At 36.5% G+C, this 144179-nt stretch overlaps 1 long non-coding RNA gene across 1 annotated transcript; it reads right to left on the minus strand.

Moving 5' to 3' along the window:
• Positions 1-15635: 15635 nt before the first annotated feature.
• Positions 15636-107423, minus strand: LOC145530460 (uncharacterized). The gene is made up of 2 exons (XR_014071805.1): positions 107212-107423; positions 15636-17402 (listed from the first exon to the last, which is right to left on the minus strand). It is a non-coding gene; the product is annotated as an uncharacterized LOC145530460 (long non-coding RNA).
• Between the last annotated feature and the right edge of the window lie 36756 nt (positions 107424-144179).

Consider the following 144179-nt stretch of genomic DNA (forward strand, 5'->3'; position numbering starts at 1 on the left):
TAATTGATAGGAGCCTAGAAACGAAACTGTATGGAACTATAGATTAGAACTTCTAGGTAAACAAATATATATATATAGACTTACCAGGTGGTGCTAGTTGTAAAGAACTCGCTTGCCTAATGCAGTAGACAGATTGGTGAGGGTTCAATCCCTGGGTTGGGAAGAATTACTGGTCAAGGCCATAGCAACCCACGCCAGTATTCATGCCTGGAGAATCCCATGGACAGAGGAGGCAGTCCAAAGGGTTGTAAAGAGTCAGACACGACTGAGAAACTTAACACAGCACATTCCTTTGCTGTCCTGCATACACACACACACACACGTGTGTGTGTGAATGTGCTAAGTCTCTTTAGTCGTGTCCCACTCTTTGCGACCCTATGGACTACAGCCCGCCAAGCTCCTCTGTCCCTGGGATTCTCCAGGCAAGAACATTAGAGTGGGTTGCTATACCTTCCTCCAAGGGATCTTCCCAACCCAGGAACCCACACCTCCTGCATTAGCAGGCAGGTTCTTCACCACTAGCACCACCTGAGAAGTCTTATTTATTTATTTATTTAGCCTGGGCTTCCCTGGTGGTTCAGATGGTAAAGAATCCTCCTGCCAATGCAGGAGACCTAGGTTTGATCCCTGGATGAGGAAGATCCCCTGGAGAAGGGAATGGCAACCCACTCCAATATTCTTGCCTGGAGAATTCCATGGACAAAAGAGGCAGGTTGGTTACAGTCCATGAGGTCACTTTTAAGTCAGACACGACTGAGAGACTAAAACACCCACAGCCTACATGTGAGTTTTCTCTAAGACAAATATGTAAATTTGATAGTCTTTAGGGGACAGATGAAACTCCTTCTTCAATATAATATTCATGTTGATTATCAATTTTCATGTGAATATGGGATGGAATCATGCAGCATTATCTAAAGGTAATGCCATAAGTTATACTTTTTCTCATGACAATGCTAGAAGGTAGAAGTACAAAACTAGGATCTTTCTGTTCTTTCTTATTTAAGAGGTGAGTTGCAACTTTGGACTTGGGCTTCCCTGGTGGCTCAGTGGTAAAGAAGCTTCCTGCCAGTGCAAGAGACATGGGTTTAATCCCTGGGTTGAGAAGATTCCTTGGAGAATGAAATGGCAACCCATTCCAGTATTCTCACCTGGGAAATCCCATGGACAGAGGATCTTGGTAGACTACAGTTCCTGGGATCGCAAAAGAGTTGGACACAACTTAGCAACTAAACAACAACTTTAGACTTGCACATAAAACCATGTCTAACATAGAAGACAAGTAGTAAAAATGGACAGACCCATACCATTCCTCTGAATCAGGTTTCTAATTGAACTGTACTTTAAACCATACCTTTGTTGCTATTATTGTTGTGCATACTCAGTCCTGTCTTTCTGCAACCCTATGGATTGCAGCCTGCCAGGCTCTTCATTCCATGGAATTTTTCAGGTAAGAATACTGGAGCAGGTTGCCATTTCCTCCTCCAGGGGATCTTTCAGACCCTGGGATCGAAACTGCATCTTCTGCATCTCCTGCATCAGCAGGCAGATTCTTTACCACTGAGCCACCTGGGGAGTCCTAACCATACCTTTAGTCTTCCCCAAAACTCTCATAAATCAACATCATCTTGATTTGATTGACTGATCTTTGCTTCACACCTTTCATAAAGTAGCCCAAAATAGCTGCTAGAAAACACTGCAGACTTGCTGAGTTTTAGTAGTTATCAACTTTATATTGTCATCTTTTATTGTTGGTGAGTTATAATTAGGTTTACTTGTTAACTATAAAAGTTCCAGAAAGAAAATTTTACAAATCATGTTGTTGCTATCTTATCCTGTCACTGCCTCTCTTTTAAAAAAGACAACACATCTAATCCGCCATCATTAGGGGTCATCACTCAGAAAGGACTTTTATAAATTAAGAAGATTGACTTCATACCGTAACCATGAATTTGCCTTATTTTTTTAAAACTAACTTACTTGCTATCTTAATTGAATGTATGTGAAATCACAAACTTTCACAGGATAGGCTGTACGAAAGGCACATTTGCTAGTATAACGATCACTTTCCTTATATAATCTTGTAATGGGCTTAGCATGGTTACACATATTTAAGAAAAAAATCCTTCTATCAAGGTGGCCTAAATCAAAAAGAATGTTAAGCTTGAACATCAGCTGCTGTTTCATGACCTTGATTGCGTTTAGATCACCTACATTCCCCTTGCTTCAGAAGAACCTACATTATGCTAATGATTATACTTCCCAAAATATCTAACCCTCTCACATCTAGTTAAGCTAGAGTTGCACCAAAAGCATAGATCACCAAATGCTCAGGTGCTTACAGGAAATGCATCCTTTCCAATAAGTCATTTTGGCTTGCTTCTGCAAGTATTCATGCATAAAACATAGAAACTAGTTCAAGGATTTCCACAAAAATAGATGCCTCCAAAATTTTCATGACTTTATAAACTCATGTATTATAAATTCTACACCCAATGTAATTAGAGAACATAAACTGCTTTGAAATATTTTAAAACCTTAAAGAATTTTTTTCTAGTATAATTTCTGTGTTATTTATCTTTCAAAAATATTAAGTAAAATTTTGACATTTCTTTCATTTTTATATGTATAAAGCCCAACTTTCAGCTTAAATATAAATTCTCTGTGGGACAGGAACTTCAATCTCCAAATCTAATCTGTTTTCTAGTCTTAAAAATCACCTGACAGCTCTCCAAATGCAAAGTACACATACATTTTGAAAGTTAACCTTCAGGGAATATAAATAGAATAGAGAGAAGCACCTTGCTGTCTCATTGTATGTGCAAACGGCATAAATTGATTCAAAAATCTATTAAGATTAATCTTTCAAAACTAATACGCTGTGGTTCGAAGGCTACTGAGATAGGCTCCCTGCACACCTTGACATGTTTTATCATAACTCAGAAGTGTCTTAAGGACTCACATATTATCTGATGTTTATCTAGGTTATGGGACCAATTCATTCATAGCCAATCCAAGCTATTTCTTGTCACAGAGAAACTGATAAAACCTCAATAGCTTTCAAGAATCTTTTTTTTTTCCCCACAGAAATGGGAAAATCCTAATGGCCAAGCAATAGCAAATTTTTGAGAACTGGTAGTCTGTTGTATTTTAAAATGCCTATTTTCAGAGACAGGCTTTCAAGTAAATGACTAATTTCATTGTTCTATATCTTTGCAAGCCAGCTATTAAGACAGAAACATTTAACTCTAGGTAAAATACAGTGTCTTTAAATATATGTTAATTCAAGAAAAATGATGTGGACAGAAAAGTAATTGTAGAATGAGTGTGAAAATAATAGCATTACGGATAACCCAGATCCCAAATTTTTTTCTCAAGTAGAATTTTGGCAGAGTTCCAGGATTATAATTTGGCTCTCTATTTAATTTCACATTCATAAAGAGATCCAAATATGATAGCAGATTGTATTTTTTCCTAATGAAACATCCATATAATTATCTTTGGTCTGAAATGAGATCAGATTCTGATTATTGGTGAAGACCTAAAAAAGAATGTGAAAGGAAAGCTTAACTCTAACTTTATCACTATTATATATAACTAAATTGATTTAAATTAATAATAAAACCCTCAGTAATCTATGCCTTCAAGGAGGCAGATGAAGACATTAATTTGGAGGACAATTATTCCCAACAGGTGGCTGTAAAACTAATATTTTTGAATGTCATAGAAACTTAGAAACAAACAAACAAAAATACTAAGTTGTCTCCTTCAGAGATTTTTTTTTTGTTTTCATTCATTAAAGTAATCCTGCTCCCAAAATGATTTCATTTTTATCCTTAAACATCACCCATCCCTTCTTCCAGGGAATGACGAATGCTGCTCAGAGATGCGTTCTTGAAAGCTGTGTTCAGATGGATGGAACATAGTGGAGTGTATCTATCTGACGCAATGACTAAGGACACTACAGTCAGCCACAACATGGACCGGAGATCTCAATTTTTCATCCTTGCAAGAAACATAATCCTAATGTTCACTGCAGGTACAAGAAGCAAACTTTAGAGAGAGTAAGACTTAAACCATCTTCTAAGAAATAATGAGGTTTTTGTTAGCAGTCATCTGAGATTGAAAAGTAGTATTCCCAGGAAAAACACCATCTGGTTAAAATAATGAAACAACTTTAGAAATAAAGAATGTCAAAGAAAATATTTTATTTGGCAACTGTAAGGATCCCAAAATTTATTTATATCTAAATTACTAAGCAATAGCATATACATCTGGAATAAAAGTTCCAAAGACTATTACGCTATATCCAGTTTGCAAGTAATTTATTTACATGTTACATGCCTTTCTAGCTAGAGTCCTTTCCAATTTGTCTTATGTGGCATTCTTTTAAAATGTATCCAAGGATCAAAACACATTTTTGCCTATGGCCAATTCATGTTGATGTATGGCAAAATCTATCACAATATTGTAAAGTAATTATCCTCCAATTAAAATAAATATATATATTTTTAAATGAAATGTCTAAAAAAAGATATAATAACTAAAAGAGTAAACCCCAATAGCACAGGCTCCACTTGAGTTTCTATCCCATTAGTCAGGGTAAACTTACAAAAATGTGTAAGTAAATAAAACATTAAGCAAACATAGTAAAAATGACTGACTTCTAGTAAGCCCTACCTTAGGAATATAAAGTGAAGTCGCACAATCGTGTCCGACTCTTTGCGACCCCATGGACTATAGCCTACCAGGCTCCTCCATCCATGGGATTTTCCAGGCAAGAGTACTGGAGTGGGTTGCCATTGCCTTCTCTACATTAGGAATATAAGAGTTTAGAAAAAGAAAAGGAGAAAAAGGATAAGATGAAGAAGCATGAGATTTTTAAAGTACTTAGAGCTACTTGCCTAGAGAATCTCAGGGACAGCGGGGCCTGGTGGGCTGCTGTCTATGGGGTCACACAAAATTGGACACAACTGAAGCGACTTAGCAGCAGCAGCAGCAGAGCTATCAAGTTATATGCCAAGCATCTACTCTATGAGAACAGTAAACCTTACAATGTTTTATTAATTGTATATCCAAACATCTGGTGAAAGTTAAACCATGATGTGAGTAGATGAAGCAAGGATGTGAAAAGACAAGAAGAAATCCAAAGGAGAGGTTGATATAAATGTTGATGTAATTCATCCAAAAATTCACTCATGTTGAGACTTCAGTTCAGAGAAAAATGTTATTCTGTTTGGTTAAATATAGATTAGTCTCATCTAGATAAGGAAATCAAGGTTCACCCAAGATCATAAGCTAATAAATGGTAGAACTGAGACTTTATCACATAGTACCAGGGCTAGAAATCAATTGGCTTTCCCTGATAGAAACAGAGTCCTCCTAAGTATCCTTCAGTTTAGTACAGAAAATGGTTAATCATTAAATGTTAATTGGCAAAAATACCTATTTGAAACTTCAAGGAAATTAAATGATTTATCCCACAATCTTTCACCAGACCTCCTCCCTAACTCCTATAACCTAAGACTTCAATTTTTTCTTTTCATCAGACAGTACTTTCAGGGAAGTCAAATGGGGAAAAAAAGGAACCTTCCAGATAAGTAGCCATAAGCATGTATTAAGCCCTCATGAAATCTGCCCTTGGTAGCTACGCTTTTCTCCACTTCTCTCACTGCATTTCACCTGAAACCATATCTAGAAGCATTCATAGTGTGTCCAGTGAAGGGCTCTATTTTTAAAGCTAGAAAGATGCATATTTGCTCCTTGGAAGCTTTATGATAAATTGACCTGAAAAATGAATTTCCTTTTTTGTAAAGTTTCTACCATTCAAGAAGGTAAAAATATACCTTATAATTGAGGAAAGAGTAGTATGGAGAAAATACAGGAAAAACATAATGACAGTCTGTATATTTATTTGCCTAATGTAGCAACCCAGTTCACCAGAGAAAAACGTAAACTCATCAAGAACTGTATCAGGGAGTATTCAAGCTAATTTGGATTTTATATTAGATATCACAGATGTTAAGTACACGCCCATCAGGTAATAATCTATTTAGGGAATAAACAACTTCAGTCTGTTTTTAAATATTTACATCTCTTATTTTATGCCTAAATATTGCCACAGAGCTAAAATAATTTATACAACTACAAACATTAAAATATTACCCGTGGATGTAATTCAAGCAAGTGTAAGTATCACCTGTCAGTTGGGTCTATGAAAACAAATTATAATTAAAACAAACTCAGATTAATTCAATTTCTTTAAAATTCTTTGCAAATACAGTACAGCTATTTGAGAAATGGAAACTAATTTGACTTCCATTACTCATAATTAGCATTTGTTAATAAGGCAAGAACTTTTTAAAAAGCTGTAACATCTCTGCTTACAAGAGTGAAAGAATTGGCTGTTATCATATTTTAAACACAATTGCTTAGTCTAAGAGACCTGCCTAATGTGACCCAGAATTATAAAATTTTTAAAACAATTTAGCCATGCTGCGTTGCAATGTCTGAAGAAAAACTTTCTTTTTGACCTCAAATAGGTGACCCAAAGACTATCAAAATCTGTCAACTGATTTTATGAAAGTTTGAACTTCAGGATAGTTTGAATACCTTCTCTGGTTTTTTGTGTGTGAAACAAATGTATAGACAGGACGAGTATATTCCTTTCCTTCAGTTTGGTAGTTGGGTAAGCTCTTCTGTCGGAGAAGGCAATGGCACCCCACTCCAGTACTCTTGCCTGGAAAATCCCATGGATGGAGGAGCCTGGTAGGCTGCAGTCCATGGGGTCGTTAAGAGTTGGACACGACTGAGCGACTTCACTTTCACTTTTCCCTTTCATGCACTGGAGAAGGACATGGCAACCCACTCCAGTATTCTTGCCTGGAGAATCCCAGGGACGGCGGAGCCTGGTGGGCTGCCGTCTATGGGGTCGCACAGAGTCGGACACGACTGAAGCGACTTAGCAGCAGCAGCAGCAGCAAGGTCTTCTGTACCTTCACAGAGCAACAAAACAGGAGTCATGGTGTACCTAACACCTGGTTAGAATTTAATTTCCACTTTACATTTATTTGAAGCAAAAAAAGTCTTTTCATAGGGCTTTCCCGGTGGCTCAGACAGTAAAGAATCTTGTCACGGACTTCCCTCATCTCCCCACTTGTTCCCTCACAGCACTCAGGAAACCCTGCTCACCATCTCTGCATTCAGCCATGCCACTCTCCCTCTCTCTGTTCAAAGGCTTTTGAAATCCTGTTCCTTAACAAAGATTCCCATGACTAAGACTAAAACTACAAAAGTGAGAAAGCTAATCTCTCTGCCCTTAATATTTTTTTCTCCCTGGCACGTTTCAACCATACAGTAAACCTACATTTGGGTTGGTGCTAGTAGCACTTTTATCATTGCTTGCAATAAAAACTAATTGCATAAATAATTAAATTAAAAATATATACACAGAATAAATAAATGTTTCATGAAAAGTATATAGTGACTTTTTAGGCTTCCGTCTAGTCAAAGCTACGGTTTTTCCAGTAGTCATGTATGGATGTGAGAGTTGGACTATAAAGAAAGCTGAGCATCGAAGAATTGATGTTTTTGAACTGTGGTGTTGGAGAACACTCTTGAAAGTCCCTCGGACTGCAAGGAGATCAAATCAGTCCATCCTAAAGGAAATCAGTCCTGAATATTTATTGAAAGGATTGATGCTGAAGCTGAAACTCCAATACTTTGGTCATCTGATGCGAAAAACTGACTCATTGGAAAAGACCCTGATGCTGGAAAAGATTGAAGTCAGGAGGAGAAGGGGATGACAGAGGATGAGATGGTCAGATGGCATCACTGATGCAATGGACATGAGTTTGAGTAGGCTCTGGGAGTTGGTGGTGAACAGGGAAGCCTGGCGTGCTGCAGTCCATGGGGTCGCAAAGAGTCAGACACGACTGAATGACTGAACTGAACTGAGGCTTTATATAACTGTGTCCTTTTGTACGTTATCCATGAAGGTTCTCTTCATTTGAGACACCTTGAAATCAGTGACATTATCATTTTGAAATAATTTTGGTGATCTATAGACAATGTTCATGTGATATAATAAACAGCATGATATAGAATTTGATCTAAATCTGTTCAGCACTGTATCCAAAAGTTTGTAGACTTAGAGCTAAATTTCATGTGCCAGTGAGTCTAAGTTTAAATAGACAGCAGCTGTTTCACTGACTACAATGAGTGTATTGTCACGAATAGTTTCAAAAAAAGTTACAAAATTACACCTATAAAGATCTATGTCAGTGAATTATGAAATTTAGGGTTTGAAAAGGAAGTCAAATATATTGATTCTCACATTTACCAGAAAATAAAATGTAGGTTGCTTTACTATAAATGAGAGTAAAAAAAAATTTAAGATGAGAGAAAGAGAATTTTAGGTGGCATTCCACAATATCCTTTGCATTTCAAATAAAGTATGGAATTAATTGCCCCATGACAATAATTTACAAATTATATTTTATCAAAAACCTTCCTAGAAGTTAAAGCTTATTATTGGTTTCCCAGGTGGCCCAGTGGTAAAGAATCCATTTGCCAATGCAGGGATCACAGGAAACTTAGGTTCAATCCCTAGGTCAGGAAGATCTCCTGGAGTAGGAAGTGGAAACCCACTCCAGTATTCTTGCCTGGAACATCCCGTGGATAGAGGAGCCTGGCAGGTTACAGTCCCTGGGTTCACAAAGAGCTGGACACAACTAAGCAACTGGGCACTACTGTCCCCCGACACCATGACACTGACACTTGTTTGTCTGCTGTACACAAGGCAGTGAAGTTGATTTGCATTTTGGAGACTCAATTTATCTTCAAATTTTTAAAGGAACAATCTACTAACAAATTACAAACTGAATGATGGTATTTTTCATGCCTTATCTGATTGAAGCTTCATAATAACTTAAAGCCAATAACTGAAACCAACCATCAAACAAACTAGAAAATGGGTTCAGAGAAGAGAAATGAATTGCCTAAAATTACATTTCATAAAAATAGTAGGGCTGGAATTTTTATCTAAGGTGTCTAGAAGTTGATTAATTAATCAAAAAAGTCAAGTAAGGTAAAAAAATCTTAAAAAAATTACTACATAAGTAGAAACAGATTGAGAGACTAACTCTGAACTGAAGTCAGTAAATAAATTAACTTAGGGTTTTCTGCCTAATTGGAGAGATCACTAATGTTTTCTATGTTTAGCAGAAAGAATGAAACAGATACCTCATACCAGAAAGACAAACTGTGGCAGAAAAAAAAAATGCATATATTCACCAGATATGGTGCTCTGTTTGCATCATCTTTCTTGGGACACAGGAAGACTACATTTTCACACATCCTTTTGGTTAGGTTGGGGTCGTGATTGATTGCTGAGACATTAGAATCACTTCCTGTGAATGGTAGAGTCACAATTGGTAGAGTATGGGTCTGTGAATGACTGTGTGAAGCAGATTACCTGCCAACAGGATAAATTATGATATGTGTATGCAATAAACATATATTTTGCTAAGTCATTAGGTTTTGGAATTATCTGATACAGTAGTATATTAGTTTCCTAGGACCAACATGACAAATTACCCCACATTTGGTAGTATCAAACAACAGAAATTTATTCCCTCACAGCTCCAGAGCCCAGAAATCCCAAATCAAGAGATTTTCAAATTTATGTCACCCCTTAAGACTCTAGAGTGACAGATTTTATTTCCCTGGGCTCCAAAATTACTATGGATGGTGACTGCAGCCATGAAATGAAAAGATGCTTGCTCCTTAGAAGAAAAGGTATGACAAATCTAGACAGCATATTAAAAAGCAGAGACATAACTTTGCCGACAGAATGGATATAGTCAAAGCTAGGGCTTCCCTGGTGGTTCAGACAGTAAAGAATCAGCCTGCAGATGTGGGAGATCTGGGTTTGATTCCTGGGTTGGAAAGATCCCCTGGGGGAGGGCATGTATCCAACTCCAGTATTCTTGCCTGGAGAATCCCCATGGACAGAGGACCCTGGAAGGCTACAGTCCATGGGGTCACAAAGAGTCTGACATGACTGAGTGACTAAGCACACACACGTGGTTATTCCAGTAGTCATGTATGGATGAGAGAGCTGGACTATAAAGAAGGCTGAGTGCCAAAGAATTGATGCTTTCAAATTGTGGTGCTGGAGAAGATTATTGAGAGTCCTTTGGATGCAAGGAGATTAAATCAGTCCATTCTAAAGGAAATAACCCTGAATATTCATTGGAAAGACTGATGCTGAAGCTGAAACTCCAATACTTTGGTCACTTGATGTGAAGAGCCTACTCATCTGGAAAAGACCCTGATGTTGGGACAGACTGAAAGCAAAAGGAGAACAGGGTAGCAGAAGATGAGATGATTAAATAGCATAACTGACTCAGTGGGAATGAATTTGAGCAAACGTTGGGAGAGATTGAAGGACAGGGAAACCTGTTATGCTGCAGTCCATGGAGTCACAAAGAGTAGGGCATGACTTAGCAACTAAACAACAACAAGACCCTGGAGAAGAGTCCTTCCTTGCCTCTTCCAGTTTTTGATAGCTACCAGGTATTCTTGGCATTTCTTGGTTTTTAAATGAATGATTCCAATCTCTACCTCTATTTTCACATTGATTTCTTCTTTGTATCTCTGTGTGTCTCACATTTTCCTTGTCTTTCCAATGATACCTGTCATTGGATTTAGGATCCACCATTCAACCCAATAAAAAACTTTCCAGGTGGCTCGGCAATAAAGAATCTGCCTTCAATACAGCAGATGTGGCAAGATCCACAGGTTTTATCTCTGGGTTCAGAAGATCCCTTGGAGAATGAAAAGACAACCCACTATAGTATTCTTGTCTGGGAATTCACATTGATAGAGGAGCCTGGTGGGCTAAATTCCATGGGGATCCAAGAGAGTCAGACATGACTAAATGGCAACAATTCAGCTCAATACCAGCATTTATCTTCTTCAACTAATTAAGCTGTGAAGTTACACTACCCATTTTTTTTCTAAGAAAAAGTGCTATCCAGATCAGAGGTCAACATGTGAACATTAAGAATTATATTTGTCATTGTTAAGATTCATTCTTAAAAAAAAAAAAAAAAAATTCATTCTTAATGATATTTGTTGCTGTTGTTCAGTCGCTCAGTTGTGTCAAACTCTGCAAAACCATGGAGTGCAACATGCCAGGCTTCCCTTTTCTTCACCATCTCTTGGAGCTTGCTCAAACCCATGTCCATTGAGTTGGTGATGCCATCCACCCATCTTGCCCTCTGTCATCTCCTCCTCTTCTTGCCTTCAATCTTTCCCAGCATCAGTGTCTTTTTCAATCAGTCGGCTCTTTGCATCAGGTGGCCAAAGTATTGGAGCCTCAGCTTCAGCAGTTTCAAAGTCTGGACAAACAGTGACTGGCTTCTGAAAAGTTGCTAAACTTCTATCTATATACTTATTGAACATTTTTGTTTGTTTGTTTCCCAGTGCATCCATATAGGAATAGCTTCTTTAATTTCACTAAACATCAAGGATCATAAAAACTAAAACACAGAAACAAGAATATATCAGAAGAAGCAATGGTGAAAAATCACACTGAGTCTGGATATTGAATCATAACACAGCATTGTCCACCAAATATATTTTACCATGACTCATGTCCCTAATACTACCCCATAAAAATAAGAGAAAAAAGAAGACAGTGTAAATTAGGATGCTACTATTTAACAGGGGGTTCTTGACTCAAACCGTAATCAATTACAAATAAATTAAAAGTCATTTCAGGTGGCCCAGTGGTAAAGAATCCTCCTGCCAATGCAAGAGACACGGGTTGAGTCCCTGGTCTGGGAAGATTCCACATGGCACAGGGCAACTAAGCCCATGCACTGCAACTACTGAACCTGTGATTTGGAGACTAAAACCTGCAACTACTGAAGCCCACATGCCCCAGAGTCCCTGCTCCGCTAGAGAAGCCACCATAAAGAAAAGCCCAGACACTGTAACACAACTAGAGAGTAGGCCCCACTAGCAGCAGCTAGAGAAAGACTGTGTGCAACAGCAAAGACCCAGAGCAGCCAGAAAGTAAACATTAATTATTTTTAAAAAGGCATTTAAGCAGGGATGTGCCAAATCATCTTATAAAAATCCTCAGCAAAAGAAAATATTTCAAGGACCTCATTATAATGTCTAAAATATTAAACATTTTACCTGCATATTCATTACCGATATTTCAACGAACATGAGCCCTATTGTAATTTATGCAAATTCATATGAATCTTAAATTGAACATTATTTGGATAAATGATTTGGGCTTATTATAAAGATATGGAATTAGGCATCAAATAGTAGAACTAAGTCACATTCTTATAAATATATTATGATCCAAATTTTCCTAAAGTCAACAGAAAGGAAGGACAATTAGCACATTATTGATATTCATGTTGATTTTATTCTAATTTCCAAAGCTATTAATTTTGTTTGTTAGTAATGCTTCGGCTAAAGGTTTTGGTCAAATAAAGTAAGTTTATAATATTTTTATTATGTATATATTACTACTTAAAAAAGTATGCTTAGTTGAGGATAGGATTGTAAATTGAAAAAACAAATACTTGAATAGCAACATTTTCTTCACTATTTTGACCATTAAAAAAAAAAAACCTTCATACTGCTCTGAACAGTAACTGGTAATCAAGTATATATAACATGATACGATAGCTAATATTTTTGCATTTCCTCTTATCTTATTTTCCATTTGACCTTAGTAAATAATTCATTTCCTGACTATTGTGTAAAGAATATATCAATCTGGTTAATAACAGGGTTGCAATTAGGTGTCTTCTGAACAATAACTTTTAATTTTCTCTGTTATTATCTCTCATCAAACCTTGAAATCTTGTTAAAATAAATATTTCTATTCATCTGGTTTTGGCTAGGGCCATAAGTTTATGTTTCTGATCATCTCCTTAGAGATGCCAATGCTGCTGGTTCATGGACTACACTTGGAATAGCAAAGCTGTAGTCACATTAGGGTAATATTCAATTTTCATTTTATTAAATTTATATTAACTACTATGATTACAGTGTTGTATAGTATTAACCTACCAAAACCTCTGAAAAAAAAATCACACAAGGAAAATAAAAGAACTTTAGAGTTCTTAAAATCTCTTTTTATATACCTTGAACATGTTTTGCATATCCAAACTGTGCAACAAACTAGTTCAAAAGCCAACACTTCTCAGCTACACTAACACTTCACAACTACATTCACACTTTGTCAACCACAGTATTTCCTTGCATCATCTCTCATTCCACAGCTATATGCTGCTTAAGTAATAATAAAGTCCCTCTGCACAAATGGAAAAATAGATTCTTAAAAGCATCTTTCTTAAGTTCCCACCAAAAGTTGCCACTTCTTTGAGATCATTATCCAAAACTAAGTTGGAGGAATATTTGCCCGATTCCCTGCCATGTAGGCACTCAGATTTACCTTAACATTGTCTGTTAAGCTCATCTATCCAAGAGGTCAGTTTTCAAAATGAGAAACTTGTTGGGAATCCCAGACTAACAATTCACCTGGAGAAATTACGGTCTTTGGAAAACATAAAAATTTTGTTTATTTTTACATATATATATATGTGCGTGTGTATGAACAGATACACACATATAAATTAACAAATAGGAAAAGCTTATAGAGTGACATTTTCTAAAAGAGGTGTCTTTTTGCATGCATGCTAAGTTGCTTCAGTCATGTCTGACTTTATGGACCATAGCTCACCTGGCTCCTCTTTCCATGGATTTCCAGCCAAGAATTCTGGAGTGGGTTGCCATGCCCTCCTCCAGGGGATCTTCCCAACCCAGGGACAGAACCATGTCTCCTATGTGTTCTGTGTTGGCAGGCAGGTTCTTTACCATTAGCGCCACCTGCGAAGCCCGTAATGTATCTTTATACAGGAAAACAATACGCTTACTTGGAGTTAGCATAGCATAATGGTCGAAGATATGTATATTGGAATCAGAGGGCCTTAGTGTCAACTTCAATTCTGCTATTCAGTAGCCAAGTGATGTAGAATACTTAACCATTCTAGATCTCAATTCTTTCACAACTGCTTCACTTCACAAATTTACATTAGTTTTGCTGCATAACAAAAGCCATAAGATCACTTATGCATAGAATAATAAGCATTATTTTCTTGCTCATAGGTCTGTGGGTTTGCAAGCTGACTGGGGGAGTGCATCTGTGATTAAGTCTATGTTAGCTTCACCTGCCTCATTCTGGGGCCTAAGTGTCATGGGCAGTGCTACCTTGAGGTATGTATTCCTCATAAAGGAATTCTGAAGCTTCTGGGGGTTAAGCAGCAAAATTTTTTGCTTCTTAAGGCACAGGTCTACATGATAACAATTTCACATTTGATTGGCCAAATCAAATAATATGCCAGACCCAACATCGAGGAGATGTGAAAGCAAACTACTCCTGAGGTAGTATGGAGAGAGGGAATACAATTAGCTCAACAGTAATCTAATCCTGCCTGCAACTTCTTGTGAGGGTTTGCTGAGATTTGGAGATTGTTTGCTGAAGCTGTTAGTCTACTCTAATAAGGACTATATGTATATAAATATGTATATATATGTTACATATATATGTATATATATATATATATATATAACAATTAAGCATGTCTGAATCATGGTTCCACAGTTTACTAACTGCAAAGCATTGGGAAAGTTGTTTAACATGTTCCTTCCTCTATTGAATGAGAATACTATCAGAACTACTTCACAAGGTTGCATGAGGATTAAATATATCATGTAATGTTTTCAGAATGATACCAAAAACACATTAAGAGCTTAAAATGGCAGTTATTGAGTTACATTGCCGTTAATGATTTAAACAGCTGAAGAGTTAATGAGTTAAATAGTTAAATAGCTGAAGATATACAATTCATGAGGCCACTCCCAAAATCCTTCTTACTTCAATGAAATGACTATGATAAAATTTTTATGTGATAACAAGGGATTGAAGCAAACCCTACTAGTAGTCACGTAAATACAGAAAGGGTAAATTATAGTAGTATAAGACCACATTTCAATATTATATCTGGGACTTTAATAAACTGCAGAGAAAAAGCATACAAAAGAAATTCTAAGCTTGTTATAAAAATGATTAAGGGGAGGGAATGTCTTAGATTTCAAGCCATAGTTGAAAAGCCACTCAAAAGAAAAATTATAACATGTAACAAAAAATGTATCATGAAAACTTGAAAAGAAATGTGTTTGGTCCTAGAATATAACTTTTTACTAACTCCACCACCCCACCTTAACTACAATTTGTTTGGGATCTTCAGTATTAAGAAAAATGTAAGTGTGTGTAGATGTCCATAGAATTGCTGAAAAGTAAAAGTGAATGTAAAGATAGAGCGGGTAGTTTATCACAGGACACTTACCCTAAATCAAGAGCAAATTAAACATTATTGTGGAAGTGTGAAATTTCCATAATAATTTAACAAATTACCACCAGCATAATTTCATATGCATTTTAAAGAGACATTTATCATCAAGTTACAAATGCCTTATTTCATTTAATTAAAACAAAGCTGAATACATTTTATGACAGAAATTTTTACCAAGAAGCAATATATTCCAAAATCAAATTTATTATGTTTAAAAACTAGTGACCTGATTTTAGGGAAGGAGAAATTAACTCATTTCCTTTTATACTTTTCTCCAATTTCAACTTCATTGTTAAAACTTGAAAAATTATCAGGAATTTCTACCTCATGGTGATGTATACTTTGAGTAGGGCATTTCACATTTTGTTTGATTTGCAGATACATCAAGAAAAAAAAATTTGTCAAATGTTGATTTAAAGTATCTACTTGCCAATTTTGGAAATGGAACTAATCTAAGCATTATAGAAACCAAAAAAATAAATGTCATTTTAGCTGTAAATTTCCAAGAATGTCTCGATTTTATGAGGTTATTTGTTTTGTTTAGTTTTGTTTTAGTGAACCCATTTCTCAACATAAAAGACAATTAGAGATCATCACTTCCCTTAGATGATCTTATATAGCATTAGGCTTTAAATAAAACCAATATGCCCATGACTTCCAAATGCATATCTCTATCCCTGACTGTATCAGTCAATTTTTTAGGAATAACAACTATAATATCTCAGTAGCTCTCAGCAACATTTATTTCTTGTGTCACTCTCAAGTGCTTCAACTTTGATGAGCTTGAGTAAGGGCACCTCAGTGTCATCTCACCTCAGAACCCAGATTTGAAGATCAGAAAAACACTGGGACATGCTACTCTCACAGATGAGGTAGGAGAAAGCAACCAAACTAAAAATGTTAGCACACTTAAAACTTTTGCTCAGACACAGCAACTTTCAAGTTTACATTCTATTGGCCAAAGACATTCACAAAGCCAAACCCAAAGTAATAAGACAAGAAGTATGTCCTGCTTATAAAGAAACATGACAAAGGAGAAAGACAAATTCCTGTGAACTAATAATTCCATCTACAACACTACCCTCTGAACTCAAGGTTCAAATGTGTACGGGAGCTAAATGCTAACTCCAGTTGGATGTCGAATAAACACCTCACCCTTGCCACATCCAGAATGAACCTTTGATTTCCAGGTTCTGGCAATGTCCTCCCTGTCCAAGCTGCAATCTTCTGACCTGTCTTTACTGTTTCAGTAAATGGCACCATCATCAAGTCTACATATTTCTGACTACCACCCCTTAGCAGCCTGTCCTTTTAAGTTTCTCCTTTTAGCAAGACTGATAATGAAGGTCTCCTTTATTATAGACCCAAGTTTGGGAACTAGACTGTTTATTACATTGGAGGGAAAGTAATTTTTACATATTTTTCAATCTTTGTATTATGAACATTTTCAGATACACACAAAGTAGAGGCAATAATATAATGAATTCCATGTACTTAACTTCAACAAGTATCAAACTCATGACTAATCTTGTTTCACCTGAACCTCATTTGCTCCCACCCAACACCTCTTCAAATGATTTTTAAGCTAATTTCAGATATCATACTACTTAATCATTGATATTACAATATACAGAGAGAAGTGTTTTTAAATCATAAAATAAATCACTTCGTGCTCTTGTGTTAAAGTCTACCCTAGGTTCCCATCACTGTTGAAATAAAATCCAAATCCCCTGATACCATTACCATCAGTCCATATCTACCTCTCTAAACCATTTTCCCTCTTGCTGCCATCACCTTCATCCAAAAGGCTTTGACACTCTGGAATTTCTACTCACCCAGCTTTTCCTTCGTCTCCAAAACTCTCCCACACAATCTTCATGTAGTTATCCCCTTCTTGTTATTTAGAGCTCAGCTTAAATACTAACTTCTCAGAAGGACACTCCCCAACAGTCACTGTGAAAAAACCACCGAGACACTCTATCAGAAAACCTTACTTTTTTTCATAATACGTATCATGATGCTGGCTATTTTTAACCTGTGTGTGCTTAGTGGCTCAGTCATGTCCAACTCTTTGCGACCCCATGGACTGTAGACCGCCACACTCTTGTGTCCGTGGGGATTCTCCAGTCAAGAATACAGGAGTGGGTTGCCATGACCTCCTCCACGGGATCTTCCCAACCCAGGGATCGAGCCCAGGTCTCCTGCACTGCAGGCGGATTCTTTACCCTATGAACCATCAGGGAAGCCCAAGAATACTGGAGTGGATAGCCTATCCCTTCTCCAGGGGATATTCCTGGCCCAGGAATCAAACCAAGGTCTCTTGCTTTGCAGGCAGATTATTTACCAGTTGAGCTATTTTTAGCTTATTACCTGCTAGCTGTTCACTCTACTAGATATTGCAAGTGGGAGAGCTGGTATTTTTTGCTACTATATCCTTATGTAAAGAACAACTATTCCTTTTCATAGCATGTGCTCAATAGATACTTGTTAAATGAATAGGCTAGTGAGTTTTCTATTACATGGACCAAAAGTCTCAGTATTTGTACTAATGAACTAAATCAACTTCACTAAGTCATATAGTTTCTGGGACAATATGGTCCTGTCCAAGGTTTAGAGTTACATACAATAAGAACCAGGGGTTTCCCCAATGGCTCAGTAGGTAAAGAATCTGCCTGAAACGCAGGAGACACAGGGTACGTGGGTTAGATCCCTGGGTTGGGAAGATCCCCTGGAGAAGGAAATGGCAAGAAACGGAATTTCAGAAAAACATCTACTTCTGCTTCATTGACTATGTGAAAGCCTGTGACTGTGTAGATCACAACAAACTGTGGAAAATTCTTCAAGAGATGGGAATACCAGACCATCTTATCTGCCTCCTGAGAACCTGTATGCGGATCAAGAAGCAACAGTTAGAACCTTATGTGGAAAAACTGACTAGTTCAAAATTGAGAAAGGAGTACAACAAGGCTGTATATTGTCACTCTGTTTATTTAACTTATATGCAGAGTACATCATGCGAAATGCCGGCTGGATGAATCCCAAGCTGGAATTGAGATTGCTGGAGAAATATCAATAATCTCAGATATGCATATGATACCACTCTAAAGGCAGAAAGTGAAGAGGAACTAAAGAGTCTCTTGATGATGTTAAAAGAAGAGAATGAAAAAGCTAGCTTAAAATTTAATATTCAAAAAACTAAGAACATGGCATCCAGTCCCATCACTCCATGGCAAATAGATGGGGGAAAAGTGGAAGCAGTGACAGGTTTTATTTTCCTGGGCTTCAAAATCACTGCAGATTGTAACTGCAGCCATCAAATTAAGACACTTGCTCCTTGGAAGAAAAGCTATGACAACCTACATAGCATATTAAAAAGCAGAGATGTCACTTTGCTGACAAGGTCCATATCATCAAAGCTATGGTTTTTCCATAGTCATGTGTGGATGTGAAAGTTGGACCATAAGAAGGCTGTATGCCAAGGAATTGATGTTTTTGATATTTGGTGTTAGAGAAGACTCTTGGGAGTCCCTTGGACTGCAATAAGATCAAACCAGTCAACCCTAAAGGAAACCAACCCTGAATATTCATTGGAAGGACTAATGCTGAAGCTGAAGCTCCAATACTTTGGCCACCTGATGCAAAGAGCTGAGTCATCAGAAAAGACCCTGATGCTGGGAAAGACTGAAGGCAAAAGGAGAAGAGAGAGCTGAGGATGAGATGGTTGAATGGCATCACCAACTCGATGGACATGAATTCTGAGCAAACTCTGGGAGTTAGTGAAGGACAGGGAAGCCTGGCACGCTGCAGTCCACTGGGTAACAAATAGTTGGAACTGACTTAGCAACTGAACAAGAATAACAAAAACAAGAACAACAGAAGTAGGGGAGTGCTATTCTGCTTTTTTAAGATTAAATACGTTGATATGTCTTTGTCCTATTTGAGTGAAGAATGAGGTATTAGAGCTGGATTAGGGAATGCACAGTAAACTGAAGAACAGGAAAACATTTGAAATGCCTCTTGTAACACAATTTAAGACAGTTTGGACATAAAAGTTAAAGATCAAATGTTTACATTTTTGTTTTTGAGCCCTTCAGATATAAACTCAGCTCTACCATATCCAATAACTTTCTATGGACATTGGCCTTTTGTCAGCCTACTTCTCAACATGAAACCACTGTGAATTATCCTCTCTAATGAATCCTTGATCAAATTTGAATTGGAATATACCAATGATTAAATAAAATATATAAGCAATAAGTAGAAGGCAGCACACAGGAGGGCTAATGATGAAAGGTTTTGCTATCAAAACCACCTCTTGGGGTGCCATTGGATGGTGAATGATGAGTAAATCTTGTTAATTTTTCAGTTTCCTCTATACAAATAACAACTGATATGGTAGTGTGCCATCTTTGCAAATGCTGTCACTTCCCCATATTCCAGAAGATTGCTTCATTTAAGCTCCTTGAGAGGAATTCAGGAACCATCATTGGTTAAGGATACCTTATAATCAAAAAGTCATTACCTAGAACTAAAAACTCATTATCTAGAAAGGATTTTAATTAAAAACAAAGTTCCTTTCTACCCATTTGAAACAGAGTAAGAACTTTCCAAAAATCATTTTCAAGTGGATAAAATGACAGAGAGGAAATAAACTGCTCTTTTCATCCAAACATGACAGTAGAGAGAATTGCCCCCTCTCCCCCAAATCTGGCTTGTGCAGATAAACTTAGCATATTCCAAAGAAATAAAGGACAAACTTGATGCCATTTGCCAGTTTCCTCATCTTCCCCTGTTTTATACTTTACTAACATGAAGATGAGTTATTAGGACGGATTTTATGTCAGGAAGAGTACTCAATCACTATAATGGCAAGCCTAGTGTTGAGGGGCCATATTTATAAACTCAGCTATGCAAAATCATAATTTTCTTTATTTTCTATAATTCAACCTAATTTCAGTCTTAATCCCATTCTTCCCAGGAGGAAATAAAAAGCATTACTTCGCTAATTCAAGGTACACTCAAGGATTCCTCCTACCCTTCCCTTTCTTCCTGGTATTGTGTCTAAACAAAATAGTTAATTTTTGTAGGAGGTATCATGGGAGATGGTATGTTGTCCTCAGTCACCATCTGCCTATAGTGACAACCACCAAAGTGTGTCCTTCAGGCTAGTTTGTGGATTGAAATCCTCACAAGGGCATCATCTCATTTGAGGGGTCAAAGTCTCATGTGATCTCATTATATGATCCATGGCACATAGTTGCTGCAAGTATCCTACAATTTTTTTGATTCACAATGCCAGTATCATAAAAAATAAAAAAATCTGTCATACTATAAGTATTGGTGCATGGAGAATCCATTTAGCCTGTTCATTTCTATATTCTCTTATGCCAAGGAGGCATATGGAACCTTGGCAGAACAGGTTGTACTTAATTTCAGATCCCTAAAATTATGAAGAGATTTTACATTGTCCTCATTAGTTTAGGATCAACTCAAGTGAGAGGAAGAGGTAAGAAAACCATGTCAACACTTTGATTGCTAAACGCCTTACTGCAGCTTTAAGAATCTTTCTCTTGGCTGGAGCGGGTACTGGAAAAGAACTGCTTCTGTGAGATCAGGTATTTTTTCCCCAATTTTGTTGTTTATTCATGCACCCTAGAGCCTGTGCTCTGGGACAAGAGAAGCCACAGCAACAAAAAGGCAATGCATAATAAGAGAGGAGCCCCCACTCACTGCAACTAGAAAAAAGTCCATACAGGAACAAAGACCTGGAACATCTAAAAATAAACGAATACATAAATAAAAATTTAAAGATATATAAAAGCCAAGAATGTTAAGCCCATGTCTTTGTTCTTCTGTTCTCTAAAGACTATCATCCCCTAAACAATGGGTACTTCCTATCTAGCTACCTAGAGTGAGAAAGAAAATTGCCTCAGTCTACAAGGAAACTTAATATTTAACACATAAATTTTGTAATATTAGCTTTCAACAGTAATAAATTTTTCAAAATTAATCATTTCACTAATGACAGTTTAGTATTAGCCCTTAGGTAATGTTATAAAATTAACCGCACAATTGCACTCATTTCATAAGCTATCAAGGTAATGCTCAAAATCCTTCAAGCTAGGCTTCAACAGTATGTGAACCAAGAACTTCCAGATGTACAAGCTGGATTTAGAAAAGGCAGAGGAACCAGAGGTCAAATTGCCAACATCTGTTGGATCATAGAAAAAGCAAGAGAATTCCAGTAAAACATCTGCTTCTGCTTCTTTGACTACATGAAAGCCTTTGACTGTGTGGAGCACAACAAACTGTGGAAAATTCTGAAAGACATGGGAATACCAGACCACCTTACTTGCCTACTGAGAAACCTTTATGCAGGTTATGAAGCAACAGTTAGAACCGGACATGGAACACTGGACTGGTTCAAAATTGGGACAGGAGTATGTCAAGGTTCTGTATTGTCACCCTACTTAACTTATATGCAGGGTACATTATGCAAAATGCTGGGCTGGAGGAAGCTAAAGCTGTAATCAAGATTGCCAGGAGAAATATCAATAACCTCAGATATGCAGATGACACTACCCTAATGGTAGAAAGCGAGGAGGAATTTAAGATCCTCTTGTTGAGGAAAAGAGAAAAGCATGAAAAAAGCTGGCTTAAAACTCAACATTCAAAAAACTAAGATCATGGCATCCAGTCCCATCACTTGGATGGCAAATAGATGGGGGAAACAATGAAAACAGTGACACGTTTGACTTTCTTGGGCTTCAAAATCACTGCAGACAGTGACTGCAGCTGTGAAATTAAAAGATGCTTTCTCCTTGGAAGAAAAGTTATGACAAAACTAGACAACGTATTAAAAAGCAGAGACATTACTTTGTTGACAAAGGTCCTTATAGTCAAAGCTAAGATTTTTCCAGTAGTTGTGTATGGATGTGAGAGTTGGACCATGAAGAAGGATGAGTGCTGAAAAATTGATGCTTTCAAACTTTGGTGCTGGAGAGGACTCTTGAGAGTCCCTTGAACAGCAAGGATATCAAACCATTTAATCCCAAAGGAAATCAACCCTGAATGTTCATTGGAAGGACTGATGCTGAAGCTCCAATACTTTGGTCACCTGATGCAAATAGCCGACTCACTGGAAAAGACCCTGATGCTGGGGAAGATTGAGGGCATGAGGAGAAGGGGACAACAGAGGATGAGATGGTTGGATGGCATCATCAACTCAATGGACATGAATTTGAACAGACTCTGGGAGATAGTGAAGGACAAGGAAAGCTTGTGTGCTGCAGTCCATGGGGTTGCAGAGTCAGACTGGACTGAGCGGCTGAACAAAAATAAGGATATAGTTTGAATTTACTTCAGGTAGGATTTTTCTTTTTTTTATATGGGAAAAAATTGTTGCTAATTTAAAACCTGTCACACAAAAGCTTTGTACTATATTTGTATAAGAGTAAATGTGGGCCTATAAGAATTTAGTCTTGAATGCAATTGATGCAATTGATTTTTTTTTTTTGGCAGAATGGAAAGTATTTGAAAGTGGAAATGAGGAATCTTACTATTTTCCCATGATTATCAGTCATATTTAGTCCTAAATAACTCACTCATTCAAATATTTTAACTGAAACTTAGAATTATTCAGAATATTGTAGCCAAAGCAATTATCAAAGCTGTTTCATAGCAATTATAATTTTATAGACTAACCAGCACAAGCCATTGTGTTCCTTGCCATAGAGAACCCAAAAACTGAAGACAAAAACCATCTTGTGAATTTGTAATAAAAGTTATTTAATGGGACACTGTAAAAGCAATGCTAAGGGGAAGGTTCATAGAAATACAGGCGTACCTCAAGAAACAAGAAAAAAAATCAAATAAATAAACTAACTCTACATCTAAAGCAACTAGAGAAGGAAGAAATGAAGAACCTCAGGGTTAGTAGAAGGAAAGAAATCTTAAAAATTAGGGCAGAAATAAATGCAAAAGAAACTCAAGAGACCATAGCAAAAATCAACAAAACTAAAAGCTGGTTTTTCGAGAAGATAAACAAAATTGACAAGCTATTAGCCAGACTCATCAAGAAACAAAGGGAGAAGAATCAGAACAACAAAATTAGAAATGAAAATGGAGAGATCACAACAGACTACATGAAATACAAAGGATCATAAGAGACTACTACCAACAGCTATATGCCAATAAAATGGACAACTTGGAAGAAATGGACAAATTCTTAGAAAAGTATAACTTTCCAAAACTGAACCAGGAAGAAATAGAAGCTCTTAACAGACCCGTCACAAGCACGGAAATCGAAACTGTAATCAGAAATCTTCCAGCAAACAAAAGCCCAGGACCAGATGGCTTCACAGCGGAATTCTACCAAAAATTTAGAGAAGAGCTAACACCTATCCTACTCAAACTCTTCCAGAAAATTGCAGAAGATGGTAAACTTCCAAACTCATTCTATGAGGCCACCATCACCCTAATTCCAAAACCAGACAAAGATGTCACAAAAAAAGAAAACTACAGGCCAATATCACTGATGAACATAGATGCAAAAATCATTAATAAAATTCTAGCAAACAGAATCCAACATCATATTAAAAAGATCATACATCATGACCAAGTGGGCTTTATCCCAGGAATGCAAGGTTTTTTTAACATCCGCAATTCAATCAATGTAATACACCACATTAACAAATTGAAAGATAAAAACCATATGATTACCTCAATAGATGCAGAAAAAGCCTTTGACAAAATTCAACATCCATTTATGATAAAAACCCTCCAGAAAGCAGGAATAGAAGGAACATACCTCAACATAATAAAAGTTATATATGACAAACCCATAGCAAACATTATCCTCAATGGTGAAAAATTGAAAGCATTTCCCCTAAAGTCAGGAACAAGGCAAGGATGCCCACTTTCACCACTACTATTCAACATAGTTTTGGAAGTTTTGGCCACAGCAATCAGAGCTGAAAAAGAAATAAAAGGAATACAGATAGGAAAAGAAGAAGTAAAACTCTCACTGTTTGCAGATGACATGATCCTCTACATAGAAAACCCTAAAGATTCTACCAGAAAATTACTAGAGCTAATCAATGAATATAGTAAAGTTGCAGGATATAAAATTAACACACAGAAATCCCTTGCATTCCTGTACTCCAATAATGAGAAAACAGAAAGAGAAATTAAGGAAACAATACCATTCACCATTGCAACAGAAAGAATAAAATACTTACGAATATATCTACTTAAGAAACAAAAGACTTATATATAGAAAACTATAAAACACTGATGAAAGAAATCAAAGAGGACACAAACAGATGGAGAAATATACCGTGTTCATGGATTGGAAGAATTAATATAGTGAAAATGAGTATACTACCCAAAGCAATCTATAAATTCAATGCAATCCCTATCAAGCTACAAATGGTATTTCTCACAGAACTAGAACAAATCATTTCACAATTTGTATGGAAATATAAGAAACCTCGAATAGCCAAAGCAATCTTGAGGAAGAAGAATGGAACTGGAGGAATCAACCTGCCTGACTTCAGGCTCTACTACAAAGCCACAGTCATCAAGACAGTATGGTACTGGCACAAAGATAGAAATATAGATCAATGGAACAAAATAGAAAGCCCAGAGATAAATCCACGCACCTATGGACACCTTATCTTTGACAAAGGAGGCAAGAATATACAATGCAGAAAAGACAATCTCTTTAACAAGTGGTGCTGGGAAAACTGGTCAACCACTTGTAAAAGAATGAAACCAGAACACTTTCTAACACCATACACAAAAATAAACTCAAAATGGATTAAAGTTCTAAATGTAAGACCAGAAACTATAAAACTCCTAGAGGAAAACATAGGCAAAACACTCTCCGACATAAATCACAGCACGATCCTCCATGACCCACCTCCCAGAATATTGGAAATAAAAGCAAAAATAAACAAATGGGACCTAATTAAAATTAAAAGCTTTTGCACAACAAAGGAAACTATAAGCAAGGTGAAAAGACAGCCTTCAGAATGGGAGAAAATAATAGTAAATGAAGCAACAGACAAACAATTAATCTCAAAAATATACAAGCAACTCCTGAAGCTGAATTCCAGAAAAATAACAACCCAATCAAAAAATGGGCCAAAGAACTAAACAGACATTTCTCCAAAGAAGACATACAGATAGCTAACAAACACATGAAAAGATGCTCAACATCACTCATTATTAGAGAAATGCAAATCAAAACCACAATGAGGTACCATTTCACACCAGTCAGAATGGCTGCTATCCAAAAGTCTACAAGCAATAAATGCTGGAGAGGGTGTGGAGAAAAGGGAACCCTATTACACTGTTGCTGGGAATGGAAACTAGTACAGCCACTATGGAGAACAGTGTGGAGATTCCTTAAAAAACTGAGAATAGAACTGCCATATGACCCAGCAATCCCACTGCTGGGCATACACACTGACAAAACCAGAATTGAAAGAGACACGTGTACCCCAATGTTCATCGCAGCACTGTTTATAATAGCCAGGACATGGAAGCAACCTAGATGTCCATCAGCAGACAAATGGATAAGGAAGCTGTGGTACATATACACAATGGAATATTACTCAGCCATTAAAAAGAATACATTTGAATTGGTTCTATTGAGATGGATGAAACTGGAGCCCATTATACAGAGTGAAGTAAGCCAGAAAGAAAAACACCAATAGAGTATACTAATGCATATATATGGAATTTGAAAGATGGTAATGATAACCCTATATGCGAGACAGAATAAGAGACACAGATGCATAGAACAGTCTTATGGACTCTGAGGGGGAAGGTGAGGGTGGGACGTTCTGGGACAATAGCATTGAAACATGTATATTATCATATGTGGGGCCGAACACCATTCCAGATTCGATGCATGGGAGGGGTGCTCAGGGCTGGGGCAATGGGATGACCCAGAGGGATGGGATGGGGAGGGAGGTGGGAGGGAGTTTCGGGATGGGGGGCACATGTAAACCCATGGCTGATTCATGTCAATGTATGGCAAAAACCACTACAATATTGTAAAGTAATTAGCCCCCAACTAAAATAAATAAATTTATTAAAAATGAAAAAAAAAGTTATCTAGTATATAGTAAGGACTAGTCAGAATTTTGTTGAATTATAATTTTCAGGGTGGCTTTTGGGCTCAATATTTTGCTTTCTTTTTTCATTTCAGTGATAAGCAATTAGACTCAGAAAAGTTAAATTATTTACTTGAGGTCATAAGTTACACAGAGAAGGCAGTGGCAGCTCACTCCAGTACTGTTGCCTGGAGAATCCCATGGATGGAGCAGCCTGGTAGGCTACAGTCCATGGGGTCACTAGGAGTCGGACACAACTGAAGTGACTTAGCAGCAGCAGCAGCAGCAGCATAATCACAGATATTAAAACTCAGAGCTAGAGCTATATGTTTTAAATGATAATGCAATGATTTTCCTTCCTCAGAATTACAGTAAGCAAAGCTTGAATGAAAGTTTTACTACGTAGAGATACACTACACATTAGCAGTGCAACTTAATTAAAAACTCAAAAAAACTGTGATGGGGCTCATAGATTGTAATTTGCTAGAGCTTCAAATACAGATTGCTTTATTTTCTGAGTAATGTGTTATTCTAGAATATTTTAAAAGAAATATAGTCTATTCTTAATAATTCTTCCAGTCTTATTTATAATGCTAAAATGCTTCCTACTCTATTTCCCTTATATTTTACAAAGATAAACACATACCTAGTTCTTTTCCAAAATAACATAAATCCCAAGATAGTCAAATCATAATTAATGAAGACACATTGAATAACAATGTATGAGTCTTTAGTAAGTGATGCTTATTAACTGGCCTGCATAAATCAACAATGAAAAATGGAAATAGTGATAAATAGCATGCTAAACATAACAAAGATCTGAGTGACTGCTTTGTCCTCAGAGATCTTCAAAGATTTGAACAAATAAAGTATTCATTACAGTAGTTCTTCAAATAAAACTAAAAAGGAAAAGAGGTCAGTTCAATTTCTATAAGTAAGATATTGGAATTAGTTTAAACATGCTTGTGGTAGCCATCCTCTGGGGAGAATAGTTGTTAACTCAATGAATCAAGTCCTGAGATGGAGTGGGAGAAAAACAAACCAATCAAGGCTAATGGTTCCTGATGAACCCAGATTAAACATAGAGATTGGTCTGGCTTAAATACACTCAAGGGAACAGTCCTTCAGATAAGAGTATCAATTTTCACTCTGGGTCAATAGAATGAAGAGTGTGTGGTTAAAAATCAGATATTGCAAATGTATACAGCTTGAGTCAGGAGGCCTGCTGGGGGGAAAAACAAACTTTGCAATCAGAGGACACTTTGAAAAGACATGAAGAATTATAAATAATATAGTCAAAAAATTGGCTAAATTAATTAGAGAATTGAGAAAGATGGTTAAAAATAAATATACAAACTCAGTAAGTTTTTTATGTATTTATCACAGAAAATTGGAAAAATCATAACAATGAAAAATATGAGAATTCTTACAAATCAATTTTGTCCAGGATTAAAATTTTAAAAACTGCCAAAAAGTGTTGAATAATATAAATATACTTTAATAAAGTAAGAGATATCACAGTAAATATAAGTTTAAATATTGTAAAGTTTAATATTTTTCTCCAAATTTACAGGTTTAAAAAAATCAGTATTATTTTTGTTATGCTTATCTTACAAAATGATAGTACAATTTATGAATGGCTATATTGATGAAAATCAAACGAATTAAATTAAGAATTTTTATATAAGGATGTTCAATGTAGCCCTGTTTAAAATAGCAAAAAATGCAATTGTTTAAATATCTGAATTAATTGCACTGTAACTAATGACTATAATCTTTTAGGCATTAAAAGTTTTTCTACAATAAATAAACTGTGAGGTGAGTTCCAAACTGGTATGTATAATAATGATAATTTGTATCTTCGGTTCAGTTCAGTTCAGTCGCTCAGTCGTGTCCGACTTTGTGACCCCATGAACCGCAGCACGCCAGGCCTCCCTGTCCATCACCAACTCCCGGAGTCCACCCAAACCCATGTTCATTGAGTCAGTAATGCCATCCAACCATCTCATCCTCTGTCGTCCCCTTCTTCTCCTGCCTTCAGTCTTTCCCAGCATCAGGGTCTTTTCCAATGAGTCGGCTCTTCGCATCGGGTGGCCAAAGTATTGGAGTTTCAGCTTCAACGTCAGTACCTCCAATGAACACCCAGGACTGATCTCCTTTAGGATGGACTGGTTGGATCTCCTGGCAGTCCAAGGGACGCTCAAAAGTCTTCTCCAACACCACAGTTCAAAAGCATCAATTCTTCTGTGCTCAGCTTTCTTTATAGTCCAACTCTCATATCCATACATGACCACTTGAAAAACAACAGCCTTGACCAGATGGAACTTTGTTGGCAAAGTAATGCCTCTGCTTTTCAATATACTGTCTAAGTTGATCATAACTTTCCTTCCAAGGAGTAAGCATCTTTTACTTTCATGGCTGCAATCACCATCTGCAGTGATTTTGGAGCCCAGAAAAATAAAGTCAGCTACCGTTTCCACTGTTTCCCCATCTATTTGCCATGAAGTGATGAGACCGGATGCCATGATCTTAGTTTTCTGAATGTTGAGCTTTAAGCCAACTTTTTCACTCTCCTCTTTCACTTTCATCAAGAAGCTCTTTAGTTCTTCTTCACTTTCTGCCATAAGGGTGGTGTCATCTGCGTATCTGAGGTTATTGATATTTCTCCCGGCAATCTTGATTCCAGCTTGTGCTTCCTCCAGCCTGGCATTTCACATGATGTACTCTGCATATAAGTTAAATAAGTAGGGTGACAACATACAGCCTTGACGTACTCCTTTTCCTATTTGGAACCAGTCTGTTGATCCATGTCCAGTTCTAACTGTCGCTTCCTGACCTGCATAGATTTCTCAAGAGGCAGGTCAGGTGGTCTGGTATTCCCATCTCTTTCAGAATTTTCCACAGTTTATTGTGATCCACACAGTCAAAGGCTTTGGCATAGTCAATAAAGCAGAAATAGATGTTTTTCTGGAACTTCTTTGCTTTGTCAGTGATCCAACAGATGTTGGCAATTTGATCTCTGGTTCCTCTGCCTTTCTAAAACCAGCTTGAACATCTGAAGTTCACAGTTCACATATTGCTGAAGCCTGGCTTGGGGAATTTTAACCATTACTTCACTAGCGTGTGTGATGAGTGCAATTGTGCAGTAGTTTGAGCATTCTTTGGCATTGTGTTTCTTTGGGATTGGAATGAAAACTGACCTTTTCCAGTCCTGTGGCCACTGCTGAGTTTTCCAAATTTGCTGGCATATCGAGTGCAGCACTTTCACAGCATCACCTTTGAGGATTTGAAATAGCTCAACTGGAATTCCATCACCAACTATTGTAAATATATTTTGTCCAGAGTAGCCAAGTAGTCACAAATACAGTGCTTATTACTCGGTGGCAGAATCATGAATGCCTTTTGTTTACTTTTTTGAGCTAATCCATGCTATCCAAATTTTCCACTTGGTACAAATTACTTTTGTAATTATAAAATGCACAATATATGCCATTGTTTTTAATATCCATAATAATATCTCTAAAATAAAGAAAAACTAAATACATTTAAAAATATTTCACTTTTACTGTCCTAGATTGGTTATAGAAGGCAAATGGACATTTCCTAGTAAAAACACTCTCAAAGCTATGCTGCTACCAGTTTATAAGGCTGTTTCGTACTAATTGAACACAGTATTAGAGCTTGATCTCTTTGAGAGGAACACTATATCAAATGAATTTTGATACTCTAGAGTAGCTAGCACAAGGCACTGTACGTAGTACTGAGTGAAACAAATTGACTTTAAGTATTTTAACATTGACTCACTATACACTTCAGTCCTATTTTATCAACCAAGCTAATTTGATGTATCTGGGGAATATGTTTTAACTCTGAAAGTATTTTTAAAAGATTTCTGGTGTATATTATCATAGTTTTTCTTTAATTGGGGTATAGTTGCTTCATAATATTGTGTTGGTATCTGCTATGCCATCAGCCATATGTATACATATATCTGCTCTCTCTTGGACTCCCCTCCATCCCACTCATCTAGGTTACCAAAGAGCACTGAGTTGAGCTCCCTGTGCTATACTGCAGGTTCCCACTAGCTAGCTATTTAACACATGGTAGTGTGTACATTTCAGTGACAATCTCCCAAGTCATCCAACTTCCCGGTTCTACCTCCAAGTCCAAATGTCTGTTCTCTATGTCTGCATTTCTATTCCTATTTTTATAGACTCCACATATTCATTAATATATGACATTTATTTGTCTCTGACTTCACTGTGTTAAGACAGAGTCTAGGTCCATCCACTTCTCTGCAAATGACTCCGTTTTGTTCTTTTTATGAGTAATATTCCATTGAACATATGTACAACATCTTCTTTATGCACTCATCCTTTTTCTTTTTCCCAAGGAATTGACATTTTACTAGAGGAGAGAGAAAACAAATAAAAAATCTGTAATACTATGTGAGCTACAAGGAGACTAGACTAATGAAGAGTTCAATTATGAATGGAGTGGTAACAGAGTCATCCGTAAAGCAGAGACCTGACATTTGACTCATCTGACAAGTGCAAGCCATTTAAGAGAGATTCACGTAACACATTTACACTGGGAGGATATCTAAAGCAACATTTCCTCTCGTTTTGAACATGTTCATAATATAAAGGATATTCACTGTGGTGGTTTAAAATACACTGCTGATTCCAGATCATTTATTTCATGACAAGGCATCAAGTAGCACGAAGAAACATAGAAAGGTCATTATTTACTCACACAAAGAGTATAAAATATCTAGGCAAATTGTGTTAATACTGCAATGATTGCACTATGTGCCATATCTTTAATTTTTTAATTAATTTATTTTAACTGGAGGCTAATTACTTTCCAATATTGTAGTGGCGTTTGCCATATATTGACATGAATCGGCCATGGGTGTAAATGCGTCCCCCATCCTGACCCCCCCCACCTCCCTCCCCATTCCATCCCTCAGGGTCATCCCAGTGCACAGGCCCTGAGCGCCCTGTCTCATGCAACAAACCTGGACTGGTGATCTATTTCACATATGGTAATACACATATTTCAATGCTATTCTCTCAAATCATCCCACCCTCATCTTCTCCCACAGAGTCCAAAAGTCTGTTTTTTATATCTGTGTCTCTTTTGCTGTCTCGCATATAGGGTCATCGTTACCATCTTTCTAAATTCCATATATATGCGTTAATATACTGCATTGGTGTTTTTCTTTCTGACATTTCATTCTGTATAATAGGCTCCAGTTTCATCCACCTCATTAGAACTGATTCAAATGTATTCTTTTTAATAGCTGAGTAATATTCCATTGTGTATATGTACCACAGCTTTCTTATCCATTCATCTGCCAATGGATAGCTAGGTTGCTTCCATGTCCTAGCTATTGTAAATATGCACCCATCTTTTGATAAACATTTAGATTGCTTCCATGTCCTGGCTATTGTAAATAGTGCTGCAATAAATATTAGAATGTGTTAGTTGCTCAGTCATGTCCAACTCTCTTGTGGACTGTAGCCCACAAAACTCCTCTGTTCATGGAATTCTCCAGGCAAAAATACTGGAGTGGGTTGCCAATTGCTTCTCCAGGGGATCTTTGTGACTCAGGGATCAAACCCATATTTTCTGCACAGCAGGCACACTCTTTACTGTCTGAGCCACCTGAGAAGCCCAGGCACATATGTTAATTACGGTTTTCTCAAGGTAAACGCCCAGTAGTGGGATTGATGGATCATATGGCTGGCAGTTCTATTTTTAGCTTTTTAAGGAACCTCCATACTGTTCTCCATAGTGGCTGTATCAATTTACATTCCCACTAACAGTGCAAGAAGGTTCCCTTTTCTCTACATCCTCTCCAACATTTATCGTTTGTAGATTTTTTGATGATGGCCATTTGGAGCAGTGTGAGGTGATACCTCACTGTAGTTTTGATCTACACTTCTCTAATAATTAGTGATGTTGAGTGTCTTTTCATGTGCCTCATGGCCATCTGTATGTCTTCTTTAAGTAAGTCAGAAAGAGAAAGACAAATATTGTATATTAACGGATATACATGGCACCTAGAAAAATGGTACTGATGAACCTATCTGCAGGGCAGCAGTGGAGATGTAGGCATGGAGAACAGACTTATGGACACAGAAGGGGAAGGAGAGGGTGGGACAAACTGAGAAAGTAGCATTGAAACATTTATATTACCATTATAAAATTAGACAGCCAGTGAAAACTTACTGTATGACACAGGGAGCTCAAATCTCATTCTCTATGACAACCTAGAGGAGTGGGAGGTGGGAGGAAGATTCAAGAGTGAGGAGATATACATGTACCTATGGCTGATTCATGCCGATATATGACAGAAACCAATACAATATTATAAAGCAACTACCTGTCAATTAAAATTAAACATTTTTTTTAAAAGAAATGTCTATTTAGATCTTCCAACTAAATTTTTTGATTGGGCTATTTTCTTTTAATTGAGTTGAATGAGCTGATTGTACATTTTGGAGATTAATCCTTTGTCAGTTGCTTTGTCTGCAAATATTTTCTTTCATTCTGAAGGCTGGCTTTTCAGTTTGTTGATGGTTTCCTTTGCTGTGCAAAAGTTTTTAAGTTTAATTGGGTCCCATTTGTTTATTTTTGTTTATATTTTCATTACTGCAGGAGGTGGGTCAAAAAACTTCTTGCTGTTATTATGTCAAAAGAGTGTATGTGATTTCCTCTAAGAGTTTTTATAGTGTCCAGCCTTATATTAGGTCTTTAATCCATTTTAAGTTTACTTTTGTGTATGGTGTTAGAGAATATTCTAATTTCATTCTTTTACATGTAGCTGTCCAGTTTTTCCAGCACCACTTATTGAAGAGACTGTCTTTTCTTCACTGTATATTCATGCCTCCTTTGTCATAGATAAGGTGCATGGGTTTATCCCTAGGCTTTCTATCCTGTTCCACTGAGCTATATTTCTGTTCCATACTGTCCTAATGACTGTAGGTTTTTGATATAGTCTGAAGTCAGGGAATCTGATTATTCTTTCTCAAGATTGCTTTGCCTATTTGGGGTCTTTCATACTTCCATACACAATGTACAAATATTTGTTCTAATTTGTGAAAAATGTCATTGGTAATTTGATAGGGATTGCACTGAATCTGTAGATTGCTATACGTAGTATAGTCATTTTCACAATATTGATTCTTTCAGTCCAAGAACATGGTGTATCTCTCCATCTGTTTGTGTCATCTTTGATTTCTTTCATCAGTGTCTTACAGTTTTCTGAATATATGCCTTCTGACTCCTTAGGTAGGCTTATTCCTAGGAATTTTATTCTTTTTGCTGCAATGGTAAATGGGATTGTTTCCTTAATTTCTCTTTCTGATAAATTACACTTTCATTGTTATTGTATAGAAATGCAAGAGATTTCTGTGCATTAATTTTGCATTCTGCAACTTTACCAAATTCATTGATTATCTCTAGCAGCTTTCTGGTGGCATTTTTAGAATTTTCTATATATGGTAACATGTCATCTGCAAACAGTGACAGTTTAACCTCTTCTTTTCCAATTTGGATTCCTTTTATTTATTTTTCTTCTCTAATTGTGGGGTCAGGTCTTGCAAAACTATGCTTAATAATAGAGGTGAGAGTGGACATCCTTGTCTTGTTCCTCATCTTGGAGGAAATGCTTTCACATTTTCACCACTGAGAATGTTTGCTGTGGGTTGTCATATATGGCCTTTATTATGGTAAAGTAGGTTCCCTTGATGCCTGCTTTCTGGAGAGCTTGTGTTATAAATGAGTGCTCAGTTTTGTGAAAAGCTTTTTTTTAAATCTACTGAGATCATCATAAACAGTTTTACTCTTCAATTTGTTAATATGTTGTAATACATTGATTTTTTTTATATATTGAAGAATCCTTGCATCCTTGGGATAAATCCTACTTGATCATGGTGTATGATCCTTCTAATATGCTGTTGTTAAAGATTAGAAATGTGGGGTATTTTGTGCACTTGGTAATTACAAACTCTCTGGTTTATTATCTTAAAACACAAACAATTAGCTTCTAATTCCATAATGCTCTGTGAGTAGATACATATGCTCAAAAGAATCATTACATGCATAAGACCTCACTAATCATATACACAATGGAATATTATTCAGCTATAAAAAAGGATGCATTTGAGTCAGTTCTAATGAGGTGAATGAAACTGGAGCCTATTCTACAGAGTGAAATAAGTCAGAAAAAAACACCAATACAGTATATTAACACATATATATGGAATTTAGAAAGATGGTAATGATGACCCTATATACAAGACAGCAAGAGACACAGATGTAAAGAACAGATTTTTGGACTGTGTAACAGAAGGCGAGGGTGGGATGATTTGAGAGAATAGCATTGAAATGTGTATATTACCATATGTAAAACAGATGACCAATCCAAGCTCAATGCATGAAGCAGGGCACTCAAAGCTTGTGCTCTGGGGCAACCCAGAGGGATGGGGTGGGCAGGGAGGTAAGAGGGGGTTCAGGATGGGGGGACACATGTATACCACTGACTGATTCATGTCAATGTATGGCAAAAACCACCACATATTGTAAAGTTATTAGCCTCCAATTAAAACAAATAAATTAATTTAAATAGAAAAAGACTTCACTAATCACATTATTTGAATTTTTATTTTAAAAACTATTTTACTATTATTATTTCAGGAGAAATATGAACCTGAGATCTTACTGCATACATTCCCATGTAGACTTATTAGAATGTAGTGCTATTGTCTTTTTATGTATTGAAAAGCCACTTCTTTCCTCTTTCTCATTCCCCAAAACATTAAAATAAATATAGCAAGCTGGTTATCGGCTTCAGATTAGAGACATACCTTCCCAAATGGGACCCAAATTAAACTGCTAAGAAAAGTGGGTCACTGGGAAAAAATGAAGTGGAGAAGCCTATACATTTGCATAGGATTTAGAGGACTTCTGTTTTTGTTTTTTTTTTAAGATTACGAAAATATACAATATGAATGAATATCTCTATTCATTTTATTGATGTGGATCTGCTATAAAAGCAAAAAGTTTATATCTGCTGAAAATATGTACATCCCATGTAAGGTTCTAGCAACTAAGTATGAGAAAAAAAATCTAATTTGACTCGACTGCTGATTGATTTCCTAAAGTCCTATAGCTTTCGATTTCTCAGTGATGACATACTTTTCTGCAGTCAATATGCATCTCTTAATTTGTTTGCAGGAAAATTGGCCTCTTTTGCCTTCTCAAATCACACTTTGTAATCAATGGCTATGTTCTAAATGCAAGTCAGAAACGTCTTTAGAAATCGAGGGCAGTTTCAATAAACTATTTTTAGCCCGATGTCCCTCTAGGAACTTATTATTACCATAGTATAGCAGCAAGTTCCGGAGAAGACGATGGCACCCCACTCCAGTGCTCCTGCCTGGAAAACCCCACGGATGGAGGAGCCTGGTGGGCTGCAGTCCATGGGGTCTGGAAGTGTCAGACACAACTGAGCGACTTCACTTTCACTTTTCCCTTTCGTGCATTGGAGAAGGCAATGGCACCCCACTCCAGTGCTCCTGCCTGGAAAACCCCACGGATGGAGGAACCTGGTGGGCTGCAGTCCATGAGGTCTGGAAGTGTCAGACATGACTGAGCGACTTCACTTTCACCTTTCACTTTCATGCATTGGAGAAGGCAATGGCACCCCACTCCAGTGCTCCTGCCTGGAAAACCCCATGGACAGAGGAGCCTGGTGGGATGCAGTCCATGGGGTCTGGAAGTGTCAGACACGACTGAGCGACTTCACTTTCACTTTTTACTTTCATGCATTGGAGAAGGAAATGGCCCCCACTCCAGTGCTCCTGCCTGGAAAACCCCACAGATGGGGGAGCCTGGTGGGCTGCCGTCTGTGGGGTCACACAGAGTCGGACACGACTGAAGTGACTTAGCAGCAGCAGCAAGTTATTTTTTTCTTCTTCCTTGCACTGAAATCCAGCACAAATTCTACTATAGGCCAAAATTTACAGAGCAGTCACATGCTATCAATATATTTTCTTCAGTATAATCTATTTCCAAATCATTTCTTGGAATACTTTGTTCTTGCAGTAGTTTCTATCTTTTAAACATAGAAATTGATTCTCCAGTTTGGCCTATCTACTTAGTAAAGTAAATCTTCAACATCTGTACTTGAAAAGAAGTCTTAATTTTTAGGAAAATCAAGAGCCATCTGATACTGTAAAAAGATCAAGGGTGAGTAAGATACTTAGGCTTGGGATTTAAAATCAAAATTAGATTATCCTTTTAAGTAGCAATTACAGCTTAGAGTAAGCTATTTCATTTATATTAAGTACTTCTGTTCCACAAAATAGCAGATCTTTCCCAGACATCATTTAGCAAATTATATTATTATTTTATTTGAAGCATGATATATCTTTATCATTATAGTCATCTACTTCTGAGGTAAACCTCAACAGAAGGCCTATAAGCAAGCTCATTTGTGTATAGACTTCTGAATTTGAGCACAGTACCTTAGCAGGTAACCATCTTTGATTGGTCTGTCCTAAAAATCCATTCCTTATAAGCAACAATAAATGCCATAACCTTAAAATCCTACAATGACAATGGAAGATCTTACATTAATGTTTACCCACAATATAGTCCCATAGTTAATTCAGTTGGATAAAAGACAGAATGAAAAAAAAAAAAACAATCAAAGCCAAAACCAGAATGAAGATACTATCAGAACAACCATCATAAGGTATGGTTCAGGGTTCACAGTAGGGTCACTTAAGTTTCATCACAGAGTTCACCAAGACTAAGGCTAAGTAGGAAGCCACTGCTAATCACACACAATTATGGCTCATTCGCTCACTGGAACATGAAAGAGAAAAAAAGGGGGGAAATATATATATACATACGTATGTTTGCACTATTTGGATATATATTTTAAAACTTCAGTATAATGTCATTCAAAAAACCAAGATCATGGCATTCTGTCCCATCACTTCATGGCAAATAGAAGGGGAAAATGTGAAAGCAGTGACAGATCTTATTTTCTTTGGCTCCAAAATCACTACAACCATGAAATTAAAAGACACTTGCTCCTTAGAAGGAAAGTTATGACAAACCTAGATAACATATTAAAAAGCAGAGACATCATTTTGTCAACAAAGGTCCACATAGTCAAAGCTATGGTTTTTCTAGTAGTCATATACAGATGTGAGAGAACCATAAAGGCTGAGCACTGAAGAACTGATGCTTTTGAATTGGGGTGCTGGAGAAGACTCTTGAGAGTCTCTTGAACTATAAGATCAAGCCAGTCAATCCTAAAGGAAATCAACCCTGAATATTCATTGGAAAGGACTGATGCTGAACATGAAGCTCCAATATGTTTGCCACTTGATATGAAAAAACCACTCATTGGAAAGACCATGATGTTGGGAAAGAATGAAGGCAAAAGGAGAAGAGGGCAGCAGAGGATGAGATGGTTGGATGGCATCATCGACTCAATGGACATGAATTTGAGCCAACTTCAGGAGACAGTGAAGGACAGGGGAGCCTGGCATGCTATAGTCCATGGGGTTGCAAAGATTGGACATGACTTAGTGACTGAACAGTAACAATAATGTTATTTGAGTTATGAAGTGAGAAAATAACTTTTGCAGAATTAACTTATATTAATACTTAGGTAACTTTTTTGAATTTATTAGTAGCAGGATTAGTGCAAGATTCAATATTTTTTAAAGAGAAGGAACCGGCACTCCACTCCAGTACTCTTGCCTGGAAAATCCCATGGACGGAGGAGCCTGGTAGGCTGCAGTCCATGGGGTCTCTAAGAGTCTGACACGACTGAACAACTTCACTTTCACTTTTCACTTTCATGCACTGGAGAAGGAAATGGCAACCCACTTCAGTGTTCTTGCCTGGAGAATCCCAGGGGCGGGGGAGCCCTAGTGGGCTGCCGTCTATGGGGCTGCACAGAGTCGGACATGACTGAAATGACTTAGCAGCAGCAGCAACATTTTTAAATTATAGGCTTGTCCTTAAATGCATGTCTTAGCTTTCAGGTTTTATTAGTCATAGGAAACATTTAAGTTTAAGGATTATATTATTGCCTTAAGAAGAGTATTATAATAAAATTCAGTGATTGAGGATTCCAGAGATTCAAAGATCATGAGATCATGAACAAATCTTAATTTCTTTGTGTTGATTTCTTTCAACTAGTAAATTTGAACAAACTCTTTCAAACAAATATAAGAGATATGTGAGAATTTATATTCAATTTAATGTAACATATGTATATATATATATATATATATATATATATCACGTACAGGTACTGTGATACATAGAGTACATTGAGGAAATCAACAAACATTAGATAATTCAATAAAGGTGTTTGAAAAGTGAGGCATACTCCACTGAAGAAGAAATATAAGCCACTCTATAATTTAAGTATAGACTTAAAGAATGAGTATAAATCAGTGCATTTACTAAGTAGTGTATTTGAACTCTTTGAAGTACTCTTGAAAAAGGCCAATGAGGATTCAGTCGTATAACAGTAGCAGAAGACTTCAACAAGCCCACAACCCTATATATAAATGGTATATATAGAAATAAGTGAAGTCATGGCTATAAATATCTTGCCCAGTAAGTTCTTAGATGAACTATGAACCAATCAATTAAAATTTAAAACATTACATTAATGTCTACCCACTATATAATCCCACAGTTAATTCATCTGGATAAAAGACACAAATGAAGAAACAATCAAAGCCAAAAGTCTAAACCTTACAGGTGTTTTCATGGGATGTTTTGTTAGCATTCTCCCTAACTCCCTCTTACTTTTTTAAGTTAATATTAGTTATTCATTTACCATTTATTCAAATAAACATTTATTAAAAGTCTTCTGTATCAGAACCTCTAATATAGCCCATGATAGCCAGACATGGAGGAAAGAAATGCCTGCTTTGCCTTTTGTTGTTTACTTTTGGCCCAGCAAAATAATTACTGTGGTTCCTGGTTGAATAACTATACTTTCTAGCAAGCAGTTTGTGATCCAACTTGCATTTTCTCAGACATCTATTTGCATATATGATGAAACAGTAACCAACCACCAAATCTCAGGATTTCCCCACTGAGGAGTTAAGTCCAAGGTTTCCTCCAAGTTTTATCCTGCTCTTTTGGTTTGTCAGTAAACAAGGAATTCTAGCATTTGTGTGGCAGAGAATTTGAGGGAACAGCATGCGATTTAAATGCACAGTGAACAGAACTGACATTTTTTATTCTCTCTCAGTGATGGCTTTTATTTTTATCTTTTAATTTTTATTGGAGTATAGTTGATTTACAACATTGTATTAGTTTCAAGTGTACATTAAAGTGAATCTGTAATACATATACTTATTCCTTGCATGTATGTGCTCAGTTGTGTCTGACTCTGCAACCTCATGGACTGTAGCCTTCCAGGCTCCTTTGTCCATGGAATTTTCCAGGCAAGACTGCTGGAGCCAGTTGCCATTTCTCACCCCAGAGGATCTTTCTGACCCAGGGATTGAAGCCATGTCTCCTGTGGCTCCCGCATTAGCAGGCGAATTCTTTACCAGTGCACCACCTGGGTTAGCCATATTTATATGTATCCACTCCTTTTTAAATTCTTTTCCCTAATAAGCCATTACACAGTATTGAGTAGAGTTTCATGTGCTATGCAGTAAGTCCTTATCAGTTATCTATTTTATATATAGTAGTGCTTATATATCGATCCCAATTTTCCAACTCCCCCCCCCCAACACCCTACTCTCTCAGACAACCACACTAGTTACTAGACAGCATGGTCAAAATAAGGTGACACCTGAGATTGTTCATTTTTGTACTGGAGTCACTGAAGAGAAAGTAAATAGCAATAAGCAATTTTTTTTTTCTTTAGAAAGCCTTCTAATTATGACAGAAAAGACAAAACGTTAATTTCTCTATGAACTTTGTTCTAAAATTTCTTTTCATTTATTTTATAAGGTTGATCATTCCACTAAAAACATCCTTTAATTTGATTTAAATATCAAGTTTTGATGATGAATCCGTATATGTTACTGTGACAGAATAAAGAAATGAGATTTCTAAGGCCCACAAAAGATACATCAATTTTCCATTAAAAGCTTCAAAATTTAGCTGATCTCATTTAGTAATAATCTAATTAGTGAAAGTAAAGAAATAACATTCATTAATCTATGATCTATTTTATATAAATTATATAATGAAATTCACTTACAGCTGTAAGATTACAGTTTATAAATGACTCTGATAATGTGTTAACACACAGAGAAACCCAATTTAACCTGTAAGTACATCTTTCTTCACTGAAACTGTATAAAATGCATTCATCAAAGTGTTCCACCTACATCCATTTCCTACCAGTAGGAAAATAGGGGATAGAGGGAAAGAAAGAAGATAAGATGGGAAGAGTAGAGAGGAAGGAAAGAAAGAATTCCTGATATTATATTCCTGTACCAAACTTTAGACTTTTCAAATAACATAGAATGGGAACCTTTAGTATGTTGTCATACTAAACATACCAGCAATGGCTCTTGTCGTCAGTTTCAATTAAACAGCTAAGTAATATGATACTTGGTGTTACCTTTTGTTTTTCTACTAAGAACTTCAAAGAGCCATTTCAAAATTATTGTTCTATTAAAAGTCTGGCTCAGTTCCTCTTATCTGCCTTATTTGCATTTATTTGGGGGATAAGAGTTTCACGATACAAAATTTTCAATGTGCCCTGATGGTCTTATGAATTTTGTTCAATAATAACTCACCTTATCTCCAAAAAAATTAAAAAGTTCAGGTTATTCTCTCAAATACCACAATTAGTTTATTTCCTCCAAACTAACCTTTTTTTTTTTTTTTTCCAGTTAGGTCACACAACCACTATTCCAATCCCTAGGGCTTATTTTCTTAAAGCTTTTACTTTCTATAGGAATAAAAAGCAGAAGAAAAAGAACAATATAAGCACTATAAAAGTCAAAGTAGAAGACAAGTGTTAGTTTATGTTGTTTTCTTTATTTAACATTTAACAAACACAAGAAAATGGAATATTTCTCCTCAAAAACAATATATTAGACAAGTAGCCACATGAACATTTCCCTCATGGTTCCTAAAAGAACAATAGCCAAGGGTTTGCATATAAGCCAAAGAAACCTATCTCAATATTCAAACTGTTTGGAAGATGTATCTGTTTAACATCCATATAAAATTTGCATTTTACTCCTTTAAATCCAATTAATTTCATTTACTAAAAATAATCCCAAAACTTCTAATAATATTGACATTCCAAAGTGTCATAACTCTTGTGTTTAGCAGAGTTGAGAGAATCCCTGCCACAATATCACACAATCTGAAAAGGATTTATAAAGTCTGAGATGTATAAACAAAGGTGATTATTTTTGGTGAGGCTAATTTACAGAAAAGGAAAAAGATATGACACTGAAAGATGAACTCCCCAGGTCGGTAGGTGCCCAATATGCTACTGGAGAAGAGTGCAGAAATAGCTCCAGAAAGAATGAACAGGCTGAGCCAAAGCGAAAACAACGCCCAGCTGTGGGTGTGCCTGGTGGCAGAAGTAAAGTGTCTCTGAGCGTCTCTGGTGGATATGAGGTTTGATTCTAAGCATGATTGCTCCCCTCCTACCATCTTGTTGGGGCTTCTCCTTTGCCCTTGGATATGGGTGTTTTTTTGTGTTTTTTTGGTGGGATCCAACATTCTGTTGATGGTTGTTCAGCTGCTAGTTGATTTTGGTGTTCTGGCAGGAGATGAGCGCACGTTCCTCTACTCCACCATCTTGACTTGACCTCAGATATGCAGATGACATCACCCTTATGGCAGAAAGTGAAGATGAACTAAAGAGCCTCTTAATGAAGGTGAAAGAGGAGAGTGAGAAAGCTGGCTTAAAACTCAATATTCAAAAAACTAAGATCATGACATCCAGCCCCAATCACTTCATGGCAAATAGATGGGGAAACAATGGAAACAGTGACAGACTATTTTCTTGGGCTCCAAAATCACTGCAAATGATGACTGCAGCCATGAAATTAAAAGATGCTTGCTCGCTGCTTAGAAGAAAACTATGACAAACCTAGACAGCATATTAAAAAGCAGAGATTACTTTCCTGACAAAAGTCCATATAGTCAAAGCTATGGTTTTTCCAGTAGTCATGTATGGATGTGAGAGTTGGACCATAAAGAAGGTTGAGCATCGAAGAACTGATGCTTTTGAACTGTAGTGTTGGAGAAGACTCCTGTGAGTCCTTTTGACTGCAAGGAGATAAAACTAGTCATTCCGAAAGGAAATCAGTCCTGAATATTCATTGGAAGGACTGATGCTGAAGCTGAAGCTCCAATGCTTTGGTCACCTGATGTGAAGAGCTGACTCATTAGAAAAGACCTTAATGATGGGAAAGATTGAAAGCAAGAGGAGAATGGGACAACAGAGGAAGAAATGGTTGGATGGCATCACCAACTCAATGAAGATAAGTTTGAGCAAGCTCTGGGAAATGGTGAAGGACAGGGAAGCCTGGCGTGTTGCAGTCCATGGGGTCCCAAATAGTTGGACTCAAATGAACGACTGAACAACAACAATTTACAGAAAATTTGTTAAAAGCATGGCACAATCCATTTTATTATTCAAAACCAAAGTACCTTCCCAGTTATAAGTCATTTATTCCTATCTATCCTAAAATGCAATGAAGGATACCTATTAACTACTACTACAGCATCACTATTGTCTTTTTACTGTTAAAACCTTTCAATTCCTGGGTCAGGAAGGTCCCCTGGATGAGGGCATGTCAATCCACTCCATTATTCTTGCCTGGGAAATTCTCATGGACAGAAGAGCCTGATGGACGACAGTCCATAGGGTTGCAAACAGTCAGACACGGCTGAAGCTACTGAGAACGCATGCATGCATTGTTAAAATGTAAAAGGAAGGTACATTTTGTTAAGAAGCAGTTGATTTTTAATTTAAACTGTTCACAGCCTGGGAGATGATAACTGCAGCAGAGATAGCAGTAGACTGGAAACAACATCCTTAGTATCTCTGAAAGAGGACAGAGACACTAAGGCATTGTCCAATCCAAGGTCATGCAGAATTTTAAAAGAAGAAAAAGAGTCAATAGGAAGCCAGCCCAGGACTTTGAGTCTCCTGTTCTTCCTGCTTGAATAGTCTCTCTATCTTTAAAGTTCTTTTCTATTCAGGTAAGACAGAGCCCTGTGGGATTCATTCCCCCTGTGCAGGTTGCTCAGCTGAGCCATACATTTCTATTGGCCCTATTGATTAGGCATCTGCTTCCTCGGTAAGGATGGTTTGCTCTTGTGGAACCGTGTTTAGCAGCTGTTACAGTTCAGATGAGTGTTGACAGGATGAAAATTAAATTAACACCCAATAACATTTTAACACCTGGTCCAACAACTGCAGTATCATTGAATTCACCTTTTCAAAATTGCTTTGGGAGTTAATTTATCCTTACTTTGACTTTGACCTAAGGAGACACTACTATAATTCTGCTATGAAAGACTCTCCCTTGACTGTTCTTTTGTAATTTCTGTGAGCCTTCCCTCTGACTCCTGTTCGATGATTGTGTGGGCAGTCTCTGGAAAATACTCAGTAGAAATATTCCATTGGAAAATGTGCCACTCTCTTGATCATAAAGAGTGAGCACAGACAGAAAATGCTAACTGAAGAGGAAGTAGATGTTACCATAGCACAAGACAGACTGATGGGCAAAAAATCATCTACTCAGGGACAATGAAGTTGGAAAGAATGCAGAATTCACACACTTACCACTTCCTCTTGTGATTGGCTTGTGAATAATGTCAAGGGGAGGATGTATAGCATGGTCTTTATGCTGGTAGGTTCTGGAGTCAGATGGCCTCATTTAAAACTTCAACTCTGCTACTCCCAAGCATGTGACAGTGTTTAAGAGACTTAAATCCCTAAGCTTTAGTTTCCTCATAAACCCAATTAATAACAGTGCCTGCTTCACAGAGTTGCTTGACAATTGTAAAATCCATGTTAAACACTTAAAGTGATAGTGTCTCACAGCCTGTGACATATTACCTCCTAAGTCTTAGGTTCCACTGTCATTTCACAGATTACCTGAATTGAAAATAAGCTTTGAGATCATTTAATCTTATTCTCTCATTTTATTGCTAAGTAAACACAAAGAGGTTCAGTAACTTCCTCCAGATATATATCCACATAGTGCTGAGAAATGAATCCAGGTTTCCTTATCAGAAATCCCATTTTCTTTTTATAAGACTGCCAACTCTTTAATAGTCTATTTATTTAGAAAATATTTTTTGACTATGCTATGTAACTCATTCACTTAAGCTCCTTCTATCTCCTCTGGGAGAAAGAAATGTTATTTGTTATTTGCCAGGACTATTAAGATGCATAGATAATAAAACTATCATGCCATCACTTGATGGTCAGAATTCCTGTCAGATGCTAGATGTTCTGCCAAAGATAAATATAATACAGAGTCTAACCTACTAAAAGACAAGGAAAAAAATGTTAGCATACAATGAATACAGTCCATTAAACAACTGTTAGAAAGTTATAATCTACTTAGTGGGTTTTCCAAGATCTTCCCTTTTTTTCTTATTTCTGTTGCTTTCAATTCTGTTGATAATTATATTTGCAGGGAAGGGAAATTAGCAGAAGGGAGAACTGCATCTTTAAGTTGGTTGGTGCTGGCAATTGTTTTGTATTCCTAGTGACTGACATTATAAACTTCAATCAGACTTTTGGATTAACTATATATTTATTCATCTACTTTTCCCACCTGCCTTTTCCCCCACCAATACAGACTCAAGAGTTTTGTTCTTATTGTTTTATGATAGAGTCTTCTCCCCTAGTTTTGTTTTGTTTAATTTGTTTTACTCGTCATCATGAATATATGGCAGTGATAACATGAACACAATTAGCAAGAAACAGTTGGAGATGATAATACTTAACACAATTATAGTTTTTAAATTATTTTAACTTTTTAAATAAAACATCCCAATCTGAGGTTTGGAATTAACAGTTATGCAGTACTATATATAATATAGATAAATAATAAAGACATTGCATAGCTGTGCTGTGCTTAGTCGCTCAGTCATATCCGACTCTTTGCGGCCCCATGGACTAGAGCCTGCCAGGCTCCTCTGTCCATTGGGATTCCCCAGGCAAGAATACTGGAATGGGTTGCTATGCCTTAGCACAGGGAACTATATTCAATATCTTGTAAAAGCCTATAATGGAAAAGAAGAAAGTATACATTCTTTTCCAGATTCTTTTATATGTGTGTGTATATGTGTGTGCACATGTGTGTGTATCAGCTGAATTATTTTGCCAAACACCTGAAACTAAGACAGCATTGTAAATCAATTATACTTCAACAAAAATCACAGGGAGTTCCCTGGCAGTCCAGTGGTAAATGTTCTGTGCTTCCATTGCAGAGCACACAGGTTTGACCACTGATACAACTAAGATCTGGGATGCCACAGGGTGTGGCATCCCCAAAAATCTCTACCCTATATGGCTGAATTTGCAACATTCAATATAAGCATTATTTTTTTCAGATAGTGTTTTTTGTAAAAGAAGATATAATTTCATAGAGGAAAAAAGAAATGACAGAGAGGAGAGGTGTATGAGGATCAACTATTCTAATCTGCTAGTATGAGAAAAGCAGTCTTCCCAGAAGTGGAAAAGATGGTGAGAAATGCTTGATGTTTTTAAAATGTTATGTAATTGCTTAATTGCCTTACCCCCCTATATAGTTCCCTCTGTCCCTTCAGGCAAATGAAGGTTTTGTTACTGTAACTCTAGAAAAGATCTCATATCCCTGGAGAGAATGTATACATAATTTGAAATATATAAGCATTAAATATATAGGATGTGCTCAGCAACACATGCATCATTGATTTCTTTTATATTTCCCAAATAAAGGTATAAATATACTGAGACAGGTATTTTTCACTTTAAAAAGTCTAATAATAGTAAAAATGAAAAATTCTTTCTGGCCACCTGAGTATACACTTAACAACAGGAAGATATTACAAGATTCTCAAGTTCTCATAGATATGACAGTGTTTTTTATCAATGTTTTGCAAGATTACTTAGCATCTGAAAGTACTCCCACTAAAACTAACACATTCACAACTTGGTCAGCATTAACATTTTAGTGTTACATGAGAAGTAATAAAATTTTTATAAACCTTCAAGTTCAACTAAAATACAGTTGAACATATTTAAGATGCCTTGACAGCAAGTGACACTTTGCTTTTGAATGTTTTAATTATTCTGCACTACAAAAGGATGTGGTCATATAGTAAAGAAATATTTCCCTAGGAGAAAGGAAGGTACAAAAGAAAAGAAGAATAGAAATCAGGAATACTGCCCATCTATTTCAATGCCAATTTTCAATATATGGAGTTATCAAATAACATTTCATCAAATCATAAAATGAGAACAGTTCTTGATATTTCATTCAATCAACAACCATGGCTCCTGGAAGGAGCCAGAAAAAGGAGAAAAACAACTTTTGATCTTGAATTAAAAAAAAAAAAAAAAGTTCATCAGCTTCTGGTTTTGTTTATAAATATTCCAGACACAAGAAAAATCACAGTACTTTTAAATAGTCATCAGGTTCATAATCAATTTGTTCAGTTGTGCACAGTAGATCATTTTGGCAACCAAAGCAGGTAGAGCTCCTCTCTGCCATTCACAAGACATTAAAAATCTAGTTAATTTACTAAAAATCCACAGAATCACAAACCTAGAATTAAGGCTGAGGGTCATCTGAAGAGAGCACTTCATTTGACAGATGAAGAGACTATGACTATAAAAAGTGACATGTTTTGCCCACAGGTAGCCAGAAAAAGACCAAGATTCAAATGGAGGGACATTATCTGGCAGGCCAACATTCATTTTACTGCATGAGGCTAATTGTACAGCTTCCTTTATTATTTGCTATTTTGCAGCAGCAGTCTAAATGGCAGCAGAAACTAATATGGGCGTGAAAACTCAAAGATCTTTTCCTCTCCCTGCCAAAGAGTATCAAGATCTTACCGTCCGAGTCATGAGTCAGACATGGTACAGGAGAAGCCATTCATGCAGATGTTTGCCAGCTTGCCCTTACAGTGCCCTCACCTGCTACAGCAGAAGATTGCTAATAACTATACTGAAGTCAAGAAAATTTTAGAAGTGAGTGTTCAAATTTATATATTTCTGCTAGCATTTATTAGCAGAAAAACTGTAAGTACAGATCGGGTAAGAAAACTAATCAATATATTATTTCTATACATATATATGAATAATGCACTGTTTCAACATAAAACATATCTACTACTGGAGCTCTCTAAATCTCTACAGTGGGGTATTCTATAAGAAAGAGGAGACTCATAACCCCTGTTTCGATACTGCTTTGCCTTCATCTCTATGGACCTTTTAGATATTTCCTTGAATTCTCTGTTAATATAAATCCCATTAAGAAAAAGAACTATCCAACAAATAAGATTTTCATGGTACCTGGAATTCAATTTTGTCTTCCAAATATCACCAAGAAAGCAAAAAACCCATTTTCATCAGCATTTAGGCTGCTGCTGCTGCTGCTAAGTCGCTTCAGTCATGTCCAACTCTGTGCGACCCCATTGACAGCAGCCCAACAGGCTCCTCCGTCCCTGGGATTCTCCAGGCAAGAATACTGGAGTGGGTTGCCATTTCCTTCTCCAATGCATGAAAGTGAAAAGTGAAAGTGAAGTCGCTCAGTCGTGTCCGACTCTTCGTGATCCCATGGACTGCAGCCTACCAGGCTCCTCCGTCCATGGGATTTTCCAGGCAAGAGTACTGGAGTGGGTTGCCATGGAATGCTAAAAGTAGACTGTCCAAAAGTAGACTGTCTTGACCTGGGAACTCTGTGGCACGAATGTTCTGTAAAGCAGGCGTAACAGACTCAAGACTCACCTAACCAAGACGTCATGTTGTTGTGAGACATCATACATCCATGTAAAACTCAACTTGTAGAAAGAAAAAGCAGAGAAAGACACAATCACTCTTCAGCTGCTGTTTTATTTATTGCATCATCACCAAATGTTAAGTAAACAGGGAAGCAGATTTTCTCTTATTTAGAACCATGAGTGGAAAAGTCCTTTATCTGGAGATTATGATTAAAGGTTTTATTATCAAACTGGGAATAATAAATGTAGCTATATTTGCTTTCAGAGAAGAATCAAGCTTAATACATTTATACAAATAGAGCCTTCCGAAGAAAACAGATATTGAAGCTGAGGCTCCTAGAAGTTCATAAAATTCAGACTGAAGGGAATTGCATTTAGAATCTTGTACATCCAGGATGAGTTTCAAAATGAACTAACAAATTAGTTTACAAAGAACAAATATAATGTATCTTTGAAATTATATTAAGTATAATAAAAATGCAAAATATACATTGTCATCTATTAGAAAATTTTACAAATTAAAATGGTTATTGTGATGATTTCACATGAAATACAAAATTATTTAAAATATTTCCCATCTAATCTACAGATACTTTTATGGAAAGAATGAGTTGCCAAATATTTGAAAAATAATCACATATCCTGAACAAGCTCATAAACTGTAATATTATTATTACAGAAAGATAAGAGTTGAATGTGAAATACTGAATGTGAATAGTTGATTTTTTTCTTTATTCTATTACATTTTATTGGCATAGCTTTCATTTCTTTGCAGAATTCAGAATCTAGACCCTAGACGCTAGACCCTAAAATGTAGACCTTTGGAAGAGGGGAAAGTGCTCTGATAAGCAACCTATAATGCAGGGGTAAATCCTAGGGAGGGAGCAAAAGTGCCAGCATTCCATGTCAAAGAAATAGGTTGAATAATGATAGGAAATGCTGGAGAGTCAGTGGCGAAAAGGAGAAAATACTTTACTAACTTAAGAATACTACACCTTTGAAATGACTGCCCTCTAGAGCAAAGGTAATTTCTTATTTACAGGACTAACAACAGTAAACTCAGGCAGTTTCTATATTACAATTAACCTTCACTCCGTATTTGAAACCCAAAATGCATTTACACATAATAAATGATGATTAGGGACCCTGAATGTATTTAACCCATAAAGCAGCTAACCTGTTCAAAACTAGCATCAGGGCTGGAGAATTAATATCAATGGTTCAATAGCACAGTTTCATGTCTGCAACAAAAGGGGTTCCATTACTCAGGGAGAATGTTGACAGATTTTATCATTATATATTTATAGTATAGTATAGTGTAGTATAGTATAGTATAAATGTTGACTCTCTTCTTAAAATTCTCTAAAAAGTGTGTTTCTAACTTGTCTTCCAATATTATCCCATCTCAGTATCTACATGAATTTACAGCTAAAAATGACACTTGGAGTACCTTCATTTGTTTAGATTTAATTAATTATCCTAATCCTTTTCTCAGTGAAGATGGAAATCCCATGTTCACCATCTTCAAAACAATTTCTAATGGTAATCTTTAAAGTCATTGTATTTGTTCGGGTCATCTGAGAAACACACACTAAGATATGATCAGTCTTTCAGGAGCCGTGATGAAGAAACACTTCCAAAGAATAAAAGGGAGGAAGCAGGAGTAGGCAGAAAAAGCCTTCAGACTGCAGTGCAGTTCTGACATCTCTGAAGGGAGAGAGGCAAGAAGGAGAGGTGGAGAGGTAGAGTCTCAGACTGCAGTACAGCTCTAAGAAAATCTCAGCCAGAAAGGGAGTTCCCAAGCCAGACTTGTCCACTGGAGATATTCACCATCACATTAGCATGGGCCAACACTGACATTCCTGCCATACTCAATTGTTGGCTGCGAATATCTGAGAGAAGTAGGACTTTATTCTAGAAATGGTGGCAGAGCCAGAGATATGGCAGTTGGAAGTGATTTAACTCTGCTCCCCATAACTTATTTGATAATAATGTGTCACAAGGTGGTGCCCATGTGTCTTTCCTTGCATAATTCTTTACTTTCTGATTTTTAAATTGCTTAATGATTGAAAATCTTATCCGAAAACAATATCTTTAACTCATCATGGGCAGAAGATATGCATGTCTTCTTTATTTTCAATTTCTTTTATTGAAGTATAATTGATTTACAATGTTGTTTTAGTTTCTGGTATACACTAAAGTGATTCACATATATATATATGCATTATATAATATATATTCTTTTTCATATTCTTTTCCATTATGGTTTATTACAGGATACTGAATATAGTTCCCTGTTCTATACAATAGGCCCTTGTTGTTTATCCATTCTACATGTAATAGTTTGTCTCTGCTAATCCCAAACTCTCATGCTATCCCTTCAATAGTCCCCCCCCCCACCGGCAACCATAGTTTGTTCTCTATGTCTGTCTCCTCACATAATTCTCAAAAGACCAAAGAACTACAGCATGTAAGGACATGGAGTTGAAGGTGAGAAGTTCCAAGGGCACTGAGGAACACTGGAGAAATGAACTTAGCTACATCGAAACTGTAGTGGTTACTTGAAATTGCTTTCCTATACTTCCTTTTACTCTCTTCCTGGAGAGATTTAGAAGGCTAAAAAATCATACAGACTTCTCTGGAAATTGGTATCTACAAGTGAATTAGTTGCATTCACATTGTATTTGGGAGGTAGCAGTGGCTTCCCTGGTAGCTCACCTGGTAAAGGATCTGCCTGCAATGCAGGAGACCCTGATTCAATTCCTGGGTGAGGAAGATCTGCTGGAGAATGGATAGGCTACCCACTTCAGTGTTCTTGGGCTTTCCTGCTGACTCAGATGATAAAGAATCTGCCTGCAATGGAGGAGACCTGGGTTCAATTCCTGGGTTGGGAAGATCCTCTAGAGAAGGGAATAGCTACTCACTCCAATATTCTGTCCTGGAGAATTCCATGGACAGAGGACAGTCTACAGTGCTCTGGCAGGCTACCGTCCAGGGGGTAGCAAAGAGTCAGACATGACTGAGGACCTTTCTTTTCACTTTCCCTTAGCGGCTAGCAAGCAAGCACTGACAAGAGTGTTTTTATCTCAGAAAGGCTGAATGTTCTGCTTCTTCATCATTAATCATCTGGGTATAAGGTGGCAGTGATAGTCAATATGGCAATAGCAGGGTTTTTCTCTGTCTTTGTCACAGCTATGGTGTTGTGATTGTGTAACAAGAAGTCCAGTGGCAACCTCCTTGGAGGTGATGGAATTCAAGCTGAGCTATATCAAACCCTAAAAGATGATGCTATTAAAGTGCTGCACTCAGTATGAGAGCAAATGTGGAAAACTCAGCAGTGGCCACAGGACTGGAAAAGGTCTGTTTTCATTCCAGTCCCAAAGAAGGACAATGCCAAAGAATGTTCAACTGAAACTGTTAGTTACTCAGTTGTGTTCAACTCTTGGGACCCCATGGACTGTAGCCCACCAGGCTCCTCTGTCTACGGGATTCTCCAAACTACTACATAATTGCACTCATTTCACATCCTAGGAAACTAGTGCTCAAAATTCTCCAAACCACGCTTCAACAGTACAACTTCCAGGTGTTCAAGTTGGATTTAGAAAAGGCAGAGGAACCCGAGATCAAATTACCAACATACGTTGGATCATAGAAAAAGAAATTCCAGAAAATCATCTATTTCTGCTTCATTGACTACACTAAGCCTTTGACTCTGTGGATCACAATAAACTGGAAAATTCTGAAAGACATAGGAATATCAAACCACCTTACCTATCTCCTGAGAAACCTGTATGCAGGTCAAGAAGACACAGAGCTGGACATGGAACAATGGACTGGTTCAAAATTGGGAAAGGAATACATCAAGGCTGTATGTTGTCACTCTGCTTATTTAACTTATATGCAGAGCCCATCATGTGAAATGCTGGGCTGGATGAAGCACAAGCTGGAATCAAGATTGCCGGGAGAAATATCAATAATCTCTGATATGCAGATGACACCACCCTTATGGCAGAAAGTGAAGAGGAACTAAAGAGCCTCTTGATTAAAGTGAAAGAGGAGAGTGAAAAAGTTGGCTTAAAACTCAACATTCAAAAAAAATCATGGTGATCTATTTCACATATGGCCAGTCCAGGTTGAGACAGGGCGCTCAGGGCCGGTGCACTGGGACGATTCTGAGGGATGGGATGGGGAGGGAGGTGGGAGGGGGTTCAGGATGGAGGACCCTTGTACACCCATGGCTGGTTCATGTCAATGTATGGCAAAAACCACTACAATATTATAAAGTAATTAACCTCCAATTAAAATAAATTAATTAATTTACAAAAAATCATGACATCTGGCCCCATCACTTAATGGAAAATAGATGGGGAAACAATGAAAACAGTGAAAGACTTTATTTTCTTGGCTCCAAAATCATTGCACACAGTGACTGTAGCCATGAAATTAAAAGATGCTTGCTCCTTGGAAGAAAAGATATGACAAACCTAGACAGCATATTAAAAATCAGAGACATTACTTTGTCAACAAAGGTCCATATAGTCAAAGCCATGGTTTTTCCAGTAGTCTTGGATGTATGTGAGAGTTAGATCATAAAGAAGGCTGAACACCAAAGAACTGATGCTTTTGAGTTGAGGTGTTGGAGAAGACTTGAGAGTCCCTTGGACTGCAAGGAGATCCAACCAGTCCATCCTAATGGAAATCAATTTTGAATATTCATTGGAGGGACTAATGCTGAAGCTGAAGCTCCTATACTTTGGCCACCTGATGCAAAGAGCCTACTCATTAGAAAAGATTCTGATACTGGGCAAGATAGAAGGCAGGAGGAGAAGGCGACAACAGAGGATGAGATGGTTGGATGGCATCACTGACTCAATAGACATGAGTGTGAGCAAGCTCCAGGAGAAAGGACAAGGAAGCCTGGCGTGCTACAGTCCATGGGTTTGCAAAGAGTCAGACACGACTGAGTGACTGAACAACAATAACAACAACAGCCTCCTTCCAATGTTTCTGTCAATACCTAATTTCCTCATGTAAACACCTAATTCCTGTAAATATCCAATTCCCTGTAGTAAGTCTCTCTCTCTGTTTGCTTTCATTTTCTTGAATGAAAACCCTAATTTATACAATGAGTATAACAGAGAATTACATGTCTAATAGGGAAGTAAACTGACTGAAACCATGACATGAGGAGCTTACTTATGATCATACTTCTATCAAGATGTAAAGTTACTATGGAAGAGTCATGATTTTGCTAAGGATCTTCCAAAGAAAGACAGCTTATGTAGTAAATCCCACAAAAGAGTATTCTTGGTAAGGAATACTGTAATGTTTAAAATCTCACTGGTAGATTTTGATGTAGATAGGGAGGGGAAAGTTTTCAGGGAACAGTTTCTACCACTTACTATTAATACTTTCTTGTGTTAAAGAGCCCTTCAGAGTTTACAAAGTGGAACCATCTAAGCATTTTTCAGGTAGTGTTCTAGACAAATTGAGCTAAACACAAATATTATTAACTGTTTTGTACATAAGGAAACTGGAGTCTCAAAGAGATTTTCATAATCGGCAACTACTAGAATGTGAATGAAACTGTTTTTTGGTTTTCAGTATACTTTATCCATTACATTGCAGTCTCTCCACATAATAATATCTCTAATACAACAGTAAAGTTTTGAAACACATGACTTAAATTCATAGATGAAATATTTAGGTATTGTATAGAAATTCGAAAAATATCTGTAAAACTTTTATATTCTATTCTCAAATAAATAAAGAATATAATTATCACTGACATCTTAGCACAACAACTAAAACTTGCTACAGCAGTCCTAACAGTAACCTCTCTTTCCATGTCTAACAGCACCCCGAAAATACATATACACTTTAATTTTTGTCTTCTAAAGACACTACTATGTCTTTAGAAGACAGACAGCATGTTAAAAAGCAAAGACATCATTTTGCCGACAAAGGTCCTTATAGTCAAAGCTATGATTTTTCCAGTTTTCATGCATAGATGTGAGAGTTAGACCATAAAAAAGGCTGAATGCTGAAGAACTGAAGCTTTCAAATTGTGGTGCTGGAGAAAACTCTTGAGAGTTCTTTGGACAGCAAGGAGTTCCAGCCAGTCAATTCTAAAGGAAATCAACCCTGAATATACACTGGAAGGGCTGGTGCTGAAGCTGAAGCTCTAATACTTTGGCCACCTGATGCAAAGAGCTAATTCATTGGAATTATTCATTGATAGCTAATTCATTGAAAGACCATGATGCTGGGAAAGATGCTGAGGGAAGGAAGAGAAGGGAGCAACAGAGGATGAGATGGTTGGATGGCATCATTGTCTCAACGGACATGAGTCTGAGCAAACTCCATGAGATAGTGAAGGACAGGGAAGCCTGGAGTGCTGCAGTCCACAGGGTCACAAAGAGTCAGACATGACTTAGAGACTGAATAACAACAAACAATTATGGAGGCAGATAAGTCACAGGATCTTCAGTCGGTAAGCTGGAGACCCAGGAAAGCTGATGGTATAGTTCCAGTTTGGGAATGAAGGCTTAAAACCAGGAAAGTCAGTGGTGTACTGGGTTGACAAAAGTTTATCCAGGATTTTTCATAACGTGGCCAACCCACTAGCTCCAGTACAAAGATTGGGAAAAAAAATATCATAGCTCAAAGCAGTAAGACAGAAGTTATTCCCCCTACTTGAAGGAGGATCAGCCTTTTGGCTGTATTTAGGCCTTCAGCTGACTGGATGGGGCTCACCCACATTAGGGAACACAATCTGCTTTATTCAGTCTACCAATTAAAATGTTAATCTCATCCAGAAACACTCTCATAGAAACAATCAGAATAATGTTTGACCAAATATTAGGATACCTCATGACCCAGTTAAATTAACACATAAAATTAACCATCACAATGAGGAAGTATGAGTAAACTACACCATATAGTATATATAGTATACATAATGTGTGTATTTTTATATACACTTATTATGTTACTTAATCTCTAATCCATTTCTCTGTAACCAAACTCAACCCCTTTCAATCTAACCTACACTATATTGCTAGATTAGTCTTTTTAATGCATCATTTTATCACATCATTTTGTATGCAAAGTCCTTACATAATTCTCTACTATGCAGTGTAATAATGTCTGTTACCTGTGTAACCTACTGCTAAACCTTCATATATACTAGTAACAAAGTAAAATACTTGCTGTTCTTTATTCATACATTGCTCATCCTAGTCCTTTTTACTCTAATGTGACAATTCTCCCTCCCTATTTACACTAAAAATCCCTCCTATTCTTAGGACTCAACTCAAATGTTATTTCATCCATGAAGTTTTTCCTACTCAAAATAATCTCTCTTTATTTTACATAAAACAATCTCTGTATTTTGCACATTTAGCACTCTCTCCTTGGATTGACCTTCTAATTTTGGCTCTTCCATTGTTTAATCTCTGATCATCTTTTCTCCTTTATCTGTTCTCACTTCTTTGGTGAGCCATCCAACCTCATGGCTTTTTGTGTGTGTTAAGTCACTTCAGTCATGTCCTAGTCTTTGCAACACTATGGACTGTAGCCTGCCCATGGGGCTCCTCTGTCCATGGGATTCTCTAGGCAAGAATACTGGAGTGGATTGCCATGCTCCTCTCCAGGGAATCTTCCCAACTCAGGGGTTGAATCTGCATCTCTTACGTCTCCTGCATTGGGAGGAGGGTTCTTTACCATTAGCACCACCTGGGAAACCCAAATACCACTTATTTTCCATGGAAGCATACATTGACTTATCCTCTCCAGTCTTATTTTCAATATAAGTGACCCATGTAACCAACTGCCTACTTGATATCTCCACCAGAAAGTTTAATAGACTTTTCAAACAAACATGTCCAAAACTGAATTCTGATCTTCCAACCAAAATTTCTCTTTCCTCTCAGGTGAGAACACCATCCTTGCAGTTGCTCAGACCAAAATATTGAAATGTCTCCTTCTCTCACAAACCCTTCCAATTCATCAGAAAATCCTTCTGGCTCTATTATCAGACTTTACCCAGAATCAAACTACTTAATAATTCTATCGCTATCACTTGGTCTCATCCACCATTATTTCCCTGTGTGGATTTTTGTAACATCCTCTTAACTGATCACTAAAACTTTTCCTTATTATCTGTGGTTACAATACACAGTAATATGAAAAGACCTATGGGATTGTTACTTCCATCACCTCTCTAACCTTATTGTTTACTCCCCTTTCCCTTGTAGTTCTACTGAATGTGCACTCATCTCGTCACAATTCCTCACAGATACCATGCACACCCCACTGGGGGACATTTTCAGGGATGGCTTTATCTGTCTGAAATTTTCTTCTTCATGAGATTCTCATGACTAAGTCTCTCACTCTATCAAGTATTTATATATTTGATCACAAACATATCTCAAGTACCTATATCAGTGTTGAATGAATGATTCTTTCCCTATTTCGGCTATTTTATATATTATACACTGTAGTGCAGTAATTTGTGTTCGGTAGTCCCCCTTACCTGAGGGGACATATGTTCTGAGATCCTAAGCAGATGCCTGAAACTATGGATAATACCTAACTTTATATATACCTTTTTTTTTTTCTAGTCATTAACTCTGGTTGTCATAAAGATAACAGGTCCTAACTTTCTACTCACACTTCTTTTTGTGATGATCTGAAATGATAAAATGCCCGTGTGAGGAGATGAAATGAGGTGAATGACTTGGGCAAGGTGATGTAGCATTAGGCTACTACTGACCTTCTGATGATAGGTTAGAAGGAGAACCAGCTGCTTCAGGTGATACTGGATCATTGAGGGCATCATGACAATGTTAATGATTAGATATCAGGAGCAGGTAATGTCAATGGTTGGGGATCCTGGGCCATACAGAGTGGGAAGGTGTGAGATTTCATGACAGTACTCAGAAGAGCATGCAATTTAAAATCTATAAAGTATTCATTTCTGGAATTTTTCATTTAATATTTTCAGACCACAGTTGACCGTGGTTAACTGACACCACAGAAAATGAAGCCATAGGAACTACCATATATCTTGTTTCTATTATCAATTGTGGTCTCCATTAGAAAAAGATCAGTATCTAATTCATATTTGTTAACTACATTTCAGGGCTTTCCAGATGGTGCTAGTGGTAAAGAACTTGCCTTCCAATGCTAGAGATATAAGAGATGTGAGTTCGATCCCTGGGAAGATCTTGGAGGAGGGCATGGCAACCCACTCCAGTATTCTTGCCTGGAGAATCCTATGGATAGAGGAGCCTGCTGAGTGATAGTTCATAGGATCGCAAAGAGTCAGACATGACTGAAGCAACTTAGCACGCATGAAACACATTTAAATCTATAATGCTCAGCATATTGCTTGGCACATAACAAAAATTAAGTCTTAGTCCTATTTTGGTTCAAAAAATACAAATTCAAGCAAGTTTAAATCACTGTAAATGAGGTAAATAAATTGCTTAGTGTGTGACTGTTTAACTAAAATGAGGGTCACCAGATACCTTCCTTTCTACACTTAATATATGATAAAAAACCAGGTACTGGAAAGCCACTGGGAAAGGCAGAGTCACCTGGTTACCTTTATATGGTGCTAGGTTGTTATTCACCTCTAGTTCTCTGCACATCTGTTGCATTTCTGGCAGTTTCTGCTTCTCTGTCTCTCCATCTCTTCTCCTCAATCCCCAGTTCCATCATCCTCACCTCTCACTGCTTCTTCCTATCCACAACAAAAGGTGGCTACCCACAGATCCCTAGCTTAACTTTCCCTCAAAGAACTTGTGACCCATTTCAGTTTCAAGGGCTTAACCTAGCTAATATGGATTATAAAACTACAACCTGATAAATTTTATTCAAGCCTTTCCTGACCATTTAAATGACTCTTGCTATAGGTCCAAGTCTCCTACTTCAGGAAATCTGCCTCATTCAGCAGATATTGACAGTGGAGCAACCAAACTCACTCAGGTAAGGAATAAAAGAAATCTTGACTAGGTTAAAGAATCCATTCTGACTAAGTTGATTCCTTTGTCTCATTCATCATTCATCCTCTTTAAATAGCTATGCCAATTTACTTTGTCTTAACTGTAAGACTTATAACCTTGCTTGTTTATAGTAGAAAGAAATGGAAATACAAGTCTGAAAGACAGTCTCGACCCCAACAGGCAAAAAGTATATCTATCCAACTTTTACTCACATCAACCTTAAACATTTAGGCAAGATATCCTGAGTTATAGTTTTTAAAAAGTCACCATGGATTAAATATTCACACTTTTTTGACTCTAAATGTTCATTTTCCAGTCATTAACTCTGGTTGTCATAAAGATATCAGATCCTAGCTTTCTGTATAAGCCCTGGGAGAAAATATTATTTAACCAAAAAATACAACTAAATGTTAAATACAGAGATCTCATCTCGTGGATATTTCTTTTCCTTTATTTCTTCTAAATGAAAAATGTCTAATTAGATACAGCAATAGAGAAAGCTTATGATTAATTTTACTGCTTATCTGGAGTTTAAACTATTTCACTGTCTTTTTTTTCTATTCCATCCCCCTCTGATGCAGTTTTAAAACACATAAAAAAATTCTTTGACACTCTTCCCATTGACAGGCAGGATCCATATTCTCATCCCTTGAATGTGGTCAAGATTTTGCCTACTGTGACCAGTATAATACTCTATGTGACTTCCAAAGCTAGGTCATAAAAACATCCATGTAACTTCCATCTTTCTACTGGAACACTTGCTCTTAGAGCCCTAAGCAACTGTTTAACAAAGCTATTACAAGACTGCCATGCTGGAGTGGAGTCAAGTAGATCCACCAATCAACAGTCCTAGCTGAGCCCCACTCATCTGTCATCTCAGTCTAAGTGCCAGGCAATGTAAGTGAAGAATCTTGAAGAGGGATCCTCCAGCCCAACCTCTTTCAACTTTCAAACCTTTGAATCACTCCCTGTCATTAAATCATTCCATGAACATAATAAAATGGTTGTAGCTTTATACTCCTAAGTTTTATGGTAGTTTATGTATATAGGAACACATCCCAAGTAGCTGTTACCTTCAGCTTCTAAACAACCTTTCCACTAACAAAACATTTATAGCCAGTTATCTTTTGTAAAGGGCTTCCCTGGTGGCTCAGCAGTAAAGAATTCACCTGCAATGCAGGAGATGCAAGAGACATGCGTTCGATCCCTGGATTGGAGTAGAATCCCACTCTAGTATTCTTGTCTGGAAAATTTCACGGACAGAGGAGCCTAGCAGGCTATAGTCAAAGAATCAGACATGACTGAGAGATTGAGCACACACATGCACATCTTTTGTAAAGGATCTGATAAAATTCACAGTAAGGCACGAACAGGTAATGACTCATGATAAGCCAGTGAGCCTTCAACTTCCTCATTATAAAATCAAGGGTTTGTGCTTTGTAATCTCCTGGGTCCCTTTGGCCTTTTTAGCACTTGGGAGCAGTGCCTTAACTTAGAACAATTATGCTCCAATTGTGGTACTTCTGGGGATATAATCTGATTTCTAAATATCTAGCTTAGACTTTCTCAAATATACCATTAGGTTGTCCTCTTCACCAGTTTTCTCCAAGATTAACTCAATTCAACATTTCTTAATAGACAGGTAGACATTTACATCTATTCCTTAACTGTTCTTAAGTAAGAGATATGATTTCTTTGTATGAAAGATCCAGATACTTTCCATATTCACAACAATAAATAGAAGCAGCTCTCTCAGGATCATACTAACATTATTAAGTGGGTAGAATATTAAATAGAGAAATATTTCTGATTTTTGTTTTGGAAGGCCAAAAAAAAGTCTGGAAAGTTTACTAAAAATCAAATTTCTCAAGTTGTAGTTGGCCTAATCACATTCTTTTATTCATACCTGGAAATTGCAATATATTGCTGAAATTTTTCTCCCTTAAGTAATTCTTATCCTAGTTATTTTTTTTCATTTAATCAACTATTGGTTAAGATAGCCAAATAACTTCCTTCTAGATTTTTTAATCTCTCTCTCCTAGTGGTAGACCACCAGTCTTTAGAAACCAGCAAATTCAGGTCATTTGCGTCTAAATGGAAATATTGTTGAGTTATAACCAAGTTATGCTAGCCATTAAAGCTGAAGTCTGTGCTTTTCTGAAAATCCTGAGGTAACCCTCACATCGCAGATCACATGTGTTGTTTCTTTGGAAGTGGAGAATGACATTAGAATAGCTATGAAATTATTTTTGACTGAGAACATATTGAAACTTATCATTATCCAACTCTGGTGCTTTGACTAAAATGTAAAACACTTACTGAAGCACTGAAGCTCTCATTAAGAAGCCTTAGCTTAGTCAAAGCACAATTGTTGACCTTCTGTGCTTAAAGTATGTGCTGTTCCATGCAGATAGAGGCTTTTTCTACCACACTCCTCTTGATGGTGCATAATGGGAGTTACATGTGCATATCAGGAGGAGAATAGACCTTAATTTGGAATATTAAATAGCATAGGCACATGAAAAGACTTCATTAAAATATTAAAAGTGTGCTAAACCCATAAGAACTAAGAGAGATGTTCCTATGGGAGGAAAATTCCAACCTCAAGCTCTCTCCTTATCTCAGTTTCTGACATTTGTTAATAAGAAAAGAACATTAACTTAGAAAGTCACTTTTATCCAGTGACAGCTAAAGTGCTACTAGACCACCAAATGATTAGCTCATACTTCTCCCGTTGCAGAACACAACAGAAGAGTATAATAAACAATCATTGTATCCCTGAAACTTACCAAGCCAGGCAGGTTTAAGACTGATTTTGTCATCTTGAGCTAAATGGGAAAAAATGTTCTTACAACAACTATTTTCAATGAGATATTGATAACCTCATCAAGGTTTCCGTATTATAGTTATGCCAATGGGCAGCTGAATGCTCTTACGTTCCAACAACATTTAAGGACCACCTACCACGTGAAAGCACCTGAAACAGAGGCTCCAATTTTGACTTTTTTAAATAAAAAACAGCAAACTAACTAGAGACTAATTTTTGCACATAAGAATCATTAAATAAATTTAGTAATTTCTATATTTAGTAAAGAAAATACATTTCAGAGTAATTTTTAAATCTAACTTTTTAAAAAGCATTGTTTTTAATTCATGGGCTTCCCTCCCTTAAAATATAGTTGTCATAAAGAAATTACTATCATATGCTAAATAATGTGTGTCAAAAAATAGCTGTAATACTTCTACATATCTAATCTTTAGATATTATTATTTTTAATGATTTTTAAAGTCACATTACATCTTGGGATCCACCATAATGCTTGAAAAGTGCCTGAACCATAGTAAGAATTCAAGGACTATTTGTTTAATATGCAATATATGAATTTGTTGAATGCTTCACCCTTGCTGGGAATACTTTAATAACACTGCAAGGATAAACATGGGGTAAAATAGTAAGAATTGTTCTAGTAAAAACTAGGCTAAGAAGGAGTTTGTGGATCTAGAAATTAAAAGAAAGAGTACACAAGTTGATTTTTTTAGGAAAAGCAGTAACAGATGATAATTCGTGTATTAGCTTGCTAAGGCTGCTATAAAAGTACCACAGAGTGGATGACTTAAACAACAAGAATAATTTCCTCACAGTTTTGGAGGCTAGAGGTCCAAGATCAAGGTATTGGTAGGGCTGGTTTCCCTCTGAAACCTTTCTTCTTGATTTGCAGGTGGCTGCCTGCTTACAGTGTACTCACATGGTCTCTTCTCTATACAAACACACACACACATTTCCAACGTTTTTCCATGTGTCCAAATTTTCCTGTCTTACAAGGAGGCAAGTCAGATCGAATTAGGGCCTACCCACAAGACCTCATATCCATTTAATCACCTCTCTAAGGTCCTTATCTGAAAATACAGTTCACATTCTGAGGTACTGAGGATTGGGGTTTAACATTGGAATTTACTGGTGAGATACAATTCAACTTACAACAATTAGTTTCTTATCTTCAAGAACCTAGAAATCCGCAAGTTGAAATAGAGATACTGAAAAAACTGAGACTCACTTTTTGGAGAACAGATTAGAAAAAGTCTTTAAGGCCCTTGCTTATCTAAAACAGAATGAATTACAAAAGTCCAAGGAAATCCATAAAATAATCTTTAAATCAGCTGCATAACAGTCAACTTAATGGCATGGTTGTATACTATCAAAATGAAGGGTCACTCTCATAACTGACATGAGAGGATAGAAAAGGCCAAGTATGAACTTGACATTAACCAATAGATACATATGAAATCTCTCTCCCAGAAAATAGCGGTGGGACCTTGGGAGCAAAGGTACAGTTACATGCTAATTACTGGCCTATGGTTTAGCTCAACCCCTACAAATCATTAGGATCTCCTGATTAACCCTATTTCCCAATCCACAGAAACCCATATGCCCAAGACTGTCTCAATTTATGCTTGTTATTTCTCAGCATCAAGTCCAGTGGGCATCTCCTCTGACTCTCAACTTTATCTCACTTTTGATTATTTGATCACTTATATTGACTATAGCTTCTTCTCCCCCAACATGTGTATATACCTATACCAGTAGCAAGTGTTTGAGATTCAAAACTATCCAACCTATTTTTTTCTTAACCAGGGAGAAGAAACTGACAGATCTCAAGTTCCACATGTCCAGCCTTGATAATTTGGTTCTAAAGAGAAAGGAGAAGAGAGAAAAAAGTGAAAATCACTCAGTCATGTCCAACTCTTTGTGAACCCATGGACTGTAGCCTGCCAGGCTCCTCTATCCATGGAGTTCTCCAGGCAAAAATACTTGAATGGATGGCTATCTCCTTCTTCAGGGGATCTTCACAATCTAGGGATTGAACTCAGGTCTCCCACATTGCAGGAAGATTCTTTACCACCTGAGCCACCAAATAGTTTTCAAATTTGAAGATTTAATTTCAACAGACATCAGTGTGTTATGGAAAGCAGTCTGGGTCATAATATCAGGATTCTGGCCCCTAGTTTGTCAACTATTAATTCTAAGACTTGGTGTACATTATTTAAACTATTCCAGTCTTGCTTTCCTCCTTTATATGAGGGAGTAGGGTGAAGAGGAGAGTGTATTATCCATTCTATTTCAGTATTCAAGATATTAGACTTTAGGTTTTGGACAGCAATCCAATATCCACTTTCAGAATCTTTAGTTTTCATGAAAAACTGTAAAGGATTTCTATACATGTCAAACATGTAGCTACTTACTAGCTATTTGAATTTGGCCACATGAACTAAATTCTTTAGGACAATTACTTTATCTGAATAATAATTATATATTAGTGTAAAAATATAATAATACCAGCTCCTAAAATTTTGATGGAGTATGATGAGAATAGTAGGTTAAATATTTACTTTGGTACATGGTATTTAATAAGTTTGCAATCAATGGAGGCAGGTCTCAGTTCAAAAACTATCTCCTGTCTGAAATTCCTCATAAATGACTTTGAGTTCCTTTCTCACTCTATCCTTTATACCTCTACTACATTGGTGGTACAGATTTATCATAACAGGTGTAACTCATCAAATCAGTTATTGGCTTACATCTGTCTCCCCTTTTTTTTAGACTATTCTCACCTTATTTAGATGTCTTCCTTTTCATTTTTTAACCCCAGATTCCAACACGTAACAGATTTGATGTCTAAATGAGCTCAGAGGCAAGTGGTAGGAGGTTCCAGGTGAAAAGGAAACATTATTATACCTGTACTGTGTTCAGGATGCATGTAATATACTCTCCTGATATTAAACAAAACAAACTGAAGAAAATAAGCTAAGTTTGAACTCTACTCAACCCTCTTTAAAAAATATTTCAGGAAATATGCCACTTACTCCTTTCAATCAGTAACTTCTCAGAATTCTCTCCGGATGTATAAAAGGACTTTGGTTAGCCAATTGTACAAAGTAACTGCCAAAGCCAACTCTCCAGCTGGTATTGAATTCATCAATAGTGACAGCATGGAAGTGTTGATGCTGTCCTTCATTTTCTTATAACCAATGAACCAAAACAAAAAAACAAAACAAATCAAAAAGAAAGAAAGAAAGAAAGGATGTCAGCTCTACACTGTGGCCTGATTCTTTCAAATGCAGAGTTTACAACAGAAGAGCCAAGTGCTAAAATAAGAATACTCTTGCCTTGAGGAGTATTGGCCAACCATTGAAATTTTTATTCTATCCTCAGAGATAATCCTTTTGATCTCTCAATTATATTGTTAACAACAAGGAACACACACAAAAAGCTGAGAGATTTTAAATAAATTGTAATGAATACAGTACATATTAAATAGTTATTGACTCCAAAAGATGGGACACATTCATTTAAATGCTACACATTCAGATACCATTCATCGCCTCTGTGTAAGAATGGCCAGACTAAGCAAAGCAGGAGAAAGTGACTTGTTTCAGAACTTGACCTCTCAGAAGGGTCGTTTTCCTTCCTATGTTTCCAGCTATCATACTTTACGATAAATACCCTGTCATCATATTTTAAGATCAGAATATACAAGCTGAGAATAATTAACAATGAACTGCATATTGGAGTTCTGAAGAGCTGATCATGAACCTGAGTTTTGTCCATATTCATAGTTTTCGACTGAATGAAGTTGTCAAAAGTTGGCCAGCAGAGTAGATCATGTCTTAACTTGTGTATTCTGAACTTATTAAGATCACACTAAAATTGGCTTTGACTATCCAACCCAGTTAGAGAAAGATCAGAGAGCAAAGGAATTTAAGAGACCCACAGAAATAAGTAAATAAGCAAGACTATGAGAAAGTGGATATCATAAGTAAACAGAAGTCAGAAGGTAAAAATAGGAAAGCAAGAAATGGTTACAAGTGAAAGTAGAGAAATAAATGGAACAACAAGGTGATTCGAAAAGGAGGCAGTGGACTCTTGCCTCTAATGGGACAACTAAAAGTTTCTGAGGACATTCTAAGGACTGTGTTAGGCCTGGATGTTTGGTTACTGAAGCAACTTCTTGGGCTTTCCTTCTTTTCCTGTAAACCTATAATGAACTCACATCATGAGTAGAGATCCAAACATACTTGTTTCTTACCACCTGGAAGTACCTTAATAATGCAGTGGGAAAGCATAAAGAAGATTTATGTGTTTGTGATGGGAAGAATTTATGTCTATATTTCTCTGGTATCTAACCAGTGTTACGGTTCTAGGCTCATCAGAATCATATTCATCTGTCTTACCTCTTCATATTGCTGTTAGTACACTGTTAACTCTGATTTTTCTCTGTCATAAGTTAATATCCCCAAGTAGTACTTAGCCTATTAGAAAAAAAATATGACTTCTTAAAATAATATAATCTCTCTGGGGTATGTGAACATCCTCTTAGTTCACTAATGTAAATCGAAACAAGTATATTAAACCACTAACTATAAAAAAGGAATGTTCAAATCAAAACTCAAATGAAATAAGATGGGCTGTCTCTAATATACTTTCCCCAAACAGTATTTGTTCTTCTGTAACTCTCAGACTTCAACTGATTGACATTTCCTGCTTTGAAAACCTCCCATCATATCTGTTGATGAGAGACTCCATATCTTGATGAGACAGTGGCAAAGTTACATTGCAGAAGAACACACAGGATGATAGACACGGCTGTGGCCATCTTTGGATGACACAACCTTAAGTCTCCAAAATTAGAATGCAAGCACAGATACATTTTTAAATATATTTTCCTTACCTTCTCTATTCCCATAGTGTTAACACAATACTAAGCAGACAGTGGATATTTTTATACATTTTATTTTCCAAGCAAGCTTCAAGACAGTGCTAGTACCAATACACAGTACACAAAATGCAGGGGTCTATTTCTTCTCTAGGGTAAATCTAGACAAGAGGATTCTATCTATGAAACAGATTTAAATTTTCACCTGCAATAAAATTATTGTCTGCCTCATGTTTTCCTTCATGGTAGGAGAAACTTCCATTCTGGGCACTCCAGACTATAAAAGTGCCATCTGGTAAATATTTTGTCATTATTAAAAGTATTAGTTGCTCAGTCATGTCTGACTCTCTGTGAACCCATTATCTGTAGCCTGCCAGTTTCCCTGTCCATGGAATTCTCCAAGTAAAGAATATTGGACAGGGTAGCCATTTGCTTCTCCAGGGAATCTTTCCAACCCAGGGATCAAACATGGGTCTCCTGTATTGCTACATGACTTACTATGTGACTAAATTTGACTCCTGGATGTGGAAAATGCACATGCTTTGCCTAAGGCTGATTTGTCTCCTCCTCCAAAATTGATAAAATTTAGTTTACTTTTTAAAGTTTATGTAATAATTTTATCAGGTAAGTTTGTGTATGAGGGAAAGGAAAACAAACAAACAAAAACAGCTTTCAATACTCTAGATTACAAGGCCCTCCTTCCAGTTGTTGTCAAGGAGACTTCATCTGAAGCTTTCCTCTGTGCTTGACATGCATTGGCTCATACTCATCACTATTGACAGTCTCGTATGTGTCACTGTCCAGCAAAAATCCTATCTGTTACTATTAATAAGCTACCATTTGCCATATTGATTAGTTGCTTATCTGAACTTTACAGACAGCAACCTCTCTGCTTGTCTCAGAAACCTCGTATTATTCAGATGGTACCTCTGACTCTGCTCCCTATCTTCATGACTTTAATTACACAAAGCTGTGACCTTAGATATTTTCACTGAACCTCTGTCTTAGCACTTCAACATCATCCTGTAACTTGTTAGAGTATTAACTCTCAGATAACTAAACTTTGCTCTCTCCATACCCTATAGTGCTCTCTGGAAACTGCATACAGATCCTCTACCTAACCTAAATGTCAACAACTATTGTATCATAGAAAAAGTAAGAGAATTCCAAAATAAACATCTACTTCTGCTTCATTGACTACACTAAAGCCTTTGACGATGTACATCACAACAAACTGGAAAATTCTTAAAGAGATGGGAATACCAGACCACTTTACCTGCCTCCTGAGAAACCTGTATGCAGGTCAAGAAGCAACAATTAGAGCTGGACATGGAACAACGGACTGGTTCCAAATTGGGAAAGGAGTATGTCAAGGCTGTATATTGTCACCCTGCTTATTTAAACCATATGCACAGTACATCCTGTGAAGTGCCAGACTGGATGAGACAAAAACTGGAATCAAGATTGCCAGGAGAAATATCAATAACCTCAGATATGCAGATGACACATCCTTATGGCAGACAGCAAAGAGAAACTGAAAAGCCTCTTGATGAAGGTGAAAGAGAAGAGTGAAAATCTGGCTTAAAACTCAAAAAAAGGAAGATCATGGCATCTTGTCCCATCACTCAATGGCAAATAGATGGGGAAACAACAGTGACATATTTTATTTTGGAGGTCTCCAAAATCACTGCAGGTGGTGATTACAGCCATGAAATTAAAAGACACTTGCTCTTTGAGCTTCCCTTGTGGCTCAGCTGGTAAAGAATCCACTTGCAATAGACCTGGGTTTGATCCCTGGGTTGGTAAGATCCCCTGGAGAAGGGAAAGGCTACCAACTCCAGTATTCTGGCCTGGAGAATTCCATGGACTGTATAGTCCATGGGGTCGGAAAGAGTCAGACATGACTGAGAGACCTTTCACTCACTCACTCACTTGCTCCTTGGAAGAAAAGCTATGACAAACCTAAACAGTATATTAAAAATCAGAGACATTACTTTGCCGACAAATGTCTGTATAGTCAAAGCTATGGTTTTTCCAGTAGTCATTACAGATGTGACAGTTGGATCATAAAGAAGGCTGAACACTGAAGAATTGAAGCTTTCAAACTGTGGTGCTAGACAAGACTCTTGAGAGTCCCTTGGACACCAAGGCGATCCAACCAGTAAATTCTAAAGGAAATCAATTCAGAATATTCACTGGAAGGACTGATGCTGAAGCTGAAGCTCCAGTACTTTGGCCACCTCATGAAAAGAGCTGATTCATTGGAAAAGACCTTGATGCTGGCAAAGATAGAAGGCAGGAGGAGAAGGGGACAACAGAGGATGAGATGGTTGGATGGCATCACCAACTCAATGGACATGAGTTTGAGCAAACTCTGGGAGATGGTTAAGGACAGGAAAGCCTGGAGTGCTGCAGTCCATGGGGTCACAAAGAGTCGGACACGACTGAGTGACTGAATAACAACAACCTAACCTAAAAATGGCAAAAATGTCCTCAGCTAATTGAAATGTCTCTCAAAGATATGCACTAAGGAAATTTTATAAGAACACACTCAAATAACCCACTTTTAACATGACCTGGCCCCATTTCCTAATAATAATAACACTAGTTAAATGGAACTGGTAAACAGCTACTGGATCTGGTATGGTACATCAGCTTTATAACACATGAACTTCGTATGAGGAGAGAAAAGTGTGACTTGTTCTCAGTTTAGCCATACTCTTTGCTCAAAGAACAATTCAGATGTTACTGAAATTCCTAGAGAATGAGTTAAGCCCATCTGGAATCTATTTCAATGGTATCTCCACCTAGAAAGCACTTTATAAGGCATGAGGCCTGTCAGCTCAATTTGAGAATGATGTTCAATCAAGTTAGGCAGTTATGATCAGGTGCTTTACTCGTTAGCTCAGTCTTAGCTTCACGTCTGTATTCTAGAGAAACTGGCTTCAAGAGAAAATAAAAGCTATTTCACCAAAATCTCCATGAGATCTTGGGAGAATATAGCAACTACAATCTGGGACATATGGATTCAAGTAAATCACAAAGGTGAGAAAAAGGCCTTCTCTGCCTCCAAGCACAGAGCAGAATGGCCAGATGGAGCTTTCTCAGCATCAAACATAACTTTAGCTTTGCCACATCAGAGCAGCTTCAGTTCAGCATAGCCTTGGCATAATTCAGTTTAGTAACCATCATCAAGAGACCATCACACTATCAGTAGCCTTAAAGTTCCTTTGAAGTACTGTGTGCACAATATTTTAGCAATATACATTACCTTAGAAATACAGAGCAAGAATCAGGGCAAGAAGAAGAAAAAAGTTATGCCAGATGTCCTGAAGTAACTGTGGACATTTTGAGAGGAGTTACAGGTTCCACAATAAGAAATTGAGGGGAATACAAAAAAAAATATTATTTGTTGTTTTTAAGGGGTTTTTTCCTCCTAATAATAATCTAAACAACAAGGGATGAATTAAGAAGCATAATCCAGAAAAGCCCCACCAACATACACAGTAGATAAATATTTGGAATAGGACACAGTGCAAGCCACAGCTGGCTTAGTCTGCTGTTCTTATCCTGACAGATAGCAACAAAGCCAAAGCAGCGTCTTCATCCCATGCAACCAGGTAAAGTGGGTTATGCACACAGCACAGTGCCCAGAATGGAGGAGAGCGGTAAATGCTGAATGTTGGCTTCCCCACTCCTACTCCTCTGTAATCTCTCCCGTCCGCTTCTCCCTCTTTCCTATTTTTTATATGAATATTAAGAATACTAGATAGGGTCACTGACCTGCTCCTTAACATAAAATATAACTGATATATACAAATGAAATACAGAAAAAAATTGAATATGCCACGCATGAAATTAGAAGAAAAAAATTCCCATAGCACATTCAGCTCAAGTTGCCGTTTCTTATTTAGGATGTTATTATAGCTTCTTTGCTAGAATGCTGATTTTCTAGAATTGTTCACTGTTAGCAATTCTCCATAAAATTCCAGAAGCATGTCATATGAAATTTCATCAAATATGAGTTAATCAGATTCTTTTAATTTCCTGCATACATTTTCTCAAAATAACACATACTACCCTTAAGAAAATGAGTTCTAAAATATGATCAAAGTAAAAATAACCTGTTCCCTATGGAAACACAAAGGCACTAGCAAGTACCTTTCCAATTTATATAAACAGAGACAAATAGGTTAATTTTGTTTATTGTTTTGTAATGGCTCTCAGCCAAGATCTAATTTATATATATATATATATATTTATATATATATAATCAAAATCCTCTTTTAAAAGGGTATTTCCTCAAACAAAGAAATCTCATGGTATAATTGGCATGAGTATGTTATGTGAAATTGAATGATGTTAGCCAGCATTCTTCTAATTACCTTTTTTTCATTGGCATCCATTCTTCAACAATAATATTAGAAAATAATTAATACCTTCAGGACAAGGACCTGAACTTTATGCAAATATAGATTAGAGAAATCCAAATTATTTTTTAATGAGCTATATGTATTATGCCTTCCTATCTAGAGTTCATCTGGACCATGGTATTAAATAAGCTTAGAGTTAATTAAGCGTATTATAACTATTCCTGGCTTCTGCCTTTATTAGTATGAATCTACCAGCTCAGAGGCACTCAGCAAACATGGAAATACTTTATCAACACCCACTCCAAAACACCTTGAAATATTTCAATCCAGTCTTATACTCTTGGGATAATTCTAGAAACTCAAACCTATTGGACCTTTCTCAAAATCCATTACTTTTCTGTTTATATAAATATGAATTGCAGGAATAGAAGAGGCTTTCTTTGTAGATTTTGATTTATATTAATAAGAACTATAATCAAACAATTGCTCTCAAGCACATGCACACATGAAGGTATGATATCTCTTGCTGCAGAGGCAAGAGATACTGGGTCAGGCACCAGCAGATTAAATGAACAGATTTGCTTCATATTTTAGTGTGCTAAATTGAATACAAATCATAATAGAAAATCTCAACATGCAAATGAAATTATAAGAGCTTTTCTAATTTTCCGAAAGAGAATGAGAGAATCAATCTTTCAGTTAAAAAAGAAAATCTGTAGACCACTCATTAAGAGCTGATCACATTCTGGCAGCAATTAAACTAATTTAACTTATACCTATGCAGGTTGCATTAGTTAGAAGAGCAAAACCTTTTGGAACTAACCCTATTAAATCTACCCCAAATGTGAAAGAAAGATTATTTATGTGAGATTATCCTACAGAATTAAAGCACCATGAATATCAACAGAAAAGCAATATACACTCATTTTCTACTAGAAACTCAGCAGGGAAAGGAAAACAAGTAGAGTTAAAATGTATTTTCCATGGATCTGGTTCACATTCTATCATACACCCTAAGGCCCTATTTCCACAGCTGTGGAAAAAATTCTTTATAGGAGAATGATTTGACATTTTAAGAATTATTCTTCCCATCTCTTCCATGTAATTCTGTGATGAAATAACAAACTCAGACATCCTGGAAAGGTGTGGGATATCAAAAAGGCAATGGATTTTGGATTCAGACAAACGACTTTAAATACGAGCACCGCCATTCACTACCTGAATTACCTTGGAAAATCAATTTACTTTTCACAGCCTCAATTCTTTATAGTAAAGAGAATTCACTACCCAAACAGAATCATTGAAGGAAAAGAATCAAGCAGATTTTCTGAAATAATGGGACTCAATAATTGTTGGTTCACTTATCTCTTTTTCTTTAGGCATTATCTCGACTTTAATTTTTCTCATACTATTACCTACCCCTCAAAAATTGGGGGTTCCTTCATGTAGTTTGGGATGTAATGTCTTTATATTCTACTTTTCACAAGTTTTGACTACATAACCTATCATTTGGAAGTCCTTAACACTTTTCTTTCCCAACTACCTCATTTTATTCCTTCCCTAGGTTTAGAGGGAAAAAAAGAACAATGGTCAATAGAATCAACATTATCAGGCTTTGTACTAGAAGGTGGAGCTTCTGTTGGATAAAAAAGGAATTTTAAAGACAGCTGTAACAGTATGTTACAAAAGTAACATACTCTTGTCTCTCTTGAATAACTTTTCTCTTGAAATACTCCTCTTCTTTGCATTCCTTTTGGCTGGTAGGTTCCCTTCCTTTCTGGAAGAATTGTTCTCTGTGACCACAACTGTAGAAGAAGAGCCCAGGAGAAGGGAACTAAAAAGCAGGCTACCAAGGCCTAATCACTGTTTAGGCCAAAGTAATACTGGTGATATGTAGGAAGTACAGGTTTGTTCTCCAGAGATCTGGACATATAAGCATTTCAAAGCCAACTGAGTAATTCTTTTTCTTTTCATGAAGTGGTATATCTGTGTTCATGAGACTCAGGTTAAGATGGGCATGGAGGGCTACAAACTGCTGTATAAGACAAACAGGAGACTCAGAGGTTCAAATCCTGTCCATATACTATCACTATATGTGCAGTAGTTATACAATGTAGGCTGGTTTTGAGTTTCATGCAAAATACTTTATAATACTATGAAATATAATTTTATTACTTCACTAAATATTTAGTACTTCATAAAGAATGGCCTTCTTTTCTAAAATAAGTATAAAATATATGATCATATAATTGATAAGAACTATCTTAGATTACATATTCAATTATTTATGAGTACTTAATATTTTTAAAACTTTTTATTTTGTATTGGGGTATAGCTGATTAACAAACAATGGTGTGATAGTTTCAGGTGAACAGCCAAGGGACTAGGCCATGAATGAATACTAGGCCATCCAATGAATACTAATTTTGGATGGGACAGTGTGATAGGCTGAATAGGAGCTCCCAAAATATCCATGTCCTAACCCTGAGAACCTGTGAATGTTATTTTATATGGCAAAAGGAACTTTGCAGATGTGATTAGTTAAGAATGTTAAATTTGTGAGATTATTTTGGATTATTCAAGTAGACACTAAATATCATCACCAGTATCTTTACATGAAAGAGGCAGAAGTTTGCTACAGAAGCGAAGGTGATGTTACCATGGCTTTAAGGATGGAGGAAGGAATCATGGGTCAAGAAATACAGGGGTTGCATCTCTAGAAGCTAGAAAAGCAGGAAAACAGATTCTCCTATTGAGTTCTCCTAGGAAGTATGACCTTGTTGACAATTTAGTTTTCTCCCAGTTTGACGGGCTCATTTTGAACTTCTGGCCTCCAGAACTATCAGTGAATACAGTTCTGTTGCTTTAAGCCAATAAATTAGTGACAATTTATCATAGAAACTGTAGGAAACTAATACAATCTGAAATGTCTAACCAAATATAAACTTACAGAGGATCAAATAATTTGGTGATGTGAACAAAAACTGAAGCTTTTCCCAAACTCTCCAAGCTTAGTTAGGTGTCTCTTGTGCTATCTGCTTCCACAGCATAGCACAATCTACCATCATCACATTTTTCACCTACTCTGTAGCTAAACTATTTAATTGACTCTCTTTTTCACAAAGCAGAAAGTTCCTGAGAGCAGGGTCAGCGTCTGCTTTGTTCATTTCTATATCGTTAGAGCCAAGCACAGCAGCCAACATGCAGCACCACCTGATAAACATTCGCTGAAAAGATGAATAAGTGGATGAGAGAATAAAAGAATAAATTATCTCAGAATACTGCCATACACAGAGAAACAAGGTGAGGTAACAGAGGAAGAAAATCAGTATTATCTCAATCATTTATCAAATTGTTAGGCAGAGTAGGGCAGAAGAGTCAACTGATTCAGGGGATTGTTTCATGTTTTTCTTGGTCACCTTCTTGCTCACCTAACTTAGGAAGCAAAGCACAAAAAGGCAACCAAAATGAAACCAAAGTTTTGTATAATTCATAACTTTTAAACACACCTTAAATAATGACAAAATGTAATATTTACAGATGAACATAGGATAAAACTAATTTACATCATTAAAGCAATCTATTTAACTCGTTTTCTAAGTTATATTTAAAATGATTTTCATTGTGCAATGTATCATACAGATATTATTGTTATACAGTTTTATGTGTTATTATAGACTCTACATAATGATCCTTAGTAACTAACTACACATACAGTACTATTACCATTTTACAGAGGCCAAGAATTAATAGCTGAATTCTAAAGTTCTTAATTTTAGAGCCAAATTCTCCTACCCCTGAACTGGTTGTATTTCCTTTCTTTACACAGAAAGACAAACAATATTCACTACAGCTTTATTCTCTTCAACAATCAACTTTTCTTTAAAACACACTTATACACATAGAAATATGAAATTCTTTGATAGCCCTGGATCATCTGTCTGGTGAACTAGTTTGTCCCGTGACTTACTTGTTACATGTTGCCCATGTAGTCAGAGGGCTACTTTCCCCCCCGAGGTCCACTTCCCCCCCTTCATCATTTCAACCTAACATATGTGAAAACATTATAATTATTAAAGTGTTGACTACTACAATATGCATTTATGTATCCCAAACAAAATGCTTCTTCCAAACAGAAGCGTATATCCTGGGATCTTCTGCACCTGTTCATCTGAAAGCAAAATTTAGATCTGAAACTTTATTTTTTCTTATTTTCATTTGAGCACTTCCATGCAGCTGTTCAAACTAGTATGCTAATATGAAAATCAAATATCATTTATTCAGAAGGGGAATTAACTTTTTTAATAACACACATTTCAGAAATTCCCCATGTAGATAAATATTGTTTCTCCCCCTATTTAGATTCCCTTTACAAAGATTTGTTCTGTGTCACTGAATTCTTCTTGTGTCTAGTTTGGAGTGATATATAAATATGCTAATAAACTAGAACAGTAGAATCATTCATTGCAAACCAATAATATTACTACTATGTCTAGTATCTTGCAAAGAACTTCTTGAAGTTAATAACAGTAATATATAGTGCAGTCAAAGGCCAAGAAAAGAATCCTGATTGGAATGTTACTGTGTATGTTACTATAAATATATAAATCCAAATGAAGTAAACTCTTAGTTACATATTAAGTGTCAAAATGTGCCTGGCTCAATGTCACCAAAGGTGCATATGAACATATTTCCAGTACAGAATCCAATTTCAACATTTCCGATTCCACAGACAGAAATTAAGAGAATGTAAGAAAACACAGTTTGAAAGGCTTCTAGTTCATACTATTGATGCAGATTGAAAGGTTTTTCTTGTTCTCTTTCACAAGCTCATTTAATTTCACCATCATCCCTAAAAAGGAAACAGCTTTGTCCCAATGTACACTATAAAGATTTTGTGAAAATCATGTTTTAAAGTATTTCAAATGTTTTAGACAGAAGTTTCATTATGGTTTAGGGTAGTCCCATTACCACATCCTTTTGACTCTAAGATGCACATATTTTCATATGTTAACATTTCTACATTTGTATAAAACTTAGATTCAATGTCATTTCACAACTGAACAAATTTCTTCTTTTTTTATTAGTAACACATAATAATGGTACATTTAACAACTGATGTCACCTTAGACTCATGAAATATAGTAAATTATTTGACACATAGGATAAAGCAAATATAATTCATTTTTCATTATATTATACAGTATACAGAAAAATGAATCATAAACCAGTATTAAATATTAAACAATCATAGCCTAGCATTATATATTAAGAAATATGTTAATAAAAGTTAGATGCCATTTTTATGAAGTGTTAGATTCACTTACAAGGAGAAAGTAATACCATATAAATGTATAAACATAAAACATCTGTTGAGCAATATTTGCCTATGTCCAGCCCCTAAGTCTGAAAGCATGTTGATGTCTTAGAGACAGAAAAAGCTATTTGGTATTTTCCTTTTAATCACACTGTAGATGGGCGTGCCTCTAAAACTCTAAAAATCACAATGTAAATGGATGTGCCTCTTATTAACAAAAGAAATACTTTCATAACACAAGTAAGCATGAGAACAGGTAAACAGGCATCGATCTGTATCAAAAGATTATAGAAGATCATGGAAAGCTGGAACTTACCATAAATCTGTTGCCTACATTTCTCTCCCACAGTGTCTTCGATCCTCAATCCACCTGATTAAATCATTGCTGTTGAAATGCTGTTACTACTATCAGAGATAGCTCCTTCCTGAACTGCTATTAGCCATTAACACCCTAGGATAAAATAGTCTAAAATATTGGTTGACATTAACAAATGACTCCCTAAGAAACCACACATGTTTTGATCAGAATCAAGGAAATGTGGCCAAAATTGCAAAGAAGATTCATATCAGAGTCTAACTAAGTTGGTCAAACTAAGAAATACTAAGGAGTGGTATCAATGAGAGGTGAGTGACGAGAGAGCTCCAAGTACACTAAGAGATGTAGATTCTGCACTGAAGTATAGGAATGCCACAAACAAGACTTGGTACTGAAATGAAAGAAAAAAATTACATAGCGATAACTTTGACTTAGTGATTATCTATACTTGCTTTAAGATATTACTTTTTAAGGGTTAAAAAGATCACCAAATTCCTTTCTTACTCTAGCACATCATTCAGTAACCTGGATGACACTTCCATGAAGGTTACATCTTTATAGGAAGATAAATGAGAAAAATAATTTGATTTGAAAACTATCATACTTACAAAAGCAGAAAGTGGGTATTAAAAAACAACCTTCTTTCCTTTATGAGAGAGAGAAGAAATACAACAAGCTCATTTGGAACTTGTGAAGAAATCATTAGAAAACAATCATTCTAACTTTGAACAAGGACTCTGTAAACAGATTTGGGCTGCTAAATACTTTGCCTGTGTAGTTCTGCCAGATTTTTGTAGTTTTTAGTTTCAGTCTGGCACCTCTAAGGTTCACACAGATTGTTTCATAATGAAATCTGCAAAACAAAGGGAGATCAAAGTACATTTAAATATGTGGGTGAAGCTGAAGGATCTGTCAGTGGAAAAGATCTCCAAGACAAAAGCTGTGATCTTTAAAAGACAGCTACTGTTCACCAACAGAACCCAAATACAACATTGATTTGGTCTAAAAGATGAAGCTGAAGCATTTTTTGCAACTAGCTTTGGATTATAAACTTGCTAATTAATTTATGACTTCCAGTTCTTAATGATAAACTGTTTCTAATCCATTTTTGAAGAATAATAACACACAACGGAAAGTCAAATTTATTAAGAGTCAATTTTAGAAATGGGTGAGACCTTAGAATTCATTTAAAAACACCTCAAGAACTTTCCAAAACTGAACCAGGAAGAAATAGAAGATCTTAACAGACCCGTCACAAGCACGGAAATTGAAACTGTAATCAGAAATCTTCCAGCAAACAAAAGCCCAGGACCAGACGGCTTCACAGTGGAATTCTACCAAAAATTTAGAGAAGAGCTAACACCTATCCTACTCAAACTCTTCCAGAAAATTGCAGAAGATGGTAAACTTCCAAACTCATTCTATGAGGCCACCATCACCCTAATTCCAAAACCAGACAAAGATGTCACAAAAAAGGAAAACTACAGGCCAATATCACTGATGAACATAGATGCAAAAATCCTTAATAAAATTCTAGCAAACAGAATCCAACATCATATTAAAAAGATCATACATCATGACCAAGTGGGCTTTATCCCAGGAATGCAAGGTTTCTTTAACATCCGCAAATCAATGTAATACACCACATTAACAAATTGAAAGATAAAAACCATATGGTTATCTCAATAGATGCAGAAAAAGCCTTTGACAAAATTCAGCATCCATTTATGATAAAAACCCTCCAGAAAGCAGGAATAGAAGGAACATACCTCAACATAATAAAAGCTATATATGACAAACCCACAGCAAACATTATCCTCAATGGTGAAAAACTGAAAGCATTTCCCCTAAAGTCAGGAACAAGGCAAGGATGCCTACTTTCACCACTACTATTCAACATAGTTTTGGAAGTTTTGGCCACAGCAATCAGAGCTGAAAAAGAAATAAAAGGAATACAGATAGGAAAAGAAGAAGTAAAACTCTCACTGTTTGCAGATGACATGATCCTCTACATAGAAAACCCTAAAGACTCTACTAGAAAATTACTAGAGCTAATCAATGAATATAGTAAAGTTGCAGGATATAAAATTAACACACAGAAATCCCTTGCATTCCTATACTCCAATAATGAGAAAACAGAAAGAGAAATTAAGGAAACAATACCATTCACCATTGCAACAGAAAGAATAAAATACTTAGGAATATATCTACCTAAAGAAACAAAAGACTTATATATATAGAAAACTATAAAACATTGATGAAAGAAATCAAAGAGGACACAAACAGATGGAGAAATATACCGTGTTCATGGATTGGAAGAATTAATATAGTGAAAATGAGTATACTACCCAAAGCAATCTATAGATTCAATGCAATCCCTATCAAGCTACGAATGGTATTTCTCACAGAACTAGAACAAATCATCTCACAATTTGTATGGAAATATAAGAAACCTCGAATAGCCAAAGCAATCTTGAGGAAGAAGAATGGAACTGGAGGAATCAACCTGCCTGACTTCAGGCTCTACTACAAAGCCACAGTCATCAAGACAGTATGGTACTGGCACAAAGATAGAAATATAGATCAATGGAACAAAATAGAAAGCCCAGAGATAAACCCACGCACATATGGACACCTTATCTTCGACAAAGGAGGCAAGAATATACAATGGAGAAAAGACAATCTCTTTAACAAGTGGTGCTGGGAAAACTGGTCAACCACTTGTAAAAGAATGAAACCAGAACACTTCCTAACACCATACACAAAAATAAACTCAAAATAGATTAAAGACCTAAACGTAAGACCAGAAACTATAAAACTCCTAGAGGAAAACATAGGCAAAACACTCTCCGACATAAATCACAGCAGGATCCTCCATGACCCACCGCCCAGAATATTGGAAATAAAAGCAAAAATAAACAAATGGGACCTAATTAAAATTAAAAGCTTTTGCACAACAAAGGAAACTATAAGCAAGGTGAAAAGACAGCCTTCAGAATGGGAGAAAATAATAGTAAATGAAGCAACAGACAAACAATTAATCTCAAAAATATACAAGCAATTTCTGCAGCTGAATTCCAGAAAAATAAACGACCCAATCAAAAAATGGGCCAAAGAACTAAACAGACATTTCTCCAAAGAAGACATACAGATGGCTAACAAACACATGAAAAGATGCTCAACATCACTCATTATTAGAGAAATGCAAATCAAAACCACAATGAGGTACCATTTCACACCAGTCAGAATGGCTGCTATCCAAAAGTCTACAAGCAATAAATGCTGGAGAGGGTGTGGAGAAAAGGGAACCCTCTTACACTGTTGGTGGGAATGCAAACTAGTACAGCCACTATGGAGAACAGTGTGGAGATTCCTTAAAAAACTGGGAATAGAACTGCCATATGACCCAGCAATCCCACTGCTGGGCATACACACCGAGGAAACCAGAATTGAAAGAGACGCGTGTACCCCAATGTTCATCGCAGCACTGTTTACAATAGCCAGGACGTGGAAGCAACCTAGATGCCCATCAGCAGACGAATGGATAAGGAAGCTGTGGTACATATACAAAATGGAATATTACTCAGCCATTAAAAAAAATACATTTGAATCGGTTCTACTGAGATGGATGAAACTGGAGCCCATTATACAGACTGAAGTAAGCCAGAAAGAAAAACACCAATAGAGTATACTAATGCATATATATGGAATTTGAAAGATGGTAATGATAACCCTATATGCGAGACAGAATAAGAGACACAGATGCATAGAACAATCTTATGGACTCTGAGGGAGAAGGTGAGGGTGGGACGTTCTGGGAGAATAGTATTGAAACATGTATATTATCATATGTGAAACAGAACACCATTCCATGTTCGATGCATGAGACAAATGCTCAGGGCCGGGGCAATGGGATGACCCAGAGGGATGGGATGGGGAGGGAGGTGGGTGGGGGGTCCAGGAAGGGGAACACATGTAAACCCATGGCTGATTCATGTCAATGTACGGCAAAAACTATTACAATATTGTAAAGTATTTAGCCCCCAACTAAAATAAATAAATTTATTTAAATAAATAAATAAATAAATAAAAACACCTCAAGAAAAAGTGGGTGACGGGATGAGATGGTTAGATGGCATCACTGACTCAATGGACATGAGTTTGAGCAAATTCCTGAAGATAGTGAAGGACAGAGAAGCCTGGCGTGCTGCAGTCCATAGAGTCACAAAGAGTCAGACACAACTTAGCAACTTAACAATAACAACAAACATTATAGACATATAAATTAAGACATAGAGTAGAAAAGTGATCTGCCAAACATTACACAATCTTTAAAGCAAAAGAAGGAAACAAATTCTGTATCTCCTTCATCACTGTCAAATGTTCTTCTCCCATATCACAATCACAATCCTTAAACCACAACAAAACCAACTGATGTGAGGGAATGATTTATCATATATCATACTTGAGTTTTGGCAGCATCTCACTATTTCTTAAAACCACAGTTATCTGAGTTACTAAAGATTGACAGTACTATTTCAGTGAAGTTTATTGTTCACACAAAACCATTACAAAGTATAGTAAGAGATAGAACAAATTTGATTTTGAAGTTGACTTTTTGTGCTTAGAGCATGTGACAAGGGAAAAAATGCTCTGACAGTTCAAGCTTACTCAAGCTTAATGACAGATCTAAATTGGAACTTGGAGATAAAAGAAATTCTTTAGTGATGCCTCAGTTGTCATTGATTGCTATGAGCAATTTTAAAGCTATTCAAGATGAGAATTGCCTGCTTGGTTCTGAAAGAGGAAAAAGTGGTACATAAGATTAGAGGCTGGTACAAATGCTATCTTGGTTTAAAAAGAGAGGACAGTTTTGTATCACATACATAGGTGACAATCGTGATTACATCTAGACATTTATCAGCAGGAAATGACTCAATGGATGTTGAGTAGTATAAGCACCAGCTGTACTAAGGAAGATGAAAATGAAAGGCAGCTTGCCTTATGTGGATCACCAGCAAGCAAGATGGCTGGGGTAAAAACAGCAGTTGCTAGAGCTAATAAAAAAATAATAAAAAAAAAAAAAAACTATCTTCATAAATTATAGGACATCTTCCTCCTACTTGATGAAAATCTTTGAATTAAAAAGATATAGAGTCCATTTTGAGAAATTCAATTTCATCAGATGGAAAGTGAAAGCATCTCCAATTCTACATATATACAGAAGCCTTCATGCCCCATTTGCACTACTCGTATTGAATCCAATAAGTTTCTACCTATTGAGTCCGAATAAATGGCAGTTATCAAAATGCTCTATTTTTAACTGATCTTTAAAATCGCTCTCTAGTATTTTAAAATACTAGAACTTAAAATAAAATATCCTTATAAAATATGTTAATTCCTTAAGACAATTAATAGATTGCTTTCCCCTAAATAAGCTAATAGCATCATTAATGTATAAGTAGGACCCAGAAATAGAGAAATTCAGCAGTCACCAAAGTAGATGCTATCCACAGGTAGATGATCCCAGAAGAAAAAACAGCAAAAAAAAAAAAAAAAGAACCAAAACACTGCCAAGAGGCATTTTCCTCTGGAACATTCATCTCTTAACTGTTTGTCATTCCCTAAATATACTGTGCATATTCACATTTGGTGCTTTTTTAAAGATGAAGTTGTCCATCTATATGAAATAATTTTCCAATATACTTTATTGTGTATATAATACAGCCTTCAAACACTAACTCCAGTGTCACTTTCATGGTCAGAAATCTTTGTCATGGACATACCTTGTCCCCATATTTCCACAGCATGCACCTCCAGCATAGCAGTATGACATGTCATTTCTTTGCCTGCTTCCTCCACTATAGGATAGATATTGCCCTATAGTATATTATTCGTCTCTGTGTATGTCCCAATATCTAATAAATTGATTAGGAGCTAACAAGTACTATAAAATATTTGTTGAACAAATGAAAATGGACCTTATCAACATAGCTATATATTTCTTTGCTTCTTATGATAACCACAACAGAATTTGAAATTTAGCTACAGATGACCCCAAAGTGATTTTTTTCTTTTACATATTTCACAAAAATTTGCATTTTGACTCTATTAAGCTCTACAGAAAAGCATTTCATTATGTAATATATGGTTGACAAATGAAAATGCATAGCAATTATGTGAGAATGTTTGTATTGTGTGATAGATAACACTTCTCCCTTTATTTTATAGTGATATAGAAGAATTCACCAAAAATGATATTTCCTGTGGTCTAGACTGAGACTGACAAATATAGAAATGGAAAGATAGTGGTATAGAAGTTTCATAATCCACTTCCTTTCAGAATCATATGTGGATAGGAGGAAGGTAAATACATCACACAAATAATGTGTATATACACACACATTCATACCTTGTCCATCACTGACATCCTCACCTGTAATATTGTAGCTAGCATGATATCAGGAAATCCAGGCACATTACCTCATTATATCATGCTGCCTGCCAATGTTTTTCCTCAAACAATTATATTACAAGAAATAAAAAATTCCTCTACCTATTTATTTTTGTTATTTGAGTGGTCTTAGGCAGAAAAATCCAGATGATCTTGGTAAAGTGAGCTGGCAAAATCCAATATAAATCTCCTAACAAACAAAAGCAAATATTTTAAATTGTAAATTATGCTACATCAGGGGAAATCTCATAGTCCACAGATGTTACAAATAATATGCCCAATATTATTACAAATAATATGCCCAATCCCAACAGTCTAAATTCTTCATTTGTTTGCTAGTTTCTTTGTTTACTAGAAATAATCCTACTGGCAAATGCTGTTGTTGTCTATGCTGAACTAGTGTCTACAGATTCTTGCATTACTTTACAAGAAAGACACTACATTCCTGCTCATTTCCTCAATTTGCTATAATAAGAGAGGGAAAAACTTTATATAAATAACTTCCAATGTGAGTGTTTGTTCTCTAAGAAGGTATATGTAATGGTATTAACTTGAGCCAGAGCAAAAATAATTTTGACCTTCTCAAGAATGTATTTAATCAGTTTAAATTGTATAATTACACTTAATACACCCTATTTTCATTCAAATAGACATAAAGAGAGTCTAAAATGGTATATAAAATTCTACTACAGGAAATCTAACTAGAAAAAAATATCAATATTTTGTAATGTTTGTTTATACTGCAAAATTACTAAGGAGCAAAACTTTCTAAGGTGAAAGTTCAGTTCAGTTCAGTCGCTCATTCGTGTCCGACTCTTTGCAACCCCATGAATCGCAGCACGCCAGGACTCCCTGTCCATCACCAACTCCCGGAGTTTACCGAAACTCGTCCATCGAGTCGGTGATGCCATCCAGCCATCTCATCCTCTGTCGGCCCCTTCTCCTCCTGCCCCCAATCCTTCCCAGCATCACGGTCTTTTCCAATGAGTCAACTCTTCACATCAGGTGACCAAAGTATTGGAGTTTCAGCTTCAACATCAGTCCTTCCAATGAACACCCAGGACTGGTCTCCTTTAGGATGGGCTGGTTGGATCTCCTTGCAGTCCAAGGGACTCTCAAGAATCTTCTCCAATACCACAGTTCAAAAGCATCAGTTCTTCGGTGCTCAGCGTTATTCACCGTCCAACTCTCACATCCATACATGACCACTGGGAAAACCATAGCCTTGACTAGATGGACTTTTGTTGGCAAACTAATGTCTCTGCTTTTAAATATGCTATCTAGGTTGGTCATAACTTTCCTCCCAAGGAGTAAGCGTCTTTTAATTTCATGGCTGCAAGCACCATCAGCAGTGATTTTGGAGCCCAAAAAAATAAAGTCTGACACTGTTTCCACTGTTCCCCCATCTATTTGCCATGAAGTGATGGGACTAGATGCCATGATCTTAGTATTCTGAATGTTGAGCTTTAAGTCAATTTTTTCACTCTCCTCTCTCACTTTCATCAAGAGGTTCTTTAGTTCTTCTTCACTTTCTGCCATAAGGGTGGTGTCATCTGCATATCTGAGATTATTGATATTTCTCCCGGCAATCTTGATTCCAGCTTGTGCTTCTTCCAGCCCAGCATTTCTCATGATGTACTCTGCATATAAGTTAAATAAGCAGGGTGAAAATATACAGACTTGACGTACTCCTTTTCCTATTTGGAACCAGTCTGTTATTTCATGTCCAGTCTAATTGTTGCTTCCTGACCTGTATACAGGTTTCTCAAGAGGCAGGTCAGGTGGTCTAGTATTCCCATCTCTTCCAGAATTTCCACAATTTATTGTGATCCACACAGTCAAAGGCTTTGGCATAGTCAATAAAGCAGAAATAGATGTTTTTCTGGAACTCTCTTGCTTTTTCGATGATCCAGCAGATGTGGCAATTTGATCTCTGGTTCCTCTGCCTTTTCTAAAACCAGCTTGAACATCTGGAAGTTCACGGTTCACGTATTGCTGAAGCCTGGCTTGGAGAATTTTGAGCATTACTTTACTAGCATGTGAGATGAGTGCAATTGTGGGGTAGTTTGAGCATTCTTTGGCATTGCCTTTCCTTGGGGTTGGAATGAAAACTGACCTTTTCCAGTCCTGTGGCCACTGCTGAGTTTTCCAAATTTGCTGGCATATTGAATGCAGCACTTTCACAGCATCATCTTTTAGGATTTGAAATAGGTCAAGTGGAATTCCATCACCTCCACTAGCTTTGTTTGTAGTGATGCTTTCTAAGGCCCACTTGACTTCACATTCCAGGATGTCTGGCTCTAGGTGAGTGATCACACCATCGTGATTATCTGGGTCATGAAGATCTTTTTTGTACAGTTCTTCTGTGTATTGTTGCCACCTCTTCTTAATATCTTCTCCTTCTGTTAGGTCCATACCATTTCTGTCCTTTTTCGAGCCCATCCTTGCATGAAATGTTCCCTGGTATCTCTAATTTTCTTGAAGAGATCTCTAGTCTTTCCTATTCTATTGTTTTTCTCTATTTCTTTGCATTGACCGCTGAGGCTTTCTTATCTCTCCTTGCTATTCTTTAGAACTCTGCATTCAAATTGAAATATCTTTCCTTTTCTCCTTTGCTTTTTCACTTCTCTTCACAGCTATTTGTAAGGCCTCCTCAGACAGCCATTTTGCTTTTTTGCATTTCTTTTCCATGGGGATGGTCTTGATCCCTGTCTCTTGTACAATGTCACGAACCTCTGTCCACAGTTCATCAGGCACTCTGTCTATCAGATCTAGTCCCTTAAATCTATTTCTCACTCCCACTGTATAATCATAAGGGATTTGATTTAGGTCATACCTGAATGGTCTAGTGGTTTTTCCTACTTTCTTCAATTTTTTTTTTTTTTTTTTTTACTTTCTTCAATTTAATTCTGAATTTGGCAATAAGCAGTTCATGATCCCAGCCACAGTCAGCTCCCAGTCTTGTTTTTGATGACTTTATAAAGCTTCTCCATCTTTGGCTGAAAAGAATATAATCAATCTGATTTTGGTGTTGACCATCTGTTGATGTCCACGTGTCTAGTCTTTTCTTGTGTTGTTGGAAGAGGGTGTTTGCTATGACCAGTGAGTTCTCTTGGCAAAACTCTTATTAGCTTTTACCCTGCTTCATTCTGTACTCCAACGCCAAATTTGCCTGGTACTCCAGGTGTTTCTTGACTTGATAGTTTTGCATTCCAGTCCCCTATAATGAAAAGGACATCTTTTTTGGGTGTTAGTTCTAAAAGGTCTTGTAGGTCTTCATAGAACCGTTCAAGTTCAGCTTCTTCAGTGTTACTGGTCGGGGAATAGACTTGGATTACTGTGATATTGAATGGTTTGCCTTGGAAACAAACAGAGATCATTCTGTTGTTTTTGAGACTGCATCCAAGTACTGCATTTTGGACTCTTTTGTTGACCATGATGGCTACTCCATTTCTTCTATGGGATTCCTGCCAACAGTAGTAGATATGATGGTCTTCTGAGTTAAATTCATCCATTCCAGTCCATTTTAGTTCACTGATTCCTAGAATGTCGACGTTCACTCTTGCCATCTCCTGTTTGACCACTTCCAATTTGCCTTGATTCATGGACCTAACATTCCAGGTTCCTATGCAATATTGCTCTTTACAGGATCGGACCTTGCTTCTATCACCAGTTGCATCCACAACTGGGTATTGTTTTTGCTTTGGCTCTGCTGAAATTCACAACTGTGTAAATATCAAATGCTTCTCTTTTTTACTAATTTTCTGAAACTATTTCAAGAATGACATTGATGCTATAGCAAAGTGATACAAAAATTGATAAAGTATGGCTACAATTTGAGTCATGTAATAATAAAACTGCCCTGTGGTTTTCTGACATAATGAAGTGGACTCTTCCAGCACCCAAGCCATTCCAAAAGTGCTTTGGAAAGAAACAGTGATTCCTATAAATGATTCCTATAGACAATTTAGTAAATTCAAAGAGAAGGGCTGAATATTATTTAGAAGACTGAAAGAGTCAATCTATGAATATATTTCCAAGAACAAAGTAAAACACCAGTTCTATACATCACTAACCATTAACAATAAAAAGCTTTGATTTTCTCATAAATTTCTAATCACTATTTACCGTATCAGTTTGTGCCCTTAACTAGCCTACCATACAACAAGCACTCAATTAAGGCACTCATTCAATGGAATGACTGAATGATTGATTTGGGCTGTGTTTGCTTCATTAGTCTGAATATTCTGAAACTGACTCTATATTTTTACTCATTCTGAAATTGATTCATAATTCAGAAAGTGAAAAAGTCTGAACTATAATATTTAATGCATCAAATAGTTCTTTTAATAAATGTTTCTCTAACTTTTGAAATATAACAATCATATTCTCAAAGTCTTTGTTTCAGTAATACTGCTGAAAATGAGACCTCATTTTTTTTAACAGTAAAGAATTGTTGATTTATAGAGAGCTAATTTTTCATTCATTTCTTGCTCTTGTTAATTAAAAGTAGAAATCATTTACCTTGTTCATTTGTTCTATCTGTAATAGGCATGTTCCTTATTTTTAAAATATAAGTAATTTTACAGTAATTATTATATAATCTCAAGCTTTGCTCTTCAACATATTAATATGCACATTTTCATGTAAAAAATGAAAAGTACATTCTATCATGTCAAAATACACTCATATCTTTAAGGCTTTTAAAGTCTAGCAAAACCCAAGAGTCATCTGATTTTTATACTTCCCATGATCAGGCCTGTATTATCCTCAACCTTCTCAACAGCAATGTACTTCTTTTTAAATCTAAAATAAGTTACATAACAGGTTTATAAATGAAACAAACCTATATCAAACCTAGAAAAACTGTATTGATAACTGTCACCAAATGATTATCTGATATTAAATTGGATTTTTTAATTTCAGTGACATTTAATCTTTAGTCACATAGCAGATAGTATTCAAAATTCAAGTGCATATGAAGGTATGGTTAAAGAGATTTTTCTGGGTGAAAGCAAGCACTGTAAATAACAATTATCAAGACATTTTTGTGAGTGTCTTTTTACATGGGAAACTGCTATAGAAACTTCACTATATTCTGGGAGCATTCTCTAAAGAGTACATTGAAAGATGCTCTCTTTCAAGAAATACTGAAGGAAATCCTGGAAATGATCTTCTACTAGGTCACTAGTTTTGGTTTCTTTTGCTAGTGTTTCTTCCTCATTTTTACATCAATAAATTATAGTTAAGAAACTGACACAAAATCAGGCATGCGAGAAATATAACTTTAATTTTCCATAACTTAATGTTTTCTATATAGACAGTTTCCATCACTTCAGAGTCACACCGGCTTGAGTCAATGCTCTATCAAGTTTAGAGTCATATAAATTTGGGGTTTGTTGGGAGACATCTAATCCTAGCTTGTTATCATATACCCACCAAGGTGTACATCCCTCATGAGAAAGCAGTAGATGTAGAGGTTAAGAGTGAAGGCAAGTGGCTTAGTCTCTCCATACTTCAGTTTCCTCTGAGTAAAAAGGACATAATAAAGTGTAGTCTACAGAATTTGGAGAAGGAAATGGCAACCCACTCCAGTGTTCTGGCCTGGAGAATCCCAGGGATGGCGGAGCCTGGTAGGCTGCCGTCTATGGGGTCGCACAGAGTCGGACACGACTGACACCGACTTAGCAGCAGCAGCAGCAGCAGTCTACAGAATGGTGTTGTTGTGATGTATCTATGAGATAGTACACAGAAAATGCTTAGAAAACTTAGCAACTATCAAGTAGACAATAAATGTTAGCTATAGATAGCTATTATCCTGTGTGTGTGTGTGCTCTGTCTTGTTTGATTCTTTGAGGCCCCACGGACGGCAGCCCACCAGGCTCCTTTATCCATGGAATTTTCCAGGCAAGAATACTGGAGTGGGTGGCCATTTTCTATTCCAGGGGTCTTTCCGACCCAGGGATAGAACCCACGTTTATGGCTTTTCCTGCATTGACAGGTAGATCCTTTACCACTGTACCACCTGGGAAGCCCTACCTACTATCCTGTGTGCTGGGCACTTAGTCACTCAGTCGTGTCCGACTCTTTGCGACCCCATGGACTGTAGCCCGCCAAGCTCCTCTGTCCATGGGGATTCTCCAGGAATAATACTGGAGTGGGTTTCATGCCCTCCTCCAGGGGATCTTCCCAACCCAGGAATCAAACCCAGGTCTCTCACATTGCAGGCAGATTCTTTACCATCTGAGCCACCAAGGAAGCCCAGCTATTATCCTAGCATAGTCTTCAATCCACACAAGTTGCTGACAGGTCCCTATTCCTAATTTCACATTGTCTTCATTCATTTTTTATCTAAACCACTTATATAGATCTCACACTCCTGAATACAAGGCTTCTTGAGTTGTGCTTTCTCTTAGTTATGCCTGATCCTTCTTGGACATACAGAAACCACTTGAAATTCTAAGGCTGACTTCCCTAGACACACCCTAGATAAAAAACTTGGTGTGTCTAAGGAAGTCAGCCTTAGAATTGGCTGACTGATGTTAAAGGATGCTGAAGGACATTGGAAGGACTGATGCTGAAGCTGAAGCTCCAATACTTTGGCCACCTGATGCAAAGAAATGACTCATTGGAAAAAATCCTGATGCTGGGAAAGATTGAAGGCAGGAAGAGAAGGGGACGAGAGTGGATGAGATGGTTGGATGGCATCACTGATTCGATGGACATGAGTTTTAGCAAACTCCAGGAGTTGGTGATGGACAGGGAAGCCTGGTGTGCTGCAGTCCATGGGTCACAAAGAGTCAGACATGACTGAGCGACTGAACTGAACAGAACTGAACTGTCACATGATCTATGGTAAAGGAAAAAGATTGAGACAAAACCATCTTGGTAGTGTGGCTAGTGTGAAAAAAAGAGGATCAAGGCTAACGTTCCTTTTCTAAACACACACACACCCCGCTAAGTGTTCCTCCCTTTATCTACTCCCATTCTGTTCTCCTATAGGCAATGGACTTTTTATTTGATCTGGGAGAGAGGGTGGCAAGAAGGAATTTTCTCTGAATTGATACTAATTTTTTTTCAGATTTATTATTTATGGTGTGAATTTGCCCAGAGTTCTTGGGCTTAAGTATCTGAAGGTCAAAAGTACCATGTTTTTACATCTCTAAAGAGGCTTCAGATGATCAAAATCTGCAGTGACTTTCTTCAAGGCTGTGGATGTCTCATAACCCCACATGGGACAAAGGAGAATGCAGTTCTAGGCAGCATAAATTCCTGGGTAAAACACAGTGTTAATATGTTAAAATATCCTGAGATACAATATGAAAGTAACAGTAATGATCTTTTATTTGTTTTAAAGAAAATATGTAAGAATTAAGATGATACACTTTAAGCCAAAAAATTTCCATTCCAGGATATCACTAACAAGTAAATGATTTTCAGAACTTCGATAAACTCAAGGAGGCAATATACTTCTACATAAACAAAACTCTACAAAAAACATGATTCAATAAAAAGGAGTTACATTTCCAAACAATTCTGTTTTTACAAAGGAAATATACAAAGTCCTTAAGTTAAAGATTGTGTGTTACATTTACCAAGAAATCTATAAAGAAAAAACTGAAACAATTTACTTATGATTCTTCCTTAATAAGAGTTATTCCAAGATTTTAAGTGAAAAAAAAAGGACTGGGGTCAATTTTGTCAATATTTGACCTCCAGGTACACAAAATTTTCAAAATCAATGTTTCCCTAGAGCTCTTTGAATTATATTTTAAGTATGTTAGTACATATATTTCTCCTGGAAGGAATATCAGAAAGAGGTAATATTTTAAGTAATTAGTATCAGTTAAATATTGTAAATGACTGTGAAATAAGGCAAAAGAATCTCTATCACTAGAGTAAAATTTAAACTTTAACGTAAGTTGTATTTCTACTTTGTGCTGAAAAAGAAAAGCTATATGTGATTTCTTTTTTAAATTGGAGTAAAGTCTAGTTTAAAATAAGGGATATTTTTTAATGTGTACTAGAAAGAAATGACCATATCAATGCTAAAGAAAAAGTTTAAGTACTCAAATACTATTCTAAAGTACCTTGTATTACAAGGCCCATTAAACTGTTTGACCCAACATTTTATTATAAAAATATAAGCTATATGAGGATACAGACCTTATTTAACTTATCCTCTACCAAACTTTCAGCTCTTAGAACATGGAATAAAATATGAAAATCATTTCATAAATTCTAATTGGATTAAAGAAAATATATAATTTTACCCTCACTATATACTTGTTACACAATTAAGAGTTCATTTTCACATATTTCTTAGAGATGGTGAGTGATTATTTTTTTTCAAATAATACACAGCTATTTAGTTGGGCTTCCCAGGTGGCGATAGTGGTAAAGAACCTACCTACCAATGCAGGTAGACATAAGAGACACGAGTTGGATCCCTGGGTTGGGAAGATCCCCCAGAGGAGGGCATGGTAGCCCACTCCAGTATTCTTGCCTGGAGAATCCCATCGACAGAGGAGCCTGGTGGGCTACAGTCCATAGGGTCACAAAGAATCAGAAATGACCGAAGTAACTTAGTACACACGCACACATTTAGTTATAGACAGGAAGCTTACCAAGTCCAAATTTAGGCAAGAGTTCTTTCCTCAATAGCAGAGCAAGATTTCTGATATTACTAAAGGCAAATATATGTTAATGAATGACTTGAATCTGCCATTTTAATTTCATACAGAACTTAAAACTTAGATTTAGAAACAATGATTTTTTAATTTTGCTTTAAATCTATGTATACCGAAGGACAACCATCATGTCTTCCTGTTGTCTACCCATCTACTCATATAGTGATCCTTTTCATTTTAATGATATCACTCAGCACTAAAATAAATGATACATAAGAATAAAATGAAGCAGATGGAGTCTAATCTATCACGATAAATAACCCAACTAACCATGTGCTTAAACAGCACTGTGACTTTTTCATGCTTTTAAGCTTTTCCTAGCATGAGATTAATATGCCACATTGGTTTGGTTACAGCAGGGCCAGCAAAGACTCAACAGTTTAATCATTTCCTAACTTCTCACCACTCTTCATGATTTTTCTAGAAACTCCCTTCTTACTTTACCAGGACAGTTTGATTAGGCAATTCCCTCGATCTATGACTGCAGAATTTCATTCATTCCTAGGATAAGAGGGAAATACTTTAAGAATAATCTAGGCGAACTAAAACTGATTTAATAGTGAGCTCAGGATTATGAAGGGAATTAAAGACAGGTTGAACGAGAAAAAGTTAAAGGAACCAGAGGTATTTAGCAGTGAGAAAATTCTAATGATGAGATGAGGTAGTGGTCTTCAAACATTTGAATGGCTATATGGTTCCCAAAAGGACTATATATGTACTAACGATATAACTAGTGCTTTTGGCTAAGGATACGAGGACCTGTTTCAGCTCAATATAACAAAGTCAGAGCTATTCAAATATAGCTCAGGTTATACAATTCAGTCCACATGGGCATCTTCACTATTTTTTTCCACTGGACTTAACCAAGTATAGGTTAGAAAACCACTTGGTGAGGTTGATGTAATCCAATTCAGTCATTACATTAAGGTTTGGATTTCATGACCTTTAAAGTCTATGCCAACCCTGAAATTCATTGAAGCTTGAAACCCACTCCACTGGGAGTGCTGCTTGCCAAATTAGTCTTTGCAGGAAAGGCACAAAATGATGTCAATTGTTGCAGCTGCAGTGAGTCAGCTGGAAACTGCTTTACAAAGGCAAAGTTCAACCTAGTTACTAAACCCCAACAAATTTTAAATGATTTTAGCTTTCTTAGATGGTTCCAGAATTACACACTCAATTAATGCTGTTGATTTCAGCCAAGTCTCCACAAAAAGAAGTGGAAAAACTGGCAAGTATTTGGATAAATCAAACTAAAGAAACTAGATCTTTCTGTTTTAATGCTATCTTCAGTGATCCTAAAATCTCATGTCAAAAAGATATCAAAATTCAGGACAAAGAGGGTTGAGCTGGAAAATAGAAACTCTTAGTTCTAATCCCTACCATATTTCACTAAATTTTAAGAACAGAGATCTCAGATTCAAGTAGATCTGCTCTGGGTCTCAACAGTCTCCTCTACAATAACAATAATGGCAACTACTATTTATGGAGAGGCTGCCATGTGCCTGTAACTGTACTAGACTTTCAAATACATACTTACATTTACAAAATTTCTATAAGATAGGCATTGTCATTCACATTTTAGAAATAAAGGAAATGGACTTTGAAGAGATAAAGTAACTTCCTCAAGCCACATAATTAGTAGGATTTTTATCAAATTATACAGAACTTTTTTGCATTTTATGTTAAGTTCTAGTCAATGAGATACTGAAAATATACTATGTGTCTTCCAGCAGGATTTCTCAAGGGAGCAACCATGCCCTTCTTGTGTCCTGCCTCCATATTGCAGTCTAGAAGATGTTTGTAATAGCAAGTACTCTAGTAACTGCCTAGGGTCATGCCCAGGAATGGAAAAGTCATGAACTGAAGAGTCTGGGTCCCTAATGACTTTGCTGAACCGTCATAGCTGTCCTAAGCAGCTCATAAATGAAGCTCTTTAACATGAGGGAGAAATACACTTCTCTCATTTTAAACATCATAGAACACTATCAAGTTTTAGTTTTAGTGTTGTGGAATCTCATCCTAAGTGATATACCACGCATCCAAATAATTTCTGTTTCTGTGTCAGAGGCTCATGCTGGTGCATAATATGAGAGAGATTTTATTAAATGATGTGCAAGTAGTAACTACATAAGCTGAAAAGCCATGTGGTAACTAAGAATTGCTGTAGGTTATTAAGCAGTAGAGCACCATAAATTTGGGGTTAGTTTCAGAAGTGGAACATATACAAAAGAGGTTGGAGTTGAGGACCGAAGCTTGTCTTAATAAACTAGAACACTGACAAATCAATCTTTACTATGATCATCCTCTAGAAATAGATAATAAATAATAATTGAATCATAATTTCATATTACAGAGTGATAAACTCATCCTTTGTTTGATTCACTCATTTAAATAATTCTGCCATATTCCTCTCTGTACCTGTGCCTGCTGTATATGACAAGTTTTAAGAACTGACTTAAGGACACAGAAATCAAAACCTTAAACAGAGATTTCCCTGGCAGTCCAGTGGGTAAGACCATGCTCCCAATACAGAGGCACAGGTTCAATCCTTCGTTAGGGAACTAAGATCCCGCATGCCAGACTACAAGGCCAAAATAAAAGAAAAATCTTAAGCAAAGAAACACACAGAAATAAATGTTGTAATGGAAGTATGCATAAGACACCTTGGAAACTCAGAGAAGCACTCCTTACATGGATTATAGGGATAGATGTAGATTAACACTTCTCAAAATAGGTCAGAATTTACCAAATCTTCAGCAATACATAGGAGTTAACCAGTATAAGAGCAGAGGGACACTTTAAACAGTGTAAACAGGATATACAAATGTATAGAATTGACAGCTTCACACACCTGTGCTGGTGTACAATGTGGTATAGGGAGAGATAAGATTTAAGACATAAGGAAAGGGCCAGATAATAAAAGAATATATTGATCAGAAGGGCTTAAATTTATCCTTAAAATATTGAAGGCTTTTAATGCATACTGAAATGATCAAACATGTTTTCAAAAACTACTCTGGAAAGAGTCTGCAGGTCAGACTGGAGGTGACAAGACTAGTATTAATAGCAGGAAAACAGTTTGAGGCTATTTGTATAATTTGATTAAAGAAATTCTTAGAACAGAATGAAAGCAGTTGTATTATAGATGTAAAATGACGGACACTTTAAAGGTATTTTAAAAAGCTGGGAAGGGTTTACCAAATTTAACAACCTAGAGGCCACAATGAATGTTACAAGAGTGTGGGAAAGCAGTCATCAGACTGACAATAGCAGAGGACTGACTAAGCAATTAAGAAGAGCAGATGCATAGAGGCTACATTATAATTCCTTTTCAATCAAAGTCAAGCATCTCAAATTGGAGCAAAAGTAAAAAAGATGTTATAGGAAGGAAAATAAGAAGGATATGTTTTTTCCTAAAGTGGAAATAACTGAGAATGTTTATATTCTGTTAGAGATGGGAAAGTCCTAGAAGGGGGAGAAAAATATTAATTGAAATGAAGACCATAAGGAGTTTAAAAGGAGTAAACATGATTCCATACAAAGTATCCAACACATAATACAGTCAGGGAATTGGACTGTTTGTGAGACAGAATCCTGAACATGAAGGAGGTGTTGTTTAAGGTAGTTGAGGACTTAATATCACTTGCCTCCCTACTCCTTAAAGACGTTTTCTTCTCCTTTTATTCATTCCTAGGCTGTCTGGGGCAAAACAGCCCATTCTACAGAACTATAACCAGAGTTTTTAAACATGAAACCACACCACATAAAGGAAAAGGATTCTTGAAGAAATGGTATTTTTCATAAAGGCGAACCCTGACAACATTGTCAGATCAAGAGAAGGAAAATGACTCACATTGAGAGATTAACATCTAGCAAAGAAAAGCCTCAGGATTAAATCCCAGAGATTAGGAACAGTATTTTCCAGATGCAGTTGTAATAATGCTGACAACTAGCACATTTCCCATCATTGTGTCCTCCGTGCCTGACAAAATGACAGGAACAAGCAATCATGAATCATTTCTATTTGGATGTCTAAACGGACAGTATAACATGACCTCATACATTCTCCAACATGTGTAACTATTTTCTCAGTATAGGTTAAGTGTGGGCTGCTCAGCATAAGTAAGTGTGGGCTATCTACTTTTCTATTATTCAGTTCAGTTCAGTTGCTCAGTCGTGCCCAACTCTTTGTGACCCCATGAATTGCAGCACGCCAGGCCTCCCTGTCCATCAACAACTCCCGGAGTCTACCCAAACCCATGTCCATCGAGTCAGCGATGCCATCCAACCATCTCATCCTCTGTCATCCCCTTCTCCTCCTGCCCCCAATCCTACCCAGCATTAGGGTCTTTTCCAGTGAGTCAACTCTTCACAGGAGGTGGCCAAAGTATTGGAGTTTCAGCTTCAACATCAGTCCTTCCAATGAACACCCAGGACTGATCTCCTTTAGGATGGATTGATTGGATCTCCTTGCAGCAAATGAAAGTCTACTACCGTGTTTGTAGTAGCTCCCAAAGAAGGCAATAATCAACCGTGAATAGGGAGTGTAAAACTGCTTCTCTAAGATGACAGAAATTGGTCTGGATCTCATAAAAGTATAAATGGTTTACAGCAGCACTTCTTAAGGTTAAATGTGCATGTACCTAAGGATCATATTAAAATGCAGACCCTGATTCCATAGGTCCAGAGTGGGGTCTGAGATTTTGCATTTTATAAGTCCTCAGGTAAGTCTAATCTCTTGGTCCATGGACCATACTTTGAGTACCAAGGAGTCACAGTAATTTAATATAGGTGATACTAAGGAAGACACATATTTGGGATTTTTGCTTCTAAAGTTTTCTAATCATAATATTCATTTTGCTACATTTTTTTCTTAGGGTTCTTTTTTTTTTTGCTTTTTTTTTTTTTACTGCAATGGTTAATTATGGTCTCAATTGGAAATACAATACTTTGGATACATTCCTTCAAAAAAGACATATCATAAATAACTAATTATGCAAGTATAATTCAAGTACGAGTATTCAAGTATATTTTAAATATATTTTGAATCTAAAAGGCCTATAACTTAGTTCCTTCAAGAAAATTTCCCAATGATCTATTTTCTCCAATTATTAAAAGCATTATTCTTTTAGGATTAGTAAAAGGACATAAACACTTTCTCATTTGTCTTCCAACTAAACTATTCTACCTTTTTCTGAGTTTAATCAGAATGATCTCAGTTTTCATTGGAGTAATAAAGTTGTCACTAGTCTCCCGATTTGCAGGTGGATTCTTTATCATCTGAGCTACCAGGGAAGCCTCCCCACTCCCCCAAAAAACAGATCAGATGAAACAAAATGAAAACTCTTTTATATTTAAAGACTATATCCACAATTTATAAAAGCTATCAAGAGGCTTACAATAAGGCATTCTAAGATTTTACACGATGAAAACAAAACAAATTCAAGAGCCACTGTAGCCCAACCAACCACTGATACTTACTATCATAATTCTCACACTTAAAATGATGATGTAATACTCTGATTCCCTGCCCCTAGAGCCCCCTAAATTTACACTAGAATTACAAAATCTCCCCTGAATATTCAGTTGTCCATCTTTTTAGAACAAGCCCTAGGTCAGTATTTAGCATTAAATCCTGTTGGTCTGCCTTAATTTTAATAGCAGATTCCCTGAATGCCAGTTGCCTTAGTCTTTATGTTGTACTTCTGAACACTCATGGATTGGATTTCCTAACCCTTAATTTGAATGTTCTTTGGATGAGAGCCACAACATAACATTAAATACCATAACATTAGATCATTATGGTTAACATCTTTTCTCTTCCCTTATGTGTGTGTGTGCGCGCGCTAAGTCACTTCAATAGTGTCCGACTCTTTGAGACTCCATGAACTGAGCCCGCCAGGCTCCTCTGTCCATGGGATTCCCAGGCAAGAATACCAGAGTGGGTTGCCATGCCTTCCTCCAGGGGATGTTCCCAACCTAGGGATTTATTCTTTTTTTTTTTTACTTTACAATATTGTATTGGTTTTGCAATACATGGAGGACATGAATCTGCCACGAGTGTACATGTGTTCCCATTCCAGAACCCCCCTTCCACCTCCCTCCCCATACCATCCCTCTGGGTCATCCCAGTACACCAGCCCTGAGCACCCTGTATCATGCATAGAACCTGGACTGGCGATTCATTTCACATATGATAATTTACATGCTTCAATGCCATTCTCCCATATAATCCCGCCCTCACCCTCTCCCATAGAATCCAAAAGACTGTTCAATACATTTGTGTCTCTTTTGCTGTCTCACATACAGGGTTATATTTACCAACTTTCTAAATTCCATATATATGTGTTAGTATACTGTATTTATTGGTGTTTTTCTTTCTGGCTTACTTCACTCTGTATAATAGGCTCCAGTTTCATCCATCTCATTAGAAACTGATTCAAATGTATTCTTTTTAATGGCTGAGTAATATTCCATTGTGTATATGTACCACAGCTTCCTTATCCATTCGTCTGCTGATGGACATCTGGGTTGCTTCCATGTCCTGGCTATTATAAACAGTGCTGCAATGAACACTGGGGTACACATGTCTCTTTCAATTCTGATTTCCTCAGTGTGTATGCCCAGCAGTGGGATTGCTAGGTCATATGGCAGTTCTATTTCCAGTTTTTTGAGGAATGTCCACACTGTTCTCCATAGTGGCTGTACTAGTCTGCATTCCCACCAACAGTGTAAGAGGGTTCCCTTTTCTCCACACCCTCTCCAGCATTTATTGCTTGTAGACTTTAGGATAGCAGCCATTCTGATAAGCGTGAAATGGTACCTCATTGTGGTTTTGATTTGCATTTCTCTGATAATGAGTGATGTTGAGCATCTTTTCATGTGTTTGTTAGCCATCTGTATGTCTTCTTTGGAGAAATCAAAGAGGACACAAATAGATGGAGAAATATACCGTGTTCATGGATCAGAAGAATCAATATAGTGAAAACGAGTATACTACCCAAAGCAATCCATAGATTCAGTGAAATCCCTATCAAGCTACCAAAGGTATTTTTCACAGAACTAGAACAAATCATTTCAAAATTTGTATGGAAATACAAAAATCCTCAAATAGCCAAAGCAATCTTGAGAAAGAAGAATGGAACTGGAGGAATCAACCTGTCTGACTTCAGGCTCTACTACAAAGCCATAGTCATCAAGACAGTATGGTACTGGCACAAAGTCAGAAATATAGATCAATGGAACAAAATAGAAAGCCCAGAGATAAACCCACGCACCTATGGACACCTTATCTTTGACAAAGGAGGCAGACAATGGAGAAAAGACAATCTCTTTAACAAGTGGTGCTGGGAAAACTGGTCAACCACTGGTAAAAGAATGAAACTAGAACACTTTCTAACACCATACACAAAAATAAACTCAAAATGTATTAAAGATCTAAACGTAAGACCAAAAACTATAAAACTCCTAGAGGAAAACATAGGCAAAACACTCTCTGACATAAACCACAGCAGGATCCTCTATGACCCACGTCCCAGAATATTGGAAATAAAAGCAAAAATAAACAAATAGGAGCTAATTAAAATTAAAAGCTTCTGCACAACAAAGGAAACTATAAGCAAGGTGAAAACACAGCCTTCAGAATGGGAGAAAATAATAGCAAATGAAGCAACTGACAAACAATTAATCTCAAAAATATACAAGCAACTCCTGCAGCTCAATTCCAGAAAAATAAATGACCCAATCAAAAAGTGCGCCAAAGAACTAAACAGACATTTCTAGGGATTTATTCAATGTCCGGTCTCCTGCACTGGCAGGAGGGTTCTTTACCACTAGCGCCACCTGAGAAGCCCTCCCTACTATGTAGATACTCTTAACTTGGATTTAAGTTGAATTCTTGGCTAATCCTCACAATCTGCCTGCATTTACCATCACAGACTGAATTTAACAGTCTATATTTACTTTTTTTAAAAAAAATTACTGCCTAAATTTCCTACATTCTGCTATATTTACCTAATATTATGGATTTGCCAAGATTTCCAATCTTGGCCTTCCCAGCACATCCCATCATTTTGTCACTCCATTCCTGATTCTGATAATGAGGCCCCTCCTTTTTCATTACCCAAAAAGTTTTTACTGAGAACCAACTATGTCCAAGGAACTATCCTATATACAAAGACATAGAAGCGAGTCCTCATCTATGCAGAGCTTATTCTTCAAATATTATGATTCATGCTATCAGATGTGCACACAAATCAAAACAACTGTGAACTTTATTCCAACTGGATTTTAATTCTTTGTTTTTGAAAAGCTCAGGAATGTATCGTTTGAAACCCATCATTTGGGTATAAAGCCTAATTATTACTTTCTGATATACATTCCTAAGATTTTTGCAAAATGTATGGATTTAAAATTCTTACAAGTTGAGTTACCTTTTCTACTTATATAAGAAAATAGTCTATAATCATTATCATAGAATCTTATGTATTTTTTTAATATTAGAAAATACCTAATTCAACACTTCCCAAGTAAACACATTACATGGTATCTATACCCATTATCTAGTTTTTTCTCAGATATTCAGGAATTAGGAGTTTGTTATACAAGGTGAGCTTACATTGCTGGCTCTCTAATCTGTACCATTTCTGATCTCAAAATCAAAGAGGGAAAACACTGTCATAAGACAAATTTCAAATATTTTAATATAACCATCCTGTTGTTCTCTAATTGGAGACTTCTAAATTTGTGGCAGGATTTATAAACCCTTTACCATGCTGATCCCTGTCCTTTGCATGCACACCACTTAGAATGTTTCACCAGAGTAACAGCACTCTTCATAGAACAAGGTAATCCAGATGGGTCAACACAGAGCACCACAAAAACTCCTGAAACATGGATAATCTAAAATTGCAGGGGTATCACATCTTCGTTCATACTGAGTTCATGGAAATGAAATCTTATTTTCATATGAAGTAGAAGCCAAATATCCTCTTTTGTTATTGTTGTTGTTCAGTTGCTGAGTCATGTCCAACTATTTGTGACCCCATGGACTTCAGCATGCCAGGTTTCCCTATCCTTCACCATCTCCTAGAGTTCGCTCAAACTCATGCACATTGAGTCAGTGATGTCATCCAACCATCTCGTCCTCTGTCATCCCCTTCCCCTCCTGCCTTCAATCTTCCCCAGTATCAAGGTCTTTTCCAGATGAGTTGGCTCTTTGCATCAGGAGGTCAAAGCATTGGAGCTTCAGAATCAGTCCTTCCAATGAATATTCAAGGTTGATTTCCTTTAGGATTGACTGGTTTGATCTCCTTGCAGTCCAAGGGACTCTCAGGAGTCTTCTCCAAAACCACAGTTTGAAAGCATCAATACTTCAGTACTCAGCCTTTTTTATGTTCTAACTCTCACATCCATACATGACTACTGGAAAAACCATAGCTTTGACTATATGGACCTTTGTCAGCAAAGTAATGCCTTTGCTTTTTAATATGCTCTATAGTTTTGCCACAGCCTTTCATTCAAGGAGCAAGCATCTTTTAATTTCATGGCTGCAGTTACTATCCGCAGCAATTCTGGAGCCCACAGAAATAAAATTTGTCAATGTTTCCATTGTTTTCCCATCTATTTGCCATGAACTGATGGGACCGGATGCTATGATCTTAGTTTTTTTGAATGTTGAATATTATGCCAGCTTTTCCACTCTCCACTTTCACTTTCATCAAGAGGCTCTTAAGTTCCTCTTCACTTTCTGCCATAAAGATAGTGTCATCAGCATATCTGAGGTTATTGATATTTTCCTGTCAATCTTAATTCCAGGTTGTTCTTCACTGACCCCAGCATTTTGCATGATGTATTTTGTATATAAATTAAATAAGGAGGGTAACAATATTCAGCCTTGATGTACTCTTTTTCCAATTTTGAACTAGTCAGTTGTTCCATGTCCAGTTCTAACTGTTGCTTATTGACCTGCATACAGGTTTTTCTCAGGAGACAGGTAAGGCGGTCTGGTATTCCCATCTCTTTAAGAATTTTCCATAGTTTTTTGTGATCCACACAGTCAAAGGCTTTAGCATAGTCAATGAAGAAGAAGTAGTTGTTTTCTGGGAATTCTCTTGCTTTTTCTATGATCCAACGGATATTGGTGATTTGATCTCTGGTTCCTCTACCTTTTTTAAATCCAGCTTGAACATCTGGAAGTTTTCAGTTCATGTACTGTTGAAGCTTAGCTTGAAGGATCTGGAGTATTACCTTGCTAACATGTGAAATGAGTGCAATGGTGAGGTAGATTTAACATTCTTTGGCATTGCCTTTCTTTGGGATTGGATTGAAAACTGACCTTTTCCAGTCCTGAGGCCACTGCTGAGTTTTCCAAATCTGCTGGCATATTAAGTGCAGCACTTTAACAGCATCATCTTTTAGGATTTGAAATAGCTCAGCTTGAATTCCATCACTTCCACTAACTTTGCTCGTAGTGATGCTTCCTAAGGCTCACTTGACTTCACACTCCAGGATGTCTGGCTCTAGGTGAGTGATCATGCCATCGGTGGTTATCTGGGTTATTAAGACCTTTTTTCTATAGTTCTTCTGTGTATTTTTACCACCTCTTCTTAATTATCTTCTGTTTCTGTTAGGTCCATACCATTTCTGTCCTTTATTGTGTCCATCTATGCATGAGATGTCCCCTTAGTATCTCTAATTTTCTTGAAGAGATCGCTAGTCTTTCCCATTCTATTGTTTTCCTCTACTTCTTTCCATTGTTCACTTAGGAAGGCTTTCTTATCTCTCCTTGCTATTTTTTGGAATAATACAGTCAGATGGACATATCATTCCCTTTCTCCTTAGCCTTTTGTAAACCCTTTCCCTAACCCTAACTCTAATCCTCGTATCTTAAACTAAGTTAAGCAATTTTTTTTATGCCTAAACAGAGTAAATTATGTTTGTCCTTGTTAATTTTTTATTGTTTGTTTCAACACAACATGCATTTCTAGGGCAGTTGAAACTTGACTCAGTCAACTATGTTACTATCCCTCCCAATTTTTCTCCATCTGAAAATAAGATAAGCTTGTCATATATGACTTCATCCAAATAATTGATAACATTTTTCAACAGTAAAAAGGCAAAAGACAACTTTGTGGCACTCCCAGATGGCAGCAAGCCATTAATCTTTTTCTTTTCTATTTGTCCCCTTTGTATTTTCTTATGAAACTAACACGTGTGCTATAAAAATTTAATACAAAAATGGAAAAAATAGAAATGAAAGTGAATGTATTCCTATCACAGTCCTACTCTCCAGATGTAAAAATGTTTAATATTTTGGTACATATTTATCTAACTCAAACTTTACATTTTACATATATTTTGAAAAGTAAGTGACTCTATAAATGCTGTTATGCACACTTTCTTCACTTAAATTATAATTGGCCTATTTTTTCTATATATCCAAACATTTCAAGCCACATCATTCTTTTTGACAAAAGCATTATAAGCCATCTTATATTGTACAATTTAATGAATCACTTTTTGATTAATCTTCTTTACTTACAACTTTTGCTGTTATAAAATATACTACATTGTATATTTATTGTAATGGACAAATTTAGGTGGCAATAATGAGAGAATTTCTACAGGATTCATAACTTAAAGTAGAATTGTTGGTGAGAGATGATGAAAATTTCAGATCAAATAAATAGTGCAAAATACCTTAAAATGATACTTAATTTCAGTAAATTTAACATTGATTAAGGTATGATATAATGTCCATTTGTGTATATTTTTGCTCAAAAATGAATACTATCAAGCTTTTAATGTATTTCTCTATGGTAGGTAAAAGGTTATCTCAGCTTTTTGTTGTTGTTTTTTAAATTTATTAGTGAATTTGTGTTTTAGTATTGGAGAGCCATTTAAATTTCTTCTATTAGCTATGAGAATCTGCCTTTTTCATGTTTCCCTATTGTGGTGCCTTTTTTTGTTTTTTTTAACTGACCTTTAAGGGCTCTTTGAATTATAGAGGTCGTAGGTTCATGACGTATTTCCCCAAGTCAGAATATGTTCTTGCTTCATTTCTGTGTTGTGTTGTCATATACTTAAAATTTTAACTTCTAAAAATCATTTCTGAGTTTCATATTATGTGTTGATAAGCCTTCCCCACTACCTAAGTATTAGGGAAAAATGTTTTTTCCAATATGTTGTGATTTCATTGTATATAAGTAAATGTTTAACCTACCTAAAATTTTTATTGTTATAGTATATTAAATCTATAATGTATTAATTTCTCCACTTAATTAAATACAAAATATACCATTATTCAGGCATCCCTAGTGATCTCAAGCAATAACTTTTCATTACCCAGTTATTGACACGCTCTTACATGAAACCACTAATTTTTAAGAAAGGTAATAATATAACAGCTATTTTTCAAATCAAGATGATGACAGTATCCTTTAAGAAGCTTAAAAGAAAGAAAGAGCAGATCTCTGGAGTTCTGGGGATCTGGAGATTCTGATTTACTACGAATGGCATGTGACCTTGATTCAGTTCAATTCATTTGCTCAGTCCTGTCCAACTCTTTGCAACCCCATGGACTGCAGCAAGCCAGGCTTCCGTGCTGATCATCAACTCCCAGAGCCTATTCAAATTCATGTCCATTGCGTCAGTGATGCCATCCAACCATCTCATCCTCTCTTGTCCCCTTGTCCTCCCACCTTCAATCTTTCCCAGCACCAAGGTGTTTTCCAATGAGTCAATTCTTCGCATCAGGTAGCCAAAGTATTGGGGTTTCAGTTTCAGCATCAGTCCTTCCAATGAACATCCAGGACTGTTTTCCTTTAGGATGGACTGGCTGGATCTCCACGTAGTCCAAGGGACTCTCAAAGAGTCTTCTCCAACACCACAGTTCAATAGCATCAGTTCTTCTGTGCTCAGCTTTCCTTATAGTCTAACTCTCACATCTACATGTGACTACTGGAAAAACCATAGCTTTGACTGGATGGACCTTTGTTGGCAAAGTAATGTCTCTGCTTTTTAATATACTGTCTAGGTTGGTCACAGCTTTTCTTCCAAGGAGCAAGCGTCTTTTAATTTCATGACTGCAGTCACCATCTGCAGTGATTTGGAGTCCCCAAAAAATAGTCTCTCAGTTTCCATTGTTTCCTCATCTATTTGCCATGAAGGGATGGGACCAGATGCCAGGATCTTAGTTTTCTGAATGTTGAGCTTTAAGCCAAATTTTTCACACTCCTCTTTCACTTTCATCAAGAGGCTCTTTAGTTCTTCTTCGCTTTCTACCATAAGGACGGTGTCATCTGCGTATCTGAGATTATTGATAATTCTCCCAGCAATCTTGATTCCAGTTTGTGCTTCATCCAGCCTGGCATTCCACATGATGTACTCTGCATATAAGCTAAATAAGTAGAGTGATAATATACAGCCGTTACCTATTCCTTTCCCAATTTGGAACCAGTCTGTTGTTCCATGTCCAGTTCTAACTTACTTCTTGACCTCCATACAGATTTCTCAGGAGACAGATAAGGTGGTCTGGTATTCCCATCTCTTTAAGAATTTTCCACAGTTTGTTGTGATCCACACCGTCAGTCTTTGGTGTATTCAATAAAGAAAAAGTTGACGTTTATCTGGAACTCTCTTGCTTTTTCATTGATCCATCAGATGTTGGCAATTTGATCTCTTGTTCCTCTGCTTTTCTAAATCCAGCTTGAACATCTGGAAGATCATGGTTCATGTACTATTGAAGTTTGGCTTGGAGAATTTTGAGCATTACTTTGCTAGCGTGTGAGGTGAGTGCATTTGTACAGTAGTTTGAACATTCTTTAGCATTGCTTTTCTTTAGGATTGGAATGAAATTGGCATTGATAATACTTCAAAACAATATTTCATGTGATTCTGATAATTTGCCTAAATGTGATGTTTTTACCCATTTCTGTAGAATTTACACTTTAAACTGTTAGACTGCCAATGTTAGATTTTCTGAGGAAAACATTTTAAATGCATATAACTAGGATACATTCCAGATATACTGACTCAGAACATTAAGGAGGACCTAGAAATTCCAGTCATAATTGCAGTATCAGTAACACTAACTTTAATACCACGTATCATTGAAGAAGAATGTAGAAATAGATTGATTACAGTAGCAGTCTTAAATTTTTATTTATTCTACACTTAGTTTCAGCAAAACACTATCACCCATTATCAACTTTATTGGAGTGTGGTTTTCTATCTCATTTGAGGTATGAATATATAATTTTCAAAGAACTAAAATTTAAGTCATGTATACTCAGTCATAGATTTAAATGTATTTAAATACAATTATGCTTCCCTGGTGGCTCAGTTGTTAAAGAATCCAATGCAAATGCAATTACAATAGAATTAATCTGAGATGATATTAAGGATCCATGAGAAAATTCATTTTCCTTAAAAAGCTGTCTTAGATGGCCAATTGGATCTTAGATTGTCCATTGACTATCTCTATGTTGAAGCTACTCAGAAAATGTACAGTTATCCAAAGAGTTAATGTATTATCTAGTATCACCTTCCAGGATATAATGATTAATTTAATAATCAATTTGGCTAGGACACAGGATCCAGATTTTTGGTCAAACATTAGTTTATCTGTTAGTTGAAGATGAGAACATTTAAATCAGTAGACTTTTCATAAAGGATATGGCATGCATGATCAATTGAGTCTGACTCTGTTATTCCACAGACTGTATCCCACCAGGCTCCTCTGTTCATGGAATTTTCCAGGCAAGAATACTAAAATAGGTTGCCATTTCTTAACCCAGGGGATCTTCCAACTGGGGCATCCAACCTACATCTCTTGCATCTCCTTCATTAGCAGGTAGATTCTTTATCACTGTACCACTGAGAAGCCCTTTAGTAAAGGAGATTACCTACAAAATATGGGTGAGCCTCATATAACCAATCAGTCGAGGGCCTTAAGAGAAAAAAAGATTGACATCCCCAGAGGGAGAAGGAATTCTGTCTGTAGTCTACTTTGGGCTTGAGCTGCAACATCAATTCTTCCCTGATTCTCAAGCCGACTTCATAGATTTTGGACGTATCAGCCTCAACAATCATGTAAGCTGATTCCTTAAAATCTTGCTTTTGATCTCTTGTGCATGCTCTCTTTCTCCATATATATATATATATATATATGTGTATACACAGATATACATGTATATTCACACACACCACACAAATCCTACTTTGTTTCTTGGGAGAACCCTAGGTAAAATACAGAACCTACTGCAAAAACAAACTCCACATTTGCCAACTCTCAGGCTTCGATGTACAGACACAGTTGCACTCTCTCTATTATATTTAATAATTTTGTTTAAGTTAAAATGAGGCTTACCACTAGAGTATATTTTGCTCCCTTTCTCCCCCAAATCATCCAACATTTACTTGATCAAAGTGGGTTAGGATGGATGTCTTTTGAAGTTAATGAGGTTTGAATTGTTTTTTTAAATTACACTGGATCTTCAATTTCTTTCTCTCAAGTATTATCAATAACTCTAGGAAGTTCTACAACTCCTTAAAAAAAAATAATATTTAATTACAAAGTAATCAATTTATTGTTTGAGAGTTTATGCTTCAGGTAAAATGGACTATGTACACTTCTCCCTGCAAGTAGAAATACAAGTAGAAAACTTGGACAGAAGACATAGATTTTTGAGAATTCTAAAAAGTACATAGTAGTAGGTAAATAAGAGAATATCAGAATTATAAGAGACAGCAAACTAGTGATAAATTTACCTCTTTTTTCCTTCTGATATCCCCTGGTCAGAATATTAATACAGTAAGATGCTGAGATGTGAGTACTGTAGTACACACAGAACTCCAGGAAAAAAATTTCATTGCTGACTCAAAGAACAGGAAATAGAACTCTTAATGCTCAGAAACAATGCAGAAATTCTCCTATTTTTCTTTCCTCTTTTCTTTGATACTCTAGCCTCCAACAAAACCACGGCAGTGGTAACAGTTGTAGCCATAGGAACCCAAAAATGTCAAAATTCTGAGGGAGGGGAATGGTCCTCTCTGGTGGAGCTGTGGTTCAAAGTGGGTGGGGCCAATTCCCACTACTTTTTTCCTTTCTCTATCTTCACATCACTTGGTTCTGGATGCAGGCTCAAAACTGGAAGTGTGCAATAAAATACAGTAACTAGACTACCAAGATCCTTGCTGAGGCCTAAAAGAGAAAGCCTCAGAAAGTTCCAGATTGATGACAGAGAGCAAAGAATTCAAAGAAACAACCTAAAATGATTGTTTATAAATTTAGGGCTCATTTCCAGATGCACAGGTGTAGGTAGGAACCTAATTAGCATAGAAAGATCTTGAGAACTGAATTAAAGAGCAGATCACCATCCAGGCTCCAAAAAGAGCATTGGGTGGTACACAACAAGGAAAAATCCAAAAAGTACTAGAAAAGTTTCAGAAACAAAACTGATATTAGAAACATGGCCCACAGAAGGGTATATGGAACTCATGGCCTGAACATAAGCAGTTGATTTTCTGCTAAAACATAAAAATCAATACTCTCAGTAGAATTAAACAAGACTAGGGTCTCATAATATTTCAAATATCCAGGATACAATCCAAAATTAATTGGCATATGAAGAATCAGAAAAACTGCAACTCATATGGGAAAAGACAAACACAGATGCCAACATCAAAATGACACAGATGTTGGAATAATCTGACAGACTTCAAAGCAGCCATTATGAAAAGCATGAATTAGCAATATTGAGTACTCTTAAAATGAATTTTAAAATGCAATGTCTCAGCAAAGCAATAGAAGAATAGACTCAACAGCAGAATGATAATAGCAGATGAGAGCTGGTAAACTTGAAGATAGACCAACAGAAATTATTCAGTCTGAACAATACAATAAGTCCCCTACATACAAACAAGAATGTATTCATAAGTCCAATTTGTTCATAAGTCCAATAAAGTTAGCCTAGGTACCTAACACAATCGGCTATATAGTACTGTTCTGTAATAGGTTTATAATACTTTTCATAAAAATAATACATAAACACACAAAATAAAGAAAAAATCTTAATCTTATAGTACAGTACCTTGAAAGGTACAATAGTACAGTACAACAGCTGTATACAAGGGCTGGCATGAGTGAACAGGCAAGAAGAGTTACTGACTGGAGGAGGGAAAGGAGGTGGGAGATGGTAGAACTGAAGGATTGCCAGCAATAGGTGATGGAGGACAAGCTGAAATTTCACTCATGCCTGACGTTGAAGGCACAGGTTCTGGTTTCTTGCTGGATTCAATTCTATCTACCTTCTTGAAAAAGAAAAAAAAGATCTAGTATGTCTAGGTAGTAGCTCTTTTTTTTTCTCATCATAGATAACAGTGGCACTGGATTGCATTCTGAATAGCAGCTGTAACGTTCATGTACCATTCTATGTCCAGGTCCTGTGCCTCAAAAACTAACAGTGTCTCCTCAGCTAGAACTAACTTATGTGGTTGGACATGTTAGCATCTTTGAAAGTTTGAAACTTGAAGGTTTGTACCTAGGAGACTAACTGTACAGAGGATAAAAGTTTTCTTAAAATTGAGAAGAGCTACAGAAACTATGGGACAATGAAAAATTTAAGATGTGTATCATCAGCATTAAAGCAAGAAAGGAGAAACTGCAGAGCTGAAAAAATATTTGAAGAAATAATGGCCCCAAAACATCTCAAGTTAAGCAAAAGGTGTCTAGGAATTAAACAAGCTGAGTAAGCTTTAAACCCAAAGAAATTCATGTCCATGTGTATCATAATTGAACTATTGAACATTAGTTGCAAAAAAAGAAAATCTTGAAAGCAGCCAGAGAAAATAACACATTAACTATAAACAATGACAAAAATTGGAGATTATGAAGATTTCTCATCAAAAACCATGCATGACAAAAAAAATGGTACAAAATTTTTAAAGTTTTGAAAGAAAAGAATTGTCAACCCAGAATTTCATATCCAGTGAAAATATCCTTCAGGAATGAAGGTGAAATAGACATTCTCAATTTATGTAGATATAGTTTATAAGAAAACTTCATAAATGAGAAGTAGTAAGGTAGTAAAAATTTCTACATTCTAATAGAAATAGTAAAATATTGATTCTAAGTAAACTGTGAAAAGTTTAGTATTTTGTAATCACTAGAGCTTGAGCAATCACATAATTTTGAGCAAGCTCCAGGAGTTGGTGATGGACAGGGAACCCTGGTGTGCTGCAGTCCATAGGGTTGCAAAGAGTCAGACATGACCAAGTGACTGAAGTGAATGGAATCACCACAGCAACCACTAAAAATAAAAATAACTAAATGAAAATGAAAGCTAAAAAATATTCAAATAACCCAAAAGAAAGCTAGAAAGGAGAGAGAACTGAAAAATGGAAGGAACAAACATAAAACAAATAAAGTGACAGACCTAAGTCCAAACATATCAAAAATTACATTCCATTTAAATGATCTAAACATGCAATTAAAAGGCAGACTGTCAAAATGGATAAGTCAACATAACCCATCTATGCTATCTTTAAAAATCTCACTCCAAACATTACAACATAGGTGGATTAAAACTGAAAGTGAAAGGGTTAGTCACTCTGTGGTGTCTGACTCTTTCCAACCCCATGAACTGTAGCCCACCAGGCTCCTCTGTCCATGGAGTTCTCCAGGCAAGAATACTGGAGTGGGTATCCATTCCCTTTTCCAGGGGTTCTTCCCAACCCACGGATTGAATGCAGGTCTCCTGCATTACATGGACTCTTTACCATCTGAGTCAACAGGGAAGCATGAATTAAAAGTAAAGAATGGAAAAAAGATAAACTATACAATCAAACACTGAACAATAGTAATTGGATTGGCTGTACTACAATCAGTAATCTTCAGGGTAAAAGAGCAATCTTTAAAGAATTACCAGGGATAACGAGGAAAATTCTATAATGAGACAAGTTTTAGTACATCAAGAAGTTATACCAATTCAAAATGTTTATGTGCCCAACAACTGAACTACAAAATACATGAAGCAAAAACTGACAGAATAAAAAGAAATAGATAAATCCATAATTATGGTTAGAGATGTCAACACTTCTCTCTCAGTAATATACAGACAGAAATTCAGTGAAGATATAGAAGAACTAAACAATGTCACGGTGCTATATATTTCTCAACTGACTTGTGGAACACCTGGGAGCATTTTAACTGTACCGTTCTCCTCTAATTTAAACTACTTTTATTGACCCCAACTCACAACCCTACATACTAGGACCTAACAGTACCAGGTAAAGAAAAGATGTGAGGAGTAAATTTTTTTAAATTTGTATTTTCCTCCATAGCTTTATTTTAAATATTTTTAATTTTAAAATATATCTCAAAATATATTTATGACTAGTCAGTGAATTATGAAAACAATTATAACCAACTTGGGTTTTAGAAATAGAATATTGTGTGTTTGTCCCTACCAAAACAGATCTCTCTACCCTCTGACTAGAGATAAGCATTATTCTTTTTCCTATGAATAATTCATTCTTGCTGTGCAATTTATGAAACCCTAAATAATGGTTTGATTCTTCCACATTCTCAATTGCATAAAATTTAAAACTTTTGACTTTCTTCTTTTACTCATTAACCCTGAATACTCATTAGAAAGACTGTTGCTAAAGCTGAAGCTCCAATACTTTGGCCACTTGATGCAGAGAGCTGACTCTTTGGAAAATAACCTGAAGCTAGGAAAGGGTATTTCTTCAGAAATACCCTGAAAGCAAAAGGAGAAGGGAGTGGCAGAGGATGAGATGATTAAATAGCATCACCAACAATGGACTTGTATTTGAGCAAACTCTGGTAGTTAGTGGAGGACAGAGGAGCCTGGCATGCTACTGGCCATAGGGTCACAAAGAGTCAGACACAAGTTGGCAACTAAGCAAAAACAACAATATGTACATGTTCATACATATTAGGAGGTGTATCATATATTATTCTATGTTATGATTATACCAAAATGTTAAAATTATGATGGACACTCGAGTCATTTCCAATTTGGGGTTATTATTTTAAAAACTACTATGAACATCTGAAGCATACACACAAGGTTTACTTTAAAATATACAAGAATGGGGTGGGTAAGTCGTAAAATATGTACATCTTTAACTTTCCTAAATAATGCTAAACTCATATTCCTTAGTGGTTGAACCAGCTTACAATCCAAAATCCCATTTGGGAATTCTCTCAAGTTCCCATTGCTTCCAGAATCTTACCAAAATTTGGTATTTCTGACAATTTAATTTCAGCTAATTTGATGCATACATACAGGTATGTATAGCTCATTGTGATAAAAAAAAAATCACATTTTCCTGATTAACAATAAAGATAAGAATCTTATTAAATGTTTATTAGTAGTTTTCCTCTCTTGTCACTTAATCACTCTTGAAATTTTCTTGGGTTTTACCCTTACTCTCTCTCTGGCAGTTTCTCTGGGAATAAAAATTGCCACTGATATTGGTGTTCACATCTCTGTAGCCCTTTAATATCATCTCCAAAATTCATGAACGAGTTGCATTCCCAAGAGGCACCAAGTATTCCCCACCTAATCAACAAATCTAATTTCACACCACTATAAAATTTCCTCTAGAAATAACTGAGAGTCACCTTCCAACGAAACACTACGTCATTCAATCTATTGCATTCCATTACACCTTTACTTCTAAAGAAGACATATTAGAATCTGAAGTGTTCTGTAGAATAAATATCTTGAATATTGAAGGATTCATGAAAATAATTTTCTATCCTTATCTCATTTTAGAGAGAAACATAGACGTGTAAACAAGACTTAGAATGTAGTATTATGTCTTTTAATGATCTCTTCCAAAATTCTAGGCAAAATAGTAAGATTATTTTTCTAATTATGAATATAATAGGTATTAATATAGAGAATTTAAGTAATAAGAAAATAAACAATGAAGAAAATAGAATTCATCCAATGTCCCACAGACTGAAACTAGCTAGTATATATTTTCTTGGAATAAGCTTCTTCCTCTCTTTCTCTCTCATTTTTTATCTGGCATTTAGTTTATTTCGAACTCTTTATTGTAAACATAATGAATGTCCTCTGACATATATCATTCCAGATTTATTTAATGTTTTCCTTATGAAAAATTCCTAGAAAATAGTTTCTGTGTTAAAACATGCTCATATTTTAGTAGTTTATACTCATTAACAAACTTCCCTGGAAGAAGTACCAATTTCCTATAAGAGTGCTAGTCTCCTCATGCCCTTACTAAAACTGAATATTATGAATCTTTATAATATTTGGTAATCTGAAAAACAAAAATGTGATAGATCATTGTTTTGTGTGTATTTTCTTGAATATCAGTTATCTCAACATATCATAATATGTGAAAACGTATCTCTCTTAACATACTTTAGCAGCTAGAATCAAGCATGTGACACAATGCAGCCATTTAGTAGTTGCTACCCACAAAAATTGGGCTTCCCTGGTGGCTCAGATGGTAAAGAATCTGCCTGTGACGCAGGAGACTCAGGTTCAATCTCTGGGTTGGGAAGATCTCCTAGAGAAGGGACTGGCTACCTACTCCAGTATCTTGCCTGGAGAATTCCATGGACAGAGGGACCTGGCAGCCTACCATCCATGGTGTCACAAAGAGTCAGACATGACTGAGTGACTAACACACCCAGAAAAATTAACATGGGGTAGTAATATAAAGTTAATGGGCTAGTTAGAGGTTCTATCAAACAGCTACCAAAGAGTTGAAGGGCAAGTAGTATGGAATACTACTTACCAGTACTATGGAATACTAATACCACCAGGACTTCCCTGATGGCTCAGACAGTAAAGAATCCACATTCAGTGCAGGAGACGCAGCTTCAATCCATGGATCAGGAAGATCCCCTGGAAAAGAGAATGGCTAACCAATCCAGTAATCTTGCCTGGAGAATTAAATGGATAGAGAAGATTGGTGGGCTACATAGGGTCACAAATAGTCAGACACAACTGAGTGACTAACACAACAACAATGCAGCCAGTTAGTAGCTGCTACCTGGAAAAATGAATACAAGGGGAGTAATATAAAGTTAATGGGTCAGTTAGAGGTTTTATGAAGCAGCTACCAAGGAGTTGAGAGGCAAGTAGTATGGAATAAAGGTAATCTTCAAAGATGTGGCGTCCAGCAGCAAGCATATTAGTTAATTAACTGATGGCATCAGGGCCAGCAGTGTCACATGCCCAGTGATAATTATGACAATGGTGATATCCTAAGTAAACACTTCCTGGAGCAAAACCTTAGCTATGCAGACTTCCTGAGATCCTACCCAGTCCTGGTTCTCATCCTTCATGTTGATTATGTGAACCACCTGACATCTTTTTCATAATAAATTAAGCAGAGTCGACTTCCATCTATGCTTCTACTTCCTGGTCCATGACCTTCTTTTCTCCTATTTCCAAACCTTTTACCATTTGACTATATGATTGTTATCTTTTTGAACTAATATATAAATTAATAAAAATATCTTCACCGCTTCTTTCTAATTTGTATAACAAAATTTCAGTCATAATTCTCAGATAGATATGTGGTGAGTTTGCTTCAGAAAATTATTAAATAAGCAAGAGATTAAGTCACAGTTGAATATGCCTTAAGAATTTTATATTTGCAATATAATTTTCTTCTCATTTCAAAAGGAAAAATGTAATTAACTAAAAAAGTAAATTTTTATTCACCTAACTTATAAGGAAACATGGAAACATTATTTAAGATAAAGGCCATTCACTCACATGTCAGAAGCAGCAAAGACTCTGCTATACAAGCACATACACTGTAAGACAAGTACATAGTTTTACTGAAAGTAAGTGTTCCTCTGCAAAATTATCAATTGCCAAATGTTAGAAATTTTGAAGAAAGGAGAAAAGGAATGATTCTTCAGTTAAAAACCCCACATGAAGCAAAAATAATTTGTTAGTTCAATTTGACACTTACAGACATCTTGAGAAATATTCAGTAAATTTAGAGAAGTTCCACTAGATATTTCAGAACCCCTTACTGCATATCTCTCTCATTAAAAGCAAAGGGAAATCATTATTTAAAAAGACATTCCCCCCCAATAATTAAAACTAAAATCTTACTTTTAATAACATTTAACTGTACTTTACTTTTTAATAATCATTATCTCTTGGTAGGTAAAAAATTCCAGAAAGTTATATCAGCTAGACAAAAAGGCAAATTGTCTTTCTTCATTAACATTCTAATTACCCTGCCCAATTAATATTGGGCTTAACTATGTGAGTTGCTTTGGTTATGGAAGGTGAGTGAATGGAAAGTACGATAGAGAAAATGCTTTGAACACTTGAGTGGCTGGGCTCAGTTACTAGCTATCTTATTTATGCCATGAGAAGCACATGGCTGAAACAAGGACTGCTTCTTCCACCTAAATTCTCAAATGAAAAAGACATATGAAAAAAGAACAGAGTTGTCACTGACCAGCAGAGGACTGATGCTGACTTGTAATGAGAGCAACCAATACAAATTCATTATATAGCAACTTTGTTGTTATAATAACTAATTTTGAGAAATGCTTTTTGTACATCATAACCTAATGCAAGCTAATACATGTGGTACTGGCCCTCATTGTGATTCATCCTACCTATCAAAACAGATAATTCTATGTACCATCTTCCTAAAAAATTAATAATAATGAGAGGAAGTATCTGAATCACAGTCTTCCCAACAGAATTCCAGTTATTTATTCTGGGTAGAACAGATTAGATCACATACTATCCGTGAATTAGGTGAGGTGTATGGAATGAGATACTTACTTTAAGCCTACATACTCCATTCCTGGCATCTAGTATGAAATTCTCTAAAACTGCAAGGACCTTGGAATGAAAATTGAGGCCTACTGGAAACTGAGAAAGGGAAAATAATTATCGGAAGATAGTTAACAAATATTTGTTACACTATGAAATAAGGTATTTTAATTTTTTTTATTTTAAATTAGTTTATTTATCTATTTTTTAGCTTTACAATATTGTATTTGTTTTGCCATACATTGACATGAATCCACCATGGGTGTACATGTTTTCCCCCTCCAGAACCCCCCTCCCTCCTCCCTCCCCATCCCATCTCTCCGGGTCATCCCGGTGTACCAGCCCCGAGCACCCTGTAAAAAATATGGAACACTTCAAGAATTTGCGTGAAATAAGGTATTTTTAAATGTCTCTTTTAAACAATACTGAAACATTTAAAGAAAACGTATGTATAGGTTATATTTGAAAATGTTTAAAACAAAGAAATGTAATTTAGATTACTGGTCATTAAATGACTCATTAGTCATCTGTATTATGATTGTACTGATTTCTATAAGAGTAAAGAAATGAAATTTTGTAAGGGCAGAATTATATATAATATTCAAACTATATAAAATTAAATATATATACATCATGCACTATGTCTATTTCACTTAATTTATTTACCAATATTAGGCAGAATAGGAGCATATTTTTTTTTTATATTTTTAAGTTTAATAGACATTGAGTGAGATTTTTAACTACATATGAAAATGAATAAGTATAGAGTCAGAAGAAGTAGTTGGCAGAACATATTACACAAACTTAAAGAATTGAAAGTGTCCCAGAAATAAGTAATGGTAAATCAGATGAGGCACCAATAAGGATGGAAAGGGGTACAGATGTAGGTGGCAACAGTGAAAGCTACTAGAAAAGTAGGTGTCTTTTTTTTCCTACAAGGATCACAAGCTGGGAATACTAACTTTGGAAGAATTTTGAAAGTTACTTTTCCCTTATAATTTATCACGTCAGATTATTTCTCCTCTTCCTATAGATGATGAAAATCTTGCTAAAAGATGGAGTCACATCAAAGACATATATAATTATCTTACATACTTCTAAAAGCTTATAATTTTAAAGAAACCTATAGCTAGAAAAAAAAGGAAGAGGGGTATCATTAATACAGACTTTCAGGATAACTGTTTTTCTAATTTTACTCTATAGGATAAAATCAAAACAGAATTATTGTGAAAATGCCTCTCCATCCTTCAAAATAGGATTGGGGGCGGGAGGAGAAGGGGACGACAGAGGATGAGATGGTTGGATGGCATCACTGACTCGATGAACATGGGTTTGGGTAGACTCCGTGAGTTGGTGATGGACAGAGAGGCCTGGCGTGCTGCAATTCATGGGGTCACAGAGAGTCGGACACGACTGAGCGACTGAACTGAACTGATCCTTCAAAAACTGCCCTCAGTGAAATTATTAGTAAAAATGGGTGTAGTTACATCATCTGCTGTGAAGACACAGTTGCAGCAACAATGCTTTTTTGTTGTTGTTTCAACAAAACTAAAGAAAAATTATTTGGCAAGAGGTGGAAAGGGAGGGCAAGTGATTTTTTTTTTAATATATTTTTTACCTGTGGGGATTAGGTGAATTCATGAAAGTGAAAAGACAAATGCAACAGGTAGTAGATGCCCATTGTTACAGATGCTGTTATAATGCCTTGAAGAGACTACCTTTCTATAATTAAGCTTGTGAGTCATGATTACTTGAAATCAGCTCTCATATCCAGAACTATAAGCAGGAATCAAAAATCTTTGGGCTTCTCTTCCCCCATAAACATTACTCCTTCTTTATCATCTTTCTTCTCTTAAAGATTCCTTTCTTGGTATCATTAAAAAAAAAAAAAAGATCTATATGAGGCTTTTTTCTTTTAGGTAGGTGAAGTCTCACTTGAGACCAAGGATGCCATGTTGAACTTCAAGTGCTATAATTCAAAACCTGGCAAAAGCCAGGATATAGTTTTTTTTTTTTTTTTAATTCCTGAAGTTGCAGAGGGCCTACTAACATAGAAAACAATGTTAAGTGCTGCCCCTTAGGTTGAGGGACATACTGGTATTGTTTTGGGCATATTAAGTGAGCTCCTGAAAACCCTAGGGTCCAATGGAATAATACAGGGGCTGTAAGACCCTAGTTTCACCACCACCCTCTTTCTAACAGTACTAAATAATAAACACTGGGATAAGGGCAAAAGCCACTGCCAAAATTTTAAATTATAAATCTGATAATTTACTCCCTTCTGTTTTTCCCTGTGCCTATTGCTTTGAAAAGACCATCAATAAAAAATTATATATGAAAAACAAAAGGAAAAAACAGCAGATCATTCTGCTGAATAATGGCAAATTTATATATTACATTGACAGAGAAAGAAGATTGAGAAGTGTAGCCTAGAAAATGACCATTCTGTTCTGTAGTTTCAATTTACCGATGAGAAAACTGAGGCCAAAACAAAATCAGAAATCACAGACTAAGATTTTAGGTGTCTAACCAGATTCAACTAGGAAAGCTCTAATCCATTTTATTTTAAAATGCCTCCAAAAAGATTCCTTCTTAATACAAGATTCTCATGGTCCAGTATGAGACTCTCTTCCACCCAGGTCAAAGCATGCTTGCCTCATCAAAAGAAATTCTGAAGAATGCAATTTTACTTAGAAATATGAAAGCAAATAGCAGAAGAAACATATGAAGAATGTATATCCTCTTTTCCTACTTGGAAATATTCCTTTTACTGATTACCTTAGAAACTGGAATATGCATGATACTTAATTCATTAATAGCCAAATACATTCTACCACCTCGATTCTCCTCAAAGACAACATAAGAACTGTAGATCATTTTATTTTCACTTAAGACCCCATCGTCAGATTCACATTTTATTGATTATGTGTATTTTAATTCTGACTTAACCATAAAAATACATTCATCATTCTTTTACATGGTCATTATTCTTTTTTTTAACTTGCTTTTTTCTTCATTTCTGGGATTACATCCTTCAGAATTTCTTTTGATGAGGCAAGCATGCTTTGGCTTGAGTTCAAAGACAGTCTCGTGCTGAATAATGAGAATCTTGTATGCAGGAAAAATTTTTTTGGAAGTATTTAAAATAAAATATATGGATACTTTATCGATTTTAGATTCTATTAACTGACTTTTATGTTATCTCATCACATTCACATCATTACCACACACTTTCCCCTTCTTGCCTCCTTATTTTCTACCCAGTATGTTACACTATAGTTCTTAGGTTAATTATTCATATTTAACATTATTATGACTATATGAATAATGTTAGTTGCTTATCGAAGTTTATTGAAATTTCATTTCCTTTCTGTCTAATTTTGTGTCCTATTTCTGGAGTAAGAAATGGCTTTGTGTGGTTCTCTATTATTTATCTCATTCTTCAGAAAAAAATGAAAATAATTGGTTCTGGAGAATGAGAAACAGGGATAGACAAGAGCAAGGCTGAATTTCAAAACATTTAACAAACAATTTCAAAACATTTAAAACCAATTAATCTAATATCCAATATTCTCTGTCCATAAACAACCAGTAAAGCCATACCAGTTTGTCCCCACCAAACATCAGCCATGAGAAGAATAATCTGGAAGGAAACTATAGGCTGGGAGATTGCCATCACTTTGTCTTAAGCCTTAGATAGAGTACAATCAGATTTTTTAAATGATACATATGGATTATGTCAAATAAAATTAATTTTAAAAATAAATATAAAAATTTAAAAGATAAATACATTTGGTTAGATTTAGTCCTTTAACCCTAGCAGATCAATTTGAAGTTAAGAATTCATTATGCAACATATACGCCCAAGATAAAATGCCAGCAAGTGTTTGAAACAAAACTCCACGGGGGGGGGGGGAAACTGTTCCTCCTGTGTAACAGGATTGCTTACTTTCTAACAAACACATACTTTTGCATCTACTTAGAGCCAGAGTCTGAAAAACATGAAGAATCAGAAGAAGAATCAGATTCTTCTAGGCAAAGTGAATTGAATTAAAGAGATAAGGCAGTTTCCCATTTGAGGAAACTGTTAAGTAATTGTCACCTATTAGATGTTAATTTTCAACAGGTGCTATTTAAATGTAGCATCATCCTCGTATTTAATAAGGTCTCTGAGTTGAAAGTCCCTCTGCCAAATTTTTTTTTTAAATTAGTTTATCTATTTTTTAACTTTACAATATTGTATTTGTTTTGCCATACATTGACATGAATCCACCATGGGTGTACATGTTTTCCCCCTCCAGAACCGCCCTCCCACCTCCCTCCCCATCCCATCCCTCCAGGTCATCCCAGTGCACCAGCCCCGAGTGTCCTGTATCATGCATCATACCAATTCATTTCAACTGGGTTGAGGTACTACACATCCCCCAAAACAAATAAAAATAGGCATGCTATTTAGTAATTGTAAGGGGAGCCACATTATCATTCTTAATTTCCCTCCAAAAATGATTTCTGTAAATAATTCTATTTCAACTAAGATGGATGGGAAGCAAGAGCATTATGTTTAGACAGCAGGCTGCTGACAAACTGGCTTGAGACTGCAGCTGAGATTCAATCATGAAAGTATAAAATAGAGGGAAAGTGTCTTCCTTTCTGTGGTGTACAAATGTACATAAGTGAAAATCGCTCAGTCTTGTCCGACTCTTTGTGACCCCATGGGCTAGAGAGTCCATTGAATTCTCCAGGCCAGAATACTGGAGTGGGTAGCCTTTCCCTTCTTCAGTGGATCTTCCCGACCCAGGAATCTAACCAAGATCTCCTACATTGCAGGAGGATTCTTTACCAACTGAGCTATACAGGGTACATAAAAGACAAGCCAGTAGTCTTTCTGAACACTGAATTCTTAAAGGAATTACCGAGTATCTATGAATACAAGAAATTTTACAGGTTCTCAATAAAAAAAGAGGGTTTTTTTTTTCCTAAGTGGGTTATCAAAGGAAATTCCTCTCCTTATCTTTTGGAGTTTTAAGGCAAAAGCTTGAGGGAAGACTTAGGAAGAAAAACGCAGAAATAAAAAAGGTAAAATTGGACATTGGAAATATGGAATTTGCTATAGAAAAACATTAAACAATATCAAGCAATAGATAGAAATAAACTAGCATTTATGCATGAGTTACAGCGTAATACAAAACCATTAACCATTAAATTATTTTATTCAATTCAATAGATTTTTAAAAGAAGGATTGGAATTAGAAAATGGCACAATTCTGCCCTTGTAATAAATATAATCTAAATGTGAAGACAGACATAAAAGCAAATAATTTTTTAAAAAAACCTAATATTTATGGCTCTGTGGTTAATCTTGTCTGCAGTTGGTTCAGGGATGACTTTACTTAACCTAAACTTGAAATATGTATAACTGATCATTAAGGAGAGATGAGGAGGAGGCATATGGAACAGCAAGAAAGGATCAAATTGCACAGAAAATTGAAGGAAGTATAAATAGCAGACATGGTAAGAATTTATGAATACCTTTGTTTAAAGAGAGCATACATTTGTTGCAGTTTTCTGATATTACTCAATTTGATAAATAACCTCTTCTATTTAAATTATGGCTCCAGTTGATGTTTACTTGTGCTCTACATTTTGTAAGGGATCAACACTTGCACCCCAAATAGAAATCCTATTACCTAAACTTGTATGATAATATTCCCTCCTCCCTGACTATATCCATGCACCCACCAACAACGCTAACACACTACGTCAAAATAGAGGTATATGCCTTCAGAGGGAGAGCACATATATATATATATATATATATATATATATATATACCTATGGCTGATGCATGTTGGTGTTTGGCAGAAACCAACAAAATTCTGTAAAGCAATTATCCTTAAACGAAAAAATAAATAAATTTTTAAAAATAGTGATAACAATAACAACAAAAAGAAACCCTTTAAAATGTGGGCAGAAACCTTTACAAATTTTCTTCCTTTTACTATCAGAAACAGAAGCACATGCTTGCTATCAGAAACCTTTACAAATGTTCTTCCTTTTTCTATCTTGTACCTACATGTACCATATTAACAAAACATAACATGAACCAAGCAAAACTAAATTTGTAAGTTAGCTCTTTTCCACCACATCAACCAAGAAATAATTACTGTCTTCAGTGCATTAAAATGCTATTTCAGAGATTTTTTAAAAATACAAAAATGTAATCCATTGGAATAAATTTTGAGAGGGCCTGATTGCTCAGTTAGTATAGATAAAATAAAGACTTAAAGACTATATATTTGGTCATAGTTTTCAACCTCTTAGAAAATGGAAATCCTTTTTCAAGTATATAGGAATATATATAAAAGGTTTGTATAATGTCTGTATGTTCTCATGACTCTATTTGTTATTATGTTGGTCTCTCTGCCTCAGCATAAAGAAAGTGTATTAGTTGCTCAGTCGTGTCCAACTCTTTGTGACCCCACGGACTGTAGCCTGCCAGGCTTCTCTGCCCATGGAATTTTCCAGGCAAGAATACTGGAGTGGGTAGCCATTCCCTTCTCCAGGGGATCTTCCTGACCCAGGGATTGAACCCGGGTCTCTTGCATAGTAGGCAGATTCTTTACCATCTGAGCCACCGGGGAAGCCTGTATCAACATGGTACAGCCAATATTTATAATTTCACATGATAATTCTCTCGAATTATATCTATAGTGCTAATAAATCTAAATTGCCAATAAAAATTTAACTGTGTTTGGAGCAGCCTATGTTGGCTATATCTCAGATAAAGAAAAACCAGGTGACTCCCATCTTCCCAACATTTCATAGATGAATTTTCAGTCTTTGCTTCTGTGACCTTTTTCTCATAATTAAGATCCTACAGATCTCATATTTATAATTACATTGACTGTGATAATTTTAACACATATCCAGATTCTGAATTATGGAAACTGTTCCTCCTTCAACACTTACCCTTAATTATAAGACTCTCTGAATCACTCATGTTCTTTAAATGTTTTCAATACTAGTGACCCCAAATTTGAAATCCAAGTATTTGACAATCTTGGCATCTGAAGTGCCTTCCAAAGTAACCATATGTGTATTCACTCTGGCCCTGAGGGGGAAATATACCAATCATTACTGATCATTATACTAGGAATTTCCAGCTATAGAAGTAACAGATGGACATAACTTAACAACCTTTAAATCAAAGCATATTCATATCTACAACATCTGAACAAACTGTGAATATACATATTTTAAACAAAGCTTAAGAAAGTGAAAATGTTTCTAATATTTTAAGTATGGAATCAGATCAATAATCTTTCATCCAGATTGTCAAACACTTGCCAAAATTTTCTAGATAACTGCACAACTGATTTCGTATAAAGGCAAGTAATGACTATATCATTATCCTTACTATAAAATAACTTTTAAATATAAGGAAAAGAAGTACATTATTATTGTTTCATTAATTCATTTATGGATGTTTGCTCTGACAAAGCAAAGAACAAAATACGCTTTAGAACATAAATCATCTATTCATTATCAGCTATCTATAGAAATATTTGTATTTTAAATTTTAAATAATCATGCTCTCATCTAGAATCATATGAAAATTAGGAACATGAAAACCCTCGCCAAAATCTGATGAGGTGCATTAGGATAACAATGTCAGTCACAACATTTATCAGCTTGACAGAAAGGATTTACCTCCCTGACCAGAGAGGATCAACAAGACTGTAACTCTCAACTTCCTCTAAGCCATCCAAGGCTAGTGTTACCAAAGCTTGCCCACTCTCTCATCCACAATCAATATAATAGAAAATACGATACTTAAAGAAACTTTCTAGTAATGTAGTCCCACAGGTAATTTAATTGTCTTTTTCTATATAAAGAATTTAAACATCACTTAAAATTGAACTATAACACTTTTAAAGGAAAACAAAAAAAAAAAAACTTCAAAATATTGAAATTTATTTCCAGATGCCATGGTCCAGGAAACTGAGTGGTTAATATTTTTTTTAAAGACATAAAATATTATAGAAAAGGACTAGAAATAACAGATACCATAACATACTTTTAGTCAAGGAAAAGACTAAAAGTAACTAATATTACCAAAGGAATCAAGGAATCCTAAAATCCTAAATTTAATTATGAGCATAAACTAGCAGTGAGGTTCAGGATCATTTTTATATGGTTATTTTACTGGAGTTTATAACAAAAGTGCCGATTATGTTCTATCATGTTAGCACAGGGATATAATAAAGAACACAGGCCCCATGCCCACAAGAAAATTTTCATCTGTGAATCTCATCATTTCCACATGGCAAAAACTAAAAACAAAGAAACCTCCACACTACAACATTGTGACTTTTATTTCCCAATGACAATGGAGTTATTCTTGATGAATAGGAAGAGGAAGAAAGGAAGAAGAGAGGAGAGGAAGCAAGAGAGAAGAAGGGAATGGAGGAGAAGTGAGGGAAGGGAAGGGAGAAAAGGGGAGGAGTGGAGAAAAACTTCACCTCTTAAATAAGGAACTACGCCGCCAAGTTTTATGGGAAATTTGTAGTGAAACCTGTAAACAACAATGTTTGCTTTTATTTACTTTTTCAGACCAGGCATCCTCCAAACATGGTAAACTGCAAAAGGATACAGCAAAAGACATCTACAAATTTGTTTTTTAAAGAGTTATGAGTTATAAAATATAAAATGAGTTATAAAATATTGCCAAGCTGTTCAAACACATATTTATGCAAAATTTAAAGTTTAAGTAACTTGAAAGATCTTTTATCACACTTAAATTCATCATTAAAGAAAATAGGAAACCACTGATTTATCTCACATCTTTTAAACAACTTTAAGAATGTAAGATTATATTTTTAATAAAGAGTTTAGCAAAAAAAGTATGAATTCTTCCTAAGAAACAAAATTTGAAAGGAGAACGTTACTTAAAATTCTCAATGACTTTAGGCTAATATTTAAAATATTTTTATACTAATTAAAAACTTTTACAATAGTAACAAAATTTTTCTCCTGATTGGAAATATATTTAGTTTTCCATTGTGACTAAATTATTGAAAAGTCACTTTACTATAATTAATACAATTTTTTTCTTATTGAGGCACATTTGAAGTACAATATTATATAAGTTTCAGCTGTGCAACATAGTGATTTATACTTTTTAAAGGTTTATTCCATTATAGTTATAAAACATAAGTTATATGCCCTGTGTTGTATTATATATTCTTACATCTTATTTCTTTTATATATACTAGTTTGGGCCTTTTAATTCCACATTCCTACATTGCCCTTTCTCCCTTCCCTCTGCCCACTATTGTAAACAATGCTGCTAAGAACACTAGGGTTCTTTCTAAATTAGTGATTTTTTAAAAATAAAAATACAATACTGGAATTGCTACGTCATATGGTAGTTCTATTTTTAGTTTTTTGAGGGACCTCCATACTGTTTTCCACAGTAGTTACACCAATTTACATTCCCACCAAAAGTGTACCAAAATTCCTTTACATCTACATCCCGGTCAGCATTTGGTATTTTGGTCTTTTTGATGATAGCCATTCTGCCAGTTGTGAAGTGATATCTCATTGTGGTTTTAATTAGCATTAATATGGGAATTAATGATGTTGAGCATCTTCTCATGTGCCTGTTGGCCATCTGCATGTCTTCTTTAGAAAAATGTCTCTCCAGGTCTTCAATTAATTTTTTTTGGCAGTTTGGTTTTTTTTTTTTGATGCTGCATTGAATAAGCTGTCTACATAATATATATTAGCTATTAAATCTTATTGGTCATACAATTTGCAAATATTTTCTTCCATTCAATAGGTTGTCTTTTTGTCTGTCAATGGTTTCCTTTATTGTGCAAAACTTTTCAGTTTAATTAGGTTCCATTTGTTTAATTTTTTATTTCCTTTGCTTTAGGAGACAGACCCAAAAAGATATTGTGATGATTTATGCCAAAGAGTGTTCTCCTTAAGTTTTCTTCTAGGAGTTTTAAGGTTTCTGCTCTTATATTTAACTGTTTAATCCATTTCGAGTTTATTTTTCTATATGATGTTAGAAAATACTTTAGTATCACTGTTTGCTATAAAACTGTCCAGTTTTCCTAAAAACACTTACTGAAGAGACTACTTTTCTCCATTGTAAATTTTTGCCTCCAGTGTTGCAGATTAGCTGACCATAAATCCATGGGTTTATTCTGGCACTCTCTATTCTGTCCCATTGCTCTATATGTCCATTTTTGTGCTAGTACTGTATTTATATATTAATTTTGCTCTGTAACTTTGTAATATAATATGAAGTTAGGTAGCATGATTCTATCAGTTCTATTCCTTCTCAGGATTATTTTGGCTTGTTCTTCAGTCCCTAAGTCATGCCCCAAATTTGCGAGCCCATGGACTGCAGCATGCCAGGTTTCCCTGTCCTTCACTATCTCCTGGAGTTTGCTCAAACTCAGGCCCACTAAGTTGGTGATGCCATCCTCTGTTGCTCCCTTCTCCTCCTGCCTCAATCTTTCCCAGCATTAGGGATTTTTCCAGTAGATCAGCCCTTCACATCAGGTGACCGATGTATTGGAGTTTCAGCTTCAGCATCATCCTTCTAATGAATATTCAGGGTAGATTTCCTTTGGAATTGACAGGTTTGATCTCCTTGTAGATCAAGGAACTCTCAGGAGTCTTCTCCAGCACGACAATTCAAAAGCATCAATTTTGAGCAGTTCAGCTTCCTTACAGTCCAACTCTCAAATCCGTCCATGGCTACTGGAAAAACCATAGTTTTGACTATACAAACTTTTGTTGGCAAAGTAATATCTCTGCTTTTTAATACACTGTCTAGCCTTTTCAGAACTTTTTTTCCAAGAAGCAAGCGTCTTTTAATTTCATAGCTTCAATTGACATTCGCAGTGACTTTGGAACCAAAGAAAATAGAGTCTGTCACTGCTTGCACTTCTTCCCCATCTATTTGCCTGAAGTGGTAGGACCAGATACCATGATCCTAGTTTATTGAATGTTGAGTTTTAAGCCAGCTTTTTTAGTCTTCTCTTTCACCCTCATCAAGAGGTTCTTTAGTTCCTCTTCACTTTCTGCCACTAGAGTGATATCTTCTGCATATCTGAGGTTACTGATATTTTTCCTGGTAATCTTAAGTCCAGTCTGTGATTCATCTAGCCCAGCATTTCACATGATGTACTCTGAATATAAATAAGCAGTGTGACAATGTACAGCCTTGCTGTACTCCTTTCCTAATTTTGAAGCAGTCCGTTGTTCCATGTTCAGTTCTAACTGTTGCTTCTTGACCCACATAAAGGTTTCTCAGGACACAGGTAAAGTGGCCTGGTATTCCCATCTCCTTAAGAATTTCCAGTTTGTTGTGATCCACATAGTCAAAAGCTTTCACATCATCAATGAAGCAGAAGTGGATGTCTTCTGGAAATCCCTTGTTTTACCTATGATACAATGAATTTTAGCAATTTGATCTCGGGTTCCTCTGCCTTTTCTAAATCCAGCTTGTACATTTGGAAGTTCTAGGTTCACATATTGCTGAAGGCTAGCTTGAAGGATTTTGAGCATAACCTTACTAGCATATGAAATGAGAAGTATTGTGTGCTAGTTTGAACATTCTTTGGCATTGCCCTTCTTTGCGATTGGAATGAAAACTGACCTTTTCCAGTCCTATGGCTACTGCTGAGTTTTCCAAATTTGCTGGCATACTGAGTGCAGCACTTTAACAGCATCATCTTTTAGGATTTAAAATAGTTCAACTGGAATTTCATCACCTCCACTAGCTTTGTTCATAGGCATGCTTCCTAAGGCCCACTTGACTTCACCCTTCAGGATGTCTGGCTCTAGATGAGTGACCACACCATTGTGTTTATCTGAGTCATTTTTCCTTGGGATAGTTTTGGTCACTCACTGCCTCCTGTACAATGTTATGAATGTCAGTCCATAGTTCTTCAGGCACTCTGTCTACCAGATCTAATCCCTTGAATCTATTCATCACCTCCACTGTATAACCATAAGGGATTTGATTTGGGTCATACCTGAATGACCTAGCGGTTTTCCCTACTTTCTTCAATTTAAGCCTATATTTTGCAGTAAGGAGCTCATGACCTGAGCCACAGTCAACTCCAGGTCATGTTTTTGCTGACTGTATAGAGATTCTCCATCTTCAGCAGCAAAGAATATAATCAATCTGATTTCAGTATTGACCATTTGGCAATGTCCATGTGTAGAGTCATCTCCTCTGTTGTTGGAAAAGGGTGCTTGCTATGATTAGTGTGTTCTCTTGATAAAACTTTGTTAGCCTTTGCCCTGCATCATTTTGGACTCCAAGGTCAAACTTGCCTATTACTCCAGGTAACTGTTAACTTCCTACTTTGGCATTCCAGTCTCCTATGATGAAAATGACATCTTTTTTGGTGTTCATTCTAAAATGTCTTATAGGTCTTCATAGAACTGATCAACTTCAGCTTCTTTGGCATTAGTGGTTGGGGTATTATTGGATTACTATGATGTTGAATGGTTTGCCTTGGAAACAAACCAAGATCATTCTTTTATTTTTGAGACTGCACCCAAGGACTGCATTTTGGACTCTTTTGTGACTATGAGGGTTATTCCATTTCTCCTAAGGGCTTTTTGCCCACATAATAGATAAAATGGTCATCTGAATTAAATTTGCCCGTTCTGGTCCTTTTTAGTTCACTGATTCCTATGATGTCAATATTTACTCTTACCATCTCCTGTTTGACCACACCCAATTTACCCTGTTGGCTCAGACAGTAAAGCATCTGCCTACAATGTGGGAGACCCGGGTTCAATCCCTGGGTCAGGAAGATCTCCTGGAGAAGGAAATGGCAACTCATTCCAGTATTCTTGCCTGGAAAATCCCATAGACAGAGGAGCCTGGCAGCTACAGTCCATGGGGTCACAAAGAGTCAGACACAACTGAGCAATTTCACTTCACTTTCAATTTACGTTGATTAATGGATCTAACATTCCAGACTCCTATGCAATATTGTTCTTTACAGCATCAGACTTTTCACAATCAGACACATCCACAAATGAGCATCATTTCTGCTTTGGCCAAGCCACTTTATTCTTTTCAGAGCTATTAGTAATTGCCCTCTGTTCTTCCCCAGTAGCATGTTGGAGGCCTTCCAACCTGGAGGGTTCCTCTTGTGGTATCATATCTTTTTGGCATTTCATACTGTTCATGGGGTTCTCAGGGCAAGAATATTGGAGTGGTTTGCCATTCTCTTCTCCAGTGGACCATGTTTTGTCAAAACACTTCACTATGATCTGTCTGTCTTGGGTGACTCTGTATAGCATGGCTCATAGCTTCATTGGGTTATGCAATCCTCTTTGCCATAACAAGGCTGTGATCCATGAAAGTGAAAGTGTTAGTCGCTCAGTCGTGTCCAACTCTTTGTGACCCCATGGTCTGTCCATGGAATTCCGCAGGCAAGAACAGTGGAGTGGGTTGCCATTTCCTTCTCCAGGGGATCTTCCCAAGCCAGGAATCGAACCCAGGTACCCTGCATTGCAGGCAGATTCTTCACTGACTGAGCTATGAGGGAAGATCACAAATATTATAATTAATTGTTCAAGTTCCACAAAAAATGCCATTGGTATTTTTATAAGGAGTGCACTGATCTGTAGATCACCATGGGTAGCATAGTCTTTTAATGATATTAAATCTTCTGACTCACGAGCATGGTATATATTGCGATCTGTTTGTCTAGTTTCTGTTTTTTAGTTTCTTCATCAGTGTCTTGTAGGTTTCTGAGTATAGGTCTTTCACCTCCTTAGGTAGATTTACTAAAGAGATTATTAAATATTTAATCTCTTTGATGAAATTGTAAATAACATTGTTTCCTTAATTTTTCTAACAGTTTTATCTTAGTGTATAAAAATGCAACAATTTTTGTATATTAATTCTATATCCTCCAACTTTCCAAAATTCATTGATGAGAGCTAGAAGATTTTCGGTGCTGTCTTTAGACTTTTCAATGTATAGTATCATGGCATCTGCAAACTGTAGCAATTTTAATTTTTACTTTTCAATTTAGATTCCTTTTATTTCCCTGTATGATCGCTGTAGCTAGGACATCCAATACTATGCTGAATAAAGTGGCAAGAGTGGGCATCCTTGTCTTGTTCCTGAACTTAGAAGAAATGCTTTCAGCTTTCATTGATTTATCACAGGAGGAGATAAATGTGGTTTATCACAGGAGGAGAAGGGGACAACAGAGGAAGAGATGGTTGGATGGCATCACGGATTCAATGAACATGATTTTGAGCAAACTCCAGAAGCTGGTAAAGGACAGCGAAGCCTGGTGTGTTGCAGTCCATGAGGTCACAAAGGACATGAATGAGTGACTAAACAACAATATCACATTGATTGATTCGCAGATATTGAAAAATCCTTACATACATGAAATAAATCCTACTTGACCATGATGTATGATCCTTTGGATATACATATGGATTTGATTTGCTGATATTTTGTTAAGGATTCTTGAATCTATGTTCCTCAGTGATATTGGCTTGTAATTGTCTTTTTTGTAATATCTTTGATTGTTGTTTCAGGGTGATGGAGGCCTTTTAGAGAATAAGTTTGAAAGTATTCCTTCGTCTGTACTCTTCTGTAATAGTTTAAGAAGGAAAGGGGTTAACTCTTCTCTAAAATGCCTGGTAGAATTCACCTGTGAGGCCATACGGTCCTGGACTTTTGTTTGTTGGTAGTTGTTTTGTTTTTTTTATATATAAATTTATTTATTTTAGTTGGGGGCTAATTACTTTACAATATTGTAATAGTTTTTGCCATACATTGACATGAATCAGCCATGGGTTTACATGTGTTCCCCTTCCTGGACCCCCCACCCACCACCCTCCCCATCCCATCCCTCTGGGTCATCCCATTGCCCCGGCCCTGATCCCTTGTCTCATGCATCGAACATGGAATGGTGTTCTGTTTCACATATGATAATATACATGTTTCAATGCTATTCTCCCAGAACGTCCCACCCTCACCTTCTTCCTCAGAGTCCATAAAATTGTTCTATGCATCTGTGTCTCTTATTCTGTCTCGCATATAGGGTTATCGTTACCATCTTTCAAATTCCATATATATGCATTAGTATACTGTATTGTTGCTTTTCTTTCTGGCTTACTTCACTCTGTATAATGGGCTCCAGTTTCATCCATCTCAGTAGAACCGATTCAAATGTATTTTTTTTAATGGCTGAGTAATATTCCATTGTGTATATGTACCACAGCTTCCTTATCCATTCGTCTGCTGATGGACATCTAGGTTGCTTCCATGTCCTGGCTATTGTAAACAGTGCTGCGATGAACATTGGGGTACACGCGTCTCTTTCGATTCTGGTTTCCTCGGTGTATATGCCCAGCAGTGGGATTGCTGGGTCATATGGCAGTTCTATTCCCAGTTCTTTAAGGAATCTCCACACTGTTCTCCATAGTGGCTGTACTAGTTTGCATTCCCACCAACAGTGTAAGAGGGTTCCCTTTTCTCCACACCCTCTCCAGCATTTATTGCTTGTAGACTTTTGGATAGCAGCCATTCTGACTGGTGTGAAATGGTACCTCATTGTGGTTTTGATTTGCATTTCTCTAATAATGAGTGATGTTGAGCATCTTTTCATGTGTTTGTTAGCCATCTGTATGTCTTCTTTGGAGAAATGTCTGTTTAGTTCTTTGGCCCATTTTTTGATTGGGTCGTTTATTTTTCTGGAATTCAGCTGCAGAAGTTGCTTGTATATTTTTGAGATTAATTGTTTGTCTGTTGCTTCATTTGCTATTATTTTCTCCCATTCTGAAGGCTGTTTTTTCACCTTGCTTATATTTTCCTTTGTTGTGCAAAAGCTTTTAATTTTAATTAGGTCCCATTTGTTTATTTTTGCTTTTATTTCCAATATTCTGGGAGGTGGGTCATGGAGGATCCTGCTGTGATTTATGTCGGAGAGTGTTTTGCCTATGTTTTCCTCTAGGAGTTTTATAGTTTCTGGTCTTACGTTTAGATCTTTAATCCATTTTGAATTTATTTTTGTGTACGGTGTTAGGAAGTGTTCTAGTTTCATTCTTTTACAAGTGGCTGACCAGTTTTCCCAGCACCACTTGTTAAAGAGATTGTCTTTTCTCCATTGTATATTCTTGCCTCCTTTGTCGAAGATAAGGTGTCCATAGGTGCGTGGGTTTATCTCTGGGCTTTCTATTTTGTTCCATTGATCTATATTTCTATCTTTGTGCCAGTACCATACTGTCTTGATGACTGTGGCTTTGTAGTAGAGCCTGAAGTCAGACAGGTTGATTCCTCCAGTTCCATTCTTCTTCCTCAAGATTGCTTTGGCTATTCGAGGTTTCTTATATTTCCATACAAATTGTGAGATGATTTGTTCTAGTTCTGTGAAAAATACCATTGGTAGCTTGATAGGGATTGCATTGAATCTATAGATTGCTTTGGGTAGTATACTCATTTTCACGATATTAATTCTTCCAATCCATGAACACGGTATATTTCTCCATCTGTTTGTGTCCTCTTTGATTTCTTTCATCAGTGTTGGTAGTTTTTAAACTATTGAATCAATGTCATCATCAAATCTGAATGAGAGCCTTGTCGAGTAGATTATTTATGGTTTCAGGTTTTTCCCTTTCATCACTTTAAACAATTGTGACACACCTTTCTGGCCTGCATAGTTTCTTCTGAAAAGTAAGCCTAATAATAGCTTTGTGGGCATTCCCTTGTATGTAAGATATTGCTTTTCCTGTGTTACTTCTTAATATTTTATCTTTATCTTTAATTTTTGCCTTTTTAGTTATAACATGTCTTTGTGTGAAACTCTTTGGGTTCATCTTTTTTAAGAAACTCTGTGCTTCCTGGGCCTGTACTTCTGTTCCTTTTCACAGGCTAGGGAATTTTCGTTGTTCAGTTGCTCAGTTGTGTCCGACTCTTTGTGACCCCATGGACTGCAGAACACCAAGCTTCCCTGTCCTTCACCATCTCCTGAAGCTTGCTCAAACTCATGTCCATTGAGTCAGCAATGCCATCCAACAATCTCATTCTTGGAATTTTTAGCCATTATTTATTTAGATAAATTCTTTACCCCTATTTCTATCTCTTCCCCTTTTGGAACTCCTATATTGCATATATTTCTATACTTGATATTGTCCCAAAGGTCTCAAAGTGCCCTTTTTTTTTTTTCTGTTCAGCATCATTGATTTATTCTACTCTGTCTTTCAACTCACTGACCCATTCCTCTGTACATTCAGTCTACTGTTGATTTCTTCTAGTATATTTTTCACTAAGTTACTGTAAACTTCATCTCTGTTGGGTTGTTCTTTACATTTTCTAACTCTGTTAAACACGTCTAACTTTCTTGCTCTATACATCCATTCTTCTCATGAGCACTTTGATCATCTTTACAATAACTACGCCGAAATCCTCCTTGGTACGTTGTCCACCTCTACTTCACTTAGTTCTTCTTCTGGGGTTTTATCTTCTTCCTTTGTTTGCAATATGTTCCTCTGTCGCCTCATTTTGCCTGAGTTTCTGTTTTTATTTTTATCTATCTGGTAGGTTGATTACGTTGCTCAACCCTGAAGAATTACCTTTTTTTTTTTTTCCAAATGTCACTTTGTTTTTATTTATTTTTTTCTAGGAGATGTCCGTTGTGTCCCAGCAGCGTATTCCCCTTTTGTTACCAGATTTATCTGCTCTAGGGGTTTCCCCTATGAGGGCTGCATGGGTTTTTCTGTTGTGGGCACTCTGGTAGGCTTGTTGGTCCCCAGTTCTTTTGATTTCTAAATCCTGCCTTGTGTGTAGGCTGACAGTTCACTGGTTGGCAGGACTGGGTCAAGAGGCAGCTGACTGCAGAACCCAGTAAAGGCCATGTCCAGAGGCAGTTTTGGGCTCAGGGGATCTCAAGGCAGCCTATCACCTGGTGGGTGGGTCTGTGCACCCAGTTAGTTGCTTGACCTGAGGCAATTCAAAACTGGTACCTATAGAATACTAGACCAGGACTTCTCTGAGTCCAGGGGCCAATAAGCAAAAGGAAAAATTCCAACATGGCACTTGCCAGGGCTAGTATCCACATGGCAGAAGGAAGTCCCAAAATAGCTGCTCCCAGGATGAGCTGTAGTTGACTGCTGCCTCTCCAGGAGATTCTCTAGGATCAGGAGGTAGGTGGGTCTAACCCAGCCTCCTACTGAATTACTGCTTCTTCCCTGAGTTCTAGATCATGCAAGATTTTGTGTGTGCCATTTAAGAGTGAAAATTCTATTTCCCCCATCCCTCTGGGACTCTTGAAAGTAAGTCCCACTGGCTTCAAAGTCAAATGCTCTGGGGAATCATTTTCCTGGTACAGGATCTCTGGACTGGAGATTTAAAGACCAACATTAAATCACAGGATGATTATCATCACTAAAACTGAAAATGATCTCTGAAATTGGAGCTAAATATTATTTAGCTAACAAAGCACACAGGCAGCTATAAACTAAACAGTGATTCAAAATTTGACAAAAGTAACTGTTGTCATTAAACCTTAGATATGACATGTACAGAAATGAGTTGGACCATAAAGAAGGCTGAGCTCTGAAGAATTGATGCTTTTGAACTATGGTGCCGGAGAAGACTCTTGAGTGTCCCTTGGACTGCAATAAGATCAAACCAGTCAATCCTAAAGGGAAACAACCCTAAATATTCATTGGAAGGGCTGTTGCTGAAGCTCCAATACTTTGGCCACTTGTTACAAAGAGCCAACTCATTGCAAAAGATCCTGATGCTGAGAAAGACTGAAGGCAGGAGGGGAAGGAGACAACAGAGGATGAGATGGTTGGATAGCATCACTAATTCAATGGACAAGAGTCTGAGCAAACTCTGGGAGATAGTGAAGAGACTGGCATGTTGCAGTCCATAGGGTCACAAGCAGTCAGACTCAAGTGAGCAACTGAACAACAATGACCAATATCATACTGCTGTCTTCTCATTATAGCAATACTGCCAACCTCTTAAGTCTCCCCTCTAGTTAGCACAATACTTTATTAAATAAACAACCAATGACACATTTACAAATGAGTAAAAAAACAAAAAGCCATCTTTTTAGGGTCTAATACACTATTTCAGGGGAAATATATACTGCTTTAAGTTTTTCTTTCATATTGATAGACATAACTTGGCATTTTAAATATGATTTATTATTACGAAAGTGATCTTATACATAAAAATACAAAAGGGCATAGAAATACTGTTGGATATGCTACATATCTCTTAAAACTATTTCTATGGTATAAAGGAGTTACAAACAGGACCAGCATATGGAACCATTCAGTTCGTTTTTTTTTTTTTTTTTTTCTGATCAAGGTTTGCTTCTGAACAAAATAAAGGCCATATGAAATGGGTGTTTAAGAGTCATGGCAGTTTTCTTGGAAGGGAAAACTTGATGTCACCTCAGATCTAGCCTGAAATGTTGGGAAATAACTGAAAAAGAAAATTAGCATCTCAGAGCCTATTCTCTCATTTTTTTTTCTTCTTCACACTCAACTGTTTCTTTTTAACTACTGTTGCTGCTGCTGCTGTTGCTGCTAAGTCGCTTCAGTCATGTCCGACTCTGTGCGACCCCATAGACGGCAGCCCATCAGGCTTCTCCGTCCCTGGGATTCTCCAGGCAAGAACACTGGAGTGGGTTGCCATTTCCTTCTCCAATGCATGAAAGTGAAAAGTGAAAGTGAAGTCTCTCAGTCGTGTCCGACTCTTAGCGACCCCATGGACTGCAGCCTACCAGCCTCCTCCGTCCATGGGATTTTCCAGGCAAGAGTACTGGAGTGGGGTGCCATTGCCTTCTCCATTTAACTACTGTTAGTTCACATAATTCACAGCACATATTTCAGTCAAACTGAAAGCTTGAAGATTCTTTGAAACATAGTAAAATTTTAAAATTCATTAAAATGATATATTTCTCATTTATTCTTCCTCTGATCTCCTTGATATATAGTTTATTTTGTCCATTGGTTGACTCTATAAATGGCTAATAGTATTGTATTATATTCCTCTAATACAATTCTTATGTCATTGTCACTGTGGCTCTTTATAATATTAGTCAAAATATTCTTGAAAACGCACCAGTCTGAGTACAATATAAATTTACATTCTCGTTTAATAACACCCATCAAAGTGTCTCCAGCTATTTACGAGAGTCCCCTTACTTAAATTCAGGTATATTTCTGAAAATGTTTTTATTGAACTCAGGGGTATTTCTTTTCTTCTAGTCTCCCCATTAGGTAACCCTACTGCCTCTATTGTTGCTGCTGACCCTCCTAAGCATATGGCTCCATTTTTCACAGCACTTCTCAACAAGAGACCACCACTATTACCACTGCCCTGGCATCAGTGTGAAAGTTAAAACCATCCTTTGAGTCACTCCATTTCAGTCCTAATATAAGTCCATTCCAATTCCCTATAACTGAGCAAAGACCAAAACTATACATTTAAGATAAATATATGTAACTAAATATTTATGTAAAATGGAAAGGAAGTACAACATACAGAATTACTTATAAGGGTTACCGGATGTCACTACTCTCAGAGTCAGCAGGCTAAGAGCCTTCTTACATAGTCTTCACCAGGACTTCTCCCCATCCATCTCCAATTCTGTTACAATGAATTAAGAACCAGCTTACTCCCAATACTGGGACTACTTTGCGCAAGTCTACAGTTCCAAGTCTATAATGAAATAATCACAAGGATAAAACAAGAAGACTGTTTTCCTTCAGCAGGATCTCAGTTGTCCCAGATCTTATCCCTGCTTCAAGACACTCTCTTAGATGACAGAGAGAATATATATTTTCTTTTCAATGATAGCGCATCTACCTTTTACAGGAGTATACTCTTATTTGGTTTTAAGAATATACTTGCACGGGAATACAGAACCTAACACCAGCAAATTGTGCATTTTTCAGTTTTTAAAATATTACTAACAATGGAGCATCATTTCAAGGCATTTTCTACAGTGGAAACTGGGTAAGTTGAACAGAAAACTATCAGTACAGTCAAAACTTATACCAAGAAAAGCTGTATGTAATTTCTTAGTCCATAATATCTTTATTCAGGTAACTTTAACATCCCCTAAGACTATAGCTTTTCTCATGCTAAACTAAAAGGCTTATGTTGATAATTTTGCTTATATCTTTGAAACAGCTCTTCTTATATCTGCCATATCCATGGAGGGAAGCTAGAGTTGAAGAATGATCACTCATGCAACAAGATGCCAATCACAGGATGTAGCTTCTAAAGTTAACATCATTAAGGTAGTCTTCAAAACCATCCAAAAATTCCCTATCATGTAATTCATCAATATCATACAATTTCTTTACATGCTAGCTAAAGTAATCTTCATGATGTTAACTGCCACATCAGTCCTTCTAGTTGGAATCCTACCCAATCTTATCCACAAGTCTATATTCTTCATTTCTTTAAAATTCAAGACCAGCCAATGTTTGTTGGTTGCCTTTTCCACACATATTTCCCCTTCCCCCTTTCTAACAGGTTCTTGTTCACGTTTGAGATGCAGGTGCTTCTGAAGAATTTAATTTCTCTCCCAATGCAATAACAGAGTATATACATTCCATTTCCCAACCATAGTCAGAATTATTGATTCAGAGACTCAGGGTGCCCCAAAAATACCAGACCTCATCCAAGGACAACATACTCTGGAGAGGGAGATGACTGTAGAGAGTCCAGAATCCTGAAATCAGTGTTTCAATCACCAAAAGAGGGGTTCCTAAAGATAATGCCAACATGCTGAGGAGGGCAGAGTGAAAAGATTGCAAAGAAATAGAACCAGACCATGAAAATCTTATGCATCTCAAGATCAATCTATTTTGAAAGCCAAATCTACCTTTGAATTATTCTGTTACAGGAGCCAATAAATTCCCTTTGTTTTAAAAGCCACTTGGACTTGAATTTTCTGTTACTTGCAATGGAAAGTAAGGTATAAACTACACATAGTATAGGGCTTCCCTGGCAGCTCAGATGGTAAAGGATCTGCCTGCAATGCGGGAGACCCAGCTTCAATCCCTGGGTTGGGAAGATACCCTGGAGAAGAGAATGGCTACCCACTCCAGTATTCTTGCCCGGAGAATTCCATGGACAGAGGAGTCTGGTGGGCTACAGTGCATGCAGTTGCAAACAGTCAGACACGACTGAGCAACTATCACTTTCACTTTCACACACAGTCCAAAATTCATCTTTTTCAATAAGCCTTACATTCTTTATCCCACCTGACTGTTTCTCTTCTACTTATCTTTTCCTCAGCTGTTAAGCAGCAGAGTACTAGGGTAATATGCAGTAATCCACACTAATAGCAATTTAAATTACAAAAATTCAGTTTTGGTACTTAAAATGTTGCTAATTAGATTGCAAGCTTCTAAAACCGTGAAGATCTTCTGTTGCATTTATTATTTTTCTTCCAAGAGCCACATACTATTTTTCTTTCTGAACCACAAAGTCAGTAATTGTTGAATGCCAATAAATGTGGTGAACAGTGAAAAGAGTAGGATGTTGTTTTATAGAAAATGACTTAGTAATATGCATCTCATGATTAATAGACTATCTAACACACATAAAATTACATTTGAGAGATATTGAAATTGCCTGGTCACTTAGTCATTTCCTTCTTTAACTGATGTTAAAATCATAAATATTTAGTGTTTAATAGAGTTTCTTTCAACTCTATATTCATCTATGTCATCATTTTGCCTCAATATTTTAGTGACAACTTGCTTAAGTATTGAAGAATAAAATGGTGGGTGTAGACCCTAGCTAAGTCCAAAAAAATCAACTTGTCATTTTACCACCTTAGCTTCACAAATAACCTGGAAGGGCAATTGCAGAAAAACAAAGTACTCATAAGAAATTTTACATACAAATGTCTAAAACTGTATGCCAACTGTATTAGCAAAAAACACCTGTTAAATTAGGTCAATATTTCAACAATTTTATTCCCTACATGAATAAAACACAAGTGACTAAGAGTGCTAATCCATAGACCTAAAGCCAGTGGTAACACAGAGTGTTATTCTAATACCCCTTAATATTCCTTTGAATTGTTGCCTTCATTGAATTGCTAAAGTCAGTTTGAATACAGTAGTATTTGTTTCCCAGATCAGAAATCAAATATACTGAAGTTTTGAAAAGCTAAAAATCATTTGCTCTGCAAGCAACCAAATCTCTTTTAAAAACAAAGTTTTGCTTACCAAAGATCTGAGCAATTGCAGTTAGCCTTTCAACACTATTGTTTCTAACATGTAACTTCATGACAGATTATACTCCATCTTTATGTATCACTGGTTTGTTTTGTTTCAGTCTGCTGTGCTAATTTCTATCATCAAAAGCATGAAAACCTAAGTAAATGCTTCCCTGAGAGTTTATAAGGAATGGCAGACTGATCTAGGATTTAATTTTAACTATCACAAATTGATAATTCCATTGATAATAAAACTATCCGTGAATATACATGGGGATGGTGGTCAAGATGGTAGAGCAAGAGACCATAAGTTCATCTCCTCCCAAGGCCACACTGAAATTATAACTATTTACAGATAAACTATGAAAACAACTTGAAGACAAGCAGAAATGATTACCCACAACTAAAGATATAACGAAGAAGTCAATGAAATGGGTAGGAGGGTTGGAGATGTCATACAGTCAAGAATGATATTCTCCCAATTAGGTAACCCACAAAAAGAAGGATAATCACAATCTCCAAGGATCTCCCCAGAGAGGCAGGGGTCTGAGCCTCATGTCAACTCTCCAGCTTGGGGATTCTGCTCTGAGAAAATGTGCCCTGAGAACATCTTATTTTGAAAACCAACAAGGTTTGCATACGTGAAAGCCAGAGGGCTGTAGGAAACAGAGACACCACTCTAAAAGAGTGCACAGAAAATTTTGCATGCTCTGAGTCTCAGCACAGAGGCAGTAATTTGAAAGGTACCTAGGTTAGACAGCTCACTGACCTTGAAGAGCTTCCTAGAGAGGCACAAGGTAATTGGGAATCCCCCTAAAGATACTGATGCTGGCAATTGCCACTTTAGGAAGCTCAATCTACCATAAGGACACTAGTGCAGCAAAACATCTTTCTGTAGTCCCCTCTCTAGTCAATAAATGCCAGTCACTTACCTATCTCACTAGTGAGCTGGCACCAGTCCCAGGATGTCCTGATTCCCACAGGCAACCACCCCAGGACTCAACCCTAAACACCAGTAGACTAATACCAGTCTTGGGATGCCCTGGTATGTGTAGAAGCCACCACACAAGGCAGGATCTACAGCCAAACAGACCAGAGACCAGCACCATCTACCAGTACATCAATAGTAGTTGGCCCCACCACAATTGAAGGGTCCACACAGTCAACATCAGGGACACCCCCAGGGCATGTATCTTTAACGATCAGACAGGAGTGTGCTGATGGACCTCAAAGGACATCTCCTACAGAAGGACATGTCCTGCTTAAGCAACCTAGCCAATATATAGAAACAATATAAGCAAGCTAGCCAATATATAGAAACAAACACAAAGAACTAATCAAAATGAGAAGACAGAGGAATATGTTACAAATGAAGGAACAAGACAACACCTCAGAAAAAGAACTAAACCAAAGAGGAGATATGCAATTTACCTGACAACGAGCTCAATGGTAATGATAATAAAGATGCTCAACGAACTCAGGAGAAGAGTGAATGAACACAGTGAGAAGTTTAAACAGAATCAGTAAATACAAAGAAGAACCAAGCAGAGCTGAAGAAAACAATAACTTATATTAAAAATACACTGGAAAGAATCACCAGTGGACTAAATGATAGAGATGAATGGATCAACAAGCTGAAAGACAGACTAGTGGAAATCACATAAGATAAACAGAAAAAAAATCTTTAAACAAAGATAGATTAAGACATCTCTAGGTCAACACCAAGTGTACCAATATTTATCTTATAAGGGCTCCAAGAGGAAAAGAGAGTGAGAAGAGATAGAGAATTATTTAAAGAAATTAATAGCTAAAAAATTCCCTAACCTGGGAAAGAGAACAGATATACAGGTCCTGGAAGCACAGAGACTCTTAAACTAGATGAACCCAAAGAGGTCCACACTAAGACACATTATACTGAAAATGGCAAAAATTAAAGAGAAGGAAATAATCTTAAAAGCAGCAAGATATAAGCAACTAATTATGTACAAGAGAACTCCCATAAGACCACCAGCTGACTTTTCAGCAGAAATTTTGCAGGCCAGAAGGAGTTGCATGAAATATTGTAAGAGATAAAAGGAAAAAAAGGAAAAAACCTACAGCCAAGAACTCCACCCAGCAAGACTATCATTCAGATCTGAAGGAGAGATGAAGAGTTTTACACACAAACAAAAGCTAAAAGAGTTGCAGCACTACTAAACTGACTTTACAAGAAATGTTAAAAGGACTTCTCTAAGTTAAAAAACAAAGACCACAACCCAAAATATAAAAATTGTGAAAGAAAAGTCTAATTGGTAAAACAGACATGCAATAAAGGTGGTAGATCAAACATGAAAAATTCATAGTAGATTAAAAGACAAAAGTAGTCAATCATCTATATCCACAATAAATAGTTAAAGGATACACAAAATAAGAAGATATAAAATATCACGTCAAGAATATTAAATATGATGGGAGAGGTAAAGTAAAAATGTGGTGTTGTTAGAATGCATTCAAACTTGAGAGACTAACAACTAAGAATTTGTGTGCATGTGTATACACCCAGGAAGAGAGGGTGGGGAGAGAGTTATACATGAATCTCAATGATACCCACAAATCAAAAAACCTATGATACACATACACACACACACACAAACACACAAAGAGAAAGGAATCCAAACATGACACTAAATATAGTCATCAGATCACACAAGGGAAGACAGCAAAAGAAGGAACAAAAGAGACCTACAAAAATAACCCCAAAACAATGAGCAAAATGTCAATAAACACATATCTAGCAATAATCACTTGAAGTGTAAATGGACTAAATGCTCCAATCAAAAGATACAGACTGACTAAATGTATACAAAAACAAAGACCCCTACACATGATGCTTACAAGAGACTGATTTCATATCTAAAGACATATACTAAACAAAAATGAAGGCATGGAAAAAGGTATTATATGCGAATGGAAACAAAAATAATAAATAAGGAGATAAATTTTCTCATTTTCATACTTAGGCCTAAAATGTTTGATCTCTCATTGAGCTTTACTAGGCAGAAGCGCGGCAGCTGCAACAGACGGCGCAGAAGCGCAGTGGAGAGCAACTACTCCATGCCCAAGGTCAGGGGCGGTGGCTGAGAGGAGCAACCCCACTTCCAAGGAGCAACGGCTGCACGGGCACAGGAGGGCCGAGAGGAGCTACTCCACGTTAAAGGTCAGAAGGGGCGGCCGTGAGGAGATATCCCTCATCCAAGTTAGGGAGCAAGGGCTGCCTTTGATGGAGCAGCTATGAAGAGATACCCCATGTCCAGGGTAAGAGAAACCCAAGTAAGATGGTAGGTGTTGCGAGAGGGCATCAGAGGGCAGACACACTGAAACCATAATCACAGAAAACTAGCCAATCTGATCACACAGACCATAGCCTTGTCTAACTCAATGACACTAAGCCATGCCGTAGGGGCCACCCAAGATGGACAGGTCATGGTGGAAAGGTCTGACAGAATGTGGTCCACTGGAGAAGGGAATGGCAAACCACTTCAGTATTCTTGCCTTGAGAACCCCATGAACAGTGTGAAAAGGAAAATGATACAATACTGAAAGAGGAACTCCCCAGGTTGGTAGGTGCCCAATATGCTACTGGAGATCAGTGGTGAAATAACTCCAGAAAGAATGAAGGGATGGAGCCAAAGCAAAAACAATACCCAGTTGTGGATGTGACTGGTGATAGAAGCAAGGTCCAATGCTGTAAAGAGTAATATTGCATAGGAACCTGGAATGTTAGGTCCATGAATCAAGGCAACTTGAGAGTGGTCAAACAGGAGATGGCAAGAGTGAACATCGACATTCTAGGAATCAGCGAACTAAGATGGACTGGAATGGGTGAATCTAACTCAGATGACCATTATATCTACTACTGTGGGCAGGAATCCCTTAGAAGAAATGGAGCAGCCATCATAGTCAACAAAAGTGTCCGAAATGCAGTACTTGGATGCAATCTCAAAAACGACAGAATGATCTCTGTTCGTTTCCAGGCAAACCATTCAATATCATGGTAATCCAAGCCTATGCCCCAACCAGTAACACTGAAGAAGCTGAAGTTGAACAGTTCTATGAAGAGCTACAAGACCTTTTAGAACTAACACCCAAAAAAGATGTCCTTTTCATTATAGGGGACTGGAATGCAAAAGTAGGAAGTCAAGAGACACCTGGCAAATTTGGCCTTGGACTACAGAATGGAACAGGGCAAAGGCTAATAGAGTTCTGCCAAGAGAACGCACTGGTCATAGCAGACACCCTCTTCCAACAACACAAGAGAAGACTCTACACATGGACATCACCAGATGGTCAAAACCAAAATCAGATTGATTATATTCTTTGCAGCCAAAGATGGAGAAGCTCTACACAGTCATAAAAAACAAGACTGGGAACTGACTGTGGCTCAGATTACTGCCAAATTCAGACTTAAATTGAAGAAAGTAGGGAAAACCACTACATCATTCAGGTATGACCTAAATCAAATCCCTTATGATTATACAGTGGAAATGAGAAATAGATTTAAGGGATTAGATCTGATAGACAGAGTGCCTGATGAACTATGGATGGAGGTTCATGACACTGTACAGGAGACAGGGATCAAGACCACCCCAATGGAAAAGAAATGCAAAAAGGAAAGGTGGCTGTCTGAGGAGGCCTTACAAATGGCTGTGAAAAGGAGAGAAGCGAAAAGCAAAGGAGAAAAGGAAAGATATTCCAATTTGAATGCAGAGTTCCAAAGAATAGCAAGGAGAGATAAGAAAGCCTTCCTCAGCAACCTAGATGTCCATCAGCAGACGAATGGATAAGGAAGCTGTGGTACATATACACAATGGAATATTACTCAGCCATTAAAAAGAATACATTTGAATCAGTTCTATTGAGATAGATGAAACTGGAGCCCATTATACAGAGTGAAGTAAGCCAGAAAGAAAAACACCAATACAGTATACTAATGCATATATATGGAATTTGAAAGATGGTAACGATAACCCTATATGCAAGACAGAATAAGAGACACAGATGCATAGGACAGTCTTATGGACTCTGACGGAGAAGGTGAGGGTGGGACGTTCTGGGACAATAGCACTGAAACATGTATATTGTCATATGTGAAACAGAACACCATTCCAGGTTCAATGCATGAGACAAATGCTCAGGGCTGGGGCAATAGGATGGCCCAGAGGGATGGGATGGGGAGGGGGGTGGGAGGGGGGTTCAGGATGGGGAACACATGTAAACCCATGGCTGATTCATGTCAATGTATGGCAAAAACCACTACAATATTGTAAAGTAATTAGCCCCCAACTAAAATAAATAAATTTATTAAAAAAATAAAAATAAAAAATAAAGAAATAAAAAAAAAAAGAAAGCCTTACTCAGCGATCAATGCAAACAAATAGAGGAAAACAACAGAATGGGAAAGACTAGAGATCTCTTCAAGAAAATTAGAGATACCAAGGGAATATTTCATGCAAAGATGGGCTTGATAAAGGACAGAAATGGTATGGACCTAACAGAAGGAGAAGATATTAAGAAGAGGTGGCAACAATACACAGAAGAACTGTACAAAAAAGATCTTCATGACCCAGATAACCATGATGGTGTGATCACTCACCTAGAGCCAGAC

The sequence above is a fragment of the Giraffa tippelskirchi genome, chromosome 12, assembly GCF_054371585.1.
Source record: "Giraffa tippelskirchi isolate mGirTip1 chromosome 12, T2T-mGirTip1v1.2.pri, whole genome shotgun sequence".
Lineage (NCBI taxonomy): Eukaryota > Metazoa > Chordata > Mammalia > Artiodactyla > Giraffidae > Giraffa > Giraffa tippelskirchi.